The sequence below is a fragment of the Rattus rattus genome, chromosome 3, assembly GCF_011064425.1.
Source record: "Rattus rattus isolate New Zealand chromosome 3, Rrattus_CSIRO_v1, whole genome shotgun sequence".
NCBI classification, from domain to species: Eukaryota; Metazoa; Chordata; class Mammalia; order Rodentia; family Muridae; genus Rattus; species Rattus rattus.
Window position 1 is genome coordinate 184,009,300 of NC_046156.1, and position 144,179 is coordinate 184,153,478.

The 144,179-nt window shown below is 42.4% G+C and overlaps 2 protein-coding genes and 1 pseudogene across 7 annotated transcripts in view; 1 reads left to right on the plus strand and 2 right to left on the minus strand.

The window, feature by feature from the left end:
- Nucleotides 1-42,442: 42,442 nt before the first annotated feature.
- Slc38a9 (solute carrier family 38 member 9) lies at nt 42,443-114,857 on the minus strand. The gene is made up of 15 exons (XM_032898883.1): nt 114,760-114,857; nt 103,960-104,104; nt 84,030-84,162; nt 80,424-80,545; nt 80,233-80,296; nt 79,480-79,573; nt 74,493-74,663; nt 71,323-71,382; nt 67,675-67,866; nt 65,570-65,677; nt 55,928-56,034; nt 49,335-49,448; nt 46,929-47,077; nt 44,115-44,204; nt 42,443-42,682 (listed from the first exon to the last, which is right to left on the minus strand). The coding sequence occupies exons 2-15, from the start codon at nt 104,067-104,069 to the stop codon at nt 42,517-42,519; spliced, it is 1,680 nt and encodes a 559-aa protein (XP_032754774.1). The 5' UTR covers nt 104,070-104,104; nt 114,760-114,857; the 3' UTR covers nt 42,443-42,516.
- On the minus strand, nt 68,556-70,412 carry LOC116897189 (annotated as a pseudogene).
- Nucleotides 114,858-123,522: 8,665 nt separating the features above from the next.
- Ddx4 (DEAD-box helicase 4) overlaps nt 123,523-144,179 on the plus strand; it is a 305,193-nt gene continuing 284,536 nt past the window's right edge. For 3 of the 6 annotated variants that reach the window (XM_032898887.1, XM_032898891.1, XM_032898890.1), the window contains exons 1-5: nt 124,316-124,387; nt 131,382-131,442; nt 134,747-134,824; nt 139,319-139,396; nt 141,425-141,475. In XM_032898887.1, coding sequence (XP_032754778.1) covers nt 124,316-124,387; nt 131,382-131,442; nt 134,747-134,824; nt 139,319-139,396; nt 141,425-141,475 — 340 coding nt within the window. Of the gene's footprint in view, nt 123,773-124,300; nt 124,388-131,381; nt 131,443-134,746; nt 134,825-139,318; nt 139,397-141,424; nt 141,476-144,179 lie in introns of those variants that run through there. The other 3 variants (XM_032898888.1, XM_032898886.1, XM_032898889.1) reach the window with 3 other exon arrangements.

Sequence of the window (144,179 nt, forward strand, 5' to 3'; positions counted from 1 at the left end):
ACCTACAGCCCTCCTTGGATTCCCCTTCTAACTCAGGAAGAATGGCATAAGAACCAAAGGGCCACAGTAACCCACACATCAGCAGGTGAGGTTTTCTTTGCAAAACACAGAAAAAACCCAATCAGATCTATGATGATATCTGCACTTGAGTCACCAAGTAGCCATACCATTCCCCATGGGGTTTTGCTGCTGGAAACCATCTCACTGATGGAAAATCACCGAATTGCTTCAGCTCCCCGCTGTTGCGTTTGTAACTGGGATGCCTCAAGGCTTCGTGGCAAGGGTTGCAGCTGGCATAAATAATGTTGCTTCGTGACCTCAAACCTTCCCAAGGGCCAAAGCTAGGAAAAGAAAGAAGAGTTGGTTCAAATGGCCCAAAGACAGAAGCATTATTTAAGCCTGTGACAATTTTTAGTCTCATCTGTGCATGTACAAAAAAAAAAAATTTTTTTTTAAATCTATTCTGCGCTTGGGTACAAAGTACATGTCGTACCCAGGAAGTTCAAATGTCGATTATCATTATTAATATCCTTGGTTTCCTTGCTTGGTCATTGCCAAATAAAACAACCCATTAAGTAAAAGCTGATGCAGGAAAAAGGGCCGGGAGCAAAATTGTCCCAGACAGAAATGGGCGGCTGAGCCTTTCCATCTTCCCAAGAGAGGCGTTTCCAGTGACAAGAACCAAGCTTGGAAGGAGAATGCCTGCGCAGTGTGTCAGGCTCACAACTGGTTTTTTGACAGTCGAAAGGATCACCTGGATGTCCTTGGTGTGCTTGAGACAGAAACAAGCAGTTCTGAAGGAAAAGAAAAAAAAAAAAAAAAAACGAAGAGTCCCCTAGCCCTCCCACGGTGGGGGTGGCAGGGATGCTACCAACGCAGAAGCGGTCCTGTCTTGGCTCTGGCTAGCCTCCATGTGACCAGGTGTGGTTTTGTGCTGTTTTCTCTGGGGGCTTTTTTGCACAGAGTCCTCCTATCTTTGGAGACAGTTTTCAGTCAGTTCTGAGACAGGAGACTGGAGCAGGGATGCTTCAGTCTCCTAGGTATGCAGTTTTCAGCTAAAGTGGCCAAAGGAATGTTCCAACCAGGCATTTCCACCAATGAGGCAAGCTGAGGGATCCTTGTTATTTTTCGGAACTTCACAGAGCTGTGGAGGGAAGAAATGTGTATGCATATTCTCTCTCTCTCTCTCTCTCTCTCTCTCTCTCTCTCTCTCTCCTCCCTCCCCCCCCCCCCACCTCACTGTTTCCCTGTCTTTCTGTCACTGCCAGGGACCAGACTTTAAGCTTGCTCATGGTGGTAGGCACGCACTACACTACTGAGCCACATCCCCGAACACCTTTTCTTTTAAAACATAAAACAGGAGCAAGACTGCAGTTGACACAATCCGACACCTCCCCCCCCCCTTGAAAAAATCGTTTTAGCACCAAAGCCTTTAAAATCCTTGGACTGGTTTAGAGAAGGAGTGTTTATATTGGGACCTGTACATTAGTCGACTCTGTGTGTGTGCTACGCGCACTAAGTGCCAGTCATCTGCCCTGTGGCCCCACCTCTAAGGAGGTGGGAAGAACAAATCATTCTGTTCGTGGTCTGGAATAACTTAGGACTCCAAAGAAACAAGCTTCAGTTCAACAGCCTAAAAATGCAGGAATCGGAAGGAGGTTTACAGTGAGCCTAGGAATGCCCTTGACATTCAGACCACGCACTCCATCCTACCAGATGTAATTCTACTCCCTCTGCCCAGCCTGTGCAAGTTCTCGGCAGTGTCAGAATTCAGCCTGCCGGCCTCAAAACCAGGGAGGATCTTATTTCTTGGAGATAAGCCTAAGACCTAGTTGTACAGGGTTGATCTCAATTTTCTCCTGTGGCCACTACACTTATTTAAAAACATAACAAAAGAAGGTGTGGCTTAAAATTTTACTTTCATTGGATTCATGCCAGGGTGATTTAGCATTTATCCGGTGACTGGCTTCCATGTTGAAATGCTTCCTAAATGAGTCTGCTGGTCACTTCCCTGGAATGTTCCCTGGGTTCTCTTTTGCAACTGTAAAATATTAGCATCTGAAAGGGATGTTGAGCCAGCATGTGTGTGAGGTGGCTCTCAGGAAACCTCAGGGCCACGGCCAAGGAAGGTATCACCAAGATTACAGAGACGACAAAGGTTTTCTCCCTAGGTCAGATGAGTTAGATCACCTTTCATGCAGTGAAAATGGTAGGCTAGATCTGTCAAAGAATTGTGTGTGTGTGTGTGTGTGTGTGTGTGTGTGTGTGTGTGTGTGTGTGTGTGTATGTCAGAGTCTCTCTATTATGTAGCTCTGTCTGTCCTACAACTCACTATGTGGATCAGGCCGGACTCCAATTCACAAAGATCCAACTGCTTCTGCATAAGTGTTGGAATTAATGATGTTGCACATTTTGGGAAAATCTAAGTAGGAAATTTTAAGAGACAGAGTGCATACACATGCATACATCCATGATCCCCGACACACACACACACACACACACACACACACACACACACACACACACACAAACACACACTGGAAGAATGAATCTTGGTTATTCCAGTAAAATTTGTGTATCTTCATCGTTAGTATTAGTGTTTCCATTATTCAACACAGGTCTCATGTAGCCCAGGTTGGCCTTTAACTCCCTACATAACCAAGGATAGCCTTGAACTTCTGATTCTCTTGTCTCCCTGGGATTACAGGTACATGCCACCACACTTGTTTTATGCAGAGCTAGGGATCGAACCCATGACTTCTTATGTGCTGGGCACATACTGTACCAATGGAGCTGCAAAAATGGAAGTCAAATTATACAGTTACTTTAGTCAGCATTTAACAATTCCCTTCACTTTAGCTCGAGTTCTGTCACAGAACAGTGCCACCAAGGCAACTTTTAAAAGAAAGTCTATGGCCATCATGGTTGGGGGCAGGGTAGCCAGAGCAATAGTCAAAGAGCTCACATCCTGATCTGAGTTTGAGGAGGGGAGGGCCAGGCCTAATGTGAACTTTTGAAACCTCAAGGCCCACCCCAGTGACACACTCCCATAAGGCCACTGCTCCTAATTTTCAATAAACAGTCCAACAAGTAGAACTAAAAATTGAAATATACGAGTCTATGGGGACCATTCTCATTCAAACCACCACACCCTTCAAAGCTAAACAGACTCTTACCACACAATCCAGCCATTATGCCCCTAGGTAAACACCTAAACGGTGCCTGGGATATACATGCAAGGCAAACAGTCGTACATTTTACCTGTTTACCTAAGAAAGTACATACCCATGGGAAACCCTGCCCATGTAAGTCGATGGTAGCTTTAAGAGCAGTGACAACCTCATGGAACCAACACATCTCTTGATAGTCAAGTGGCTAAACTGACGTACGTGCAAACAATGAAATAAAAACCTGAAAAAAAAATCCACTACAGAGGCGTGCACAAAGGTAGAAGAATTATGTGTTTACTTTTGCAGGGATGGGAATCAAACTCGGAGCTGCAAACACACCAGGCAAGTGCTCCTTCAGCGAGCTATGTCCCCAGACTAGCGGTGGAAGGTTCATAGATGCATATTGCCAAGTGAAAAAAGCTCATGTAAGAAGACTACATAGTTCTACTTCAGCTAAATGACATCATAGAAAAGGCCAACTATAATAACAATAAAAAGATCAGTGGTTGCCAGGAGTTCAGGGTGGAGACGATAGTCCATGAATCATAGGGAGTCTTCAGGCCAGTGGAGCCACTCTACACAATGCTGATGTGTATTTTGCTAACATCGTAAAACTCTACCATAAGAAGAATGGACTTGGGCTGGGGAGATGGCTCAGCAAGCAGGTAAATGTACCTGCCACCAAGTCCAATGGCCTGAGTTCTATCCTGAATCACTTGAGGGAGGGAGAGAAACAACTCCTGAGAATTATACTTTGAGCTCCACATGCCTGCAGGGACACACATGCTCCTATTGGTGCACAGAGAGCTGATGACTACTTCCTCATAAACTGTGGGCATTGGCTAATCGAAATGCATCAGTATTGGTTCATCAACTATGAGAAATGTATCAGACTAAGGTAAGACGTGAATGATCAGGGAGACCGAGGGAAGGAAGGAAAATAGGAGTGACCAGTACTATGAGTTCAAAGTATTAGCAAACCTCAAACTTCTAATAAGTGGATAGTTTCGACTCAATTAAAAACTTTTGGTTTAATGTCCTACAGGGTAATAGTAATCTTTGGAATTTCCCTTTCCATCAAATATAAATGACTTACAATTACTCTAGGAAATAATTAACATATCCACCCATACACATATGTCTGACTTCATGGAGTAGGAGCCCGATGTATTAAGTAGAAAGGTCAAGAAAAGTTCCTGTCACCGAGGAGACATGGCTATGAGTGGGTGTCACAGACAATGTCAGATAGACAGACATCTTGTCTTAATGACGATTTCTCCTTTTCGATTTAATTATACAGTAGCAGGTCCTGTTTGCTGGAGTCAAGCTTTATATGCAACGTTGGGTAGTTGTGTAAATAAATTTCCGTGTTGTAAGTTCACCGCGTGTGTCAGCCAGAGTCCAGCCAGGAGACAAACAATAGCGATAATGTAAAGACTTGTTTGACAAGTCTCTAGAGCTAGAAAAACAAAAAGAGAACATTACGCTGCCATAGAACTAGTGACTTCAGGAAGTGAAGATTGCCATTCGATGTGGAGAAAGGATGAGAGATGCTGATTATTTAAACGGAAGCATTGGGTGTAGGGCAGGAAGGTGTAAGAGACTGCTCAGGAGAAAGGGATAAAGCCAGAGGGTACTGGTCTTACCCAGGGGTGCCGAGTGGTTTGGAGTGATGGACAGCATGCATACTGGAAAACATTACCGTTACTGAAGGATGCGCCACCGGCAGGGTGGTGAGCTGATTCTGGTGACACAAAAAGCAGCTTGAAGGAGCAAGGTCTTGCTCACCAGCACTCCCTATTGGCAGACACAACCAGGGCGCAAGACAACAAAGAGGAACTGTGCTGCATAGAAAGCTGTAGAAGGAAAACATAACGATTATAACAGCCAGGACACGCTGTCACCCAATGCTTGTAATGGATATGTCTGTTGTGGAAAAAACATATGCCTGGGGCGAGACAGACCTGGTCTCACTCCTCAGCTTTTTGCTAAGAGCAAGCGCAGACAGAGGAGGCTTTGTGTCTTAGTTTGAACATCTATTAGCGTGTAACTCAGGCAAACGGACTGCATTTCCTCAGAGTTCAATTGCCTCAAATGAAAAGAGGGCCAAGAATGGCAATGGCACAAGGATTTTGTAAACATCACAGCAAATCATAGACAGGCATAGCATCGTGTGCCTCTGTCGTCCTTGCAATTCCAGAGACTGAGGCAGGAGGATCACTCGGGCCCAGGAGTTAGGGGTCAGCTGGGCAATGTATGTCCTATCTCCTGAACAACAATAGGTAAATAAATAAATGATAGTGCATGGACGAAGAGTGGGAATTTAAATGTAGGTGATGGTTTCAGAGTCTATGCTTACTGACTAAAGCCATCTCTCATACTCACATTAATTAATTAATTAAGTTAAATAATGAACACAAGTTTAAGAGCAACATTGTATACATATATGGAATTCTCAAAAATAGATGGGAAATATTAGATTAAATTTTCTTGTTTGTTTATCTGGAGTTTGTTTTTGAGACAGGATCTTGCTATGTAGTCCTGGCTGGCCCAAGGCTAGCTATGTAGACCAGGTTGGCCTCAAACTTGAAGTGATCCTTCTTCCTCATCCTTCCAGGTGCTGTGATTATACTTGTCTGGCTATTTCAATTTTTGTCTCAATAAAAATTTTCATTTAAAGAAATAACAATACAGTTTATCACTGGTGGTTCTACCTGTAACTACTGTTAACTGTGAGATGAAGAAACACCAGTTAGGAATAGAGTCACGTTTACCTAGCGTTTCATACCATGTTTCTGAAGATTCAGAAATGAATAGTTGGTAGTTTGATGACAATAGATTTAGCTTTAAGAATATATATAATGGAGGTTGGGGATTTAGCTCAGTGGTAGAGCGCTTGCCTAGGAAGCGCAAGGCCCTGGGTTTGGTTCTCAGCTCTGAAAAAAAGAAAAAATATATATATATATATATATATGGGCTGGAGAGATGACTCAGAGGTTAAGAGCAATGACTGATCTTCCAGAGGGTTCTGATTTCAATTCCCAGCAACCACATGGTGGATCATAAATATCTATATCTGCTGCCCTCTTTTGATCTGCAGGCATTCATACAGGTAGAATGCTATATACATAATAAATAATGAATATATATATATACATATATATATATATATAATCTATACCACCTCCTAATGACATTTTAACCACACAGTATTTAAAGAATCCAAGTGGAGAGAGTATCCAATACCTCACAAGGATTAAGGACTGAGTATGGGTCCCCAGGATCTGTGCAAAGCCAGACACAGTAATATGCACCTATAACCCCAATGTTCCAAAGGGAAGACACTAGCAGAGACAGAAAGTTCCCAAAACCCATGAGCCAGGTAGCCTAGCTTATAAAGTGGTTGAACAAGAGACACTACCTCAGACAAGGTGCCATTCACTGAGGACTGACCTGGGAAGTTGTTCTCTCATCTCCACAGGCAAGCCACGACACGCATGTGATTCAGGCAAGCCACGACACGTGAGTGGTTGCAATCACACACGAGAATAAGCACACCACACACAAAGATAAGTCAGTCGATATTTAGAGAATCCAACATTTTGAAAGACGTAGGACACCGTCCAAAACTGTGAGTGCAAAGCTTGAAGCAGCATGGACTACTCATTCTCTATCCATTTTGCTTCATTTACTGAAAGGGGAACGTGTCTGAAATAGACTCTAAGTTACCGAAAGAAGACTGTTGGGGGCCAAGTCTCCCAGTGCCTTCCCTACATTCTCCACTTCAGCTCGTGTTTGGACAGTCAGTAAACTCAGTTTTAGTCCTTCTTGAGGATGCCAAGAGGAAGTGACATTTTAAAAACCTCAGCTGGTTCCACAGATAAGAGATTTAAAGAAAAAAAAATAATAAACTCTGTGCCAAAAAGATCTTGCCAAACAGCTTCAGGCAGCAGTGAGAACCCATCTGTTTCCCCTTGAGCCCCCATCCTCCTTCCATGGGTTTGTCCTTATGCAAGCATAGGGAATTTATTTGGTTTGGGGTCTCTTCCCGATGTGGGCTGTAGTTGAAACAATCAGTCGTTTGGAAGAAGTTACCCACTTTTCAAAGACAAGCCTGTGATTGAAGATGATTCTTAGATAATTCTTGCCCCACCCCCACCTCTGTATCAGGCTCCCTGGCTCTGGAAGTGATCAAAAAGAGTAATAAAAAATAGGGTTAGGTTTTAATGGTCAAATAGAAACAGAGCTATCCTGAGAATTCATCTCTCACCAAGGTGTGCCAGAGGGGTCGGTACATCTGTGTCCCTAGGATTTTGTTTCCCTCCTAACAGCCTTTCCCAGAAGACAGAATTGGGGAACCCAGAAACTCCTTTCATGGTGGCTTTGTCATAGGCCTCCTTCATCTGGTAGTTAGCTGCAAATCTGTGATAAATCATGCCATCAAACACCACATAATTTTATAGTTAACTCAGAGCCAATCTAGACTAACAGATGGCTGCTAAAAAGGGGAATGCCGTGCACATTTATTGGGCTGATAGAATTAGCAGCTTGTTTTGAACTTTAAAGGAAGACAGTCCTATATCGTGTTCTGAACGGGGGTGTTCCTGAAGTTCTTACTTAATTATCTATCTGTGATCAGAAATGGGAAGGGAAAAAAGTCTTCATATGCAACTATCTATGCCAGTTGGAATTCGGTGAAGATAGTAGGCTCAATACACACACACACACACACACACACACACATACACACACACCCCTTTTCCAAAATACTCTTCCATTGTTACTTTTGTTTTAATTAAAGCATCTTCTGCCTGTCCTGCAAGAGCTATGAATACAACTCCAAACTTTCCAAAACACCTTACAATTGTGGCCTGAGGTCGCAGCACTCAAAAGGACAATGGGATAGATTGATTCGTGCAGGGAACGTCACAGGCATGTCTGGGCTTCTTCCTCCAAGGCTCCCACGAGCTCTCACTAGAAGACGATGCCAAGGGTGTACAAAGGTCTGCCCTTGGCTACAAATAACTGTGCTATTCTAAGGACGCCTGGGCCTCTATAAGGCAAGGGAGCCGGAGGATTTGTGAGTTGAATTTCAGATACCAGCAAGGAGCATGGTGTGTCCGAATGAAATCGGAATTAGATGCTGGCCTCTACAAAGGGGAAGATGCTGACAGTAAGCAGAAAGCCAGAATTCATGGTGCCACCCAGGGCTTCACAGAGGACTTTCTTGGGTTTGATCCAGCATGTCGGATTCCCTCTCTGTCCCTCCTGTGGTGTGTTCTCAACCACGGCTGCAATGGTGGACAGAAGTCTGTGCATCCCCCTATTTCCTACGAAGCTGGTTGTAAAGCCAGGAGCCATCTTTACAGATGATAGAGAGCATTTTTTAATAACCGGGAAACTAGAGCAAGGTAACCTCGGAAACCTTTCCTCTTCCGTTACGATGATGGGACTGTGGGCCATTCCAGAGGAGAAAGTTGGTTGGGTGGAGTGGTTGTTCATCTTGACGAAATGGTGTCAAAGCCCCAGGTTTCCCAATGGCCCTATTTTTGGCTAATGGTGTAATCACATTACCACCATGGACCTTAAACTCATGAAGATAGTCAGAAACCCCTCCACCATCTCCCTCATGCTCTTGGCCAGTGCGTCTAACCTATTACCTTCCTCTTCACACAATCTCTGGCATCTGTACCGGTTAGCTTTCTTGCCACCAGCTTTATCTCATCTCCAGTGTGCCCTGGGCCTTTTAAACACTGTGCTTGCTTCCTTCTGGAAGCCTATCTTTCCGACGTCATTGCCCCACGCCCCTCCTCTGCTCAGAAGCCGTCAATGGCACCTGTCTGCGCACTGTGCTCGCTGATAAAGGTCTAAATTAACCTGGCATCTTCGGGCTGTGAAAATCTGGCCCAGGGTTGCATTTCTGCCCTTATCTTTTGACATAAATTATACATTCTCCTCAAGTGAGTTTATTCAATGGCCTGAAGACATTTGGCTCATTCCTATTTCCCTCACATCCCAAAGGTTGTGACCTCCCCCGGAATGCCGTTCCTTCATTAATTTCCTTAGGTATAGCCCTTGTTCCCCCATCCCCCCATCAGCTAAATGTACTCTGGCCTAAGCTAGGTCTGAAATGGGCAGTCTTACCTTTGGAGGGCTTCTTCCATAGATGCATGTCAGGCTTTCTATTTTAACATCATTGTTTGAAGTTGTGCCAGAGGGGTTGGGGATTTAGCTCAGTGGTAGAGCGCTTGCCTAGCAAGGGTAAGGCCCTGGGTTCAGTCCCCAGCTCCGAAAAAAGAAAAAAAAAAAAAAGAAGAAGAAGTTGTGCCAGAGGATCAGGGAATCATTTGTGGTCGGTCATTAGCCCCTATCCAGTGGTGTATGCATTCTAGGATCTGATGTGCTGTACGGGATAAACGATACATAGTATACAATACGGCTTGTGAAAACGCTGACTTACACAATACTACTATTAGAAAAGAATGTAACAGACTCAGACCTTGCTCTTCAACTTAAGGTTCCCAGACCAGCAGCTGTGGTCACTTGGGACCTGCTAGCAACAGTGTTGGCCCCACCCCTTCCTACTGATCAAGACCTACATAGTGACAAGATTCTCAGGTGATCTGAGCACACAGGGCGGTCTGAGAGGTACCAGGACCAGCCTTAGCTTGCAAAGGAAAGGAAGGAAGAGCTAGTGAAGAACGTTCTGAAACAGGAGCCAGAAGTTGGGCATTTTGTATCATTTCTTCTCTGTGAGAGCCTTGAAGAAAAAAAAAAAAAACACCTAATAATTCAGAGATTTGCTTTCAGAGTGGTCGGGAGACTGAAAACAAGCAAATAAACAGGAAAAAGCGATGTTTTTGATTATGTAAGGCTTACACATATGGTTAAGTCATTATTATTGGTATTTTCTGATTCATGATTTCCTTAGGGTGTCACAGCTAGGTTGACGCAGAGCGGGGACCATGATACAGTCTCCAACTTTCTACTCCAGTCCGCTGTGAGCAGGACTCCATCTCCATAGACTCGGGCTTTGGCACTGCCAGAAAGGCTAGAAGTGTCTCTGGAGAAAGGAATCTGATGTCCCAAGAGTCTTTAAATGTGTCAGTACCCCGTGACCCAGAACATTCTCTCTCCGGAGCTCTGCCTTAAGGAAGTAAACCGGAATGCAAATAAGAACTTGTAAGTCACCATACCCATTGCGGGTTGACTTATATTGGGGTTGAGAATCCCTGCACACAACCTAAATATCTAACAACTGGGAGTGTTTAAACCAATGATAGGAATTCATAATCTAGTCCATGATGCAACTATTCAGACCTTTCCTTAAAAAGAGTTTGTAAGGACATGCAAGAAAAATGTTCAGTGTGATATTTAGCCAAAGAGAGGGGGAAAAAAGAGATGGATCATAAAATTATATATAAAGTATGATCTCAACCCTGTTTTAAACAGTGTGTGGAGAAACGCCACAGGGAGACTTAGGAAAATGTTAACAGCGTGTGTCTCTGGACAGCAACCTTCGTGTTGCTGTTCCTGTTTTAAAATGCTACTTGTCTGACTTTGTGCGGAGTTCAGGGGAATGCCTTTGGTGAACTAAAAGCACGGTGGATCCAGGTAGGGGTGGCACATGCCTTTAATCCCAGCATTCGGGAAATAGAAGAAGATGAGTCTCTGTGAATTTGAGGCCAGCCTGGTCTAGAGGGTAAATTCCAGGACAGCTAGGGCTAAAAGAAAAAAATGATGTGGCGTTACTCTCTAGTCCATGTAATGGAAGTGAAGTATCTGCTGGCCAGTAGCCATGGCTACTTTTAAAATAACTTGTCTTTTTATTATTTACTCACATTTTTATGTATTGAGACAGCCTCTTGCTCAATATCTGAGACAAGCCTCAGACGTAGGGAAATCCTATCTTGGCTTCCTACATGCTGGGATTACAGGCTAGAGCCACAATGTCAAGCAAAATAGCTTATTTTGTTATCCTCTCATTATGAATAGAGAACACACACACACACACAGACACACACACACACAGACACACACACAGACACACACACACACACATAGACACAGACACACAGACACAGACACACACACAGACACACATACACACACACACACACACACACACACACACACAGTTTTGTTCTCAGTCTTCAGACCCTATCTGTAACATTTGTGGGGCTAGAGTAAGAATACAAATGATGGTCCACATAGCATCCATCTGAACACTTGGGCATTAGATTTTATTTATTTTTTTTAACAAAGACACCATCATGGCCTGGATGCCTGGCTTCAGTTTTGACATTATCTAAGCCCACAAAGGAGACCAGCCATAGCCTTGCACATTCAGTTCCACTTCCAGGGACTCTTGCACACAGGTGCGCACATCCTGGTCACCTGTGCCTTGACAGGGAGGAGCCCACCGCCTCTTGTGGATCTGGGTCCCAGCATCTGGGCTGCTCAGAGAGCAAGTGTAGGGACAGTGCTTATTTCTAGATACTTAGAGCAAGACTCGGAAGGGATGAGCTGGGCTCACTGGATGCCTGACCCTGTGGGGTGCAGGGCAGCCCCGTCTCCTGTTTGCTGAGTTCATCACAGCATGCTGGCTTTCCTTTTTCTTTTTGCGTCTCCGCAAACACAGTTTGACAAGGTATTGAGTGATCCCGACGGCAAACTGCTCTAAAGGTTTCATCGTCACGCTAACCTACCAGTGCAGCTAAAACTACACAGTGGTTTGTATTCCCTTTCATGCAAACCAAAAGCAAACCAAACAAATGACACACATATGCTTTGAGCCTGGTGTGGTAGAACAGCCCTGTAATCCCAGCACTCTGGGGCTGAAACAGGAGAATCCTGAGTTTGGGGCTAGTCTAGGTTACATAGTGAGATCATGTCTAAAGAGGCAAACAAAAAAAATGAGATACACACATATACACAAAAACATATATACACATAGACACAAACACAAACATACACAAACACACTCAAACACGTACACACACATAAACACACGTACAACTCACACACATGCATCTAAACAAACCCACACAAATACACATGCACACACTAATGCCCATAGACAGATACATACAAACACACACAATACACACACAAACAGATGCACATACACATACACACACATAGACACACACACACAAACACATATACACATATACACAGACATATAGACACACGAACACCCACATACACACATATACACAGACATACAGACAGACACACACATACACATGCACACACACACACACACACACATGCTCATGCATATCTTGAATATTGGTCAAATGCAGACTGTTTGTTTTTAGAAAAATCATTCTGGCTGACATTCTCTATAGCATCTTTGTTCCATACCACGCCTGCATTCGGGGCTGATGAGCTTCTTCTAAACGTTGCCAATCTGATAGGCAAACCGTGACGTGTAATCTCTCTCCTGTAAACTGACGGCTCATATATACCTTTGCCTGTGGTTGCTCCTTGCTGACTGACTTGTGCAGGGAAAGTGAGGTACATTTCATAGGCACTTTTTCAGCTTCGAAATTTGCCTTTGGACATGGTTTGCAGCATTTTTAATTTCTTTACTCTTTTGTGTCTTGAGACAGGATCTCTGACAGGCCTTGAACTCACCATGTTGATAAAGATGACCTTAAACTTCTGATCTTTCTGCTTCAACCTCCCAAGTGCTAGGGTCCTGTGAGTACAACACAAAGTCTGGGGCAGTGGTCTGATGGTACCGGGATGGAACACGGGGAAGCTTGTGTGCTAGGCAAACCCTCTGCCACAGAGTTCTATCTCTAGAGCCATGGTATTTTTAAACCATTTTTAAACCTGGAGAAAGAGACCCAAACATTGCTGCAAGTTTGAAGCCAGCCTTGGCTACGTTGCAAGACTGAATCTCAGAAAATAATGGTGATTTTTTTTTTCTGAATAAAACAATTTACTTGTGACTTGCCCACAGAAGTTAATGGTGGTTGAGGATTGATAAACCTTTAGAGCTGTAAGTGTTTGAAATAATCAAAAGATAAAGGTTTTGTTAGTAGAAACATGGATGCCATATTGAATCTGTTGGATTACTGGTGGAGGGGAGGAGGAAGGTTTGGGGGTCCTGCTTCTGCTGCGTGGGAAATGCATGTGGAATAATTTTGAGAAGAGAGTTGGAAGAAAGGCCGGTCTGACTACTCACTGTGTGGGATGTGGGGGAGATCGTGGGGTGGAGGAAGGAGACGAGGTAGTTTTGAGGTAAATCTTGGAAATCTGAGGACAGAAAGACGTTTTAAGATCGTCTTTTAGGAAGTTGGTTTGTATGATAGCCAGTTGTCAGGAAAGTCACAGTGGTAGCCACATTTATAACCTGTACTTTGAAGTTGGATTCGGACCTATTTTTAAATGCCCAGGCAGGGGACAAACCTCAAAGCAGGTGCTGACCCATGCGGCCCAAGGCAGCTAACTCTGCTTAGATCCACTGTGTGGTGGCCCCATGAGTGACTCTACAAGATAGAAGGCCCCCACACTGGGCCACCTGCCCTCTCTCTGCAGGGGTCAGCCAGGAGTGAGTGTCAGTGAGACAGGACAGGAGGGTTGCTGGAAACATCCAGAAACAGAAACAGGAAGTAGGAGTCTTATTTGTCTAAAAGGGACAGGGAAGCAGCTTGTCCCCAGGTCATGTGGCCTCCGAGAGAGAGAGAGAGAGAGAGAGAGAGAGAGAGAGAGACAGAGAGAGACAGAGAGACAGAGAGAGACAGAGAGACAGAGAGACAGAGAGACAGAGAGACAGAGAGACAGAGAGAGAGAGAGAGGGAGAGAGAGAAAACCTTAAAGGCGTAGAATCCACTCGTTCTCCATTTCATCCCACCTCTAAACATTCTATCTTAAAAACAAAAAAAACAAAAACAAACCCAGGTAGCCTTATCTCTCAGTCTGTGGGAATTAATCTCTGTTACTTGTAGGTGAAAGTTCTCTGACACTAATTAAAGTTCAAGGAAGCGGGAATTCCTGTAAAGGGCTGAGATCCTAACACAGTCTGGATTCGGCTCAGGCCAGTAGATCCGGGCTTCTCTCAGTAGCCATCCCGCACTATTTTGGTTCCTAGAGCACTCTGCATCCCTGCAGAGGCCCCCCCTGCCCTGGCTCAGCTGTTGGACGGGGCTGTTTGACTTCTGAAGCTCCAGGCAGATTTCTTTGAGCCCTGACCACTGAAGTTGGTTTTTGTTTTTTGTTTTTTTTCTCTGTAGAGCCTGCTTCTTTCCTAAGCAGAGACCTTTTCAAACACTGCCGGGACGGCTCTTTATGAGTCCCGGATCACCATTTTCTACGCAGTGAGTGCCCGGTGACCAACCGATCTTTCCGTTTCCATCCTCAGGGTTGAGCCTATGGGCCGAGGACAAAATCCAGGACTGTGCGCTGGGACTCTACCAGCTGAGCTAACTCTCTAGCAACTGAAATGCGTTAGTGTACATTGATTATACAAGTAACAGGTTCCACTATGACATGTCCGCACGTGTCTATAGCGTATTTGATCATCTCGTGGTCTCCTTTCTCTCATCTTCCCCTCCGGTTCCCTTCTACCTCCATGCGGTTTGTGAGGGTGACTCATGTATTTCAGCGGAACTGCTTATGGGATCCCCTTACCACAGCTTTCAGTGTATTTTTGACACAGACTCCCCTATATCCAGGCTGTTTCAAACTCACTGAGTAGCCAAGGATGACCTTGAGTTCCTGACCTTTCTGCCTCCGCTTCCTAAATGCCAGCCTGACAGGAACGACCTGGTTCAATCCCCTCTCCCTTTTGTGGTACACTCACTGCTAGCACAAAGTGCCCCACCCCCTTAACCATACCATCTATCTCTTTAAAACATACAGTCCAGAGCTGAAGCTGTATCTCAGTGGAAAGTCACTGGATCCCTTTGTGCATTCGTTCGTTCGTTCGTTTGTTTTAGTATGCGTATTTAGATTCCTCCGCCCTACCTATAATTTCAGGAGATTTGTATTGTTTCCAAAAGAACCGCTCCCTGCCAGCAGCCCTTCCCCCATTCTCCTCTCCTCTCCTCCCAGACTCTGGCAGTCTGTTTTCTGTCTCTCTAAATTTGCCTGTTCTGAACATTTTCAAATTAATGAAGTTTTACAGCCCGGGGCTTGGTGCGTCTGGCTTCCTTCACTGGGGCTGGTGTTTCTCAAGGGTCAGCCAGTTGGAGCCTGCAGCAGTATTTTATTCCTTTAAATGGCTCAACCGTATTCCATCCCACGGCTCCTTCCTATTTTGCTTGTCGAAGTTGAGGGACATTGGACTTGTTTCCACGTCGGCACTACGGTGCTCGAGGATGCCACGATGGGGATTTGCACACCAGGCCTTGTGCAAACGTACATTTTCAATGCTCTTGGTATACCTAGGAGTAGAAAGTCTGGGCTTTTCGAGAAGCTGTCAGAATGGTTGCCAACGTGGCCACAGCATTTTCCATTCCCAGCAGCGATGGGTGTGGGCTGAGGCCTCCACATTGTAGTATAAAAGTTAATGTGAGGAAAGTTATTTGAGGTGAACAAGAACACTGATCAAGAATGAGCTCACGAATCTGTCAGTCACTGATATCCCAGAGCCCACAAGGATGATCAACTTCAGACTGAATAACTCATGTCATCAAAGTTATCTGTGCTTTAGAAAGGGTGGACAGAAAACTGCGGTAACTTTACAACTGAAAGCTATGTAGCACTGGCTTAGGCCTAAGCCTAATTCATCTCCTACTGGGGCTAGGACAAGACTGGGCCTGCTCAGGATGCTGGGCTGCCAGAAACTATTTTTTAAGAGAGACCAATGAGTTTGGGAGTGAGCAAATTCATTTAGTGGAAGAGAGACAGAAACTTAAGGCCTCTGACAGACACTAGATGTGTGGTGGCATTGCCTCAATAATATGTGTGTCATGGCTTCCAGAACATCCACCTCCACTTGAAGGTTCCATGTCGAGGTGGTGGTGATGGTAATGTCCTGTAGGGGGTGACGATTGGGAATATTGGAGGTAGCTTTGAATCACCTTCAAACAACCTATGGGCAATGAGGGGCTAGGCAGCTGACATTACTGTGGATGGAAGTGGTACCCATAGATATCCTGAGCTTTTCAGTAAGAGAGGTGCGATCTGCCCTGGAGACTCCCAGACAAGACACCATTGGGGGACAATAGTTCTCTATCAGGAGAAAGGGCTAGGGGACACACAGATTACGACTGTGAACTAACAGGGAGTTAACAGACGGTAATATTCTGATATAGTCCGCTATTGAAGTAGAGTGAAAAATAACCAAGTCGCCGAGAGATAAGCCTCACGAATTCGAACTGACAGCCTAAAATCACATTGTTCCTCTTGAGACGAATGGTGGGGCCATAATATCAAATCCGTTTCCATTTCCCAGTCTTTGTTATTGTGTAGCTGACTCAACGAAGCTATCTCACGGCCTTTCCCACCATAGGTGGCTGGGCTGGTCTTCTAGTTAGGAACTTTCCACTGCTTTAGGGACTGACTTCCCCACAGTTTTCCTCCCGTGAAGCCTGTGTTTAGAGATGAAAGCAGCTGAAGTCAATGGCAGGAAGAGCGGGCAGCTGGTACACTGTGCTACGACTTCAGAGTGATGCAAGCGTAGCTGGAACCGCGATGCCGGGCAAACATAAACGCACTGCCCAGCATCCGCGAGGCCGACCACGCCCCGGAGTCCTCACACCTCACCAGGACGCAAAGGGGCGGCTCCAGGAATCCTGTCTTTTGAGCGTTACAAAGCCGAGACCACGCCTTTATTTTTCTAATTTGATGGAATAGAATAACGTTCAGGCCGACACTCTTTTCTGAAGATTTCACGAGTTAGAAATTCCCAGCAAGAGATACTTTTCAGACCTTTAACGAAGAATTGACGGATCTCATCTGATCAATTCTTAGTACACACGTGAAGCATTCAAAACAGCTTGGGTGTGCCCTTGTAGGCGCACACGTGACCCAAAAGGGATCTTATTCTTTCTAGGGGAGAAGGGATTGAGGCGACATTTTTAATATCATAGCCTTTTGCTGTTTTTTGTTGCCGTAACAAAACACCAGAGGTTGGATGCTTTACAGATAATGAATTACGATGCTGGTATTGGCTCAGCTCTAGTGAGAGCTTTATGGCGGGTGACCTGAAGATGACCAGACTGGGAGCAGAAGTGAAACACCACAGGGCTGGAGACACTCTTTTCATAACAATTCTGTCTTTTGGGAACTAACCCCACTTCAGCAAGACAACATTATTGAGCATGGAACCCCATGACCTTTGATTTTCCTGTCGGTCCAACCTCTTAAAGGCCCCACTACCTCAGCAGGGCCACACTAGAAACTTCCATTACATGAGCATTTGGAAACTAAATCTTCAAATCTGAGCACCTAGATTCTGTTTGGGCCCCCCGATACTTTTTAAAATGTTCTGGACTAGGGGTACTAGATTTGTGGTTCTCTCTCTCTCAAAAAAAAAAAAAAATCAAACAAGTTTTGATTGTGTGTGTATGGAGGGTGTGTGCATACATGTGTGTGCAGGTGCGTGTGCATGTGTAGGAGGGTGTGTAGAGACCAGAGATCAATACTGGGTGTCTTCTTTAATGACCGTTTTTTAAATGGGTTCACTGATTATGTAGTCGAGGATGGCTTTGAACTCCTGATCCCCTCATCTACACCTCCAAGTTCTGGGTCATAGTACTACCAGACCTTTCTCTGTTCAAATATACATTTTAGAGAAGGACTAAAGACTACGAACAAAAGAGATTAAGGAGGTAGGAAGGTGGTTCAGTTGGGAAAGTATTTGTCATATTCAGGCCTGAGGATCCGAGCTTGGATTTCCAGAACCTGGGTCCAAGGCTGGGTTTGGGGAAATGAATCTGTAACCCTAGCACTTGGGAACTAGAAAGAGGAGGCTCCCTGTGCTTAGTGGCTAGCTGGTCTCATGGTATGGGCAAAGTTCAGTTTCAGTGCGAAACTTTGCCTAGAAATAGAAGGTGGAGAGCCCTAGAGAAAGACACTTGATATCAAACTTGACTTCCACATATGCGTGCACTATATGTGCATGTGTACACACGCGTGCATGCACACACACACACACACACACACACACACACACACACACACACACACACGCCCCAGAACATAGGGATTTGCAGAGAGGGGAGACAGAGAGCACAGGGTCTGTTTGAATCCACTCTGCAAATATTATGGTTTCCCAGGAGGAGCCGTCTCTTGGCTGAATCCCGCACATTAATCACAGTCAAGGCAAGCTCAGCTGCTGCCCCCTCTCTCACACCAGGAGCTCATCCGCTCCCCAGTCTCTTCTCAGACCTTGGCAACTTGTCCCAGTTGCTTTGTTACCGAGCCACGTGGTAGACAGTGCGTAGAGCTCAGCTCTGCAGGCTCTACCACCCCAGCCCCTGGCTGACCTCACTCTACACCCTCATGTATGGGGGAGAAACTCAGGAGCCAGAGTGGATCAGAAGCTCTGCTCAGCACAGCAGGGAATCAGGGAGACAACTATGGAAGTGGCAGCGGACCACAGCGTCCTCGGCTTGGAAAGCCCGGTCACATTAGGACTCGGCCTCATAGTCTTTGGAAACTACGTGTCACAGATTGAGTCCAAAACCAGCCTTGACAGATTTCAGTTTTCATTCTGTACTCAGGCATTTTAAGGCACTGGCGAGAGAGCTGCTAATATTTTCCACACGTCACAATGGAATAAAATCAGGCAAGGCTCAGACGCAGGCAGAAGTTACTGCAGACAGAGAAGATAAAATAGATGGAAATTAGCAATGCAGGATCTTAAGGGTTTTTTGTAATCGTTTATTTGTCAGTACACACACACCCCTGCCCCCTGAGCCACCTTGTCAGCCCAGTTTCTGTGACATTGATTTGTCACAACCCAACAAAGCAATACTTAATCCGTGAAGGCCCACCGAGCCCAGCGAGACACCCCCACCCCATGAGCCTCCCCATCACCATGGGGAGCAGCCAGATGAGTCAGCTCCTACTGGCTTCTGCCCCATCTGGCCTCTTGATCCTTTAGCGTTTCCCAAACCTCCAGCCTCCCAAGAGCCTATGTGGCACAACTGGAGTTCTTTGCTTGTCCCAGGGCCTGGAATTTCCACGATGCTACCACACCTGGTCACCAGATGGTGTCACAGACGAAGCTTCCAGGTGGGCTCCAAGCTGCAGGGTCCTCCTGATGCGGCTACTTTGCTGCCTGGCTCTTTTGCTGTCACTCTGTCCTCGGCTGTTGTCAGGCCACTCATAACTGTCTGTTCCTTACCATCCGTTCACCTACCTCTGGATCACGGAACATTCTAAACTTTTTATTTTGAAATTTTCAAACAGCCGACAAGAGAAAGTGGTGCACGGACAGGCCATGTACATTTTTGTTTAGCACTTTTTACACACAGACACACAGACACATATACACAGACACACACTCACAGACACAAACACAGACACACACACAGACACACAGACACAGACACATACACACAGACACACACTCACAGACACAAACACAGACACACACACACACACACACACACACACACACACACACACACACACACACACACACACACACACACAGACACATACACACAGACACACATACACACACACACACACACACACACATACACACACACACACACACACACACACACACACACACACACACAGACACACACACAGACACACACACACATACACACAGACACACACACAGACACATACACACACACACACACACAGACAGTCCTTTTCAACGTAGGATCCAGTTACGGATCACACATTACCACTTTATTGTCTTTTGTTGTTGTTACCATCTTTCTAGAACAGCTTTCTGGTTTGGTGGGTGGACTCCTTTTTTGACATTGACCTTTTTTTTTAAGGGGGTGGGGGTCGGCAGGGTTTCATTCCATAGCTCAGACCGACAGGGAACTCTTAATTCTCCTGCCTCAGCTCCTTAGAGGGTTGTGTTAGTGCCATGCACTTAGAGGGGATGTTTGATTGTCCCCCTGTGTTAGGTGCAGGTGAAGCTTTTGGAACGACCTATTGCTACGATGGTTTCTTCAGCTTCGCCCAGTGCTCATTTTTATCCCTCTGCTCAGGAAACTGTTCCTCTGTCCTCATACTCTGAGGGAAGGCAAGGCCCCACAGGAGGTTACACAGGAGGGGACCCAGCCAGACTGCAGCCACCAGTATTCACCCTGACAACTCCGCCATCCAGACTGGCTAAGGGAAACGGCAGAGCATTCTCTTGTACGTCCTGTCCTGTGTGACAGAGCTGCTCTTAAACGCACTGGGCTCCAAGCCCATGCTGATCTTTTCAGGCTGAGGTGGATTCTGAAGACAAAGGATGAGGCAGAGCTTCCACAGAAGCAGTGGCTTAGTGGCGTCAAGCCCACAGGAACAGGAAGACCTACCCTTCACCTGTGGACAGTCTCTAAACTCCAGCAGACACTCCCCACACAGAGCTCCAGGCAGAAACAGGAAGAATAGGACAAGAGGAGCCCCTAAGTCTGGCTGGGGTCACAGATCTGGCAGATACCCATGCTCTGTGCTAGCAAGGATGTCAAGGCCTTCCTTGAAAAGGAAGCACGGGTATCGCAAGTTCAAAAACTTAAAGTAAAACCCTAGTCCAGAAGCCGTCACGGACCAGGAGACAGTGGAACAGAGCTCCTCCCGGGCAGGAAGCACTTCCTGTTCTGATGTCCTTATGGCTAAGGTCTGTGCTTGGTTCAGAGGAAACAATTTTTGCCTTAGAATGCATGAGTGGGGCTTGGGAGGGGTTCGGGGGACAGAGGGCTGCCTAGAATGCATGGAGTGTGGGGTTCGATTGCCTCCTAGGCAGAAAGGAGAGCAATGGCATATACCTGTAACCTTAGCACTTGGGGAGCAGAGGCAGGAGGATCACAAGTTCAAGGGCACTCTCAGCTGCACAGTGACTCTGAGGCTAGCCTGGGCTACCAGAGATCTGATTTGTGTATTTTTAAAAAGAGAAATGACTATGTTTCTCCAAATGCCAGGTTTAGTAAGTATCCCAAGGTTGCCTGTTGTTGAGATGGACCATCTAAGGAGAGAGAGAGAGAGAGAGAGAGAGAGAGAGAGAGAGAGAGAGAGAGAGAGAGAGAGAGGGGCAGGCAGAGGTATACAGGGATAACCAGCTTAGATATGGGGCTGAGCCAGAGAAAGGTGTTGTGTGTATTATAATTAGGCTCGATCCATCGACAACACAAAAGTTTTTCAATGAAACAGTTTTCCGCCTGCAGAGACCCTTTTCCCAAGCACACATTTAGTAGCGGGAGCAGGGTCACAAGGCTAGCTTTTCCCTCCGCTGCCACACAAGGTGGGAAGAGCAGGAACGATGTGGACGTTCGTACTCAGAGCCAGAAAGCAGCACCCAGGACTCACTCCGAACCATCCTAAAAGCTGGGAAGAAGCCCCCAGTGGGAATCTCTCCAGACCATGTGGCCAAGAAGCCAAGACCTTTCTGTTAAAAAAGGCTTGAACATAAAGGTTCGGCACATTCTTTAACAAGGAGGACAGTCAGGCTTAGTGGCAGAGCTGTGCCCTGACTGCGCTCAACATCTGGAGTGAGGGAAGCTTCCAGCAACGTCCACGAGCCGATCAGGTGCCCACGGAAGATTCCTTACTGGCTAGAAGTTGGGAGGTTGGGGGTGGGGTGGGGTGAGTCAGGTGGTTCAGAAGAAAGTATTTTTAAGTTGAGCAGAGTGCAATGGTATTACCATCTCCGCATTTAGAGAGGAATAAAAAAAGGCACAAAGAAAGGAAGTGGGCTGCTCTGGACCTTGGCTTAACTACAGCCCAGCGCTGCTTCCTTATATAGGTTTCGTGTCCTTAGGTTAGGCTTTCAAAAACCCATGTTTTTTTTTTTTTTTATTTATAGGCAAGCAAACCCCAATTTTTCTAAATTCTCCCTAAAGATGATGCTGACCAGACCGTAATTTCTGTGATGGTCAGGCCTGGGGCCCGGCCTTTTGCCCTTCCTGTCTGAACCCCTTGAAGAAACTAGGTTACCTCTCCAGGCCGGTGATATTTCCTTCCTCCTTCCTCCTGTCTTTCCCTTGCCTCCCCTCTCCCTTCCTCCCCCACCTCTTTCTTTCTCCTTCACCCATATCTCTGTTTCCCCATGTCCTCTCCTCCCAGTCGCCTTTCCCCTCCTGCATCTCCCACCCCCCCCCACCCTCACCCCACCCCCCCCTTCCCGCTCTTGTCTCTAAGCCCCCCCCTCTTGCCTCTAAGCCCTCCCAATCCCTGGCTGGGCTGGCTGCCCTGAGGCTGGCGGGTTCCAGTTTGTTCCTAGCCTGGCTGGGTGACAGCAGGGGAAGCATCCTGCTGCTAATGAATTGGCCGAGAGAACAAACCACTGAGACTCTCCTGGATGGATTTTTGTCATCTACAGCTGAAGCACATGACACCTCATACTTAGGAAAAGAAGCATGTCACTGCTTTAGGGTGTCAGGACCCCCATTTTTCTCTGTTCTGAATGTTTGTCCCGTTACAGGACTAGCGCAAACAACAAAAAGTTAAAGGGAAACCCCGCCCTTGCACCGCTTCCTCACGCATCTCCCTCCTGCTCGCTGCTCTGGGCCTGCCTGGCAGAACCAAGGAGGGAAAATTCTTGTAGTTGCAGCCAACTGGATGGTGGGGCCAGGTTTGGCAACTGCAAAGGGCTGAGTAAATCTTGGAACACTGGGTCTGAAAGAGCCCCTTAAGGAGGACTGAGGCCCGCATTCTCCTCTAATGGGGAAACCAAAGCCAGGCAGGTTGCTGGGGGTTTAAGATAAAACTGTGTCTCCAGTGTTTACATATCGAGGTCCTAAAAGTCCGCAGAATTGAATGTTATTTAAAAATAGTCTTTAGAGAGGCAATTAAGTTCAAAATAAGGTCATCAGGATGGGCCCAAATCCAGTATTAACTGGGGGGCTTGATAGGAAACGGAGCCTTAAACTCAGAGACATATTGTGTACAGGGAGAGACTGCCCAGTCAGGCAGCAAATACCCAAGCAAATACCCAAGCCTACCTACCAACCAAAGTCTAGCCACCAGAATCAGGAAATAATAAGTTTCCATTGTGGAAGCCACCCGGTTTGTAGTGTTTTTTCAGACATAGCCCGGTCTGTACTGGAGCTCACTACGTAGACCAGGTTGGCCTCAAACTCACAGAGATCTGCCAGCCTCTGCCTTCCCCATAGGATTCTAAAGGCCTGTGCCACCAGGCATGGTTCATCAACTCTAAGTTATACCCGATGAATTGGTTTTCATGGGGCCCAGGAAAGAAAGAGGCATTCTCTTTTTTCTGCAATTGGCATTACAGTTTTAAGACCTGTGTTAACTTTTTAAAGCTGCCTGGGTCTTTCGTTTTTTTCTGTTTGTTTGTTTAGTTAGAGATAGGATCCCTTGTCCCAGGATGGCGTGGCCTTGCTCTGTGGCGGAGGTTTGCTTTGCTCTCTTAGTGCTTCCTTCTGCTTCCACGTTGTGTGCTGGCGTTACAGGTATGTGCCGCTGCCCTGTCCTTAGTATCTCTTCCAGTGAGAACATCCTCGACTCAGCTGTGTCCACAGCTGTGTGTTTCATCATTATCACCAACGGTGTCTCTGATTTCTATCGAGTTAAAATTGTAAGTGGGCTTGAATTTCAGTTTTATGCAAATAGGTCATTCGTGCTCGTTTTAACTGTCATCTTGACCCTGTTAGAAGAAAATGTTGATGGGGAATTATCTAGATCAGGGTGACCCGTGGGGGGTTATCTTGATTGTTAGTTGACTTAGGAAGACTTAGCCCACTCTAAGCGGTACCAATCCCTAGGCTGAGCCGTGAACTGTATGAGAGTGAAGAAAGGCAGCCACAAAGCAAGCTGGCAGCGCACCTGCAGTTGCTTCTCTTTATCTTGACTGTGCATGTGATGTGGCCCACTGGTCCCTGTAATAATGAACAGCCACCTGCAGTTGCTCTGGGGAGTTTCGTCTTCTCTGGATTGCTTTTGGGGGCGGGGTGGTATTTTATCACAGCCACAAAAATGAGACCAGAGCATACACCATGACAGTTTTATAATTGGAGGACCATTTGTTTTGTTTTGTTTTGTTTGAGATAGGGCTTAGCGCTTGATAAGTAGACCAGGCTGGCCCTGTACTTGTTTTCCTATTGCTGCTGCCTTCTGAGTGCTAGAATGATAGGTATGTGGCACCACACTCTGCTGGAGGGACATTTATCAAGGAAGGAGTGACATGGGCCCTTGAAATGACTCTTCCCAAGAGGGTGAAGCTCTGACTAGAAAGGAGTTCAAACATTACCCATCAGGACAGTCATGACCACTAAAGCTGCCTCTGTTGCAAAGTGTGATCTTCCTAAGGGTATTGGGATGGTCAGAAGAATCAGGTATTTTGAGCAGGCTTTATTTTCCTTCAGGGGTCTCCAGGATAGGTGCACCAGATTCTATGTCTGACGTAAGCTTGAGAATTTTCCAGAAACATCCGGATGGGCAGGGTTAGAGCTGGGGACAGGCACTGGGCATCCAGGGGTAAGGATTAGCCAGCTGGCCCTAGGAGAGCTGGCCATAAGAACACTATCTTCTATTATCACCCCCCAAAGCATAAAGAAGCTGGCCACATGCCAGCCTTACAAAGGGTGTGATAAAAGCACTTGGGTCACAGAAGGACAATCCATGTGGGTTTGTGATGAGAAGTTTCCAGAGTTTAGAATTTCACCATCTCTGTCACAAAAGGGGGCACTGAAAAGTGGCTGGCAGCTTTTAGTTTTGCTAATTAAAAACTGTTATGTGAACTGGGAGGCAGAGTTAGGCTTTCTCTCAGTTCAAGGCATCCTGGTCTCCAAAGCGAGTTCTAGGCCAGCCAGGGCTATAGAGAAACCCTGTCTTGAAACAAGCAAAAAGGCAACAGAAAAATGTTATCGAAGTCAAATCTGGGGAGATCACCCAGTTAATGAAGTATTTGACTTAAAAACACAAGGGCCTGACTTTGATTCCTGGGATCCATGCTAGGGTGGAAGGAAAGAACATTACAAAGTCAACTTTTGACCTCTCCATATTGCGCAAGTGAGGGCGTGACTCCCTCCAAGGTCTGATTGAAGGGAAGGCTTTTTATTGTAGACACGAGGGAGAGTACAGCCAGGGGTGTCTGGAAGAGTCCAGATCTGGGAGACAAAGTAGTACACTGAAGTACACTGAACAACCCTACCATGACAGGAGGGGTGTGTGTGTGTGTGTGTGTGTGTGTGTAGAAGGAGGAGGAGGAGGACCAAGAGAGTCAAGAAAGAGCCAAGAGACAGCACATAGTGGGGTCATATAGGAATGAAGAAGTGGGAAGGGGAGTCCGGGAGCTGGAGGAGTTTAGGGCAGGGGTTGAGATGAGAGGAGCCAGGACAGCTGGCTCTGTATCAGGCGCTCGTGGTGCTGAGGGAACCTGGAGGCCCGCACGTACTTCGGTCTACTAACAGGCACCATTTAACCACTGTCTGGAGTTTCTTGTGGACCTGACACATCTCAGCCCCAACATTTGTAGCTCCCTCTCTTATATAAGAAATAGACCCTCCAGCTTGTTCCAAGAAGAGTCTTGTTTCTCTTCAGAAAGACTGTGCTTGTGAGCCCCAGTCGGTTCTCCAAAGGATACGTCACTCTCCCAAGAAGTGAGGTTCCTCCTTGCGTTAGGCCAGGCCTTCCAGAAGCAGAGTCTGAGACAAGGACAGGGATCGTGAAGGATCGATGAAAGAGATCCCATACTGGGGATGGGGCTGTAGGGATGAGAAGGGAAAGCAGTTTAGCCCTCATGAGGATGTACTAGTGAGTAGACTACCCCTGGGGTAACTGGGACGCTGGAGAGCAGAGCACCCTTGGTTAGTGTTCCACCACTGGAGTGCCGCTCTGTGAGTCTTCCATTTTCAGAGTGGTTCTGTCCCTGAAGGCACCCAGTACACAGCATCTTTCACCTGCTGTGCACAAGCCATTGCAGAGGCCCTTACGTAACAGTGAATGCCTGGCAGACCTGGGTGGGGCAGCCAGACATCTCCTCTATCTTTTTCTTGCAGCCTCCTAATCTTTGATCTGAAATTACTACCCCTGTCTGCTCCTGTAAATACCTCTTTACCAATGCTCATGGAAGTAACCCTACTTAAATTTAACGAGGCACGTGCTCACAGGCACAGACACACACATGCGCGCGCGCACGCACGCGCACACACACACACAATGTGAAACTCGAAACTAGGGAGACCAGTTGGGAAGAGGAAGGGGAATCAGCAGGAGTGGAGGGGGGTACAGGAACATAATGGGGGTGAAGACAACCCATATAGTTACCCTTGGGAATGAAAACACAACCGAACACAATATTTTAGATAACTAACATATGCTAGTAGAGGCCAATCGGTCTCGTTATGACATTGGAGCTACCTTTAAACTCACTGTCTTCTTCCTTCAGTCCCCTGAATGCTGGGGTTTGAGGTGTGCCTCACCACGCCTTGTATTTCTCCTTGGGTGGCCAGACCACTTCTAGCAATCTTCGCCTCAAAATATATAGGTGAGGTCACGGACAGACAAGGTTGAAAATGCACGTGCTCTAAGCACGCTCTCCCACCCTCTCTGAGAAACATTTTCTCAGTGTCCTGGACCAACAATGGCAGCTTGGCCTCCTATGTGTGCCTACTCGGAGTGCTTGGCTGTGTCTGCCGGGGCACTGTGTTGAAAATTCAGAGGCTGAGGGAAGAGTGATTGATTTGAGGTTTCTATCTGAAATGTTCCCCAGGTTCCTGGGTAGTCTGCACGTCTGCACGTCGGTGTTATTTTGTGACGTTTCAGATCCTCTGAGGGGTGGGGCCTACCTGAAGCAAGTCAGTCATTTAGAGTTGTCCTTGAAGGTTAGGTCCCGCCCTTGCCCCTTTTTGCCTCTGTTTGGTGTCTACTACGGCTTCTGTCACATGCTTCCTGCATTGAGACCTCTGAAAACACGAGCTAAAATAGACCCAATCTCAAGTGTTTTGTCTACAGTGATGAAATGGTTAGTTAACATAGCTGGCTAGGTGTCCATGCATAAGGGGTTATGTCTTAGTCACTTCCTGCTGCCGATACAGAGTACCTGAGACTGGGTAGGTTTTTGTTTTTGTTTTCTGCTTTTGAACAGAAGTTTATTTGAGCTCTTCGCTCTGGCAGCTGAAAAGTCTACAACCAGGCAGCTGTGATAGGTAGGGTGGCACATGTCGGGGGGTGGGGAGGTGGGGGGGGTGGGGTTTTGGGGTTGGGGATGTGACAGAAAAGGGAGTGGAATTCAGGAAGGAGACATTCCATGGCTCTGACGAACCGTATCTGAATGACAATAAGATCAAAAGATCTCTCAGGTGGCGAGAAGTCTGTGTGGTCGGACTGCTTCTAGGAACATGCTTCATGGGTGTGGGTTAGAAACTCAGTTACAAATTTACATTTTTATCTTGCACGCACGTGCATGCTCACGTGTGTTACTGGTGAGAGTTAGGTCTTTCATTCTACCACGAGAGTCCCAGGGATCCAACGTGGATAGGCAGACTAGTCTTTGCCCCCTGAGCCATCCGTCTGGCCCTGTAAGGGCAATTTTGTTTGCTTTGCTCCCTCGAGGTTGTAGGTGAGGAAGACAACGAAAGACGTGCCCAGCGTGTTCTGGCCGCATGTTGCAGGGGAAAACTTCAAGGATCTGTTGTCAATGCAGAAGGTAAAAATCACTCCAGGAAGGTTTACGGTTTAAAAACTCTTGGTCTGTCTCCGAATTGCTAGTCTCTGAGCTGGAGAAGTGTGAATGCCTGTCTGTAGTTAAATCTCCCGATTCAGATGTAATGTGCCCGTGGATGGTCCCCAACTCTCACAGGCAAGGTCGCTTTGCAGGGTGGATTATGCGACTTGGGGTTTTCTCTGCATTTTTGACTTTCTCCCACTAGTGCTGTGCTTCTCAACGGATCTTAACCACATATGCATTCTTCCTCCTTCCCCTCTATCTCTCTCACCACACAGAGACACAGCCACACAGCCATAGCCGCTCTCTCTCTCTCTCTCTCTCTCTCTCTCTCTCTCTCTCACACACACACACACACACACACACACACACACACACGTACTCACACGTACTCACACAGAGGCACACTCACAGATAGAGCACTTTCACATACACAGAGACATACATACACACACAGACATACACACCCATATACACACAGACACACTCACACACAGATATACACACCCATATACACACAGAGAGACACACTCACACCACACATAAACACACACAGGGCTTGGCCCTTATCTTATGCAACGTATACCAATATGTTTCAGATAGATTAATATAAAAGGTCTCAACCTCTACCCCACCCCAGTGCTGGAGACAAAAGCAAAAAACCTTATGCAGTTTAAGAACGTGTTCTTCCGTGACCTAAATCCCTAGTCTCGAGTACCCATAAGGCTGAAGGAAAAGGCTGGTAACACCCAGGGTTGCACAGACATGGACCACAGGCATCTCTCAGGAAGGTCTTTATTACGACGTTGAAGGCACACCTGATACCCATCCTGTAAATATCCTCAGACATCGAAGCACATACAAGGACCAGGGGTGTGTGAAAGCACTATTTATAATGGTAGGAAACTGTGGATTATGGTTATACTGGTTAATAATCAACGTTTTTCCCTAGAGAAAAATGACTACATTAGGTACGGTCTGTCCGTATGAAAAGTTGTGCAGCTTTTGAAAGGAATAGATTTGAATTACCCAGCAGCATGTAGATAGCTCTGAGACATGCCACGGCTTATGTGAATTCAGTTTATCTATAAGATTAAGAAACAAAGTTCTACAATGACTTGGTGCAGCTAACAGGTAGAACCAGCCTGTGGAGGGTTCTGGATTTGAGTACTACCACTGAAAGGAAAAAAAAAACCACACAAGAATCTTTAAAAATATCTGTCTGTCTGTCTGTCTACCCACCCATCCATTATCTGTCTGTCTATCTATCTATCTATCTATCTATCTATCTATCTATCTATCTATCTATCTATCTCTATCTAATCTATCTATCTATCTATCTATCTATCTATCTATCTATCTATCTATCTATCTATCTATCTATCTATCTAATCTATCTATCTATCTATCTATCTATCTATCTATCTAATCTATCTATCTATCTATCTATCTATCTATCTATCTATCTATCTATCTATCTATCTATCTATCTGTGTGTGCATGTATGTGGAGGTCAGAGGAGAAGCTGAGTCAGCTCTCTCCTTCCACCATGTGGACTCCGGTGATTCAGTTCAGGCCATTGGCCTTGTTGGTATGCAGGCTGACTGAGGTGCCGGCCTGCTGGCTCCTAAGATTCTTTTTTTTTTTTTTTTTTTTTTCCTCTTTCTTTTTTTCGGAGCTGGGGACCGAACCCAGGGCCTTCGTTTGCTAGGCAAGCGCTCTACCACTGAGCTAAATCCCCAACCCCTAAGATTCTTTTTTAATCTCAATTCTAGGAAAAGGGATACATATGGAATGTGTTGGATGCGGTGATGCAGGCCTGTAATCCCAGCACCTGAGAGGTGGAGGCCGGAAGATCAGGAGTTCAAAGCCATCCTGGGCTACGTGATAACCCTGTCTCAAACACTATAACAACAACAAATGCATCAGCCCTGGGAGTAACTATGTTTCAAAGGTTTACTGAGGAAAATAATATCCAGACACGCAAGTGTTAATGCCGGTATTCTCCCAGTTAAGCAATGAAACGGCCACTGTATAAACCCTGTCTATAATATCACACTGTTGAAATCTACCCCCAAGTACTCCCTCAGTATTCCATGCAGACTGAGCTCAAGGCTCCTAGGAGGCTTCAAGGCTCCTCCTAACTCAGTGACTGGAGGGTCCTGCTCCAAACTGGCTCCAATCAGAGGGGCTTCCAAGTGTACACGTGTCAAGAGATTAAACAAACTAACAACGGAAGCAGTCTCCTGGGAGCAGATGAAATAGACAGGATTTAATTTTCAAATAGAAAGGATAACCAAGGGAAGAGGAAGTCTCACTTCACACCGAATAACTTTCCATAGCATAACCACCCGAGAGTGCACACTTCCGTGTTGTGTGAGTAGAAAATCGGCCTTGGTTGTCTGGGCCCCCAGCTTCCCCATGTGGGAAGCAGGTAGGAATGTTTGACTCAGCTTTCAGGGTCACTTTGGAGAAAGGTGACCATTAGTGTGAATACAGAGGCGAACACGGACGCACTGCCACGCTAAGACCTGGAGGCCATCCAGCCATCTGGGCTTGTTTGTAGCCAGGGAGGCCTCTGATGCTCATGAGAGTCTGGAATTACTTCATCCAGTGGCCTGGAAATTTCAAAGGAAACTTCCAAAGCTGCTGGCTCTTCCTCAGATGGTCACTCAGCTCTTTAAGACCACTAGTCCAGGCTGGATTGCACAGCGACTGAGCCAAATGCTCCCTTTATCTTTGGGCGGTTCTTGCTGCTGTCAATGCGTGCTCAGAAGAATATGGCCCATTGTCCCACCAGATGCAAATCATGGCCTCGAGTCAACAAAAAACATCTGTCTTCAGCACAGGGGAAATCGGCAGAGACTTGAAGCGGGGCTAAGGTTTTGTGATGTGGCGCTGTTTGCCGGAATTCACGTTGTGGTTTGTGATTAGTTAAGGAGAAGAAAAGTCGCCGAGAGGATTAACCAATAGTCGTTTTGAAAGATGAAAGGATTTTGAAAGGAATTTATTTGTATGACGTGTTCACACACGCATGCAAAGTCCATCCAACGCTTTCAACACAGAACACTTTCTCGCCTGTGGCCATTGGAAATTATCAAAAGCATGGGCGACTGACTCTTAATGAACTGTACACGCAGAAGAAGCAATCTCAGTAATCTTTTGAGGCAAGGGCTCACGACATAGCCCAGGTTGGCCTCAAAGAGCCCAGGCTAGTCTAAACGTGTGTCTTCTCCTAGGCTTCAGCCTTTCAAATGCTGGGATTACTGGCAGGAGCCACTGCACCGGGCAGGATAAGTTAGATTTCACTTCTTGTAATAGAATGACACCGTAACTATAACTGGGTGTTTTCAGGTTTTTGTTTGTACCTTCCCTATCTCTTTAGTGAGACTGAGGGCTTTTGTTATGTATTGCTCCAAGTGAGGGTGTGAAACAGTTAACAGGCAAAGAAGGAAACCAAGTTTATATGCCTAGCTTTGGGTTTTATAAACTTGGCTTTGAAGGTCCAGAGCCAAATAAGGAGTGTATAGCAGGCGCACTGTGCCCGAGTCAGCAGCGAGCACTATAATTGTCCTCTTTGTTAATAACGGTTGTTAGACAATGGTTTTCCTTTGTTATTGTACAGTTGTTAGTCACTTGTCAACTCTCTGTTTTATTATATTCCGTCCTCATTCATAAACTGGAAATTCTTAGATCATTCCTTATTTATTTCCACCTTAATATCTCACATATACAGTTATAGCAAGTATTTTGTCTGAAACTTCTCTTGTAAAAAAAAAATAGCTTCTGATTGTGTGTGTATGCACGTATGTATGTATGTACGTATGTACGTATGTATGTATGTATGTATGTATGTATGTGCACTCAGGGGATTAAGCCAGTGCTTGTGCATGCTAGAAAGTGCACTCTGTCTTTAAGCTACACCCCGACCCTAGTTTCTAATTTTTTCTTTAATCCATAGAATTGAAGATTGAATATTTTCATGTGATCAGATGAATAGCTTTTCCCCCATGTGTCCTTTTCCCTATGGCTCTGAAAGTTGATAGGTCCTGCTCAGAGACAGACACGTCTATTCATGATTTCCTTTACTTGTTTTGATTTTTTACCTTTTTTCCCCCAGTGTGTATGTGATTGTGTACGTGAACATTTGTGCATGTGTGTGGAGACATGAGGTCAGTACCTAGTGACTTCGATTACTTTTAAAATCTTGTTTATTATTACTCATTATTATTAGTTTTAAATGCTTACTGAGCCTGGCCACTGAGCCCCTAAATTCACTGTCTTCAGCTCTCAGCGCTGGGATCCCAGGCACTCACTACCAAGCCTGGCTCCTTATGTCCGCGCTGGGGACCCAAGCTCGAGTCTTCAGGCTTGTACATTTCTTCACAGTTGGAGTCATCTCCTGGGTCCCTTCAACAAACTTTTTATTCTAATCAGAAGTTTCGTCCATTTCATCAGTAAATATTTTCTGAGTGGCCCTTTATGCTTGACCAAGTATTGATACTGGAGATAAAACAACAACCAAACATATTTAGAGTAGGAGAGATGAGTGACCCATAGTTGGAGGCTGTGGTTAAGATGGCTTAGCTGTTCTCCGTGCAGTGCTGAGCCAAGTCGGTCGGGGTTGAGAGCTGCGGAGACCTCTCCAAACCTTAGCCTTGTTCTCAGGGAATTCCCTTGAGCTAACTTGATAAGAAACACAATTTCTGCTCCGGACAAAATCTGATTAAGTAGGGAACATTATTCATGCTCCACTAATAGGCAAAAAGTCACCAGAAACACAGGAAGCAAGAGAATTGTGTTTAAAATCCTCAAAATAACAACATAATACATCTTCAGCATGATTTCAAATCAGGATTCCGAGGAACAAGGCCGTCTGAGATAATTTGGAATTAGCTTTTGCACAACAATTAAAGGAAACTTCATAGATTAGAAAATGGGAAGAAGTAAAAGAACGACCTCATTTGCAATCAATGTACAAATGAAAACAGGAAGATAACATTCTATTCAGTTCAGGAAATACTTTAAAATAAAGTAGGTGTCCCTATACTGATTGTGTGTGTGTATGCACATATGTATGTACGTATGTAATATATGTATGCATGTGCATGTAGGGGATTAAGCCAGTGCTTGTGCATGCTAGAAAGTGTACTTTGTGAGTATAAATTAATAAATCAGTATCATTTTCTTCCCTTACCTTGTTCTTTTTTTTTTTTTTTTTTTTTGGGGTTCTTTTTTTTCGGAGCTGGGGACCGAACCCATGGCCTTGCGCTTCCTAGGCAAGCGCTCTACCACTGAGCTAAATCCCCAACCCCTACCTTGTTCTTTCTTACCAAGACTTTAATTTGTTTTAGGCTGATCTTGAACTTGCTAGGTAGTCAAGAATGGCCTTGAACTTGTGACTCTCTTACCTTTACCCCTGAGTGCTAGCATTACAGGAGTGTGCTGTCATGTCTAGTCTATGCTGCGGGACAAACCTAGAGCTTTGTGTAAGGTAAGCACACATGTTACCCATTGAGCTACGTCTTCAGTTCCGAATCAGTGTAATTGTTATGAAGACAAAACCCTTGATAAATAATTGGACTCATCAATTCTTTCTAGAATTTATTTAATGTAAATGGATATGTGTATGTGATAGTTTTTGAAAAACCTCATCCAAATAGCACAGCTTGGGAGGAATGTTCAACCGACTGCGGGCCAATGAAATGACAAGATGCCACACAAGAAAGCCTTTCAAGTTCCAAGTTCATGGGAAATGATTAATAACAAAACAGGGCAGGAGAGACGCTCACTAGCTAAAAGCACAGGCCTTCCACACCACTACCGTTCAATTCCCAGCATCCATATGACAACTCGTCACTCTAACTCCAGTTCTGGGCCCTCTTCTGGCCTCCAAAGGCACTAGACAAACTTCCGGTGCACCAGAACACGTGAGCAAATAATTCACAATGTGGGGTCCAGACAAGTAGGTGTCCCTATACTGATGAGCATAAATTATAAGCTCCCATATACATAATGCAAAAAATTATGTATTATGTATACATAGTTCTTAAAAACAAAATAATTGCTACAGTGTCAACACGTCACAGGAATCATGTTTGAATGCATTTTCCTGCTGGACGCCAAGATGCTAACCTGACAGTGCAATTGGGGCTTTCCTTACGCTAGCTTCTCTATTGCATTCTCTAGTTTTTCTTTCGCTCCTTTTTAATGACGTCAGTGGTAGAATCTGCTCTGTTTATCTGGGGGGAAGCTCAAAACAGGTTCCGGGAGGAAAGGCTCAGAGCATCCCCAGAAAAACCAGTTGTCACCTGAGCATGACCGGATGGATGCTTCCTTTTGAAATGACTCTAAGGCCTGGAAGGTGGTTGGCCCAGTGGACACGGATTCACGATTGACTAACGCTTTGCAAGGGTGTCGTTTCCTGCTGAGTCTGAGCCTGACTATCCCAGCGGCAAGCATCCTGTTCTGATCCCAGTGTTGGCTCATGAGGTGCTTCAGCCAGCAGCACCTCAGACATGCTCTCACTGGTTGTGCCATCCCAGCAGATGCTGTGCCCCTCCAGCACTGGGCTTGGACATTCACACGCCTTAGGGGACTTCAAGATAACAGACAAGCGAAGAATTGCTCCCTGCTGTTATAGGCTGTTACGTTTTGCATGGGCTGATTAATTCTGTCAACTAGGAACAACATCCAGAGACTCAAACGCATCTGGATATTCCTTGGAAGCTTCTAAATTGCTCTGATGTATAATTAGCATTTAAATCAATGCAGAGGATCAGACCCAGAACCCTGTGCAAAGCAGGTACTTAGGAGTACAGGGTACAATTTAGTAGCAGCCCTACTTAGTTCAGTCTATATGAAAGGTGGGTATAGAATTTGACGGCCACTCTTAGTATTGTTTTGAGACAGGGTCTCCTTTTATAGCAATTCACCCTCCTCAGTCTTCAGTGGGATTAGAGGTATGGATGACCAAGCCCAAATTATTGTTACCATTTTTACGAAGCAACGAACACTGACTTCATAGGCAACTGGTTATGTAGTGAGGCCTTCCCATTCCTTCTTCAAAGAAAAATAAAACCCACCACACAACCCATCCCCCAACAAAAAGCCACTGAAAGCACAATTATGGAATGTGTGTGTGTGTGTGTGTGTGTGTGTGTGTGTGTGTGTGTGTGAAGCATATAGGTGGAGTTCAGAGAACAGCTTTCAAGAGTCAGTGCTTTTCTTCCACCATGGTGCATCCCAGAGAGCAAACGTAAGTAGGTTGACAGGTTTAGCAGCCAGCGTCTTTACTCGCTGAGCCATCTCACTGGTCTGGGATTTGTTTTGGGGACAAAGTCTCACTATGAAGCCTTGGTTGGCCTCAAACTCAGCTATCGTAGGATCAAAGGCATGCATTACCAGGCCTGGCAGATCTCTGGCTACTAATATCAAAAAACGCAGCTATTGCTTTAAGTGATAACAAACTTTTTTTTTTTTTAATGAAAAAGCATTTATTACATTGACTTCACAAAACAACACATTTCAACAGTTTAGATATGGGTAAACAAGTCAATAAAATACAGCCAGAGGTAATGAGTGTTCATATTTGTTAAGCTTTAAGCCCCCTTCCCATGCATATGTCTGAACAAAGGTCTTAAACTTCACACATTTGGTTTTGACCTGACATGTGTTTTTATGGTATTTGCTATACATTTATGAAATTATTTTGAATAGCAACACAGTATTCCTCTTGGCCCTTAGGTTTTTTGCTTCCCCCCATTAAATTATAAAGAGATGAGTGTGTCCACATCCCAGTGATCAGGCCTCCGGTAACTAATATCACAACCCATGCTCCTGCATCTCTAGGAAGTCTCCCTTGGTTATTTATGGGTAACCTTTGCCCCATGCCCAACCTAGAAACAACTGCTTTACATTGCCTGATTTAACCCACTTGCCTTTCTTGTCAGGTCATCAAGAGAAGCAAATGCTGGTTTGGGTTTTGTACACCTGGCTGTGCTCGCTGAGTGTGTGTCACCCGTTTACCCAGGTCATGCTGTGGCCATTTGTTCGTTCTTGAGCTGTCTTCTAATTGTAGTTCTCTGTTTCAAAGCCCATGCCCACTTTTCCACTGTGGTGGGAAGGATTTCCTGGGGAGAGGCACAGTCTCAGGCTAAGCTGAGTTCTGGTAGCACTGGGAAAACTGATACCGCCCTCAGTTTCCAAAGCGAGGACCATCAGTACAGGTCTCCGGCACTGGCCTGGGCTCTGAGCATGCATGGCGCTGAGGAGCAGGATTATTGATTTGAATCAAATTTTAGTTTCCTCTCTTCAGAGAATGACATACATGTCCTATTTACTTCCTAAAGCAGGTAGTCCTTCGAAGTGTATCTTTAATGGAAACATTCTTCACTGGTGCGGACAGAACATAAATAGATAAATGTTACCTTACTTAAAAGTTGCCTCAGAAGTTGTTTTGCTATACCAAGAGCCCCGAAGGTTTCTCATCCCTCAGATAAGGGGGAACCACTGTGTACAAATTAGTACATTTTTGAACAGGGTAGTATCTCTGTAAAGATTAAAAAACAAAACGAAAAAAACAAAACAAAACAAAACAAAACCTAGGTGTGGTGGCGCAGGCCTGCAATCCCAGCCCATGGAGACAGGCGGGAGGAGGCTCACAAATTTGAGGCCAGAGAAGGGTACACAATCAGACTCTGTCTCAAAACAATACAACAAAACAAATAGTTTTAAAAAAAGTAATAGCTTGTAAGGCTCATCCCCAGGCTTGGGCGCTCCTATTTGGATACCAAATTAACCATTACTAGATTGGCACCTTCCAGAAATAAAAGCTCAGGTTTGGCAAAGGTAGTTCTCCAGGTCACAGAGAAACCCAGGCATGGTGCCCATTACTCTTACGCTTCCTGGCTGTCCCAAATGGCCTGTGTATGATCTAATCTTAAAGCTCGCACAGCTGAATCAGGGTTCCTCGATTGTATGCACTGCTTCCTATCTGAGACTCCAGATCATGAGTTTTTCTTTAAAGGGGTAACGCTAAACTGTGTAGGTGACAGCCAGCATAAACCTGGGCCTGTCCTTGTAAGCAAAGGTCCTCAGCAGGGCACGGTGGAGCCCTCCCTGTGCTCCTGGCTTTGGGAGGTGGAGGAGAGAGACACAAATCTCAGGGCCATCATTGGCTACATAGTGCGTTCAAAGCCGGGAGAGCCTGACAGAGTCCCAGTAACAAGGTATTCGAAGGAATTTATCTTACAAGATATTTATCTATTAAAAGGGATGTACACACATATTCCTGCACATCTTCTCTGCCATGATCTATCTTAGACATCTCTCTGTAAATAATGGAGCAACGATGCAGTGATTCGCCTGAAGTCCATCCCGTGTCTGTTCTTCTGTGGGACCTTCTGGTCTTGTACAAATAATGAAGTGCCACGGTTAAGCTGGGATGTGGAAACACATCTGAAAAACACAGCTCCCTCCAGGAAGTCCCGCTCAGCACACTGGGCTTCCACACTCAGCTCTTCAGATCACCTGCCACCGTGCTCGCCAGAGACAGAGCGTCAAGAGGGCAGGAGCCTGGCATTTCAGTGGCACATAAGGAAGGTGACTCAGTGGTCAGAGGGTGGAAAGGATGCTCCACCCTCCACCCTCCACCCTGCCTGCTCACCACAGCAGCTAAGCGCTTAACACAAGGTCAGGCATCCGGGAAGTACTTACGTATACTTACGTATTGAACGATCAATCCGGAACCTGACTGACCTATTTTTTTTTTACTCCTCCTGGGGAATACTTTGGGTTAAACCTGGGACCTCATACTTTAGAGGCCAATCCTGTGCACTAAGCCACACCTCTGCCCCCACATTATCTTGGGTGGGGGGAAGTACGTAAGAAAATCCTAGATAAAATAATAGCATCTAATCCTACGTTCTGTTGAAGTGGAATCTTGACTAGCTAATCACCGAATGTATCCCGAGGCCTGCTGTGACTAAATATCACTTACTGGGCTGGTGGGACGAGGGAGTGGGGTGTCAGAGTGGTGAGGGTCATCCCTGCTCTGGGACCACAGGGCACAGTTTGCAATAAACACCATGCCATTTTAAACATTTAAAACAGTCTTACTTTACCTTTTCAGAACAGTTGGGAAATCAAGAAAAAAAAAATCCATATTTGGTGGGGAAAAAAGTAACTTTACTTTAAGAAGCTGGAAAATTAGTGTTCTTTATTAGCGTTAAAGGGTCTGGAAAGTTATGGCTTTTCCAGGGCTTTTGGCCAGAAACTGGTCAACACTTACCTAAAGTGCCAGTTGTGAAAAACGTTCTTAGAGGGAGAGAGCACCCTGGTTTACAGGGATGGTCCCCTGGGTCCCCATTAATGTGATATATGTCTTTCTGGAAGATCAGGGCATTAAAGAAGGCCACTTACAGTGCGACATGAGACACAGGCATAGCCACTTGAGAAATTCGGCCTGCAGAGGACGGAACCCAGCTGCTTCTGCCAGCACCAATGTTAGGAGGCCACAGTATTTCCTAGCCAAATCGCACTAATAAAACCCCAGAGATATTTTTCTTCAAAATAATTCTGATTTCTCTCTTTTTCTTCTCTAAAGAGACAGATAACACATCAGAGAATGTGGTTTGGGTTCTGAGGGTCCTGTCGGAGCTGCTTTACAACATGAGCTTATACAATCTTCAGTGAGGTCGGTGCCAGACTGCGAGTGGGGCCAGCCAGGTCAGTGTGTGAGACCAGGGATTCATTTCACATCCTATCACAGGCTGGTAGCATGCTATTGGTCAACACCAACTAGGCTAGGATTTGTTTTGGGGCATTCAAGTTGGTATGAAGTTGAGTTAAACACAAAATCCAAGTCACCACCAACTTCTAAAGAGCAACACATCAATGCAGTGTAAGGGAGCTGTGCGGCATATACCCCTGTGCTAGCAACTGTGAGGGTTTCAGTGAGAAGTTCCTCATGCGCTTGTGTGTCTGAACACTTGGTCCACAGCTGGTTTGGGGACCCATTGTTGAGGGAGGTTATGAAGCGCTACTGGAGGAGTCCGTCACTGCGGGTGGCCTGTGAGTTTATAGTCTCCTTACACTGGACACTCCCACTCTTGCTGTCCCACATGCAGATGAAACGTGATTTGCCAGCCTTGCTCTGGTGCCTGCTCCCGTGCCTTCCTGGGCCTTATGGACTCCCTCTTTGGAATTGTAAGCCAAAGTAAACTCTTGCTTATTTTGGTCATAGTATTTTATCACAGTGACAGAAACAAAACAAAACAAAAACACTGTTACATCAATGAATGTAAACATTTGACATTCTGAACATTCATATTTAAAGAAGTGGAGAATTTGGAAACCTTATACACATTTGTCAGCACCCAGTGTATTACTAATTACATCCCACATTAATCAGTTACGCTTTCTGTCCGTTGAGCCATGGGAAATAAATAGTCCAGGGTTAATGAAGAAGAACAAGCTTAAAGGAGCAAGTAGATGTCACGAAAGACATTTTAGAGGGAATCTGCAAATTCCAAAGAAGCAAATACATGCAACATATCCCTGTTAGCTGGTGAGCACAGTGAGTACAATCTGGGGGAACAGGAGGAAATTGATAATGGGCCCTTTGCTTCTGAGCAGTCCCTCCTCCTCTGCCACGCCCCCAGCCCCCAGTGACTTGCTGCTGCTCTCACGGTGTTCACTGCTTTGTGCGCTGTTGGGCACGCTCTTTCTTCATTAGTTTTTTTTTAAAGCTCCTCTAGGATACACGTGCTGTCTCACATGTCTTTAGCTCCTCCAAAGCCATGCGCGTTGCTGACTGTTCAATTATTTAAACAGAGTACTTAAGGGAATGATGATTAAAAACACACATCAAACATCGCCTTGGTAAGTTTCAAGTAGAAGCAGAGAGCACGCCCACAGCTACAGTGAGTAGTGGAACAGCACTTCTAAAACACATTTAATGTAAACGACGCATTTCCCTTTAAAACAGCCTCTTCCAAGGGGCACGATGACTTATTCCTCATCCAAACACATTGTTGGAGTGTGCCGATGCCAGTGACTTGGCACCACTGCCCTCGTCCACAGGTATAAGACTTACCTCTAACTTTTTCCTTTTCTAGTTTTTAATATTAGCATAGCTCAAGTTCATCCACAGGGTTTCTAAGGAATATCTCGCTATACAGCTTATTTTAAATTTTAGTGTCCTCGGGTGTGTGTTAAAGAAGCGCAGTCCCAAGGCCGCAGCAGGGCGAGAAGGTGGAACTGGCTTAATTAGAAGTCAGAGATGAGGGCGGAGAGAGAAAGGGGAATAGCTGCATGCGGGTTCCTACCTCACCATTCTCATGCGAGCCGGGACACACGCTCTCATGTGCACATTCTCTGACTACGAAAAGTGACAGGCCAAGGGTGTAAGGGGAAAACAGAAACGTAAGGAGACAGAGTCATTTGGCTTGTCCGACAGGTCTAAATTGTTGCGTGTTCTTAAGGAAACAAAGCATAAACCCGTATTGTGTTTTTGCCTGGAGGGTCGCATCCCTTGCCGTATTTGTTTTTAATCCATGACACTGGCAAAAGCACATCCAGTGATCCTTGGTTGTTAAAACAGTGTCAAAGCGTTCATTCAAGAACGTCTTTGGGGAGAAGAAAAGGAGTGGACATCGTCTCTAAAGTTCTCAGAGGCAAAAGAAACTACTGAGGACATAGTGCGACCACGTCAGGGACGACTCCTACAACACCCCGCTGTGACTCAAATGTCTCTTAGCACAGACCCTACAGTCATGAAGTTCTGAGTTTCTCGAGCATGGGTTCCCATTCATCCCAACATCTATGACTGCTTCTGAGAGCCAGAGCTTTTGATAAATGTAACTAGGTTCAGAGTTTGGGCTATTAGCTGAATATTAAGGTTTGTAGAAATGAAATGACATAACGTCTGAGGCTGGTTTTAAATGTGTCAGTAGAAAAGAAAAAGCAGGAGGGAGCAGGTGAAGCGAATTCAGCTAATTCTACAATCACCAAACCCAGGGATGGGTGTAGGGTTTCCGTATTATTCTATTTGTGCACTTGCTTGACAGTTTTTATGATGAGAATTTAGAAAGTGTTAAGAGGTTACAGATCCCTATAAACATGGACCCTGCTCTGATAGGACGTGAAGCTGTGCTAAAAGAAATTAAAGCTAGTCTACAATCTGGGGCTGCTTACTAGATTTATGGAAAACATGTTACGTGGTTTTTTTGAAGAACATGACACTGTCCTGGGATGTCGAGTCATGATACACTTTAAACAATTTAGTCAAAATTAGAGAAATCTAAATGCCTGTAGTCGCGGGTAGACCACAGATCGTGTTACACAGAAGACAGACAGATCTGGGCTCTGGTTTAATTTTTTGTTCAGAAGGAAGATGGCAAGAGTGTTACCTCTAAGAATCTGGGTTTCTTTATCTTTGTCAGAAGCTTTTCTTGCAGAGACCTAACTCTTCCCTTCCTGTTATAGGAGCAGGTAGATGGTGTTGGCTCTTGGAGGCCACACTGACCCATGATGACTCAGGGTACACTGGTCTACCCCTTCCTAGCTATTCCTTTCTCCTCTGAAGAACTGCACATACCCATCTCCACTTGGGCTTCCTAACAGTCCATGCAATTTTCAAGAGCACAAGAGGAAAGGACAGTGGCTTTGTTCAGTGTGAGATCTGGTTTGGGAATTGTAAGCTTAATCTACGTCATTGGGACTAGATTAGAACTAAGAGTCAGGTAGCAACAGCCTCTGCACAGTTGATCTCACACCTGATTTCTTTTGGTTTTCTCTTTTTTCTTTTAGTGTCTTGAGACAAGGCTTTATACGGTCAGGATGGTTTCAAACTAGTCAAAACCAGAGTGAGTTTCAGTACAGCCAGGGCTACATAGAGAAACCCTTTCTCAAGGAAAAAACTAACCCCCTCACCAAGAGACAATCAAACTGACCGTGAACCTGAGGACGATCTCAACCTCCAGATCCTCTTATCCTACCAACTAAGCGCTCACTGACATACCAACTATCCCACTGGCCCTAGTTTATACCCAGTTTCTGCTGCACTCACACTATTTAGAATTTTTTGTTCTTCAGATTAAGTATTGAGTTAGGAATCCATCCCATTAATAATGATGCCATGGAAACTTCTTTTAAAATGAGGTATTTGTTTTACTGTTGGAGACAACAGAGGTTTGGGCAAACTGTAGAAATGGTCCAGCAAGTAAGACAGTGGAGGAGTACACACTGAAGCACACAGGGTCTGGCAACATGCCTTGACCCAGGACCCCTGAGATTCCTTGCTGTAGGTGGAAGCTTATCCTCAGAAAATCAGTAGGATTCCTCCCACATTTCTACTTGGATACATGGGAATGAGGGTCACTGAGAAAAATCATCCTTAATACTTACTCCCTCCCGGCTCGAGTACAAAAATACTTATGAGCAGACCGTCATTTCCCTCGCTTCCAGTTATCCTAGAAGAACACTTAGAATTACAGCAGTGACAGCATTTTCAAGTTCTTTTATGCAGAACCGTTGCCAAGGTTCAGAACACCATGAGGAATCTTGAGAAAACGGTTTTCACATGAAAAACTGAGCAATCAGGTTCGCCAGGCCCAAAATGATGATGATGATGTGAAACACTAACTTAGGCCATGTCAGACGCTCCTCTTGGTGTTGGGAGAGTATATAGATGAGAGAAGGGTATATGAACACGAAAGCCAGGCCGCACGCTGCTCCCGAATACCTGCAGAAATAAAACGTTCTGCTTAAACAGTCTTACTGCATTTCTGAAGCTTTATAATCAAGTAAATACAGTGTGATTTAAACAGCACTCGGTCTCATTGTCATTTGTTACTGACGTGAGTTTAAAACTTGTTTCCTTTAAATTAATAAAAATATTATTCCCTCCTTGTACATCTGCATGGTACAGTTTTTTATTCTTCCTTAAATCTCAGAATCTGGAGACAGGCTTTCATCTTTGCTTTTTTATTGACAAAGGATCTCATGTAGACCAAGCTGGCCTTGAACTTGTTATGTAGCTGAAGATGCTCTTGAACTGGTTCTCCTGCCTCCGCTTCCTAAATGGGGGTAGGTCAAACACCTATGGAGCCCTGGGGCCGAAGCACATTACCAAATGAGCTACGACTCCCCTGGACTCAGTGTTTTATCTTTATCAAGTCATTCAGGATTTGTGAGCACCTGTTTATGAATGAGAAAAGATGAATTTGTCTGTGGCATTCAGTGTAATAATTATTAAGGATGACAGAAATCCTTAAATACGTTTGTGACAGACAAGCAGGAAATCCCCCATTTTCTCAAGGAATTCTTTAACAGGAACCTTAAAGTCCCTTATAATTCACAGGTTCCACAGATCTCTCCCCCAGGGGTGACACAGAACTCTCTCCCCACAGGTGACACAGAACTCTCTCCCATGGGTGACACAGAACATTCTCCTCCACAGGTGACACAGAACACTTTCCCCCACAGGTGACACAGAACTCTCTCCCACGGGTGACACAGAACACTCTCCCCCACAGGTGACACAGAACACTCTCCCCCAGGGGTGACACAGAACTCTCTCCCACGGGTGACACAGAACACTCTCCCCCACAGGTGACACAGAACACTCTCCCCAGGGGAGACACAGAACTCTCTCCCACGGGTGACACAGAACACTCTCCCCCACAGGTGACACAGAACTCTCTCCCACGGGTGACACAGAACACTCTCCCCCACAGGTGACACAGAACACTCTTCCCCAGGGGTGACACAGAACTTTCTCCCACAGGTGACACAGAACACTCTCCCCCACAGGTGACACAGAACACTCTCCCCCATGGGTGATACAGAACACTCTCCCCCACGGGTGACACAGAACTCTCTCCCACGGGTGACACAGAACTCTCCCCCACGGGTGACACAGAACACTCTCCCATGGGTGACACAAACACTCTTCCCAACAGGTGACACAGAACACTGTCCCCAACAGGTGACACAGAACACTTGCTCCTACAGCCTCTTCTCTACCAGCGATCATCAACAATGAATTTAATGAGCCCCTAACAAATACAGAAAGTTTACTGGAACACTATCAATCTTAAACACTGACAGAAAATTCGTTCAATTGAAAAATGTACAGCAACAATAATACCAGAGCATGATTTGCAGAAGCGTACCTTATGATCCCTCCTATGTTTGGGTAGAAGCAGGCCATGGTCACTCCAGCACCCACGATAATTAAGTTAAGAATCAGCACATGGAAAATGCTGGTAGAAGAGTGTTTATATGAAAGAAAAGATACAAGACCGGTAAGTTACATTATGATCAATCTTTAGGAGAATAAATTCAGTCTTAACCTCTTTAAAATGATTGTCTTTAATCTGCCAGCAAAACTGAAACTCGCTACTCAGTGCTGGTAATGAGAGAGTGAAATTAGCCTTCTAATCCAATTAAATAAAAAGGCAGATTGTGTAAGTGCAAACTAGTAGTATGTACCAGAGTGCACGTTCTAGATAGAATTTTATTTGGAATATCTTGAGAAAACAGAACCATGATAAAGCCTATTAAGATACAGAAAAATAATAAAATTGCAGAACAAGAAAATTAACAGGTTACTTGACTGAACACAGAAAAACCATTAAAAATTTCATTATTTATGTGGATAATCAAGGACTACCTAAACAATTTGGAAAGAAGCTAGCTGAATTTTCACTAAACAAGAAAACCTAAAGTGGAGGATAGGAAGATAAGGAGGAGAATATTGTCAATGTGTGAAAAGTATGGAAAATTATTTATGCTAGTATGTGGTTAGCATACATCTGGATAAATGACAGAGATATTAGGTATCGAGATTTGATTATTCACCCAGAATTTCAACCCTCAACTTTCTGTACCATTGTAGTTTTACTAAAAGAAAAACTATTGTTAATTTTCCAAAGTAGTGGCTGTTTCTCCAAGTGTGACCGTGAATTCTGTTTCAGGAAGACTTTGAGGTAAATAGTGCTCTCATAACAGTGCAAGACACCATATGATTTACAAAAGCAACACATAAGAGCAAAGGCACCTGCTTGTGTTCTATAATGGAGTTCTCACTGCCAACACTTTCGATAGAAAACAAAGCAAGAAAAAATATTTATTAGCCATGTTGGTGAGAGGGTTGGGGATTCAGCTCAGTGGTCCACAGTTACCTCATAGGCTCAAGGCCTGGGTTGGATTTCACCACCCATGGGGTGCAAGGAGCAAAGCTTAGTTTATTGGATCTCATGCTTGGAATATTTATCATTTTAATATTCTGTGTGTTCACATGGGAAGCAATCATGCATATCTGTACACCCAAGGACATGGGTGTCTTGAGGAAAAGCAGTTGTGCAGTGTAGCTGGACTGAACAGTCTCGACAAATATTCCTTTCCTTGAAATGCAGCCCACAGCAGGCATCAACACTTGGTGATGAACTGACATTTCCTTCAAATGAATGTTGATGAGTTTTGCATTTAAGGAAAACAACGGACAGTATTTGTTCCTGATAGTTTTTGATACGAACTAGGATTTCAGAGAACCTGGCATTTGCTACTTTGAGTGTGATGGCTTTTCAAAATTTGAAGACCTTTTTGGACGAAGCTGGTGGTGATATTAATGGACATGAGTTTTCATGACATATAAAGAAGTGTGTGAACATCTGAGAGACCTATAGAAAACTCTGTGAATTCACCAAAGATGATGTCACAAAATCATTCAGGAAAAGAAAAGCAAAGAGCAAGGGAACCCAATGAATTTTAAGAGTTTCTGATCATACAACTGGAATGAGGAACTACACTGTGATGCATTTACAAGTATCTGCCAAGGCTATAAAAAGTACTACTTCTTTTCCAATTATACAACTACATAAGCTGGAATTTTCTTCACATATTTAAATAAGATAACAGTATAACAGATAATGCAGAAACTCCAGAGTTCAACTGTCAGCCAGCAAAGCAGACATTAAAGATTTATTAGCTATGAAACCATTTGGTTTTGGGATCAGTCATTTTTCATAAGGATCTTATTCACGTTAATAAGTGATGGCTTTACTATAGTTTTTGGTGGAGTGTCAGGGTCTCCAGAGGGCTGCATTTGTTTTCCACGTCGGCCTCACACTGCTTCCCGTCTCCTGCGGGAGGGATTACAGGTGTGTCTCTGTGCTTGGACTTACTGATGTTTTAAGGAATCCACAGATACCTTAAGATTCTCAGTTTCATTTTTCACACTGAATACTGATAGATGTGTCTTTGGAAATGAAGGCTCCTGTACTATTCAATAGGATGTCTGAGCATAAAGAAGGCTTGAACCCAAAACAGCATGCACTGTCTGTGGAGCATGCAGATGTAGGGCACATGGCAGCGTGCGCTTGTCACAGGGAAGTCTGGGAACACAGTGATGCTCTGTGGACATTTCCCGTGGAGACGGGTAACTACCTCAGCAGAGCTTTTGCAATAGGATGCACAATTCCTCCGCACTCACTAAGAAGCTAAAATTCTCATAGCAATTTAAACTTGTTTTAAGTACGTAAGAAATTAAACTCATACTATGTCTCACCTTCAACACTAAATACTGAGCATTTCTATGAAAACATACAACTATTAAGAAGCATACATGAATTGATATCCAATAATTAAAGGTATTGGCTCTTATGAGCACATGCACCAACATAGGTTCTAAGTGCTATAAACTTCTTAGCAAGGTGTTCTTGGTAGCAGTCAGATGTTCGCATAAATATAAAAGACATCAGAGCTAATTGACTCTCCTGGAAGGAATGGACATCAAATTGTCCCAGGCAAGGGAGTGGCTTCTCTATTTAAAGCTCTTCTGGGAAACAGACACTGTGATCTATCCTTAGTAACCATTCTCATTACGCATTTTTTTATATAGCAAAGGGTTGGTCACATTAAACTGACCTGTTTGCACAGTCATTTGTTGCTTGGCACATCTTGCTGGCCAAGAGAAGAACCCTTACCTAGGATAAATGTCACCGAAGATATGGCCCAGGAGCTGAACGCGAGCCAAGTAGCCTAAGAGTGGGTACACAGTCATCATCTGGAACAGCAGGCATATCCGTGCAATGAAGGACAGGGTGTCACTGCTGGGGAAGTTGTCCAAGAAGTTCTAACCCAAGAAAGACAATGAAGTCGCATCAAAACTCAACTCAGTACATTCAAATTCACAAGATTTTTTTTTGCCTATTTTGCACAAAGGCAATTCCCAAATAGTGGTTTATGAACTGATGCCCATCTACAAACTGCTTGCTAACTATCTGTCAGGAGGTGAGTACAGAAACAAAATGACATAGTTAGAAACTGATTAAAAAATGGGCACTGGCACAGTCTAGTTTATAAACATTCTGGTCTGAAAATTACTCTATATTGGAATAATAGAGGAAACTTTGTTCTTCACAACAGACAGACCAAGAACACAGCTGTATAAAGTTCAAATACAATAAGCAAATCTGTTCCTAATTTACTTAAAAGGCAAATTAAATTTGATGGCACTGTATCTTTGCTATAGTTCTCTGGCTTTTCTTTCTCTGACACTACAGCACTTTCAAAGAGTGTGCATGGTGGGTGTGCATCTGTCACCTGTGCACGGTGGGTGTGCATCTGTCACCTGTGCACGGTGGGCATGCATGTGTCATCTGTGCATGGTGGGTGTGCCTCTGTCACCTGTGCATGGTGGGCGTGCATCTGTCACCTGTGCACGGTGGGTGTGCATCTGTCACCTGTGCATGGTGGGCGTGCATGTGTCATCTGTGCATGGTGGGTGTGCCTCTGTCACCTGTGCATGGTGGGCGTGCATCTGTCACCTGTGCATGATGGGTGAGCGTGCATCTGTCACCTGTGCACGGTGGGTGTGCATGTGTCACCTGTGCACGGTGAGCATGCATGTGTCACCTGTGCATGGTGGGTGTGCATGTGTCACCTGTGCACGGTGAGCATGTGTGTGTCACCTGTGCACGGTGGGTGTGCATGTGTCACCTGTGCATGGCGGGTGTGCATGTGTCACCTGTGCATGGTGGGTATGCATGTGTCACCTGTGCATGATGGGTGAGCGTGCATCTGTCACCTGTGCATGGCGGGTGTGCATGTGTCACCTGTGCATGGTGGGTATGCATGTGTCACCTGTGCATGGTGAGCGTGAATGTGTCACCTGTGCACGGTGAACGTGCATGTGTCACCTGTGCACGGTGGGTGTGCATGTGTCACCTGTGCACGGTGGGCGTGCATGTGTCACCTGTGCACGGTGAACGTGCATGTGTCACCTGTGCACAGTGGGTGTGCATGTGTCACCTGTGCACGGTGGGCGTGCATGTGTCACCTGTGCATGGTGGGCGTGCATGTGTCACCTGTGCATGGTGGGCGTGCATGTGTCACCTGTGCATGGTGGGTGTGCATGTGTCACCTGTGCATGGTGGGTGTGCATGTGTCACCTGTGCATGGTGGGTGTGCATATGACCCCTTGTGCCATCAGCTCTTGTAGTCTAGCACTGAGCAGGGAGGATTTACTTTACACTTAGGCTTGCTTTCTTCATGTCAGTTGTTTATCTAAAAAATTTGAGAATTATACTTTTCCTTTCAACTATGAATACCACAAATATTCCTATTCCCTGGGGAGGGAGCTTTATGTGGACTTCTTCCTATCAGGGGAACTTTCTGTAAACGCTTGGCTGCCACAGAACTTCCAGCAAGAGAACACTTCCAGCTACCACACAGCAGCTGCTGTCTCTAGTAGAGAGCAGTATCAATGCTGCTGATATATACCTTGTAACTGAACACCACCACTGAACTCCAAGAGGGTTACCTCTGACCAGAAATCACCCATGATGTGGTGTTTTCACAAGAAGTTCTTTGACACTGAAGACACTACCATTTCTAAGTTTCACTACAATCTTTTGCTGAAGGTTTTCCCTCTTCCTGGTTCTGGTTCATACTGTTTAATCGTCTGTCTTTGCCTTACTCCTTCTCACTCAGTTGCTAAGCTATCCTGGAAGACTGGTGAATTAAGACTGGTTCATCCAGGACACTTCTACAGCTCTGGAAAATCAGAGACCTCAGTGGAGTCTTGGTGGAGGTTTTGGGAGTCCACGTGAACACTGGACACTGGTCTGTTCTAAGAGAAATACATATATGTGACAGTGGTTGTTTGAGCATTCCCACTGCCCAGTATGCAGAACCTAATTCCAGAGTTCTCATAAAATCCAAATGGAACATGCTTGGACTCTGTTACTTGATGCAAAAGAAAGCAGAAACCTGGAAAGGCTGGGGAAGGTTGAGGTGATATTCAAACCCAGGCCTGACTACTGGTCTTGCTCCTGTATCCTTCTGCCTGCTACAAGTACAGCGTCACACGGGCATACACAGTATCTTACCTGTTCAATACAATCTTTGGGTAATGGAGGTGAAGGGAATGAGGCAAAAACCAGGACACCAATATAGAGATAAGTCAATGTCACCAGCATATAAGCAATGCACAGGTCTCTCACCTGTATGCAAACACAGAATAAAATGCTCACTCAATACAAAGAAGTCACAGTAAATCTACTTAAGCAAGAATGACAGATAAATCCAAGTTTATCTTTTTATTTTATGTGTTTGTATATATTCTAATTTTCACAGAATGCAGCAACACACACACACACACACACACACACACACATCTGATTAAGTTACTCTGTCTAATTTGGGAAGCTAATTTAAACTGTGGCTTTAACATGACCCAAGTTCTAATTTAATTTCAAAAGGTAACATTTGTCAAATTAAAAAAATAAGTATAATAACAAAGACAACAAGAAAGTATAAGCCACTTTTGGGTTGACCTGCAATTTTTAAAAATTCTTTTTTAGCAAATTAGCTTTTATCATCAAAGTATGCGCAGGCCATGGAGTAGAACATCCTCAAAGATACTTAATAAAGAAGGAATACGAGTTGAGGAGCAGACATGTAAGCACTAAGGACAAGCTTCACAGACTTAAAGCTAACCAGAAGGGCATTTGAAAGCGGCTGTTCACATAGCTGTCCAAAGCTGTTACGGGAATCAGCAAACAGACAGACTATTACGGCAAGCAGCCTGCGTTCTTCTACTGCTGTTCCCATCCTCCCAGCCCATGCAAAATAAAAAGTTCCAGAGACTGAAGGCGGCCAGCTGCTGGACCCAAGCAGAGCAGATTCCACAGCTTGCAAATCGTCTCCACCACTTAAGTTACAGCCAAATAATTCAGCACAAAGGAACTGTAGCAACAGGCCTATTCATTTTAGATTGAAATAACGCAAAAGCTGGGAAAACAGATTAGAAAAAAAAATTCTATGTGGTTTTTAGGCTTGGTGGCATGGCAGGGATGTCTGGAATTAGGAGACGTTTTTGGATTTTTCTGGATGAGTCTTGAACTGGGCTGAAGCAGCAGCAGTGGTTTATAAACTTGAGATTCTTAGATCTGGTTGAGAAACAAACAACCGCCTGCGAGAAACCTTAAGGTGAGTTCTGAACTGACAATGGAGTATGCCAGGGACTCCTATCAGAAAAGAGACAGTGGCCCGGTCTTTGGAGTGAGAGGCTTTTTATGCAAATTGGCCCCAGGTCTTTTGAATCTCTGTGAGAGCTTAAGGATCAGGAGAGGGCCTTCCTCCTTAGTCCAAGAAGAAGCTCTGGGCTTAGCTCAGGCTAGAATTCACTTTCCCCTGGGGTGGGGGTGGGGGTCCCACTCTTCTGTGGGGTGAGCAAAAACAAATCAAGGAATCCTATTTTCACATCAAAAAGTAGCTGGCTTCAATGACAACCTTTCAAGGCATTCCAGTCTCCACCCACTCAAGCTGGCTTAAGAATTAAGGCAGCCTCCTTTCAAGAAAGATTTATTATTTTTATATATGTGTGTTTGTTGGTGCATTAAATGCTGGCACCCCAGATTCCCCCTGGAGCTCGAGTTATGGTGGTTGTGGGTACCTAATGTGGTGCTGGGAATTGAATTCCTCTGAGAAGCGGTACAAGCTGAACCAGCCATCTAGCCCAATGTAGCCTTTTCAAGGAAAAAAAAATCGTCGGGATCTGCTCGGTAGTTTAAGTGCTCAGTAGATAAGCACGAGGACCAGAGTTCAGATCTCCATTAACCCACATCAATGCCAGTCCAAAGAGTGAAAGTGAATGGCAAGCCTAGCCTCATCTGTGCGCTAGCTCTGGGTTTGACCGAGAGATTCAGCCTCAATGAAGTGGTAAGCACAATCAAGGATTCCCAAGTTCAACCTTGGGTTTCTCCACATGTCCACACATATGCATAGCACGCATGCATGCATGAGCGCTGGAACAAACAACAAACACCTGAAAGGCAAAATCAGCTGTGTCAGAGAGAGAGAGGATAGAAGGATTTCACTGACAGTCTTAATTTATAAACCACCTGAATGACTTTAATCCAACTTCCTGTAAAACAAGTACCTTAGTGAGATCTAGGGAGCTGTGGGAGCTGTGAAGGATAATTCTAAGGTCAGCGCTTCTCAACAGTGTTCCTTTCACTTCTGTCTTCTCAGGGTACTGGCCATACACGGCCATACTTGTTCTAAATGCCATTAGCTTTCATTATAGAAACAATCCACTTACAAGAGTTATTGCTATTATTTTTAATTTATGCATGTGCCTACGTCTGTGTCAGCCAGTATATGTGCATAGGAGAGCATGTGTCCACAGAGGCAAGGGGAGGGTGCTGGATTCTTTAGAGCGTGAGTTACAAGCGGTTGTGAGCTGACCAATGTGGGCGCTGGGAACTAAACTTGGGCTTTCTGCAAAAATAGTTCACACACTTAAGTTCCCCAAATAATATTTTGAAAAAAGTTCTCAAGTGAAAAGATGTCCCTTGACATTAAAAATAGTCAAGCTTAGTAGTTCTTTTATCATTTTTTCTTCCAAACAGATGCACAGCACTGGACTATGAGACACTAGAGACAAGACTGTCTTTTTTACCTTATACTTCCAATGGCCAGGACAATACTGGCCATAGCAGGAACCTGTAGGAGAAGATGCAGGCACGAGCTGGCAGCCAGCCTTCCTGGCACACTGAGTTTTTAAACAGACGTACAGCACGCCATGCCCCAGACAGAGGTCAGAACACTGAGTTCTGAAGTGGCCTGAGGAGCTAGTAGCTGGCCTGTGACTGAGTCTGCACTCTGCGTGTCTTCCCCATGGAGACGCTGGTGGTGTGACTGAGGTAATGTACTAACAGTCACGGTTGATGGGCCTCTACTATAGAACTGGTTGCTCACTGCAAGAAAGCAGATGCTGTTCCCTGCAGTTGTCTCCAGAGTGTTCTTCTCCATGTCCTTTACCCACCCACCAGCTTGTGATCTTGCTGGGGAACGAACATCCTGGTGACAACACCCACCAGCTTGTGATCTTGCTGGGGAACGAACATCCTGGTGACAACACCCACCAGCTTGTGATCTTGCTGGGGAACGAACATCCTGGTGACAATGACCGACCAACCGAACTCAATACAGGTAACATCTACCACATCTGCGCTAAGCCCCTCAGGCCATCTCATCTGATCCCGGCAAAACCCTACGACACAGCTGCAGCCCATTTCTTTACTTTGGTTTGTCAAACATTGTTTGTCCCGGGAACTGTTCATAACAGTACATCTGCTATAGTAATGGGAGTTACGATGGTTGTATGATCTTTGACAATCTTTGTTAGAACATTAAAGTTTTAGTATTTGTTCCAAATGGAGAAGGAAATGAAAGAAATATCAGCATGGGATTTAAAATACAACAACAAAGGGCCTGGGGGTGGGGCTGAGTGGTGTGGCACTTCCCACAGGCACAGCACCCTAGGCTCAGTGCCCAGCATTGCAATGAATGAAGACAAATACATGAATTAATCAGAAGCACTGAACATTAGAATTTTTTTTTTTTGAACTTAAGAGTAAAAACCTCCATCACCCCAGCCTGGTTTTTAAGGATGATGGGACCTGTCTGTCACTAATCATGCTATGCCATTGTTATTTACAGTGGTTTGTGAACTGAGGCTGGTGAGTATTATTCTATTCAAGGTCCATAGTTCAAATCCTGGGCTAACTAAAATTTGAACCACACTGGGACTCATGCAATCTGATCTGCAGTAATTAAATCTGTGCATGAGGGAAACCATGCAAGGTGAGAATTGCCTGCAGTTTAACTTATTAATCTTAGCATTAATCAGGAGGCAGATCACTGTGAGTTTCAAGTCAGCGTGGTCTATACAGTGGGTTCCAGGTCAGCCAAGACTGCACAATAAAACCTTGTCTAGAGCAACAACAGAGACAACACCCATAAAAAAACAAAGCAAAAACACGACTTTGCTAGTAAACTACTTTCTGTTTTTTGAAACAGTAGTAGATGACCTTGAACTCCTGAGTTTCCTGTTCAGCACTTGGAAGCAGAGAAAAGTTAGGCTTTTGATTTCACAATTTTATTTTTAATGTAGGTATTTATAGCTGTGCATATTCCTCTAAATATAGCTTTAGGGACAACTCTATAAGTTTTAGTATTCTGGATTTAACTTTTCAGTAACCTGCAAGTTTTTTTTTTTTTTTTTTTTGGTTCTTTTTTTCGAGCTGGGGACCCGAACCAGGGCCTTGCGCGCTTCCCTAGGCAAGCGCTCTACCACTGAGCTAAATCCCCAACCCCCTGCAAGTATTTTTAATTTTTCTTGTGATGTCTTCTTTGATTTGACTGTTATATAGGAAGATGAGTTAACTTTCATATATTTGTAAATTCCCAAATGTCGGTTACTGGTTGGCACTCTTACTTTGCTATGGCTAGAGACCATACCGGGCATAATTCCTTTTGCCTTTATTGACACTTGTTTTGTGACCTAGTGGGGACCCTATCTTGGTACGTGTTTCTGAGTATCTGAAAGGAATAGACATTCTGCTACTGAGGAGACTTTTTGTAAATGTCAATTAGATCAAGTAGATTCATGGTATTTTTCATGCTTTCTACATTTTTAATTTTTTGTCTATTTTTTCTACCAGTTATTAAGGAAGGAAAAAAACTCTAATTATAATTGTGTATTTGTCTAGTTTAGTTTGTTGTTACTTCATTTATCTTAATTTTAAATCACATATTATTAATGTGGCGAGTGTGTGTGTGTGTGTGTGTGTGTGAAGGTCAAAAGACAACTTTCCAGGGTCAGTTCTCTCTTACTGCATGGATCCCAAGGACTGACCTCAGGCTGCCAGGCTTTGCAGTTAAGAGCCTTTACCTGCTCTGCCGCCTGCAGGCCCACTCCAATCACTGAGTGAATGAATATAGATTCAGTGTTACTACATTTTATTTAATTCTTCTTCTTCCTTTCTTTCAGACAATGATTGTATTTCGATGCATAGTTTCTGTATGACCTGATATTAAAGCAAAGTAAATAGAAAGCACACAGCATTTCCTCCACAATGCATGATGTCTTTACTTGCAGACTTCATCACAAACAAGATTAGAAAAACTAATAGACTTAGCACAGAAACTGAGAGAAAAAGGAACCCAAATGAAGAACACTGTGATCTAACAGTATCAACTAAATAGTACTTCATTTGTAATATTGCATGATCAGTAACTAAGAATAGACACACTGTTAACTAATACTTTTATAATATTAGTAAATGGCCAAATCTAAGACAGACATAGGATGAACTTATTCCTATAGGACAGTTTCTCAAATGTAAATTTTATATCTATCACCATGGTACTTCCTAGTGAATCAGTCCATAAGGATCACAGTATAATCACTCATCATTATCATTTGTGCTGCTAGGAACACAATAGACTTTATACTTTCTTATATTGCAAGGCATAGGATGTTATCATTATGCAGGTGAAGGCAGGTACAAGATAGAACGAGAAAGGAAGGATGTCATTGGATGAGAAAGGAAGGATGGGTGAGAGAAAAGTTTTAGAGAGGAGGAGACTGGGGCGAAGAGAGGAGAGCAGCTCAGAGAACATGGAGGCAGATGTTAAGATTTGTCTCTGCACATTTACAGGTCGTTATGAATATTCCTAAGGAATGGATGTGTACAGGGCTTTGTATGTCTAAGTGGGCAATTATATCTTATCAATTGGATCAGAGGTTATTGTGTTGTGTGTTCTTTCATGTGGCGATTTAATTGAATTCAAGAGAGACTGTGGTGGCTGAAGACATTGGGCTGACATGGAATTGGGATGCATATGTCTGGCATGGTAGTAACCTGCCTTGGGAAATAGACCCTTAGAGAGATTGTTGCCAGGCTCAGAGAGAGGCAACTGGCAGTGTGATATGGGATGGAGCAAAGCGGTGAGACGCTTTGCAGACTGAGATAAAGATAACAAACAGATGTCTTGGGGCACTACAGTGCCAGATCTAGTGTTAGGGTAAAAGAAACCTCCATTTTTTTATATTAAAATTATATTTTTATATTAAAAGTTTCTTAAAGATACCATGTAGTTAATTTTATTTTTAACAAACCTGACAATTTTTTATTATAGTGCTTGGAGCATTTACATTTAATGTAATTTTCAATGTTTAAATCTAGTAGCTTGCTATTTAGTTTCTTTTTTGCATATATTTTTTTGTTCTTTTTCTTGTCATTAGTATCTTCAATTTTTTATAATTATTATCGGAGTTTTATTAGCTGTACCTTTTAATTTTTCTAGTAGATTATAGCAGTCTGGCAAACTCCGGTCTATGGGTCAAATCTGACCTGCTGTCTGTTTTTGCAAATAAGACTTTTCTGGAATATAGATATTATATTAGCATTTGTTTATTTATTGTCTGTGGCTGTTTTCATACTACAACAGCAGGATTGGGTAGCTGTCACAAGAACATGTAGCCTGCAAAGCCTAAAATACTTACCATCTAAAGTTTTCATGTGTTTGACCACTGATCTATAATTTACACTTAAAAAGTGCTTCAAACACAGATTAAAGTCTGTGCTTAGGAAATACTGAGGCAGCTTCCACCGAGTCAGCTACTCACATTATTTTCTTGGTTCTTGTTGTTTTTCAAGAGTGTGATGATACAATTGTGAATAAAGAAGGCCAGAGTAAGCACCCCTGTCAGCTGTGGAAACTGAGCTCTTATCTCTAGGAGAAAAGACAAAAACAACACGTTAAAGTGCCAAGTAGACCAAGAGTCGGATCAGCCACCAGAATCAGACCCTCTTTTAAAGTTATTATTATATTATTATTATTATTCTTTGCCTCAGGGAATAAGAATATTCATATCCCTTTATAAAGTCCCTCAAGATGAGCATTAAACATGGTCAAAACACTTAAAAAGAAAGGGAGAGAAGGAAGTGCATTCTGTGGCTTTCTCTCCGTCACCCCTAGCTGAGACCCCACAATTAAGTTTAAATTCAGGGTCTGTCTATGAGTTCAAAATCTTCCTCTCTTCTAATATCTGAGCTTCTCAGAAAAGTCCCTCTAGAAATGGAGTCACAGAGAGGAAAAATGGCTAGTCATGGTTCTTAGATGACAAATCTAAAATGCATTTCTTAAAAATCGAACTGGATAAACTAAGATATAGTTTTGTAGTGGAATGCAGTATTTAAAAATCATGCTGTTGAGATTTAATACCAGGACAAATGTCTAGGAGTCAAGCTTGTCAAGAACGACTGCCTTTTTTCTTAAATACACATAAACAGCTGTAGATTATGTTCTCAAAAGAAGAAAGCAAAAAATGCTGAATCAGTGGTTTTCCTCGGTTTATAGATTCTATTTCAAATTAACAACCTAATTTTCTGCAATAAATATTTAAAATAATAGTCTATAAGCATTATTTAGAGGCGGGTAATAAATATGTGAACAACTAGTTACAGGGAGTCAGGCTACAATTTACTTGGCAGCACTGGTAGGTCTAGGCACAGCATGTGGCAGCGTAGAGAACAATCTACCTCGGATTCAGCTTGGTGCAAAGAGCAGAAGTGTAGCAAATGCCTCCTCACTGCACTGCTGTAGAGAGGAAGGGAAACCACTAAGCATCAGTCTCCAGCTCTGAACACGAGCAGACGGGAAGGCAGCAATGCAGAGAGCTCCCCTTCCTTTTGCTCCATTTGTCTTACTGCCCCGGCCTCCTGAGCTCCATACTCACTGGGGTGAGTCACCACCATGCCTGGCTTATTCTGTTTTCTGTCTTATTTCCTGCCTGTCACCTTTTATCTGTGGACGCAATCCTTCCTCGGTTAGCTTAAAAAATGTTTTTCAATAATCTTTTTGCAACACCTCTTAATGAACTGAGGTCACTTCTAGTTGACAACAGCATTACACAGACACTACTACAAAAGCACTGTTTTTGAAAACGATAAACTAACTCACTGATACGTTTAACAGAGGAATAACTGACAAACTCTTGAGCTGGAATCCAAAGTAAAGCAGCTAAGTAGAAAAACAAACCAGCAGTCATGGCGGTTCATGCCTGCAGTCCTAGCACTGGGAGGCTGAGTCCGGGGCCAGACTGGGCTATTTAGTCAGTTCCAGGTTTAACCTTGGCTAGAGTGAGATCCTGTCTCAAAAGGCCACCTGCCCCAATAACAACTTTCTTTTATACATATAACAAGTTAGAAGCTCTGAAAAAAAAAACAAATGAAACAATCCCATCCATATCGGCAGAACAGACATAAATTTGGCCTATCAATACTTTCCTTTCTACAAGCTAAAATGTACATGCATGCACTTAGACGTGTTACCAAGGAAGTACAAACACTCAGATCTCCCTGAGTGGGACCCTAAGCAAGGAGATTGCTAGCTGCTGGTCTCTGGCTGCAGCCCTTGGGTGTCTGCTGCCTTTTCCTGGCCCCAGTCATTCTACTGGACAGCAACTAGCCAACCCGAGGGTCGCAGTGCATTAGGGTTTGGGGACGTTTGTGTGACCCTAGACTATTCTAGAGGCAGGACTCACACTGAGGGTCATAGTGGGCTGGCCAGGACTTCCGATTTTATGTCTGTCCAATCTGTTTCCATTCTTTCTCTTCTTTCCTATGTATCTTGACCGTGCTTGGTCCGGCTCCTAACCATTCTGGCACCTGCTTACAGGAGAACCTAAACTGATCTGGTTGGTACTGGAAGTGGTCTGAGAAACTGGGAAGTGAGAAGGGATCTGGGGCCTGGCTCACTCATTTCCGTATCATCTGTGCTGTGGTTTATGACAGATCCCAAGTTTCTTTTTTGTTTTGAGATGGGATCTCATGTAGCCCAGGCTGGGCTTAAACTCAGTATGTACTTGAGAATGACTTTGAACTACATGATCCTCTGGATCTAGCTCTCTGGGATTAGAGGTGTGTGCCACCATCTGCAGTTTCACGAGGTGCTGAGGATCAAACCCAAGGTCTCTTGTGTACTAGGCAAGCACTGGAGAACAGTGCTAGCCCAGCCCACGTTCCGACAGTGTTTCACTGTGAGTGAGAGTGACTAACAGAGGGAAAGCGGCCCTGACCTCACCCTTTCTGGGGAGTATTCCATCATGACAGCTTCACTATAAATTCTGTTTTCAAGCAGAGAACTATAGGGCCATTCTTCCTTTTTTCTGATGCTCTTCTGAGCACATAAAAGCCTATCTTGCAAGTGTGGGAGGAGGAGGAGGAGAAGGTCACGACTGGCTTTCAGAGTTATATTTAGCTTAAAAGAGAAGGCTGTTCACTCCAGTCCATGCCTTTTAGGACTTCCGACCATTTTCTCAACAGATATTCTTTCACTTGAGCCATTCAGATTCTCATGATGTCCTAGATGAGTCATGTTACTTCAGGCCTTAACTGGGCACGGCATGCCCGAGAATTCTCCAATTCTCTCTTAGAGATCTCCTTTTAGCCATTAATAGATTCCTCAGAGATCCTTTCTCTGCCTTCTCTTATGTGTGCAATCCCTCTGTACTCCAGGATGCCTTCAGTGTTTCTTTTTATTATGATGGCTACTGCATCAGCTGCCCTACTGCTCAACTGCTATCTCTTGGAGAACAGTGGCTTATGCTTTCTGTAACCCTGGCACACGGCAGGAACACTATTTTCAAAACTGAAGGACTCTCAGCCATGGACACAATCAACATTCTACTTAAAAATATTTTAGAGCTGAGATCTATTAATTTTGACTGGTCTCAAAGAAATCAACCTGTCTGTGATGCCTTGTAAACTTGGTCCTTTTCAAATTGAGGCCTTTGCAGTTAGCTGACACAAATACTTTTTGAACAATATTTTTAAAAAAAACGAGATTTTCATTGTTATTAAGATATAACTCATATATTTTATTTATGTAAGGTGTACACTTAAATGATTTTTAGTATGCTCAGAGTTATGTGATCACGACCACAATATTCTACCATATGGATACATTATACTTTATATACTGACCGGGGACAGACATTGGGTTGCTTTCACTTTTATAATTATGAATAATGCAGTTATGAACACACACACACACACACACACACACACACACACACACACACACACGGAAATATGCCAAATATGAATTCTCAAAGGATATAAATTCATGCTATGATTATTACCTCATAGTTAAAGAAGACAAATTCGCAATGTATTTAAAGAGCCCTAAACCTCTAGTTGTCTTGAAACCACTTAATCTTTTCCTTTGAAAACGTGTGTGAAAAGAGGACGCGAGTTACTGCTGGGGCGGAGCTATGGTGCTTGCCTGGCACATGCAAGACCCTAAACTGATTTCACTAGGAGGTGGTGGGGATAGGGAGAAGATAATTTCAATAAATATATCTAATGAAGTACTCACACCCAGAATAAAGAAATAGAAGTTAAGACATGAAAAACAGAAGAACGCCCAGAGAAGTATTTCTCCAAAGAGCAGATCCACAGGTCTAGTGACAAAATGTGTCCCTTGCTGGGCACAAGGACATATGCTTGTTATCCCAGCACTCAGGAGACTGAGGTAAGAAGGTGGCTGGGAGTTCCTAGCTACCTGGGTTGCATGGACAAACCTTGCATAGAGAACCAAACGAACAGAGGGGATTGGGGGGAGGCCAAGTCAGTACTTACCATGTAATCATAAAGACTTCAGTTCAGAGCCCCAGTTACATGCTTAAACCAACCAACCAACCAAACAACAAAACATATCAGCACTAGAGAAGTAGAGACAGGAGGATCCTCACGGTTACTAGCCAGGGTATCAAATCGACCCCACAAGCTCTGGTTCATTTGAGACCTTGGCTCAAAAAAGGGTTACAGGTTGACTGAGGAACACACTGATATGCAAACCTCTGGCTTATGTGTGGTGCAGAGAGAGAGAGAGAGAGAGAGAGAGAGAGAGAGAGAGAGAGAGAGAGAAAGAGAGAGAGGGACAGAGAGGGAGAGCACTAGTGTCTAAATCTCTCTGAGCCAGCTTGTTTGTTTTGTTTTATTTAGTTTTTGAGATAGGTGTTACTATGTAGCCCAGACTGGCTTCTAATTTGTGATCATCCCTCTGGCTCAGCCGTCTGGGTGCTAGCGGTACAGGTAAGGTATGAGATACACTGTATCTAGCTCAGAAATGCCATCTTAATTGCAGCTTTAATTATACTAATTGTTAAGTGTTACTCTAGCGTGGTGGTTTATACCTGTGATCTTAGCACCATGGAGGAATGAGGGAAGAACATGATTTGAAGGCTATCCTCAGGTACACAGTACATTAGGCCAGCCTAGGCTACATAAAACCCTGTCTGCCTCCCTTTCTCCTCAGAGTGAGAGGGAAACACAAGCAAAAATTGTTAAAGGTTAAACAACAGTGGAGGCATGGTTTAGTCACTAAAGCATGCGCGGAGCACGGAGAAGGAACTGGATTCCATCCTCACATGTGGTGCTTTTAGTCAACACGGGATCAGAAGGGCTAAGTAATCACATCCGTAATTTGGATTTGAAACATCAAGTATTATTTTTATGATTATGATAGAATTCCTAGTAAGCTGTGCATTGAACTGTTTTTTTTTTTTTAATGGGAGAAAATAAACTTTTTTCCTCTTCAGCCCTTTAGCCCTTTAGTTAATACTAGTTCCTCCCCAACTTTTATTCAAGCATTGTGAACTCTCCCCTCTCAATCTACATAAAACATCAAACATGGTTTGTAGCCCACCCTGGGCGTCTGTCTACATCTTGCAGTTTGTTTGGCCTTCCGAGAGGCCTGTTCCTAGTTCTCCCTTCATCATGTCTCTTACACCGTAATGTGACTTAGAAGGAAGTAAAAAAGCACATTTACTTAGTCAATAATTCTTTGTTTACATCTGTTGTGTGTGTGTGTGTGTGTGTGTGTGTGTGTGTGTGTGTGTGAGTGTGGCAGTCAGAGGACAGCTCAAGGGAGCTGGTTCTCTCCTCGGATTGTGTGTCTTGGGGACTGAACTCAGGGCGCCAGGCTTGGCAGCAGTGCCTCTACCCACTGAGTCAGCTCACTGACCGGCAACACTTACTTCTTATTAGCACTCAGTGTGCGCCAGGACATACTATAGGATCTGGGACTAAACAGTAGTACAGTAGTTTACAAAACAAAAATACCACTTCTCTTCTCAGAGTGTAATATTCCAGTTAAAGGAGACAGATTTGTAAGTGGAAAATGAATTTTTGGTATTGGAATTCAAGAACTCAAAACACTTAGAGACATTTCTGGATAAGTTCCTTTTACTGCAAGTTTTGCTACTTGGTAACACTCAGGAACAAAAATGGATTAGAGTAAGTTGGGTCCCCATGTTCCTGACTCATTAAAATCAGGCATATTAACAGATACCATAGATACATGCATACGAGATTTAGTACTGATAAGAAGAGCTTTAAGAAAAGTCTTAAGGAGTCTGGGGTAGACGGATGGGTAGTTGGAGATCTGAGAACACAGCGCATTCAGACACTGGGAATGGGGAATGCCAACATCTGAGATAGGAATGTGCTCAGCCTTTTCTTTTTTTTTTTTTTTTTTGGTTCTTTTTTTCGGAGCTGGGGACCGAACCCAGGGCCTTGTGCTTCCTAGGCAAGCGCTCTACCACTGAGCCAAATCCCCAACCCCGTGCTCAGCCTTTTCACACAGCGCAGGACAGCCAGTGCAGTGTGGTGTGAGTCAGAGGGAAATTGGGGAGGTGGGGAAGGAGCAGAATCCTCAGGTCAGACTGGCTGTAAGGACTATGATATATAGTAGACCTGGTGTCATTCTCAATGACACATGAAACCATTAAAGATTCCTGTGGGTTCTGGTTTGTGTTCTGTTGTTTTGTATTATTTGTATATTATTTTGTATGAGGCTTACTATGCCATTCAGGCTGGCCTTAAACTCCAGATCCTTTAAGTCATGCATGGTCAAACTGGCTTGGGTTGTTCTACAAGTGTTACTCTAACTGCTGGGTGTAGAACAGTTTAAGGTGGAGAAGACAATTAGTTAGGAGGACACTACTATAATCCAGACAGGAGATTAATAGCTTGACATAGTTTTCTTTGGTCAAGATGCTAAGAAGTCAGATTACCAGCTGTTTTAAAAAATAAAACAGACATACTTTGCAGATGGATTGAGTGTGGATGGAGAACAAAGACTACAGTATTGACCAATGGAAAACTGCAGCTTTTGTTTTAAGCTAGAGGAGCCTGAGAGAAGAGCAAGTCAAGCTGCTTGACAGACAGACACTTAAACAAGTATTTGGTCTTCATCACTTTGAGCTTGACATATCCACAGACATCGATGTAGACAGAGACAGAGAAGGTGTGAGTTGGGCCCATGAGAATGGACTTCATGAAGGATCTGGGCAGGATACAAAATTGGGACTGGTTACCACACAGACAGTATATAGAGCCAGTTGACTGTGTGACTGCAAAAGTAGAATAAGTGCTTAGTGTTCCCCCAACTACTACCTGAGAGCAAGGCTGATGGTAGACTTACTAAAAAGTCGAGGTTTAGAAATAACAATACAGGGCAAGCAAGATGCACTTGCTGCTAAAACTGACAACCTGAGTTCCATACTTATTGTACTGGCTACTTTTATGTCAAGTTGACACAACTAGTCATCAGAGGAGAAGGAATCTCAGTTGGAAAATACCTCCATAAGATCCAGCTATAAGGCATTTTCCCAATTAGTGATTGATGGGGGAGGGACCAGCCCATTGTGGGTGGTGTCATCCTTGGGCTGGTAGTTCTGGGTTCTATTAGAAAACAGGCTGAGCAAACCAAGAAGAGCAAGCCAGGAAGCAGCACACCTCCATGGCCTCCAAATGAGCTCCTGCCCCCAGGCTTGAGTTCCTGTGCTTCAGTTCCTGTCCTGATTTCCTTTGGTGATGGGCTGCGATGGGGAAGTAAAAGCAGATTTAAGCCTTTCCTCCCCAACTTGCTTTTTGGTCATGGTGTTTTGTTGCAGCAAAAGAAACCCTAACTAGGACACTCAGTAACCACAAGTTGGAAGAGAAAACCAATTTCAAAAATTGTCCTGTGATGTCCACACACATGCTGTGGTATGTGCATAAATAAATGAATGTAACGAATAATTGTAAAAAAAAAAATAAGAACACACAAAGTTCGATCAGAATTGCACAATACTGTGACTTCCCATGAGGACAGGAGAGGCTTACCCTCTAATGGTCTGGTATTTAGTTAGCCTCTCAGACAGTCCCTAATCACAATGTAGTAACTTTAGGATCCTAACTATGAAACTATGCCTTGTTTACTCTTTGTTGTTTCCCCTTTGTACTATATAAAACTGGACAGTGGGAAATGAATGACTTACCATCTACTTAGAAATTTCTTCTTTTCTGTTTCCCAGATGACTTTTTTTCCTTTCCCTGGTTATACATCTTTATAAACATATTTGTTTTATGTTTAGGTATAATTGTGTTGTGTGATTGTGTGCATGTGGGTACATGTACCCACAGGTGTAATCGTGTCTGTGTGAGCATGTGCACGTGTGTACATGTACCCACAGAACACTGGTCCCTTGAAGTTGGAGTTACAGGTGGTGGTTGCAGGTACTGGAAACCAAATGTGAGTCCTTTGCAAGAGCAACAAATACTCCTAATTGCTGCATCTTGTGTCTAGCTCCACTAATTATCTATTTTTAGTGTACTATCATTAGTAGGAACTTTCCTCACTATTGCTTAATAAATAACCATAGAGTATTAAAAAGCAATATCCTATTCTATTCTGTTTTCTGGTTTTGTTTTTTTTTTTGTTTTTTGTTTTTTTTTTTTTTTGGTCTTTTTGTGTCAGGGTCTCTCTATTAGGTAGCTCAGCTGTCCTGGAACTCACAGAGATCCATCTGCCTCCTCCCACCCAGTGCCTGGATTAAAGGCGTGTGCCGCCATGCTATCCTAGAGAGAAGCTTGCCCTTTCAAGGCCCAGTATGTTGGAAAAGCAAAGCTAATAAAGTCAAATGGTCTAAGAACAAGTAGCCATGATAACATAACAGCAATTTCCAATAATCACCCACTCAGTACAGATTGAGACCTATGAAGGCTATAACAAACAAACAAACAAACAACAATAACAACAACAATAGAGAGGGAGACAGCTCCAAGTACAAACTTCAGAACTATGGCCAGATTCTGAGTAGTGACTGGGATCGCAGACTGCTGGAGTTGATGGCAGAAGGATAGAAAGAACATAGGCCAGTCTCTAAACTAGAATTGAATGCTATTCTCTCATGATCAGTTTGCAAGATACTTTTGAGGCAGTCATTTTCATTTCATAATCTTTCTTCTCACTTAGTAAAAATTCATTCATTTATTCATTGTTTCATTGCTTTTTAAATGTCCTTCATCTTCTACATTTGGGTGAAACTAAATTGTCACATTATAATCAGGAGGAGAAATGGGACAGATACAAAAATCCATTTAATAATCATAATCTTAACCTGAAAAGCAATAAAATTATAAGCAGAAAAACCCATAAGGAGAATGAGTTTTCTCCCTTTCCTTCCCTTCCCTTCCCTTCCCTCCCCTCCCCTTCCCTTCCCTCTTTCCTTCTTTCTTTCTGTAAATAGGGTCTCACTATGTGTACTATATAGCCCTGGCTGGCCTGGAAATCACAATAAGACCAGGTAGCCTCAAACTCATAGCAATCCTCCTGCCTCTGCCTCCTGAGTGTTGGGGCTAAAGGCGTGTGTGCCATCCTGCCCAGCTAAGAACAATGATTTTTTTTTTTTTTTAATTTTTTTTTTTGGTTCTTTTTTTCAGAGCTGGGGACTGAACCCAGGGCCTTGCGCTTCCTAGGCAAACGCTCTACCACTGAGCTAAATCCCCAACCCCTAGAACAATGATTTTTATGGGCAATATCACCAACATGCATCATGATGTTCTAAGTCTCTGACATTCAAAGCATGTGCTCCTTAGAAAGGTCTAGAGAATAAGTTTTTGTTTTTTCAAGTGCATTATAAATTAAATAGACTTCAAGAGTCAAATTGAAAATAAAGCCCTGGTTATCCCTAGCTGCCTGAAAAACCAACTGTTGTCCTATGTTGATTATTTATTTATTTTTGTTTTCCTGAGGCACATCTCATTCCATGGCCCAGGCTGGCCTAGAACTCAAGGTAGCCTCCCAAGGGCTGAAATGGCAGGTGGATCAATACCACATTAACCTTGTATTACCTGCTTTAATCTGACAGTTCACAACAGTTAACTTAAAGAACATGTTATCATTATGTAGTGATTTCATATTTTGACAAACTCACCTGGTACAAAAAATTCTGTTGGCGCAAACCAGTGAAATTCCAGATGGAATCCTAAGCGAATAGCCTTCAGGGTAACAATGAAAATCAAATAGAGGACAGATACCGTACCTGTAAGGGACAAATGAGCAAACCCAGAAACCATTTATCATCTTGTATATCTTACAGACTACTTTAAAAATCTGGACTGGAGAAACTATCTTGATTGATTATTCCTATTTAAAAAAACAAAACAAAACAAAACCCCAGCTAGATTCTAAAGACTAAAAATTAGCCTTGTGGGTTATCAGAGAATGAAGCAATGGCAGTAACAAACTTAAGGACACAAGACTAGGGACACCATGAGTCACTCACTGGATAGGAGCTGCTCAGTTACTTTGGGAATCCAGTGGAAGCAGCAAGCAGACTCCATTACAAAACTGACAGTTATACAAGAAAAAAGTGAAAACAACTTCTTTTGGTTTTGGTGTTGAGAGGTAACCAACACACGGGAAGTTCGCCCAGTTAATTAGAAATGACAAGAAAGTAAAGAACAGGGAAAGAAAAATAGCAAGCACGAGAAAGGCGAAGGGATGAGCTAGTGGATGGCTACGTGTGGCTCTGCTATGTAGTGTAGCAATTAGAGGACCGTTATCTTTTAATTTAAAGAAGGTTTTTGCAGTTCTGGGAATCAAACTCAGAGTCTTGTTGGTCCCCACTAGGTGAGTCCCCACAGCTACAACCCCAGAGTATTCCTGTTAAGAAAGGACATGCAGCCATCACGGAGGACATCAGAGCTGTTTATGAACGCCCTTGGATGCTGCTGCTCTGAGGTGGCAGTCATAGGAGGAAGGGGAACGTCAAGAAGGACACCTGCAGAATGTCCTGGAGTCTGCTTGGAAGCCTAAGGATGAGGGTGTCTCACTGTGCAGACCCTGTGAGCTCATGTGCTTGTGAGAGACTTGTGCCACAGGGAAGTCAGAAGGGAGTCAGGGACCACAGTGACCTCTGCAAGCTGACCTGACCTATAAGGGTTTAGAGATTAGCTGATTCAAAAAGATGAAGAGGGGAGACCAAGCCTATGAACAACTCGTTCTCGTGCTCATGTGGCTGGCTTCCACGAAGGAGATAGTCGGAGGCCTATCTTTGCGCTTTCCTTTCTTCTCCTGCGAACCCAGCTACATTCTGGTTTTGATGTCCTAGTTCCTCCTTGATCTGGTGGGTATTCTGATGATTGTACACTGCAAGCTGCCTGCTGGGAGAGCTTTAGAAAGGGGTAAAATCCTGTAGACTGTTTGGGCCTAATGAGTCTTTACAATTTGTATCTCCATTTCTCTAGTTAATGGGACCTGAGCTTTCACCGGAGCTCTGTCTGTCAACTTAAATAGGTTCAAAATATTCTTTTGGAGATTTCTGTAAACACACACACAGAGGTCTGATCCTTTACGGAGGCAGCTGCACTATGAAATCAAAACTGAGGAAGAGCAAAGAGCAAAGTAAACCCAAGAAGCCGAGCTAGGACTGGGGCAGAGCTCAGCAGTAGAGGGTGCTGCCCAAAAGGCACAGGGCCCTGTTGTCTGTCTGTTTGCTTTTAAAGCATTGGGTTTGATCCCAAAGACCACATGGATGAATGAATGAATGAGGAAAAAACTTAGCTACGTTATGATCTTCTATGTTTAAAGTTAGATGATCAACACCTGGCTGCCCATCTCTCTGTAGCCGAGGATGACCTTGAACTCCCGCTCCTCTGCCTCTATCTCCTGAGCACTGGGTATGTGTCAACAGGCCTGGCTGTGTAATGCTCTTAAGTGGGAGTTATTGTGATATCTCCTCAGACTTTAGTCTATTTCCTATAGCTGCATTCTCACAGGAAATAAGAGTCGTTCAAGAAGGTTAGATGGGAAACCTAGTAATTCACATCAAGAAAACCAAACTAAAAAACAAAACATAGCAAGGCAAAAGGAACCTGAAATGGTTGTGCCCATTTTTCTGTGCCAAACCTTACAGAAAAACAAAGAGTGGCAGAATCAAAGTATCATGTGAATGGACAAGTTCAGCAGCTATGAACAGCGGGGAAGGTAACGGTCTCCCCACTCACACTGCTCAAGTTCCACAAAGCAGCTTCTTACCCAGGATATTAAATTTGGAGAAGAACGAAGGAGACTTGAAGTTGAGCAGCGGCAAGAGGAGCCCTATAAGGTAGAAGGGCACTGTCTTGGACTTGTCCCACCACCTCTCAAACAGCCGCACTTCCGTGTCATTGTTGTAGAAGACCATGGAGCTGTTGTCAGGATGGCCACTCCCGGCGCTTGGACAGATCACTGTGAAAGTGAGTGCGTGCCATGTTAGAGACGAGGGCACACAGCTGGAGGAGGGTCACTGTGCCCGGGGACTGGCGCCTGTGAGGCTGTCAGTGTGAACGCAGGCTCCCTTCTCAGAAAGGGCTGCATGGGCACTTTAGGGATCGTTTTGTTTCATTGCTTGTTTTGAGTAGATTTTTGAGTTTTACTGAAATCTTACATGAACAAGAAATTGGAAATATGATCACATCAAAGAACAAATTGTGGCTTTGATGTTTATGCCAAACAAATTTTATAGGGCAGATTTCAAAAAGGTGTGGTTACAACGATTTAAAAACACAGTTAACCTGCTTCTAGGAATGCAAAACCTAAGCCATAGGTTATTTTCAATACAAATAAACTTCAGTCTGTTTGCTCTAATTTCTTAAAGTACTAAGGCGAGGCACTGGTTGTACTTTTATTTACAGCTTACGGCATACTCCTGTGTGATCTATTCCACATCCAAAACCACAACTGTCCAAACCAAAGGCTTTGCAAGATCATGATTTACAGTTTGTCCTGAAGCTAAGCTGGAGCTTGGAATAGAAGCATTGTGATCTCAGAATAAGGGACCTCTGCAAGCCCAGTGACGTCCAAGAGCACTTAGAAAAGAAGAAAAATAAGAAGCCTTGAGAATAGACACAAGAGCGACTTCTTCAGCTGAACACAAATGGCAGCAAACTGCTACTTAAAGATGAAACAGTTTCGCCAATTTTGTTTGAAGAATGTAGATCTAGGGTCAATCGGATCTTGAAAGAATCGTTGATAAGCTCTCACTTGTCTATTTCCACTGTTGCCCATAAGTATCCTGATAAAACTCGTAGTTGTCATTATTGTAACCATAGTTACCAGAACAGTCACCACCTTGCTGAAGTGGCTGCTGGCGATGGGTTGAGAACCCCAGTTCTGTTGGTTGTTGGTCTGACGACGTTTGGAATCAGGCTGGTTGTACCCATCTGCCTTTCTCTTGCCTCCTACATTGCCCCCTTGATTGCCCCGAGCTCCACGAGAACCAGGGCCTCTCTACTGTTACACAGGACCCCCTCTGCCACCCCTTGAGCTTCTTGTGGTCCCAAAGGTCCCTTGTGAACAGCCAGCTCTACTTCTTTAGAGGTGGTGATGGAACACCTCGCCCCCCTTCCTCCTCCTCTTCCTCTTCCCGCATAGCCACCATCTAGCTACAGTAGGGATCTTCAGAGCCTCCACTGTAGTCGTGAAAATCATAACCATAGTAATCATCATAGTAGTCTTCATAACCACAGTAATCTGGAGCTGGCCATGCCCACCTCTCCCTCTGTGCCCTCCCCCGACCTCTCCCTGGAGGCGGCCTCAGGAGGAGGTGAGGATATAATCTTCATACACCGTGCTTCTGGAGGCACAAATCTACAGCCTGGTGCTCTTTCCTTTTCCTGTCTGGTAGCGTAGCTAAGACAATTTCAATTTCTTCCCCTTCTATTTCTTTTCCATTCATTTCATCCACAGCCTTGACAGCAGTTCTCTCTATCTTCAAAATGAACGAATGCATAATCTGTCAACTTCTTCACTCTCTCCAATTCTCCAAATTGGGAAAATGACTTTTCTAATATTTCTTCTGTCACTGTAGTAGCCAAGTTTCTCACAAATACAACTTTTACCTTTGTCATGCCTTCTGGATCCGGTTCTTCCTTGGGTCAGCCCTCTCGACTGTAACTACATTTCCCCACACTGACTTTTCCACTCATGAGCCAGAGTCTGGCTTGGGCTGCTGACTTGTGATCCTCATATTCGAGGAAGCAGAACCCCCAATTCTTCTTTTTGTCATCGGGTTCATGATCCAGAATAATGCCCACCAGACCCTCTGTGACTTTACTGAACTCTTCTTGAAGTTCTCTTTAGTCTTATTCTTTGGAGTGAATCCAACAAAAGTCAGTTGTTTGCCACAGAAAAGCACACTCCCAGGACTTTACCAGGGCGAATCTCACAGCTGTCACACGGTTTAACTACTCCTTGGGCAGCTTCCTTTCCACAGAAGGTGATAAACGCATAGCCTCTGTTCTGACCAGAGTGGATCCATCATGAGACGTAGACTCCAGACAGGACCAGCCTTCTCAAAAAGGGGCACCAACTCATCCTCATACAAGTCTCTTTGAACTGCTGTGGTACAGACAGAACTCCTCCTTCATTAAATTCCCTGAGAGCATCAATGGCTCTTTTGTCAAGATTGACATAAGCTACCAATCCCATGGGCAGAGCTGGGGGCGGTGGCCTGCCTATGAGAATCAGTGTGAGGCACCTTGAAAACGACTACGCACGTGTCATCCCCCTACTTTAGGAATCTTTCACCCAAATATAAATAGTGAAAGGCAAAGGAATCTTTAAAAAGCTTTGAGGTAGCATGCATGTTCCTCAGCCCCACTGCTGGACTGAAAACACTGGACTGAAAACATTGGACTGGTGGTATTTCAATAATACAAAAAACATCATGCAGAGCAATTATTGCATTATTAGCCATATAAAGGCTAAATAACAAGCATTTTCTCTATAATTTGTGTGTGTGCATGTTCATCCCTACTCATGTGCAGACGTCAGAGGACAGCATGGTGGTGTCAGTTCTTGCCCTCCCCCATGCAGGATTCAGTTCAGCTGCAAGGACCTTTACCTATCGACCCATTTCACTGGCCCCCTTTTTCTTTTTCTTAGTAACAACAACAACAACAACAACACATCTATGTGTTAGGAAATTAAAAGCAGAAATCCTCGATCACTGGTGAAAAACTGAAGAATTTAGAGAATCTGAACAATTCAAAAAAATTCTGCAGTTCACTCTATGGATAGCCACCTAAGAGTCTAGATGATACACTGAGAACTGGGGAGTCTGGAGAATGTATCTATCCCCTCTTTCCCTTTGTCCCCTCCCTTTCTGCTCTCTTAGTATCTATCTCTCCCTCCATCCACCCCTCCCTCCCTCCATCCCTCCCTCCCTCCATCCATCCATCCATCCATCCATCCATCCATCCATCCATCCATCCATCCATCATCTATTTGCTATGCCACAGTGAGTGTGTGGAGGTCAGCGCGTAACTTGAAGGAACAGTTCCTTACTCAATCACGTAGGTCCATGGGTTCAAGCTCAGGCTGTCAAGCCAGCTGTCCTTGAGATGTCTCAGCAGTCTTACTTTAATGCTCTTTTTGATCTCTTTCTTTTATGGAGCTGAGGATCAGACCCAGGGCTTCCCACTTGCCAGGCAGGTGCCCCGCCGGCAAATCACACTCAACCATTTGTTTTTAATAGATACACCTATTCCGAAACATAGCACTAATAATTTAACGGTGACTCAGTAATGTAGCGACATCTTTTCCCCAACCATTTGCCTAAAATGGGGTTGTGGATTCTATTTTTAAATCCTTTTGGGAGCAGGAATGGGGACGAGGAAACAAACTGAATTCCAGACTACTTACCAGGGCTGCTATTATTGGTGCTCAGTACAGTGTCTGTGTCATTAATGTGATGAATAAAATCTAAAAGTTAAAGACAAACATATAGTTCAATGATGATGCCAAATCCCATCACCATCTAAAGTCTTCTGCTTATAATAGTAGTCATTTACTACATATAATATTGAGTACACTGACCCCAAACTATTTCAGCATTACATATGTCACTTCTAGTTTTCTTTGCCTACAGAAATGTCATTTGCTTCATAGTGCCATGTAGAAATATTTTACACAATAATTTTACATAGAATTTTATATAAGGTTTAAAATAACAACAACACCTAGCTGGAAGACTGAACTAATGGCAGTCGAAAGGTCTGGAAGGAAGATGATGTATACAATGTTTCCTTTACTTACACTGATTTATTGGAGTACAACTACGTTTTATGTAGAGTTCTCAAGAATGCCAAAAGGGAAACCAACGACTGTACCTGGCCAAGCCTACTGGGAAATCGCTTAAAGTTTTCCTGAGATACAGTAAATGCTTCTAGAAAGCTGAAGCTGGATGGCAACTATTGTGCTTGTAAGAACTGTGGAGTTACACTGGGGGAAGCACCAAGGACAAGGCCCACGCAGGGGCTCACGCACACATGCCATTCCCTGCTGAACGTGCGATGGGTAAGCTCTGTGCTTAGTCAGATGGTGTTGTTTGCTTGGCACAGGGCCATGCTTCACACCTAAGACACAGCTATACCAATGCTTGAATTACAGCAGTGAGGGGCAGATCACAGCCCGTGCTCTCTCAATGGATGTGACATTATTATAATATCCAGGAGGAAAAGTCATTCCTGAGGGGAGGGAAAAACACCTTACTTTTAAGGAAGATAATGTGGAGATATACCATTTTATTAAAGGTTTTGTGATATTAAAATTTCACCAAGCATAATTGTAAAAAAATGTCTAAAAAGTGTTCTCAAGGGGCGATACTCTTTTTAGAAGCGGGGAGTTAGAAAACCCTATTTGAACAGACTACTGGAACAGAAGAGTGTGGCGGCTGCTACAGTTATGTGAGGAACATGTGGATTCCTTGTATCATTCTGTTTATTTTATACGTTTGAAATTTTTATAACAAAAAGCATGAGTTTTATAATAAACTGAAACTACACTTACAAAACCAAATTAAGGTTTAAAACTTAAACCTTGGGGTTGGGGATTTAGCTCAGTGGTAGAGCGCTTGCCTAGGAAGTGCAAGGCCCTGGGTTCGGTCCCCAGCTCCGAAAAAAAGAACCAAAAAAAAAAAACTTAAACCTTAAGGTTAAAAACTATTTCTAAAGTATGTAAGACTTTCAGCAAGAAAAGTTTAAAAGACATTAAATATAAATTTAAACTGTGCTATGATTATGGATAGGAAAACTTAGTATCCTAGCACACTTTCTTCCCACACCTAAAATTTAATGCAATTCTTATTAATCCCAAATCAATAGCCTAATGACATTAATTATGGTATGTTGACTTAAAAATTCAATGCAAGTTCAATCAAGATCTGATTATATTGTTATAACCTTTATGAAAAAAAAACTAAACTAAAAACAACTAATCTGAAAGTAATATTAAAAAAAAAAAAGACCTGCCTAGAATCACCACATAGCAGTGAATACAAGCTATGAAGACGTTTAAAACAGTGGTGGATATATTGGCTAGTATAAATCATGAGCCTTTGATGCCCAAAACCCAAGTGGAGGAAGGAGAAACCTATTCCCCAGATTCTCCTCTGACTTCCCACGTGTGCCCTGGCATGTGTACCCACCAATACACATATGGATACGCACCCACACACAATACAAATAAACGCCAAAAGAAGGGAGCTTAAAATGAACATCTTCCATCCAAGTTAAAGCCAGTGTGAAAGCGCTTGGCTTGGGTATTGAACACCCTCTTCAGAATTCTAGAGCTGCGATGAGTAGGTAACAGCTCTGTGGTACTTAAATATTATTTAAGATTCATTATTCTCCTGTTTTCTTTTAGCTCCTAATGTTTCAGTAAGTAAACTGTTTACTGTTCAAACATCCAATTCCTCAATAACACATACCAGTGAACTTCATAAACTTTTGTTACAGTAGTACAGTTTTGTGGAAACATTCATACTAATTCGAGCCTTTGGAGAAGCATTCCTCATAAAGGTTACTGTAGCTGGGAAGGTCATTCGCCCTGGTGCGGAAGCTGCTGCTGCTATTTTGCTAGAGGGCCATGATGTGTCTGTTAAACGGCCCTCTACCTAACTGTTTATGCTCTGAAGTAGTGCTGCTGCTAGCTTTGGTCAGGGGAGCTTCTTTTGCAGTGGTCCGAGGTGAGTGCAGGGACTCGTAAACTGGCCAGAGCATGGAGAAAAAAATGACTTTTGACAGCACAGTGCAAGTGGGACAGCTGTGACACCCTCTCCATGCTCATGGAAAAACCTGAGAGAGTAATCACCCACCCCTCCCCTAACAAACAAAACAAACACCCCCCAAACCCCAAATCCCTTAGGATGCAGAGTAAGTCAGGGGCCGATGGCAGGCTAACTTCTGGGCATGACATGATTTTGCACTTTGAACGCATAGCAATTGTGACTATCTTCTTAAGGCTGGGCTTGTCAATACCCAGGCAACCCTCCGACGGGGAGGGAAGACAGTGTTGCCAGTGGTGCAGCCAATGCTGAAGTGGGAGTGCACGAGCAGAAGAGCTCTCACCTATATTCCTGTAAGCAATGTAAGCAACCCTAACGAAACTCACTGGGAGACAAAAAGAAAAAAAAAAAAAAAAAGGCGTCAAAGTAGGAGGAGTCTAGCTGGGAGGAGGAAGGGAACTACAGGGAGCAGTAGAGACCAGGAGGGCATAACAGGAAGTGAATGATTGAACAGGAAGTGCATATGATTGAAATGCATTATGAAAATGTCAAAATGAAACCTGTTATTTATGTAAAAGTTCACGTTTATACACATGACATTTGAGGTCATAAGCATAGAAAAGCCGAATCAAGCACATTATCCATATTTATAATACTTTATATATAAAAATGTGAGGCTAGAACGAAAATATTACAATGGTACATTATCCATATTTATAATACTTTACATATAAAAGTGTGAGGCTAGAACTAAAATATTACAATGATATTTGAGAGTAACTGTGTTAAAGACTGGATCAATACTTACTAAAAATAAACTTTCCAGTATTAAAAAGAAAATTAGACATAAGCACCCAATAAACTATCATTGCTCCAATGAGAGACACCAAGGAGAAAAGGAGACTTGACCATTGCCCAAAAGAGCCAAAGTAATGTTTGCAGACATCTGGATATTCCCAGGTAGTTGTGTCCGATGTAACTAGATAAAACGAAAGAGAAAGAATAAGACTGGGTACTGTTACATACTCCACATTTATAATTTGTTTTCCCCCAATTAACTCAAAATATTTAGCAAAATATTGTGGCTACTTTACCAACAAATATGACAACATATTATGAAAAAAAGCTAGCAATTAAAATATTATAAAATAAAATAGAAAGGTGATATAGTGAAATAGTATACTCTAAGAAACAAATAGGATCCAAACTTCTTATAGCAAATTAGAGCACGTGATAATCAATAACAGGAAAACTAACTAGAAAAAAATAGAATATGCACTCTCTTTTTAGTTTTTATGAGACGGTGTCTTGCTACACAGCCCATGCTAACTAACCCCAAACTCACAACCATCCTCCTGCCTCAGCCTCCCAGGTTTCTGGAATTGAAGACATAAGTCACCCGCCAGTTCATTAAAAACACTACTTAATAGTTAATCACTATTCAACAACACGAGTGAAAGCTGTCTTCAGTCATATTTTATGCTACAAGCCAATTTAAATTTTAGATAACTACGTTAAGAATGTAAAAGTAAAGCTAGGCATGGAAATGCACACTGTAATTCTAGACTTCAGGATGCTGAGGCAGAATACGTGGACTCAAGGGCAGCTGGGCTACACGGTGAGTTTCTGAACAGCCTGAAGAACATAAACACAGTGAGGCAAAGCAACAGCAAGAGATAAACTCATTACAGCAATGACGTCTACTATGAAAGGTTATCCTGCCTAAGAGCTGCGGAAACAGCAGTAGGGAAACAGAAAGTCTCACAGAAGCCATTCAAACAGAGAAAGGAAGTCACAAGACCTTGTAGATAGGAAACTAACAGCAACATCACAGAGAGTACTTCGTGCAACTATAAGGGCACCAAGCATAACTGGGAAGATACAAACAATACCGTTAAAGAAAATCATACCACTTAGCAAGAATAAGAGAAAAATAGAACAGAACAAGACCAGGAACACAAAATAACAACATGCTTCAAAGCGGCCTATCATTCATGTACAGCCGGTACTGCAGGAAACTCCTTCCTTCCTTCCCGTCTTCCTCCCTTCCTCCTCCTCCCTCCCTCCCTCCCTCCCTCCCTCCCTCCCTCCCTCCCTCCTCCTTCCTTCCTTCCTTCCTTCCTTCCTTCCTTCCTTCCTTCCTTCCTTCCTTTCTGAACTGGTGATTGAACCCAAATAGCTTTACACATGCTAAGCATGTGCTCTGCCACTTAGCTATATATCCAGCCCAGGATATTTTCCCCTTAGGGGTCAAAATTTAAAGAAGCAATCCAAAAGAATACACAAAATATGTATAAATTATTTTTAGAAGGATATCACTTAAAATAGTAAACAACAGACAATTGTGTGCAACAGTACACAATCATTCATAATATAATACAGCCACAATGTACAACGCAGTCATTCAACAAACCAAACAACCAACAAATATAACAATGGTGACCAAACCCATAAGGTTTGCTTAAAAAGTGATGAAGTTGGAGACAAGATTGTAATAAAACATACTAAATGATAAGAATTTATATAAAAAGATAAGAGACATTTGCATAATAAAAATATTTAAGAATTATGTAAAAAGAACACAAAGACATTTATATAAGAGAGAACATGGGGTTGGGGATTTAGCTCAGTGGTAGAGCGCTTGCCCCCTGCGTTCAGTCCCCAGCTCTGAAAAAAGGAATAAAAAAAAAAAAAAAAAAGAAAGAAAGAACATGAAATATTTGCATTTCTATGGCTGGATTATTGCAATAGCAATTTCTTTGTTTCAATATCTCAGTAGGGAATAAGAACACAGATAGGTCTAACGCAAGGTTATTTTAACTGCCCTCAGATTATAGTCACTTCATGACTCATCTTGTTTCCCAGGGGTTGGGGTGGAGAGAATAGTAGTATACAATGTGTCTGTTTGTCTGTCTGTGTATACTATATGGTAGTTAGTATATAAGTAGGACCAGTAAAGTACTGGCCTAGTCCCCAAATCCTGTCCAATATATGTTTTTTTTTTTTTTTTTTTTGGTTCTTTTTTTTTCGAGCTGGGGACCGAACCCAGGGCCTTGCTTCCTAGGCAAGCGCTCTACCACTGAGCTAAATCCCCAACCCCAATATATGTGTTTTATGGCTGTACTCAATAGCATCTTTATAGACATTGGGGTGTCTGGAATAAAAATAAACAACACAAAGAAAGGAAAAACATCTTTACCATAACTGTCCAATCGTACTGGACTCTGAAGAGCACAGCTTACTTATAGACTGCCCAGGAACGTCCTCATGAGCGAGGGATGATAACCACCTCCCTGATTAGCAGTTATACCATTAATGTTTGTGTGGGAGTTCCACTGTAACTTCTGTACAGGGCACCAATGGCTTGGTTTCCTCTGTAGATTACTCGGAGCATGGACTCCACCTTGGAGGCATGTGGCTCTTTCACATATCCTCCTGACCACCTTGCCAGGATGAGTCTGGTAATGACCTGTAATCCTGTGATATATTTCCCTTACAGTTTTTATGTCTTCTGTATCCATAGGGAGAATCTCAATTGCTAGTTTACACGCACGATCTCCTATATTCTTCCTAGTATTTTTATGGCTTTATTTTTTTCATATCTGGACTATATTTTTGTATAAGGTATCACACAGAGTTTTTCCCACAACTGATACACAGTTTAACAGACACCAAATATGACATTAAACTCATACACCTGAGGTTTATGTTTCCTTTTCCAGTCTAATTTTATAAAGATTAAACATTTTTATTCCACGTGTGTGGATGTTTTTCCTGAATGTCTCTGCTCCATGTGGTCCCTGAGGTCATAGCAAGGTATTTGATCCCCAAGAACTAGAGGTCGGACAGCTGCGAGATGCTGTGCAGGTGCCAGGCCCAACCCTGGGTCCTCTAGAAGAGCAGCAAGAGCTTTTAACCAGCAGCCACCTCTCTATCCCTTCCACTCTACTGTCTCCCTGTCTCTAAGGCAGTAGCCTTCTGCTTTATTACAACGACTTTGTAGCATGTCTCAATACCTGGCCAGTCTGATTCTTCCACACCACTTCTTTTTTCCCTAACTTTCCTGGCTTTGTCTGAAATTGGACTGAATTTATACATGTGGCTTCCCATACGAATCTTCCAAACCACATGGCATGTTTTTCTTACACGTGCAGATTTTATTCTTTGTGTTTAGATAGCCTGGATTTTTTTCCCCATCAAATGTGTCCTCTTGCTAAATTTTATCTAAGTCTTTTAGAGTTTACTGCCGTGGTACATGGATTCATGTTCTCTGTACTGTAGTTCTAGCTGTTGATTCTTGATTTCATAGGCAGTTACCTTTCAGATTCCTATAAATTCTAATAGTACTAGTCAGCATTCTAATACATTCTTTTGCCATAACTATAGTCTTTTCTAGTTTTTAATATTAGCTCGACATTTTTTGGTGTACTTGATAATATGTCAGAAAACTATGAGTAAGCATGAGCATTCCCTATGTCGTCATTGTCTTCATCTTCCTCCCTCTCTCCCTCCCCCTCCCCTCCTCCTCCAACTTAAATGGAAATAGCTTTAGGCACTTTATCACCATGGAGCTGCTGGTCCTGGTTTTGGGATAAAGAAACTAATTTGTGTAAATAGTGCTTTCCTTAGAGCTTTACTAGGATGAAGGATGATTGACACCATCAGTGCCTTTTTTGTGGGCTGGTTCTCAATTGATGTAACCATGGACTTTACCTTTATTTTGTTAATGCAGTGAATTACATTGGGCTTCTTACTAACAGCATTCTCTCCCCTCGCTGGAATAAACACAGCTTAAACACATCCTATTTTAAACACGGGATATTACTTTTGTCCACTACTGATTCTATCAAATAATGTTTTGTCACTTTGTTTCTCATTCACTTTTTGTCCTGTCCAGCCTTGCATTAGTCTTGTGTTGACTTTGCAAAATGAACTGATGCAAGTTCACTCTTTTAAACGGAAGAGTTTAAGAAACACAGGCGTTACCTGCTTTGTAACAGTCGGAGTGCAGAGGAGGCTTTCCACTGGACAGCCTGAGTAAGATCCCTTCATATATAGATACACACATATATCTCTATATACACGTTCCCTTTATTTATACAAAGTAAAGAGCTCTTCCCATTTCAGTCAGAACCGAAACCGCAGAAACCAAAGGCTAAACAAACTAAAAAGGAACTTGAATGGCTTTTAAACAAGACTTCTCCCAAGATCTCAAACAATGAGTGACAAGAAACTCCCCAGTGACTGAGACTGCTTAACTGGAGAAAGGAGCTGCTTAGTTAAGACAGAAACAACTAGAGGTTGGTTTGCATTTGCTAATACGACTGAAGGGAAAACACGCCTGTCTAGGCCATAGATGCCACACATGCACACACGTGCACACACACATGCGCACACATGTGTGCGCACACACATATGCTTTGTTGTTGTTGTTGTGACAGACTCTCATGTAGCCTAGACTGGCCTTGAACTCCATATGCAGCTGAGAACACTGAACTTCTGGTTCTCCTGTCTCTAACTCCCAATTCTGAGATTGTGGGCATGTACTACCATCCTCAGTTTAATATGTAAATGTGACCTAGAAAGATACACACACACACACACACACACACACACACACACACACACACATACACACGCGCACACACGCACACACGCACACACGCGCACACATGCACACACGCACACACGCACGCACGCACAGGAAAGGTAAAAGAAGAGGGCTGACACATATATAGAGGATCTGCCTCAATGGGAAAGTGTATTAGTTCCCGCAACAATGTATCTCTACTCACCTATCATACTCCGTGATTTCACCACTCTATAGCAGCAGTAAAGTGTTAGAAGGCCCATCAGCACGATGACACACATCCCAGTAGTAAATCCAGCCTTTTTAAAAATGAAGAATAACTTCATATGCAATTACATTGAAAGTCTAGACAATTCTGACAAAAAAACATGGCAGTGGAAAAATAAACAGAACCATCTGCTTTTTAAAGACAATTCTATGTAAACAATAAAACAAAATATGGTGATCACTTTCTTTTCCAGTGCTAGTAACTGGACACAGGGCCCCAGGAAGACTAAGAAAGTACTGTCCAGCCCCAAACTTAAAAGATAAAGTAAAAAACTTCAGTTATCTAATTAACTACTATTAAATGTCTATTTTGGAGACATATGAAACATACACAGCTGGCTTAAAATTTACCATGTAGCCCAAACTGGTCTTGAGCTCATGAACCTGTCTCCTTAGGCTAAGGGGTGGGATTACAGCTGTAGAAAGTTCTCAGGGGTGAGGCGATGGCTCAGCAGCTATGCATGCATTCTGGCCTCTCAGAGCACTGAAGCCTGGTTCACAGCACCCAGGCTGGGTGGCTCACAACTGCCTGCAACCCCAGCTCCAGGAGGATCCAACACCTCTGACCCCCATGAGCACAGGCAGTTAGTTACATGCAAATACCCACACTCACACTCACACATATATGTAATTTAAAAATAAAAAATAATAAATATTAAGAAATTTTCAGATAAAAGTATAATTATATTACCTGTTTTATGCCCCAAGGAATACTTAGTATAGATGTCCCCATCATGGTATTCCAGATCATAAAACTGAAAGAGTAATAGCAGTAACAATATGAGGTCAGGCTCCTTAAGCATTTTAATTAAGACAGAAGTCAAGAGCCAGTTGTTTTCATTCACACGGTTTAATTCACACTCCAAGAAGTAGTTTACTTACATAGTAACTAAGCTGGTGTTTTTACGATAGCCTTCAGTGTAACTCTTAAGTTTATAGGCAGAGCCCAATGGACTGTACACATAGCATTCCTCTGGAGCAGGAACCACGTGGTCTGGAGCAATCTTGGGAGAGAGAAAGGAGGAACATCAGAACCAGTGACTGTATAAAGAGGATGTTTTCTATTGATTAAAGAAACTGACCAGACAGACACACTTCTCGATTTACACGGAGCTGAAACAGCTGGGTCTCTGGTTGCTGGGCTCCTCGAGGATAGTTGCTAGTGAGGTTCGTGACTATTACACTTCTCCCTTCCTGTCTCAAACGTGAGACCCCACCTCTGCTGCATGAATATTGAGATTACACAAAGCTGCCAGCATGTACATCTTAATGTATATTTCAAAGTCTCATACACACTTAGCATTATGCATCCTGATTATTTTTTAAATATAGCAGCAGGTATAAAGGAGAAATACGTTCCCTCTCTTCAAAGTGGTGTATACTTAACTCAGAGGTGAAGGTGGCAGTGTAAGAAACAGACAGGGATCTCAGAGTAAAGAACTGAGGTGTCAATGAACGGTAAGTATAGAAATCGCCCATAACTAATTTTTAAATGCTCTGGGTAAAAGATCCAGGTAAAAGGTAACTTAATCAATGATCCAATGCGGGTTTAGGAGCAGAAGACATGGAAGGCTGTCAGTAACAGGAGAGGGGCAACAGAGAGCCAGCAGACAGAGTGAAGGTGACTGAGGACACGCACCTCACTTCTCACACTGCCTCCTGCATTTCTTCCTAACTCCACCTCCCTGTTAGGGATGCGGAGAGCATCCTGTTTCCTGGTAATACTCTGCCCATCTCTGAGGGTTGTTCTTGGAGAGGTCTTTGATGGCACAGAATCTGACCAGTGCGAACCAACAATCTCTTAAGATTTAGCACCTACATGTAAATTTACAACTTTGTGCTGTTTCTTACTTGAGAGGAAAGTTAACAGCCTCGAACTGTCTCAAATTCCAGTTGGATCTGAGATTAGGAGGCACAACACAATTGAGTGCTCAGCTCTGTACCGCACCATCTCGCTGGGTAAGCAATGAGAGCTAAACTAGCTAGGGAAGACTTGAAGGAAGGGAAGGAGTAGGAGGCCTCAGTGGGATACAATGGGTTAAGAGCACAGAGATGCCATAGCCTTCTCTTGCAGTGCCACACGATTAGTGGTGACTGTGGGAAGAATATCCTGAATGCTATGCGTGGCTTCAGAAATGCCGAGGTCCTAGAGACACAGATAAAAATACATATGAGGATTGTGTTTCCCCTGCTCTATATCTACATCCTCTACAATCTACATTTTCTTTTCTTCTGCCATGAGTAAGAAAAAAAAAAGTGCAAGACTATGCCCCATCAAGAAGGAAAAACAGCATAGCTGAAAAAGTGAATGGGAAAAAAAAAAGAAACCCAAAGTAACGACAAAAACAACAACAACGAAACAATTAAAATCAAAACTTATAAGGAGCATGGTTCAATAAGAGGTAGAAACTTCTGGTTGTATTCTGACACTGACGTACACAAAATGGAAGAATAAACCTGTTCCACGTACACCCCAGCTAATCCCGTGAATGGGCTTAACCTCTGGGTCTGGACTGTGCATGGGAAGATGTGGAGGATGGGGGAAGATGTGGAGGATGGGGGAAGATGTGGGGGATGGGGGGAAGATGTGGAGGATGGGGGGAGGAGATGTGGAGGATGGGGGGGAAGAGTGGCGGCTGCACAGGAGGCATGGAAAACAGGCTGGATCCCACCGTGGCAATGGTGTAGGGCAGCATTTCCGTCTGAACATTTCTGTGACACACGCACTCTTGCTGACATAGACTCTGCTTCACTGGTTCCGACTAAGCCCTGCACAATGCCTTCTTGCTAAGCCCTCGGTGACGCTGACAAGGCTGCTCTGTAGGCATGTGTGTTTAGTAGCAAGGACACGGGGGATGCTGGCAGACAATTTCCTCCCCTTTCCAGCTTACAATAACAATAACAGCATTTCTCCCATAAATGAAAAGGTTTTACTCTATGAACAGTGATTTATTGTTCTTCTGTAAAACATACCTTTAGGGAGAGTGATTTGGGGACTTTTTAGAAAATGCTTGCTCATCAGAAATGGAGAGGTCACATTAATCTTGGTGACTGGTTAGAAGTGCCAGTCATCTATCTCAGTGCCAGTTAATAGAGGGTTACAACTCAGTGCACAATGTTGACTTAACTTGCAGGCAGTGCTGCTCCTCCAGCTCCAGATATCTCTGAAGCCTGCTTCTTTGAGCACGGCCTCCGGAGAATCTGAACCAGGCCGGAACCTCAAAGGCCCCAAAGACTTACATAACTCTATAATGCACTTCACTATCACTAATAAGGTAAAGGCCTGTGGGGCAGGTAAAAAAAAAGACAAAAACTACAAAACTTGATCCTACATATAGCATTTCATAAGTCTTTTCTTGATATCTTAGAGCTAGGTATGGTGTTTTGTTTATGCTATAAACCAAGGAGAGAAGGTAGGAAGCTCAGGGGTTCAAGATCACTCTTAACACACAGGGAATTGGAGGTCAGCCTGGACTTCATGAGATGCTATCCAAACAAGCAAAGACAAGAGGTCTGAATGCTGACTTCACATAGCAATTATGGGGGCTACATCAGACAGCCATGGCCAGTGCTACCTACTCCTTCTCCTGGGTAGACATCCAGTGAAGATCAGAGGCTGGCTCCTTTCTTCCTTGTGGCGTCTAAGACCCAAATAACCATATATATATATTTTTTTTGGTTCTTTTTTTTTTTTTTTTTTTTTTTCAGAGCTGGGGACCGAACCCAGGGCCTTGCGCTTCCTAGGCAAGCGCTCTCCCACCGAGCTAAATCCCCAACCCCCATATTTTTTTTAAGCTTTCAAATTTCTGAGTATCTCATATCTGATGATCATCATTATAAGCAACAGATTACTTACATATTTTAAAATTCTAAGATAATAAAACAGACTTCAGTCAGTTATGAGTCCATAAGATACGACCCATGATGCAAACTTGGCCTTTACTGAATTTGTAGCCCTTTCCTAATAACTTCTTAAACGTTTATAAGACAAAACAATGAACTGTGGTGGAATGAGGTCTGCATAGGCTAAGTTTTTAATTTATAAAAGGACAATACTAAACAGGAAGCTATCAGGTATGTGTATGGACATATTTGTTTCTTATTCCTTTAGAAAATGTATATGAATATTTTTCCTTTGTAGCTTCGAATTTAGAAGTTAAAGAGACTAGCCAGAATCTTACATTTTTATCAATATCTAAGCTGCAGTTTCAAAGGCAATTTGTCTTCCTCAGAGCGTTTGGTATCTGAGATAAGAAAAACTGAAAACCAAGGTTCCAAGCTATTGTCAACAGAGAGTTCCAAATGTCTCTACTCCAGAGTAGATGAGACGAACAAGCCTGAAGCTCACAGGAACTACTCTTGCTTGGACTTTGCATGATGCTCTCTCTGACTACTTCAGTGTTAAGTTCAAGCCCTGGGCGTTGCCTGGTTTCTGGTGTTTACTTCATACAACTGAACTGTAGACAGCAGCAGAGCTTTGCCTCTTACCAGTGCCTTGTCTGCAGGAGTGGTGAGCCGGCTGTAGTAATGAATCCGCTTGTTCATAGCAGCAGCATGGTCGCTGACCTTCTGAATGACATCATTCACATTGACAATGTTGGTAGGCTCTATATAGAAAGGCCTAGAGAAGGGAATATATACTTGACAAAAAAATGTTCAGGCAAAAATTCTGGAAGTCAGCCATTGTGGAGAATAACCTCTTGTCCTCCCTGTGAAATGGGACGCACAAAGGCAAGGCGTTCACTTCTCACTTTTAGTGGGGAAAGAAAATGTCACAGAAGTAGTAGTACCCTACGCACAGAAGTCAGCTCTTGTCTCATAATACTTTTACTTTAAACACACTTGGAACTTAAGGAGTATACCAACAGAGGAGAAATAGTGGAAAACACTTAAAGAAGTCAGTAAAGAGAAATTTGGCAAAGGAAGACAAAATGTATCAGCTGTTGGTCTCCAACAATTTAAGTTAGATAGAAACTGCTTTGATTAGACTTTTAAAATACTCTGGCGCTAAACAAAGAAATGTTCCTCTACTGAAGAGTCTCCACTCCTTCCTCTATAAGCCAGGGTTATTTGCTTTGATAAACAAAACTCCTATTTCTCAGCTCTTGTCCCAGTGGCCAGTGATCTCAACCACTTTCTTTGTGTGAGCATCCACAGTGGGTCAAAGGGAACATGGCAGCACTGGAGAGCTTTGGCCTCCTGTACTCGTCTTGGATCTTGGCCACATACTCTAATGTCCTATTATCTATGTTTGCTTCCTCCCTGACCATGTCCTGATGAACTGCAGATTCTAGCCTTCGATCATCATCTCCATCAGCCCCTTCAGTGTCTTTCTGAAACTCCCTCATTTGCTTTCCAAGCTTCCCATAACTAAAGGTCCAAAGTGGAAAGACAAGGTAGTGTCGCATCGCTCTGCCAAGCCTCCGACCCTTAGCAGTGGGAAACAGAACTGTGTCTACTGCTTCTCCACAGCATACACTGGTAAAAATAATGGGGAAACAAAACAAACCCTCAAGAAATTTTAATTTCTGCTTCTTTTCTTAAAAAAACTCTGTGATACCTGAGAAACAGTAGTCGAGTTTAGTCTTCTAACTGACATAGAGAACATCTGAGTCACTTGTTTTTTATTCTCCATCACAGCATTCAAATATAGTAGGTATCAACTAGTCAATTTAATGAATAGTAACCAGAGCCCTTACAAAAGTAAATACATGGGCAGAGAGAGAGCAACATATTATATATCAAATATATTGGTAAGTGCATGAAGTGCTATTAATAAATTATAAGGAGATATAGTAAAAACAAGTGGGCCAGAGGCTAAACAATCACTACATATATATTTGGTAGCCTAATATAACCACCAATCTCTCTAAAGTATTACGATGTGAAATATTATTTCTACTTCCATGGTGATAGTCATTCTTAACGGCAATGTAAAAATATTGGTATCTGGGGGCTAGGACAATGGTCCAGTTAGAAAAGTGCTTACTGCACAAGTGTGAGGAACTGAATTTAGATCTGCGGCATGCACAGGCAAGCACAGAGCCGTGCGTCTTTAACCCCAGTTCTGGGGAGGAGGTACAAACAGGTGACCCACTGGAGCTCACAGGCTAGCCAAGGTAGGGACACGGATGAGCTGCAGGGCCAAGGAGAAACCTTGTCTGGAAAGGTAAGGTGGAGTACAATGGAGGGAGACATTCGGCATTGACTTCTGGCCTCTAAAACACACACGCGTGCCCATGCACTCACACGCATGCTCACGGGTACCTCGGAGATACGATGTTAGGAAGCTCACACTCTATAGGATTTTCCTGCAGGATCAGTGCCCCACAAAACTCAAGAATGCTAACTTAAGGCAGATACTTAGGCTACTAAAAAGGAGTAATATTGATAGAAAGAGGAATAGATGTTCTTCTTGTGGTTGTTTGCTCTGGAATTCAATGGCATTAATATCCAACCACTAGGCTGGTTTGAAGGTCTGCCGAGAGGCAGTCCGGGAAGTGTTGGATCTTGGCTCCTGCCTCTGGCTGGAGCGTTAACTGTACCAGTTTAGTTGGCTTGGGTACTCTGAGAACAGAATGAATGGCTTTGAAAGCTTTTCTTTCCCAACCGTTTTCATCGAGATGTCGAGTGCCTATTCAAACAAATATTTTGGAATCTTTTCAAAACAGATTCTCTTTAAAAATAGACAATTCAGCATATTTTCGGTGAATTATTAGAAACACATTTTAGAAAGTGAAAATATATTTCTAAAGTGAACTTTGCTTAAAACACTTTAAAAATGAAGATCACTACACAGAAGATAATGTTCAGGACAAAAGCCTTAAGAGCTTTTATCTTTGGATTCTCTTTCCATTGTGCCTATCAGGGTCACTTGTCATTTGACACACGGTTCATCTGTACCCAGTGAGGACAAGGAGGGCATATCTGCCTCACCTTGTAAATAGTCACAGTCATGCCAAGCAAACATGTTTTAATTTGGAGCAAAATTTACAAAACATTTTAAAATGTGATTCAATTCTCATACACATTCATTTAATACACTTATAAACAAAGAAACCACACTCCTACTAACACCTTTTTTAGAGCCTACTCCTTAAATTCCTTAAAATCTTTTGGCTTTTCAATCTGTCTCCACCCTTCTACTGCCAAGCCACGCTTCTGTGAGGTTTAGTAACAGCTCTGACTCAGGGCAAGGCTCCTACCCAGTATGGAAATCTTGATTTGAAATTGCCCAGGTATTTGCATCCCTGTGGAAGTTGTGCTGTTCAAACACCTGGCAGACAGGCTGGGGTACTTTATTCAAACAAACCAGAAACAAACAAACAAACAAACATAACAAGGCAATCAAGTATTCCAAAAATGTTACACAGATGCACTTTCAAATAATGAGCCCAAGGCACTTGCTTCAGTAAACCACTTTGTTTCCCAGAAAGCTTTTCAGTCCTGCTGCTAGGGGATGCTGGAGAGCGCTGGCCTCTGGTGAGTCTCTCACTTCCTAGGAAGCCCATTACCATCTCTTTGCAAACCCCTGCTCTACAACCCAGCTAGAAACACAGTTGTCAAGGTTGAGCCTATATAAGCTTCTCTACTTTGGCTAGTTTATCGGCAGTGGTTTTCAAATTTATTATATGAATATTATTTAAGTTCCAACCAAGTACTCTGCATTTGTGAGACATTAAACAGTGAATGAAACACAGAACCCCAAGGACTGTACAGTAGAACCAAGTGCTTCTTGCAGCAGTGGGAGCGAGGCAAGTAGGACGACTGGGTGATGCTTGGGCTATGTGGGGTATGGGGTCAGGGACACAGAAGAGGGAACTACATCATCTGGTAGACCATTGAGGAAGTTTTAGGTAAGCTGAATCTTAGACAGATATGGCCAGTGTCTGTAAAGAGTGTTTCAAAGAATGGAAGATTAGGGATGTAATTCACAGGTTCAACATGTGTAAAGCCTTGGGTTCAATTCCCGTGTGTCGTGTGTGTTTAAAAACACACACGTTGGTCAATATATGGAGATTTTCACATGCTAACACAAGATTTAATCTAAAGGAAAGAAGCCATCGTGTCTTTGACTAATTACTTCTCAAATCCCTAATTTTTAAATGTAAAAGTATCCTAGAGTTCTCAGAACAGGAGTTCTGTCCTGTGGTCTCACTCCATTGGCAGTTCATGCAACTTGAATCTATACAGATACTGTCCACACTGAAAGCCTGGCTCGTGTATCAAACTATTCCCCACTGTGCCTCCCTCATCCCCTATCTTGGACTTCAGTGTCCACGCTGATCTCACCAACCCTCAAACGTTACACGCACACAGCTTCTTCAGGACCATTAATCTCAGGTAAGGAACAAAATCTGCAAAGACCTTTTATCTGGACATCGGCAGAGTATTCGTCACCTCTTAGCTCTTTCCTACGCTGTTCCCTCCTCAGCACGGCCTTCGGTTGTTACGGTCATCACATCTCAACTTTCAACAGCTCGTCTACACTCTTGCTATCCACCTCTGTTCTACCTACATCTTCTCCTTGGCCGCTTCACTACCTAAGACGATAGATAAATATTCTTTTGGTTCCCTCTGGTGAAATGCAAGCTCTATGGGGGTGGAATTATTTTGTTGTTGTCACTTTGGTCACTAGCACATTTGTGGAGCCAGTAACTGTATCTGGCATGTTACAGCACCTGTACAAAATGTGGTGTGTGGGGCTGGCAATTCATCTCTGTGGTAGTGTGCTTTAAAAATGTGTTACGGGAACACAGAATTAACCAGTACTTTAAAAAAAATACGTGTGCACATTGTGTAGGTATGAATGAATGTGTGTGTGTGTGTGTGTGTGTGTGTGTGTGTGTGTAATGCGCATATGCATGGAGGTCAGAAGTTGACATAGGAGATCTTCTTCAGTTGGGCTCCATGTTATTATTTGGCGAGGCTGACTAGCCAATGATCTCTACAGGGATCTGGCTGTCTCCCAGTCAGAGCCTCCTAGTGGTGGGATCATAGAACCTGCCTCTGCCCCAGCTTTTATGTGGTGTTAGGGATCCAAACTCAGGGTTTCATGCTTGAGTGCAAGCACTTTATGGAATGAGACATCTTTCCAGACCCAAGGGAAAATTATCTTGAAATAATTTTAGATTGCTACACAGAAATTGGAGAGGTATCAAATGTTGCACAAGCCGAGCAACAACCCGTACAAACACTACAGCGTTCCAAATCTGACTGTTAGCTACGAATGCTCCCAGCGTCTTCTCTTTGCTTCCTACTGGCCAGTGGCCTTCCTACTGAAACCTGTGATGTACTGGGTCCAGAAAGGCTCTGAGATCTGCCTGAGGGGTCAGAGATCCTGCCATGCAGAGCTCACAGCAGCTGGGCAACTCTCCCACTTTGGAAGAGGCTTGTTCAGTCCACTAACTCTTCTTCTTTCCCCATAGGAAGATTCGCCACCTATTGAGGGCTCCCTCTGTATCAGTGTGTGTGTGTGTGTGTGTGTGTGTGTGTGTGTGTGTGTGTGTGTGTGTGTGTGTGTGTGTATGGAGCTGAGATAGGTGCTTGCATGGAGAGATTAAAATGAACACAGAGAGTGTTAGGAATGAAGGGGGGCATGGAACAGTACAAAAGAAGAGAGAAGAGGTCGGGGGATCCAAATTAACAGTATTATGCCAACAATACCAGTATTTTGAGCTTTAACAAACATATGGAATATGGAGCAAGGTGGCTCATATCTGTAATCCTAGTACTCAGGAGGGTGTGGCATAAAGCTTGTTGTGAGTTTAGCCTGTTATTACTATGTTAGTTAGTTATGTTATTAGCTAGCCTGGGCTTAGATAATGAGTTCTGGGACAGCCTGTGCTACAGACAGAGACCTGTCTAAAAGCTAACCAACAAGAACAAAAGTTGTATGCAATACCAAAATACACAAATAGTATTTTAAGTACTGTGTAAAAAAAAGTTACCACAAATTTCAACAATTCTACCTAATGACTAGATGAGAATGAAATGAGTTTGAAATCAACCTAAGTAATTGTTACAATGTTATTTTAGAAAAGCATATCAAAGGCTTGTTATTTTAAAGTGAACTTTCACTATACTGTTAGAATATACTTAATTTTTTTTATTAGCAATGCTTATTTCTTATAATTAAAAGTTTCTGTGGTGTATGTTAACTTATAGGGTATATGACATAAACTGTAAGTAAACACATGTAATTTGCAAATGAATGCATGTATACACACATTTATATGCAGTCCAATTTTTAAGATTGCTAGTGTTATTTTTCTTAAACTATATGTTTATTTATTTTATGTGTGTGTGTGTTTTGCCTGCATGTATGTCTGTGTACCACATGAGTGCCTGGTGTATAGAAGCCAGAAAAGGGTGCTGATTACCCTAGGACTGAAATTTTGGACAGCTGTGAGAGATCATGGGGGTGCTGGGAATTGAACCTGGGTCCTCCAGAAGAGCAGCCAGTGCTGTTTAGCCCCAACTGTTACTTTTAACTGAGAAGAACAGCGTGATGAAGGAGGTTTAGAAAATGTGAATGCTAAGAAACCCTTGGTTGAAGGTTATAAATTCCCCATTTTAGAATTCTAAACTGTTAACTTAGTTGCAAGTAAACATCTTCATCAAAAACATATGGCAAAAAAACTTGAACTGAAAATTAATTCTGAGGCCCATATTATCCTAATTAAATACAGATCCTACTAAGAATGAATTTCAAAATTATTTTGGTGCAATTCATGTTTCAGACTTTGGCTCTCAAAAATGCCTTAGATGAATGTTTTAACCCTGCAACAGAAATGCAAGAATTCAGTTCTTATCTTCTTTTTTAGTATTTCATGGGAGAAGGGCAAGAGAATCAGATAAACACAAGAAATGTCACAAACAAGTTCAGGTGACAGGTGTACCTGTAGGTAAACACCCACATGTGTCTTTGCTTCTCTGTAATTGATATCAATAGCGATGCCCTTCAGAGAATGTGGTTCCATATGGGACACAGTGAGTGACAGTCCCCAAAAGGTGATCAGGAATGTGGGAACTACAAGCAGCTTCTCCTTACCCACTATGTGTGAGTGCCAAAACAAGTCAGAACGTGTCACTCACAAGCAGTAGCTGCAAGGGCTGCCAATGGAATACTCTGAAACAAAGTGCTTGTTTCAAATGCGAATAAAGAGTAGGCTTCCAGAGCAGGGCCATGACAATTGTTATTCTCCCATTCACACAAGTCAACCAAAAAGTTCTGGAAGTACTAAGTCTCCAATCTTTGTAATCTAAATATTCCACAATGGGTGTGTGTGTGTGGAGGGGAGGAGTTGGGGAATAAAACATGATAGGCTAGTGGCTACCATTTTAACCAAAATTTAATCAAATTTTAGCATTGACATAAAATTTTCTCTTTTAGAAACTTGAAATATTGGAAGAATTGAGAATAAACACACACAGAGACAGACAGACAGACAGACACACACACACCCCCACACACACACACACAGAGAGAGAGAGAGAGAGAGAGAGAGAGAGAGAGAGAGAGAGAGAGAGAGAGAGAAATACCTTGCTTTTAGTTTCTATATATGACACTAAAATTGCAGCTCAGCCTCCGTGTGGGACTCTAAACAGCAGGAACAGGAGCTCCGTCTGACTCTGCTGCTTGCCTTTGTGTCCCTGTCCCCTAACTGGGCTGCCTTGCCTGGAGACAATAGGAGGAGATGCCCTAGTCCCACTGCAACTTGCTACGCCTAGGAGGGATTATATCCACGGGAGACCTCCATTTTTCTGAGCCGTGTTTGAGGAAAAATGGGAGGACGGGAGGATGGCAGGGAGGAGAGATGAGGAGAGGAGAGGAGGGGAAGCTGTGATTGGGAAGTAAAGTAAATTAATAAATTCATATAAAATATGCCGCCTTCTGTGGCCTTGAACGTCTAGCTCAGATAACTGCCACCAGCCTGTTTTTGCCATCTTAGTATAATCATTCAGAAAGGAAAACCAAAACTCTGAACACTTTTAAACACATCACTGGAGAAAATGGCCTCTTACCCATCCCCTTAATTCATTTTTGAAAGATCTATTTACTTTGCCTGCATGTATGTCTGTGTGCTGTATGTGTGCCTGGTGCACTTGGAGGCCATAAGAGGACATGAGTGAGCTGCCAGTGTGTGCACAACTTGAACCTGGTTCTTCTATAAGAACAAGGGCTCTGAGTCACCGCCCGAGCCTCTCCCTTACCCTTCCTCCTCGGAATGCCAGTGCTGCCAGCGCAAAAATACTAAGAGGTGAGACCTGAGAGAAGAAATTAAGCCACGGGCTCCTGTCTCAGTGTCGTGAGGCCTTCATAACAGGGGCTTTGAACAGCATTTGGCTAACTTGCTCTTTAACGCTTCTGCCCTTACTAGACCTTGTGCTGCTCTGAACATGAGGACCCAGGCTGTATTTCCCACTCAGATGTTCAGAGATCTGTGTGTGGCATGGTGCAGACCAGTTCCAGAATAACAGAAGACTGGCTAAGCCAGAGTCCAGGGTGACACTGCTTGTCAAATGGCTACCCACTGACTTTTATGTACAGCAGTGGTTCTTGACCTTCCTAACACTGTGACCATTTAACACAGTTCCTTGTGTTGTGGTGACCCCTGTCCTGGCTGATTTTGTGTGTCAACTTGACACAAGCTGGAGTTATCATAGAGAAAGGAGCCTCAGTTGAGGAAATGCCTCCATGAGATGGAACTGTAAGGCATTCTCTCAACCAGTGATCAAAGTGAGAGGGCCCAGCCCATTGAGGGTGGTGCCAGCCCTGGGCTGGTGGTCCTGGTTTCTATAAGAAAGCAAGCTGAGAAAAACAGGGAAGCAAGCCAGTAACATCTCTCCATGGCCTCTGCATCAGCCCTGCCTCCAGGCCCCTGACCTGCTTGAGTTCCTGTCCTGACTTCTTTGGGGATGTACAGCAGCATGCAAGAGTAAGCCCGATAAACCCTTTCTTCCCCAACTTGCTTCTTAGCCATGGTGTTTCATTGCAGCAATAGAAACCATGGCTAAGACAAGCCCCAACCATAAGATTACTTCATTTCTACTTCATCACTGTAATTTACTACTGTTATGAACCATAATGTGAATATTTGATATGTAGGATATGTGATATGGTGACTCCTGTGAAAGGGTCATTTGATCCTGAAGGACTGAGACCCACAGGTTGAGAAACGCTGATATACAGCAAAGTTTTCTGAGCAAAATACAAGATATGTTTTAGGAAAAGAAAACAAATAGTGATAAAAAATTAAGATATTAATAAAATATTAATACAAGTACAAATATTAAAAAAAGATATACTGAAATAGAGTCTCACATATGCCTGGTGGGGGAGTATAAACCAGTACACTCTTTCCAGAAGGCAATGGTGCCTTGTGGTAATAAGAACCTACATTATGTGTATATGCCTTACTTGGATAACTGTCCTCTGAGACTCCTTTAAGAGGTTAAAAATATGATATAAATTATGTAGAAACCCCTCATCATAGCACTAGTTGAATGAATTAAAACTGCCAGTCAGGCAAAGCGCTTGTGCAAGCACAGTGAGGTGAGTTCAAATCCCTTGGACTCACATAAACGTGGAAAGGGAGAACCGACCATCCTCTACCCTCTGCGTGCACAGCACTACGTGTGCTCCCATGCACACACACAATAATTACTAAAACTGTCAACAGTTTAATATCCAAACACGATGAAGTCTATGTTAAGATGATATTTAGGGAGAATTCCTACTGTAGTCTCTCTTTGGTGATTTCAGAGATGTTTTTGAGTCGTGGGGTAGACAGCCTCTCACACATGCTCGGCTTGTGTGCCTCCCCAGCCTGTTAAGGCTCCTAAGGACAGCTGCACTGGAAATTGTAACTTTTTTTTAACCTGGTACTTCACGGATTATTACTATTTTTTTTTTTTTTGCCAGTTTCTGTTCCTAGGGTTTATAATAGTGAAAATCTTTTTTCAAAGCAATGATTTATTTTTATATACACACATCAATATTTTGCCTGTATGCATGTATGCGTGCATATATGCATGTATTTATGTATGTATACCATATATATGAACTCCTTAAGTTCAGAAGAGTGTTGAATCCCCTGGAACTGGAGTTATGGATGGTTGTGAGCCACCATGTGGGGGCTGGGAGCTGAACTGGGTCCTCTGCAGGAGCAGTAAGTGCTCTTAGCTGCCGAGCCATTCCTCCAGACCACCAGTTGAAAACGTTGGATTACCTTGTTAAAAGAGTCTTGGGGCTGGAGAAGTGGCTCATCAGTTCAGAGCACTAGGTGCTCTTCCAGAGGACTTGCGTTCAATTCTCAGTACCCTCGTAACTCACAACCATGTGTAGCTCTGGTCCCAGAGGATCTGACCACGTCCTCTGGCTTCCATGGGCCTCACGGACACTGCTGTATAATCATACATGCAGACACACACTCATACAGACAAAGCTCTCCTAAAAACTCTAGGCTTGCTTTCATGGTTTCAACTTTAGGGAGAAGCTAGAGATTAATAAAAAGAGCAGTGTTAATTACAATGAGTGTGTGTGTGTGTGTGTGTGTGTGTGTGTTTGTGTGTGCGTGTATGTGTGTATTTGTATATGTGTGTATGTCTCGGTAAGGTTGTATGCTTACCTGCTAATGTGTGTGCACATTTGTCTGTGTGTATATGTGTGTGTATGTCTCTCTGTGTATCTGTACATGCATGCATGTGTTAATGTGTATGTATGTGTGCATGTGTATGTATGTGTATCTGTGTATGTGTATATGTGTGTGAGGGTGACTGAGATTGAACTAGGGCTTTGTATATTTAAAGTAAAAACTCTACAAGTGAGCTGTATCTCCCAAAATGTTTTTACTAGAAACGAGTAAGGTGCGGGATGAAATGAGTAGCTCAGCCCCTTCCCCTTATTAACTTCTCCAGAAGAAAGCAGAAGGGATTCTCACAGGTTATGTCAGCATGAAGCACCCGGGACTGCTTCCCGGAGGCCCTGGGGCTCCTCCTGGTAGGTCCAGAACCCGCAGCACAAAGCCCATTGCCTGTTTCCATTAATAAAGTTATATTTAAACATAGCAAGTTCATGCAATTATGAGCGGCCTGTGCTACTTTCCATGCTACAATGGCAAAGGTTGCCACACCAACCCCAGGTGAATCTGTGTGACAAGTTCCACAGACTGAGACGGAAACTTCAAAGGAAGAAGGCCTCCTGGAACCGGTTGTGGAACTCTTGGCCCAAACAAAATATTGAGCTGTAGTTCTCTTGGCAATTTATCTGTTTTATCTTCTTCTATTCCATATTCATGTTTACAAGATGTTCCTGATGGCCTAGGCTGAGATTTTAAGTGAGAAAAATAGATAAGAAACCATCTTGAGATGGGGTCACTAGCCATGACCTTATCTCTGGGAAAACCAGCGCTTTCCTTCATTAATCATTTACAGAATTACAGAGAGAAACATTCCCAACAATAAAATTTCAGTTGGCTATATGTGTGTCATTGATGGTGGGTAAAGAAAGCTTTAAATAAAGAAAGAATTAAAATACGTTAAAACTTACACTTTGAAGATACACAAAAAATAGGTACTAGATGTTAAACCATAACTGGCCATAAAAGGCATTACCTGTTCTTGGAGATATGCCATCAGCCCTGCATGATTTTACACTTTATTGTGCCAAGTGGTAACAATGTTATCTGTCCTATCCGTGATTGAGTCACTAAACACATCTTCTAAGAATTTTAATACCTGTTTCATTATGTATAAAAATCCTTGCTTGAGAGCTGCAAAATACACTCAGATTCAAACTGCCTCTGTGTTTGTTTCTGTTTGTTAGCACTGAATCCTTACCCACCTAGACTTCAAGGACCCTCATCCCACGGACACCCATATCCAACTGGGGTGGTCTGTGGCAGAAGGTGAGGCATTATGCTCACACAGCTGGAAACATCTACTATGTGGCTCTTTGTAAAAGAAGAGTTACCTAGACCTTATCCTAAGTACATATGTTCCCTACTAGGGACTCAGAACTGGAGCAGAACTTCCTGAGTGTCATTTCTGTCATCTATGTAAGTCTTTCCTTAGAGATGTTTATCATCACACGTCCCTAGGCCTCACTCAACTTACTCTTACACCATAGCTCCCACCCCAAGAAGTTTTCAACTTGTGTGTCATTACTCCCTTGCAGGGTTGGCAAATCAGGTATCCTGCATATCAGATATTTATATTATGATTCATAATAGTAGCAAAATTACAGTTATAAAGTAGCAACAAAATGTCATAGTTGGGGAGTCACCACAACATGAAGAACTGTATTAAAGGTCACAGCATTAGGAAGGCTGAGAATGCTGCCCTAGCCCTTAGCTGTACAAACAGCCCAGCATGAACATCCAGGAAGCTATGGCTTCACAGGGTCCTTGGGAATGCTGGCTCAGAGTGGGTTTAACTAGTATTTTCTTAGTGAAAAATAATTTTTGAAGATACATATTTTTAAGAAAGTTTTTAGCCACTGAGTCATCATGTTTCAATGTTTTTGCTAGAAGGAAGCACCCTATGTACAAAGCATGTAGCACACAGAGGGACTTAATGTTTGCTGGCAAAAGAAAGGAAAGGAGAAAGAAAGGGAAATGAGAAAGAAAAGCACAAAGGAAGACGAGAGAGGAAAATATAAAATGGGAAGGCAGAGAAGATCAGAGAGAGACACACAAACAAACAGGGAACAACTTATGGAAGCCACACTACGTGATTTAAGTTCCAATTGACAAGGATCACATCCACTTTATACACTAAGAGCATCACAGACAGGCAGCTCACAGGGCAGTCTTAGTAATGCTTGCTTCTGTATAATGGGATTAGGATTGTGTTTCCTTGTGCTTCCAGGTTTTATCATAAGAGCTTTTGTATGATCCTCCTCCCAAACCTTTCCTAATCAGAAACAAAACAAAAGAGAGTGAGAAAGAGGAAGGAGAGGAGGAAGGGAGAAATGAACACAATCCTACAGAAGCACAGGTGATCGAAAACCATCTTATTGTTCTATATTGTGTCCGTATCTCATCAGAAAAGTATTGCAGAAATGTAAACATTATTGAAGAGGTCATCGCTGGTGTGCTGGGGACGTTACTCAGTAGTACAGCATTTGCTTAGCACGTACCAGGCTCTGGGTTCAATCCAGACACTGCAAACCTAAGTGAATGAATTGGTAACATTTGGGTGCACGGCTGAAAAATACCCATGGACATTTGCATTTTGGCTTTGATTCCTTTTGCTCTTTACATAAAACAGAACAACAATCACATGGTATAATTTTTGTCTAATTTTTTCTTTGTTTGATATTTTAAGACAGGGTCGGGCTGGAGACGTGGCTCAGTGATTAAGAGCACTGACTGCTCTTCCAGAGGTCCTGAGTTCAATTCCCAGCAACCACATGGTGACTCACAACCATCTGTCATGGGATCTGATTCCCTCTTCTGGTGTGTCTGAAGACAGCTACAGTGTGCTCACATATACATAAAGTGAATAAATTAGTTTAAAAAAAAAAAGACAGGGTCTCTTGTAGCCCGGACTAGTCTGAAATTCACAACCCCCTTGCCTCCCAGCTCCCAAGTGCTGGGATTGCAGGCTGTCCCACTGTGCTGCCATGACAACACTCAACCATGACATGACATGACATGTATCTATCTTCCTTTGGGAACATTATTTTTGATGTATGTAAAATTCATCAGGGACTCCCCAGAGACCTGTCTGTTTTTAGCTCCCCAGTGGTGGGATTACAAGCATGTGTCACTGCAGCAACTACTTTATGGGGTTCTGGGGATCAAACTCAGGTTCTCAAGCTTATAAGGCAGGGTCTTTACAGACTGAGCCATCTTTCTGACCCCAGATCCATTTTATATACATTTTAGCATTTGGCTTTAAATCTGTTGAAAGCAATCTTGAATCTTCTTACCACTACTGGCTTTAAGCTTTTGGGGTGCAATTATACCACGGCCACAAATCCCTTCTGACTATACACTTGAGCTAACATTGACCAGACAGATAAAGGCTTTGCCCTAACTCTTCATTAATTCTTCATACCTTTTCTGCTCAACAAAGTATCTTTGACTTGACCCTGCAGAGCATCAGTCACAGCCCAAAGGCTCCCTTGGTCTTCAGATTTCTCTCACTTCCCAGGCTCCTCAGTGAGAGAGGGGGAAAATGCAATGAAGTATGACTGACTTCCCAGGAGTGGGTTGAAAACAAAACAGACAAGCTAACTCCCCAGAGCTGAGAGATCTAAAGAGCTAAACTCAGGTGAGCAGATACCGAGGGGGAAAAGTTTAAAAAGATATCTAGGAGAGAAAAGAGAAGGAAAAAGGCATTGGAACAAAGAATTTAAGAGACTAAGAGGATTCCAATGAGACTAGAATGACGTAACAAAGTCACATATAAATAAAGTGCCTCTAATGCCAAGATCAAGAATTTTTTCCTTAAGCATTTGGCAAAAATATACTTCTTTGAGGGCCAAAAGTAAGAGGAGAAGTGGGAAAGTATGGAGGAAAATGGGATGGGGAGGCAGGAGGGAAAGGAGCAGAGGAGATGGGGAGACAGATGGGTTTGATGAAGTGCGTAATACAGAGCAGTGGTACCAGTGACAATGGAGGTCCTGCCCATCTGACTGCTTGGTGGCAAGCTCTTCATTACGTAATCTGTGGTGGCTTAGCACACTAGCCCTCCTGGGAAAATCAATTTCTCTTTTTTCCCCTACCTCCTTCCTCTTTTTAGGAAGTTTAAGATCAAATTTAGGGCCTTGTACATGCTAAGAACACTGTCTCCCACTGCCTGAATTTTTCTCATCTTTGTTGTTTATATAATCGAGAACTATAAAATCATCAAGCACCAGGTAACCACTTCCAACTGCTGCCATACGCCAACATCTATTAAACATTTTACCTTGCCTTTGGAAACTGCTTGAGTCTTCCTCTCTCCTAGAGCCACAAATACCCACCTATCAAGTTAGGCTGATCTGCAGTGACAGCATTTGTGGGAGGAGAGATAGAGAGGCTGCTTCACAAACACACAGGCTGGTAGATACTCTAACAGCAAGGCACCATAATGTACCTTACATGCTCCAAGGGCACGAGGAAGCTCTGTATTTGAAACATCCAATTCTATCTTAGTGGCTTCTCGGAGCACGACCAACACCCTCAATAGCAAAAGCTTGAATGTTAGGATTTGGTATTTTGAGACTTTTGGTGTTGAAATGAAAACAGCCATGTAAATGTAATAGATTACATTTCTGATCCTTCAGATTATTCTCCATTCTAATACCAAGGGGGCCACAGAGCCCTGCAAGAACAGGACAGCTGAGCCCGGTAACCAAGCTGTAGAAGAGGAGAGTGTGTACAGAGCATGCTTGGGCGGGTGGAGCCTCAGGGAGCTCCGGCCTTACAGTGTAACCCTGGGCCTACAAAGAGTCACAGGAAAGCCCTGAACTCTGGGAAAACGAGAAGGGAAAACAAGAAAGACACACAGAGAAGGGGAAAGCTAAAAACTGAGCCAAGCCACAGTACAGTGCTTGCGTAATGTACACAAGGCCATGGGTTCAATACCCAGAACTGGAAAAAAAATTAAAAATCAACCATTTCATAACTTTGTAGGCTGGCTGGGAAGGTCAGCTTTCCCAGGGCATAGTCACAGAGCAGTAGGGAAACATGAAGCAATCCTGAATACCAGCTCCATTAGTAGTCTCCAAAAAGCCTGAGAAAAGCCTGTTAATTCCCAATAGAATGTATCGACTAGAACACAGGAGGCTTCTAGACCTTTCTGCCCTTCTGTTTACATTTTATTGTTCATTCTACCCCAAAACAGGTGACAAAACAGCGCTGGCGGGAGGCGTGCTGAAGGAAAAGGGGCCTTACTTATCTATAACGCGCCTAAATGATTCACACGCCTGTGGCGTGCATCTTCCAATGTCAAAGCCCTTCCTCCACCTGCTTCAGACTCTACCTCATAAAAATGAGAAGCCTGCAGTCCTTGCCTGCCAGTTAAGAGACTAAGATCTGAACTAACTTAAGATTCGACTGCCCCCTAGTGGGAGAGAGGAAAATAACACAAGCTAAGTAATACTCAAACATCTAAGGTTGTTTCCTATCATCCTACAGCCGCAGTTTCCCAAATGTAAGATAATCCGGGACACCGCCATCATGAACGCTAACTGGATGATATATGTGGCAATGTAAATCAGAAAAGTATAAATACACCAAAGTCCTTGTCTAACAGATATGAGAGGGAACTAAATGAATTCAGTTGGAAAGGGGAGCAGACTGATAAGAAACATCAAATTATACTACACACACATACAGGGTGGCACCAGAGCACAGGGACTCAAAGGACTGGAGCTTGGTACTAGTCGTCTAAGTTTTATTTACATGTAAAGTGGGAGAATCTATATCTCAGTAGAAACAATGTTCAAAGTACTCACATATTTTTTCTCATCAAATAGTTCCTGCTTTCTCCAGCAGAGATTATCCCACAAGCAGAAGCAAGGACTGCTAAGGTCTTACAAGTGGTTCATTCGTGCTTACCAGTTACACCGGGACTGAAAATAGCGGATTCTCTCCTTTCATAAGTTTCATTACAGAAAATGTATTTCCATTTAATATACCCTGTTAGATTAAAATTTCGAGGAACTGAACTCCTGCCAACTCATTGTAATGGAATGCACTTTAATGACCTATGTCTTATTGTCACAGTGGCCGATTATTTAGCACAGAACTTGGAAGCTTCAAGAAAACTCTGAATATTGTCAGCATTTGTAAGTGCATACATTCACCGAGACTGGAATATACCAGTGAGAATCAACATTACCAACTTCTCTATTTCTTCTGATAGCCACTGTTAACGACGACTTCTTCAGGGATAAATTTTACACTTCCAGTTGTAGCTACAAGAAAAACTGAAAAATCAAGTATCTGAAGAATGGGTTACAATGGGTTACAATACAAGAATGGGTTGCCAGGCTCAGCTCACTGTCATCTGTCTGCTGCAGCTCTTAAGTAGTCTAACCCTCCGCTGACAGGAAGGAGGGTGGCAATGACTAGGTGCTGACTATCTGCTAACACTGCACCAGGCTCCCTTACCTCAGCTGTGCGGTCCCTCTCAGCCATCTGAGCCTTCCCCAGACCCCATCTACACATACTGCATGGTCTACAATGCAGTAATTGACTGTACATGATGGTGGCAGACTACAGATACTGCACTTCACTTTTTCCTTTCAACAAAATAACTTGAGTTGTTCCATTTTGTTATATCATAAGGCCACCTCCTTTGTTTTAGATGAAAAATATTCCATTGTATGAATATGCCATAATTAAGTTTTCAGTCCTGGAAAACATATTTTAGTTGCTTTCTTAGCAACTTACATGACCCTGTGTACACACTGCCTGACACCACCGTAAAGCTGTGTATGTAGCAGTGAGATCGCTGATGCACAGAAACCTCAGAATTGGCTGCTGGGATCTGAGTGTAGGATCACGCGAACTTTGTGGGTAAAATTCTTTTTTTCTGGGTGCACATCTTTGTGTGCACATGTGTATGTATGCATTTGTGAGCACAAGTATGAAAAGGCCAGAGGTCAACATCAGGTATCTACTTGAACTGCTTCTCTCTCTCTCTCTCTCTCTCTCTCTCTCTCTCTCTCTCTCTCTCTCTCTCTCTCTCCCTCTCCCTCTCTCCCTCTCTCCCTCTCTCCCTCTCTCTCCCTCTCCCTCATTTATTGGCATATTTGAGGTGGTATATTCATTCATTCATTCATTCATTCATTCATTTGCTTATTTATTTACTGTGATAGTCTCTCACTAGCCTGGAGCTCATCAGTTTGGCTGGGCTAGCTAGCCAATGCTCTCCAGAAGCCCTGCCTCCCTAGTGTGGTGATTACAGGTATGCACCACAGCTCCTGGACTTTATATGGATGCTGGAACCCAAATTCAGGTGCTCAAGTTTGTGTGATAAATACTTCACTGACAGAACCTCTCCCCTGGATTGAAGCCCCCTGGATTACAATTTTATTCTTCCTGCCTGGAGTAGATGATGACTTTCTGTCATACTGATACTGATAATACTTTTCTAATATATACATTTAAACGTTTCTAAAGGAGGACACCTCATAATCTTTACCACCCAATGTCTGAATCACTGTTGGCCGGGTGGTGGTATGATGGCTACCTCTAGTGGTGCGTGACAAATAACCGCCTTCCTGGGCCGCCTCCGTCAAACCACAGGACCACTTCAGGAAGGACTGGGGTCCGTAAGAGAAGACCTCTCCTGACACCGTCTGGGGAGACCAGGACAGTACAAGTACAGGGATCTGCGAGCATCCTCAGAGCTGCTGGAGAAAATCAAGGAAGGGTGCATCATCAAAGTCACCCACTCTCACAACTGTCCACGCAGGAGGGACACACAACATGTCTGATGACCAAAAAGTGATCCAGAAGAATCAGGTTTTCTAAGTGTGAGGTGTTATAATGTCTTAACCAATGCATGTTGTTTCTATGATCAACGTTTATAGTTCCATAAGAGACAAATGAGAAATAACACACAGTATGGTCAAGAGTTCTTTCAGTGAAAAGAAAGCAAAAATTCCAAGTCCAGGTTTTTACATGTATAAAACCCACAGACAGTGTGCAGCGTGCGCCTGTGTGTTGTGCGTTGGGTTTTTTGAAATGGTCTGTTTATGTGTCTGGGTGCTTTGTCTGCAAGAATGTCTGTGCACCATGGGCATGACTACTGCTGATGGAGGACAGGAGTCAGATCTCCTGGGACTGGAATTACACATGGTTATGAGCTATCATGTATGTATGTGCTAGGAATCAAATCCATGTCCTCTGGAAGAAAAGCCAGTTCTCTTAACCACTGAGCTTCATTCCAGACCCTCTTTGTCTGTCTGTCTGTCTGTCTGTCTGTCTACCTCTACCTACCTACCATTCAAGACAAGGTCTCAGTACGTAGCCCTAGCTCTCCTGGAACTCACTCTAGACCAGACTGGCCTCAAACCCATAGGACTCTGCCTGTTTATACCTTATGTGTTGGGGTTAAAAGCATGTAACACTATGCCAAGCTTTGTATATTCTAAATGCAATTTACAACCAAGAGCATCTCAGATTTGATGAAATACTCCAAATCCCATTTTGCATCATTCAGGAACATTTTAGTTTTTCTCGTAGATTTTACATATTACTGTTAAAACTACTTTAAGGATATTTTATAAATTTTTCTACCTCATTTCCTCACTGGAAGACTATTTATTTTTCGTTTAAACTTTTTATATCTTTCTTCCTTTATTTATTTAGTGTGAGAACACTCTAGTGCTATTGTGCATATGCAGGTCAGAACACTCGCACTGGGTAAGTTCCTCCCTCTATCATGTGAAGCTTGGGGAGCTAACCCAAGTAGTCAGGCTTAGTGGCAAGAGCCTTTCCTGCTGAGCCATCTCTCTAGTGCCTCGGGGTTTTTTTTGTTTTTTTTTGTTTTTTTTTCTGGCGTGTTACTTCTTTTCTTTTTTCTTTTCTTTTCCAATAGACAAGGTATCACTAAGTAGCCCAGGCTGGCCCCAATCTCTTGCCTCTGCCTCTTGAGTGCTAACTGCTAGGTGTGTGCCGCCATTTTTGGTCTTCTTTTTTCCTATTTTGTAAGTAACCACTTTGTGTATGTGTGCCCGCAAATATGTTCACGCACTGAGGCCAGAGGAGGGCAATTATCCTCAGTCTTATTTCTAAGAGGCAGGGTCTTCCTTAGTCTGGAACTCCTGTTTGTTTGTTTTGTTTGTTTGTTTTTCCATCAGATTGGCAGCCAGCAAGTCGTGGTGATCCTCCTGTCTCTACCCACTCCGTCACTGTGTTTTAGGTATGCACAGGCTCACATCCAGCTTATGTGGTAGCTGGGATGCAACCTTCGGTCCTCACCTCTGCACATCACACATTGTACTGCAGCATCGCTAGACCCAGTAACTATTTTCTTGAACTCACTCACTAGTCCTTTTTTCTACTTATTTTTTTTAAAGATTCTCTTGAGGTTTCCAGTTATAAACTGAAAAATTATTTAATCTGAAATTATTTTAAATTATCTGCTGGTATTTAAATTCAGTGAAGGTAAAAGGCTATTCCTTTTCTATCTTTAGCATCGGATTACTTTGCGTGAAGTGGGTAATCACAGATATTTGAGTCAATTACATAAATGCATCCTACTTGATAGCAGACACGCTCATTCCAAGACACGAAAATGTGTAAACGAGGGCACAGGATTCGTGTCACCATATGCACATACATCAGAGTAAAAATTCTGTAAGAAAACGATTATTTCCCTATCAATACTATTGATCTTTTGGGCTGTAATGTATTATATCTTAATTGTTAGAAGCCCTAATTATGAAATAAACACATTAAGACCTTACCTTTTAGATCTTAGGTCTGAGGAGTCAAACTGGATATTCATAGGTCCAGGATTTACTTCATGTTCTACCTCAGAGATAAGATGCCTAGAGTCACTATCCACATTTGCCATTTTTTCTCAGATTCCAGGCACTGGGGAAGGCAGTCCTATATGAACCAGAAAAAGGTAATTTAGTTTAGTCTTAAAAACATTTTACTATTTTTAATATATTTGCATGAAAGCAAAATAGAGAAGAATGGGGATTTGCTGTTGGTATTATTTTCAAAGACGGCTCACTGTTACCCAGTTTGGTCTCCCACCCCTGAGCAAACCTGGGACTACAGGTGTAAAGCCATAAGGGCTTAAATGGGGTATATGATTGACATTTATCAGAAATATTACTAACTTGACATTTTTCTCTTTCATCCTAAAGAAAAGTAAGCGAGACAATTCCTTTCCAGGAATATAAAGAGTCAGTTATTTGGAGCCAATCCTGGAATAGAATATTTTTAAAAATCTTTTTGAAAGGCTTAAAGAGAGAGAGAATGAAATCAGGTAAGCTGGCAGCAAAGAAAAGAAACACTGGAGTGGCTGCAGGGAACGGCTGCTTTTTCAGAATTTGAACTGATGACTTCAAAGCCTCGAGACTTAGGGAAACAAACAGAGATCAAGGTCCACCTAAAGTAAAGACTGTGAGTTTTCCCTCAGAGCAGAGTACAAGGAGTAAAGGGGCCTCACTCCCTCGAGAGGAAACTACGTCTCCTTAGCACTGTGGCTAGTTAGTGGCTATCACATTAGGAGGTATAAAAAGAAAGCTCTTCAACTGCAGAAAGTTCAGAAGATTAAAGGAAGCCAACCTCCCCGGTAAAGAGTCTAGCCAAACATCTCTCCTGAGCACACACCCGCATATTCAACTAGCTACTCAGCACCTTTAACCTAGTGTAGTTCTACAACTCACACTTAGCACGCTCCAAACTCGACTTCCTTCCTCAAACATGAAAAGACAAACCCCAAACCACATGCATATGGTTTTCTTACTTTAACTAGTGGAATCTTGGTCCTTCTGCTTATCTTACCAGAGACTTCTCACACTCAGCATCTAATCCATTTGGACTCTGATTGGCTCTTCCTTCACTAAAATCCAGAAGCACATCATCTCCCTTCCTTACTGTCGCAGCTGTTTTCTTGTTTTGAGAACTTTTTTTTTATTATTATTACCGATATATGTGAAATTTTACTTTAAAATGCTTTAAATGTATTATATTCTCATCCTTGGTACTCATGCTTTAACAGAAACTGTTGAGAACAGGGCTGCAGGGAGGTTAAGGGGAGAGTCTGTAATGTTTTCTTCACCAGCTGGATCAGGATTTTTATTCTATTAGAATCCTGGGAACTCTCACAGGAGTTACAATATAAACCAAAGGGTACTATATTGATATACTCTGGAATAGCTCATTTGCTGAAATACATTTTGTTTTGCTTACTTACTCTGTTTTCATTGAGGAACTCATCAGTGGTTCAATTAAAATCACCTAAGGTAGAAGGCCATCTTTCAATAACAGCAACACGGGACCTAAGACAGTTCCGGTCCCGAGAAGATTGAAGGCCTCAGCCACATCTCTCTCTGCAGTCAGGCTCCCAACAGTACTCAATGTAAAGGGTAAAGAACTCTAGCAGATGAGTGGAACTTCCTGCTCTTATCCCCGCCCTACAGTTTATTCTACCACAAAGAGAGTAGAACAGAGCAATACAGAAGGAATTTGATGTTGTGCAATTAGTTGGTATAATTTGGGGGAGGATGTGTTTAACTGACAAATCAAGGACAGAGATCATGAGACACTAAACATCTTATAATGCATGAGACAACTTCTGTCCTGGAAACTACCCAGGTGGAACAGCATCCCTTCTGATGCTGAGAGAACACACTACTGGGATGTAACAGGAAAGACAGGAGATCGTATAGGGTACAGGCAGTGTTCATCTTCTTCAATCTAATTGTTGTTACAGGCATATTTGCTCTATAACTCTATGTATGTGTGAGTGTGTATGCATTTAATGCACTTCTGGACTACTTCACTGTCCAATGCAAAGAACTACATAAAATGAAATGCACTGTGAGCTGAAAAAGCAATTATTGCTCTTATTCTTAACTGTTTAAGTTACTGTTGGTATGGCTGTTTATGTAGAAAGATAAAAGGTGCAAGGGACCAATTATGGACTCTCAGAACCAGGAAATCCAAGTTTGAGCTGACCCCTCTTCACCAGTGCTATGCCGTCTGTCCTGCTCTCTGTCCCACCTCTGTTACTTGGACCATCTCCTATTTCACGTTACTGTGAACACAGAGCAATGCTGAAGCATCTTATGCTAATGGACTCTTATGCTAACTTTTCTAACTCATTCTTTCCCTGCCCACTCCCTCTCCTTCCTCCCCACCTCCCGCTTTCTCTCTAGAGATGAGTACAGGACACATGGTTGCTAGGTGAGTGCTCTACTCCTGAGCCTCAGGACAGCCAAACTTATCTTGATTTTCTTACAATAATATTTATGGAAGGATTGAAAGGAAGTAAGGTTTTGTATCAGAAATCTGCCATTCGCCTACAGGATTTAGCACCATCCACTTACCCTCCATGCCACTACCTTCCCACCTGCAAAATCAAAACACTAACACCCACCTCGCCAGTTCACACAAGGGTTAAAACACTAACACCCACCTCGCCAGTTCACATAAGGGTTAAAAATAGTGCTGCATACATTAGAACTATGTGCTGAGAAATGTTCAGTTGTATTATTAATGATCGTAATAAACAGATAAAAGTACTTTTTAATGCCGCCTTTTGCATTTCTCTCTTTTAAATAAAAATCTTCCTTAATAAACATGTAGACAACTGCCATCGGTGCGGCACTGCCTTAGTGGCACAGAAGCTAGTAACGTGCTCTGTTCCCCAAATCTGTGCATTTTCTGTTCTGTTTCCTTCTTTTTCGCTTCCCTCTTTGCCTCTGCTTTTCCCCAGTGTACAAGCCTTACCGGTACTACTAAAGACAAGCAAATGCTAAAGGAATCCATTAGGCAGCATCTTGGGACAGTGACATTTCAAAGGGAATGGAAAGACAAGCGTAGCGCAATGGCAGAGTGCTTGCACACCACGTGAGAGGTCCCAGGACCACAAAGGGGGTGGAGTGGGGTGGGGTACAACCAAAACTAATACCATCCCAAAATAAGTGTTTCACTTCCACACACTACATGGATTAGAATGGCAGAAATCACTAAGCCAGCCAAGTGATGGTAAATGCTAAACATAGTCATTCAACAAGGGCTTCCTGAGGCCTTACGGTGTAGAGAGACATTGGGAAAAATAGAAAATTAAGCCACATTTCCTACCATCAACAAGTTTAAAAATACAATTTATAAAGCCAAGAGAAGTAATGTCCCCTAAATCTCTTAGGAGCTAGCCCAGCGGCATGCAGTGCTAATTTTCATTTCATCATTTCAGTTTTAGGTCATCTGTATACTAAACACTAGTTCTACTTTCTAAATCAGCTTAGCAAGACATCAGTGAAAGATTTAGTCCAAGTTACATATTGTGAACAGGGCTTCAATAACCAAGGATGAACAAAAAAACAAAACAAACAGGATTTATCCCAGGTTAAAAAGTTTTTTCAACTGACACTTTGAAACTGACTTATAGAGCAAGCAGACTGCACACTTTCAAACATGTAGCAAGAGTATTCTTTTGCAGTGTTTCTCAGCCTTCCTAATGCTGTGACCCTTCCTCATTCTGTGGTGACCTCCAACCATAAAATTATTCATTGCTACTTCTTCACTGTAATTCTGCTACTGTTGTGAATCCTGATGGAAATATCTGACATGCAGGGTTGAGAATCAGTACTTTAGTGCAAAGTGCACATTGTTTGAAGGTAGTTGCTATTGGAATCCCATTAAAATGGGAGCAACTCTGATGACATTAATTTCACTAAAACAGAAAAAAAATTGAGGTTTTGATTTATTTATTTATAGGCAAGGGACAACGTGGTGGCTCTGGTGGTCTCAAATTTGCTAAGCTATACCTAGCGTGATCAAACAGGTCTCAACACCTTCTTCTACCTAATAAAACAGATAGTTCACTTGTTTGCCTTAAGTTTTAACTAAAGTGTTAAAACTGAAGCCTAAGATTCTAAGGCAAGACAGACAAGTTAAGGAGATGTAAGAAGAAAGGGACCTGGGCCCACGTTCACTTAAACTCTCTCACTGGCTACAAGTCAAAGGTTCCAGCAAAATTAACAAAGTTGTCTAAGGGATAGCCTACATAAAGGTAATATTATTTTATAGAGATATTTCAAATGAGACTAGCAGTGAACTATGCTTAAGGCTGGAATCACTTGAATGTGGCTTTATTCCTTTTTAAGATTTAAACCTTCATTTTTCTGGGAATTTAACAAACAACAAGAACGTAAACTTTCTTTAAACAATGCTGTAATTTCCTGTGTATATAATCACACACACACACACACACACACACACACACACACACACACACACACACACACACACACACGTTGCTATTCTAAGAGACTTAAGCTCCACATTCCAGGGAAGCTCACACCTCACACACTGGGAATACTGTCTTTCCCCTGAGCACACATTCTATTAACACCCATTCGTAAATATAGGTTTAAACTCAATAAATTTAAATCTGCCTCACACTGACTCTTTCTGAAATTCTTTTCTGCAGGAGAGGCAAGGATCCCACTACATCTCGATGGCGGAGTCTTAAGAGAATATCTCAGGCTGCTCCAGGTTAGTGCGGGACTGAGCACCCACTCAGTGTAGTTTCTACACTGAAGACTTGCCTAAACTCAGGGAAAATGAGTCCTTTTAACTCACAGAGCTTACTTTAAGAACTGAAGGCTACTAAGAAAGATGAGAAATTTAGGAAGATCTTTGGATTTCAGGTGGCCTTCCTAAAATGAGACTAGGGTTATAGAAAGATAAGGAACAGGAGAAGCTGAAGATGGAAAAGAAATTGCCTTATATCACTTAGAGCAGCAGAGAAAAATGAAATCAAATCATGCTGGGACCCAGTGCTAGTTTCTCTATGTCGCAACTGACACTAACCTACTTATAAAGTGAGCCCTCACAATTCCATTGTTTCATTAATGTAAAAGTACAAATTTGACTAATTTTAAAAATGGCTCTTTGAGGCAATGGGTAAAAACATTCCGTATGCAATATATGTGAGATGTGAAATTAATCTGGGATGTACAATGGCATTGAAAGCTTACGAATCCTGTAAACATCTTGTAGGCTAGTCACTTCTGGGATTCTGCTATCCCTTATATAATTTTTAAATTCTTCTAGAAATTGAAAAAATGAATTGCAAGGAAAACAGTATTCTCTCATAAAAAAAAATGGCACGAGGTGAGGGGGCTGGGGGGAAAGAGTAGCTTTGGCAAAATTCATTTGGGAAATCTAAAACCCTAAAAGGCTTCCTTTGAACTGGATACATTTGTTTGTATAAAACAAATGCATGCCAACCACTATTATTCTATGTAATGGAGTTTCCATAGAGTATTTAGTATTTAGTATAAAGAGTATATTCCAAAGTAGAAAAAATATAAAGAAAAAGGTTAATCTTCATAGAATCATTGAACAAGCACAAACAAAATAGTGCTAAAGGAAAAGAACTCATTTCTCGTAAACTGCTGCTTGCCATTTTGGAGGAACCCCAGAGAAAATGATGCATCTGTCAGCAGAAAGGGTGTGGGAGATGGAGCTCCTGCTGTCTTCCCGAAGGCTGCCTGCTGTCTCATGTTTTGCTTGATGCTGTTTAAACCGTTGAATTTCGGTAAGTAAATATTACTGTCACATTAGAAGGAAGGGAGGGGGAAGAAGAGAAAGAAGGAATAAGGGAAAACAGAATCTCAGAGAAGAAACTTGTCCTAGATCACGTAGCTGACGTAGCTGGGACTGAGTTCAATCAGTGTGATTCCCAATGCTACTTCTACACTGATACTTGCCTTAAGGAAGAGCTTGAGCTCTCTGAAAAACCCAAGAAGATCTGAAAAGTCGGTTCTTCATCATCTAGGTTGTGAATGAAAGACCATTAACAGCCAACACAGCAAACAGGCCTTAGCCTCTAAAACAGATGGAGCTAGGAGGGATGGAATTACATGTCTGTGCACCCATTATTAGAATTTTAGCAAAATAACTTTTATTTGAGGCAAACTAGTTTAGCTGACTCTGTTTCCTGATGCGAGTTTTGTTTTTTGTTTTTGTTTTATTTTGTTTTGTTTTTGTTTTTTTTCTGAAGGATATTTCCCTAGTCACTATCAGTCCTTTCAGGGAGAAAGGACCAGGTCCAAATGAGAGTAACAACCAATCTGCTTAAACAGTAGAAGCGGTGGGTGACTACACTTCCCTGCATGTAAACCAACACTGCACCATTGGTTCTTAAATAGACTAAGAGTACTGACAGGTTCAGAATGAGTAGGTCCTCTTAGTTCCTCAAGATATTTTAACTAGGGATTAAATACTACTAAACTGGGAAAGAGGGAACATTTAGGAAAATTCTTTATGGTCAGTCAGCCTTACTGATGAATTTTAGGGAAGACATGGCGGCCATTCAGGAACTTAAAAGGCTCTACATTAGCTACCCACGCATATATTTATTTTGAGCAATGTTGAAATGTTGTGGCATAGTAAAACTAGTGGTTTATTCCAAAGAAGCTGAAAATTGATTTAAATAAAAAACTCATAAATGAGGAGTCCAAGGTTCTTATTGCCTCTTTTATCAAATAGTTAAGCAAATGAGTTCAGAGCCTGGTGGTTTCCAGTTGCCTCAGTCAATTACCTCAAACTTCAAACTCCCCTGACACACTAAGGGTTCCAAAAGAACTTAATGGTTTTTAAAAATGAATGAAACGATAAGATACTCTGCTATGTGATGAAGTATGCTGAGAAGGGAACAAGAGTTCTGTGACTGTAGGTCAGAGTGCAGAACGGCCTATCAATGACAAAAATGCTAAGCACACATATAACATCTCTTTGCTGCAGCCTTTTTTTTTAATTCTTATTTTATGTATGTAAGTACCCTGTAGCTGTCTTCAGACACACCAGAAGAGGGCATCAGATCCCATTACAGATGGTTGTGAGCCACCATGTGGTTGTTTGGAATTGAACTCAGGACCTCTGGAAGAGCAGTCAGTGCCCTTAACCACTGAGCCATCTCTCCAGCCCCTTTGCTGCAGTCTTAATGATATAATTTGGTGGGTGTTAAACAGGCAAGGTAATATAAACATTCATATTCAGTTCTAGAATCTTTATCTTTGAGCTTTGAAACAAAGTCCTAAATTCAAGACTCTTAACCCAGAGCTAAGTCATTAAGAGTTCCTGATTGTTTGAAACTAGTTTTAGTGCAGGGTACTGCCGTGCTTACCTCCCAGGCTTATGTGTTGAAGGTAATTATCAAGGCTGGAGAGATGCCTCAGTGTTATAGTCCTAAGCAGCCTTTATAAGATGCCTAAATGCACGAGTTGAGCTAGCAGCCCCCCAACTCTGCCTTCTGTTTTTTTGACTTTGTGAGAATTTAGCAAGAAAGAGCCATCCTGGAAGGTCCTTACCAAGCATCTAAACTAACTGTACCCTGACCTTGACTCTCTAGTCTTCAGAACTGTTAAGATTATAAACTTGTTGTTTATAAATTACTTCATCTCAGATATTTTATGAGATCGCATAAATAAGACAAAGACGGGGCTCCAAAGGAAGTTGATGACTTATATAATTTGTGTGATACTGGGGTAAAAACAGATGTGAGTTAAAATAAATGTCAAGATTGAAATGGCCACGTTGGGAACACTGGGGATAAGAAGTAAAAGGGCTTCCAGCTGGGTATGAGATAGCCAAGCCAAGGAGATAAGGATAGAGTCCTGGGAAAAACAACAACTTTGGTCTTAGAAGGCTCCATCTGGCTCTCATAAAGTCCCTACCAGCACCCCGAGAACATACCCAAGGCAATGCTGCCCTTTCTACTCTTCTTGCATCTAATTGCAACATTGTAAGAAGGCTTCTTATAAAGCTCCACCTATTACATTCCTGCTCCTACAGGTCTCTAAAGAAAATGGGGCTCTAAGTTAATATATGACTTGCATACTGACTTGGTATGCTAAGTCACAGAATGGAAAGTATGGCTGATTAATGTGTGACTATGGTTCAAGTCGACTCCAACCCCAGGCAGCAAGGAACGGGGCTTGTCGTGCTTGGTGGCAGCATTATGGACAGAGATGGGGCTTGCTTGCCTGAAGTGCTCTCTGGTTATGACCTGAAGAACCTGTTCTAACACCCTCCTTATAATTATCCATACGTGAATCTATACTACCTATGCCAAGATGCATCAATTTGCAGAATACACTAGGTGTGGGGAAAAAAATTTCTATGGACATAAACTCCCAAAGAGTTTATGTTCTTTCTCGGAGGCTGAAATTAGTTATTATCTAACACATTTACATATCTTATAAAATTTAAGATACTTTATATTGTTTATTAGGCATAGAGTGACCTTTCCTATAAAGAGGTAGGAAGAAATTATTCAAGCCATTGGAATTATTCAGCTCTACGTTTTAGTATGACAGACAGTATGGAAATGAGTATGCATGGCTCCATTCTAATAACATTTTATAAATGGGAAATACAGACATGAGCAGGTGACATTTGGTAAGAGTTTACCTACCTCTGTAGTATAAAAGCAAGGCAGCCTGGTAGATGCAGTTCCTGCATGTGTATCTCTTTCCTCTATCAATCTGCTAGAGTCTACTAACACATATCCTCCTTTATGAAGAATTTACTGGTATGTTAATAGCTAATAGCCACAATTCTACAGTTCTGATGTCACTGGGGGTGGGGTGCAGCACATTTTTGTACTCTGATTAACTAATGCTTCAAAGAATGTTAAAATCTGGCAGCCATGGACACAGTGTAGTCTAGAAAGCACCAAAACAATACTATGACACCAAAGAACTTCTCCTCCCACACCAGCAACACTAGATTTTCTGAAGTTGAGATTAAAAAAAAAATCAACCAACCAACTAACCAAAACAAACAAACAAACCAAAAACTACTAGCGAAGTATCGAAGTTTAAATGAATTATAAAAATACAGGCCTGCTAGGAAATTTTAACCTCTTGTGATTTTTTTTTCCCCTTTCTATGCCAATATAGATCTTTTATAGAAACAGTATACTGTTTTCATTTGTAACTCAGGTTAGCAGTGCTGCTTCCTAAGTTGACTCCTGTTAAATATTGACAGTATTATGGAACTATAATAGGACAGTTTTATGTGTAGAACAGGTTCACATTAAAGATTTTGGGAGGAAATCTAAAGCTGAATGTTCTCAAAGCTATAGTGAGCAGGGCTGGGAATGCAAGGTAAATTTTACTTCCTTAGAGGATTTTGAAGTGCCTAGTTTTTCATGTATGTGTGGCCTATGGGCATGTACATGTTTGTGTGTCTGCACACATGCATGTGGAGGCCAGAAACTGAAGTCAGGTATCTTCCCTCTATGTTACTTTTTGAGATGGGGTCTCTCACTGGGCTGGAGCTAACCAAGTCCAGGCGACTAGGTGGCCAGCAAGCCCCCAGGTCCTGCTGTTCCTATCTCACTAATGTTGGGCGTTACTATGTGCACCATGTTTGTTTGTTTGTTTGTTTTACAAAGGTGCAAAGACCCAGGAAAAACACGAGCTGGGTCTTCATGCTTGCAAGGTCGGCACTTTAGACACCTGCCATCTCCCTACCTCTGGGTTTTGGGTTTGAAGTCTCACTATTTATTTATCTAACCTGGTGACCATCCGCCCACCTGCCTTCTGAGTCCTGCGATTAGTCTTGCCCCATGCCTATCTGGCAGGAGTTGTTTATAAGGCATACAGGTTTCTCTTTAATTTACAAGTGCCGCTTGGCCTACTGAAAAGTTTTGTTGAGGACAAATAACAAAGCCCCAAATAAATAATGAACAGACAAAAACTTTTGCCTGTTACTCCGCACGCCAGTTCTTTGTAATATTTGAAGGCGTCAAATAGGAAAACAGAGAGGAATCTCAACAATAGGTAAGGCACTGCCAAAGGATCCTTTCAATTCGGTTTTGGACAAGTTGGCTAATAACTGACTGGTGATAAGCGGATGTCTTCAGTTAGGTAGGTCTTTTCCTGATTTGTAAAGCGAGGAGAAAGCAGTTGACTAGCTGTCTCACAGCTCCAGTACTGCAAGACAGCCAACACACCATTGCCACCCACAATCAGAGCAGTCACTCACGGGCTGGGGAAGTGGCTTGGTGGTAGAGCGACTTCATTGCTAAGCCCTGAGTTGGATCTCCAGCACACAAGCACAAGTGAGTCATACCCTTACCACTGCTCTCAATTCCCCTCTCTAGATCTTCCTCATACAAGGACATCTCTATCCCTGCAATAATCCCAATAGTCCTCTCACCCCGGCTTTGGGTGTTCATCTGCTGTAACCCTTCCTGCCTTTTTCCACAGACTCCAGCAGACCCAGATTTCCTCAGCTCCCGAGGACTCCCCTCACTTGACCCACTCGAGGGACTTGCGCCGCTTTGGAGCAGTGTCCATAGCCCGGGGCTTGGCTCTCCAAGCATCCCAAAGACCCCTCCATGCTGACAGCCCATTGGCTGCAAGCTCAGCCCTTCCCTCCTCGCCTGGGCTCCCTCTTGGACTGTCCCAGGGTGAGTTTGCCAGGAGCGAAAGAGTGTCTACCTCAGCAGACCAAACCCTCTACCTTAGAAAACCAGAACAGGAGACGAAGACCCTTTCACAGTCCTCTCAGTTGGCAGCGGCTTAGAGAATAGTCCCCTAAACAGGAAGAGGCAACGGCTTAGGCCGCGGGGGATGGTGGGGGATGGAGTCCTAAGAGAGCACAGTCCGTCGCCTCTGTGAAAGCGCCGCCATCTAGAACTACAACTCCCAGAGGGCTCTGCAGCACCCAACCATCCTCCCTAAAAACCCCGCCCTCTGGCTCCCGGAGGCTGCGCTGCGGAGCTGGTGCACCCACCTGTGACTGCCTGAGTTGTCTTCTCCGCCCGAACAACCTAGGAAGAGAGAAAAAGAAACGATATCTTGAGTTTTACATCACAGGTCACGTGAGAACAAGATAGTGTGGCTGACGTCCCTGCTGAGCTTTCCTGGCTCCTGTGGTGTTCTGCAGTCACGCCCTTGGACGCTGTGGACCCTGAGAGTAGCAGGAGTGGGGTGGGATGGGGAAACTATTATTAGCTTGCATTGATTTTTTTCCCCCTGTGGTTTTTTGTTTTGCCTTTGTGTTTGTTTTGTTTTTGTTTTTTTATTTGTTTTTCGAGACAGAGTTTCTCTGTATCCCTGTCTGTTCTGGAACTCACTCTGTAGACCAGGCTAGCTTCAAACTCAAAAGATCTGCCTGCTTCTGCCTGCTTCTGTCGGGATTAAAGATGAGTGCCACCAATGCCAGGCTTCTGTGTGTGTGTTTTAATTGGTTAATAAATTAGACTCTAGACTAAAAGAGACTTTCAGGTAGTATTGACTCCCCTCAAGTTTTCCCCAAATCGTCGCAAATAAACATACAATCTACCTAAAGTCAATGTATGTTGGTAAGGAAGTCATCTCACGGTAAGATGCCTAAGATCGATATGGCACGTCCTAAACCAGGGATCTGAAAAGAAAGCTAGCATTCAAAAGCAATGTGCTGTGATGTGATCGAGACCCCAAGACTTAAACTTATCAAATGGTAATGAATTCCAAGAATTTTGCATTTATCATTTTTTAAGTCTTTTCAACCTGCATACTTTACCTATTTTACCGATAATGAAACAGTTTTAGAAAAGTTAAGTGACATGGTAAGGCTAGACAGACTTTCAAGTAGCAAAATATCTGGAATTCAAACCAAGGTCTTCCAAAGTCTGCTTTCAAACTCCTCTAAATATCTGCTCTGAAACCGAGGGCTTACAATTGCTAGTAGTTAGTGAATGTTGCCTTTAAGGGAGATGCAGGTTATTTTGTTGATAGTGTTCTTGTTCCAAAAGGCTTACAACTGCATCTGGCTAGACTTTCAAATGAATACATAATTTTGTAAGTCTCCCTGATAGAAAATTTTTCTTTTTTTCTTTTCTCAATTCCAGTCTGAGAAAACATTTTTAGACAAGGTTGGAAAGTGCAAAAGTAAACAAGAATCTTACAACTAACTGCTGGAGAGACACTTACAACAACAACAATAACAAAATTGTTAAATTTGGTAACAAAGCTCTGGTCAATTTCCACGTTTCAGGTGGTGATGGTGGTGGCCTGAAGTTGGCAATCCACCTTCTTGGCAAAGGTCACTGGCATCAAAGGAACCAAAAGAGACCTTCTCAAGAAATTGTAATTGCCTAGTGTGTTCTTGAAGGGTTAGCCCAAGGTTTTGCCTTGATTTTATGGGCAAAACCTTGGTTTCATGGTTTCTTGGCTGCCAGGGCAGTGCCTGTCCAAATATTTGAGCACATAGCCACAGCTACAGGTGCAAGGTCGAAGATCAATCAAGAAATAAAGAGAGTAGCACTGTGCCAGGTTTCCCATTAAGAAATCCTTAATAATGCATTCATGTGCTACAGAATAAGATTTAAAAATCACTCAGTTTACAAATAGGTCAGCAATTGACAACAGATTCTAAGACACACTTAATTTGAGTTTCTAATGCTTAAAAAAGCAAGGTGGGGAAGGAAAGGGTTTATTTGGATTACACGTCTATATCGGTTTTCATCAGTGAAGTAAGTCAGGACAGGAACTTAAACAGGGCAGGAACTTGGAGACAGGAGCTGATGCAGAGGCCATGGAGGGGTACTGCTTACTAGCTTGCTTCCCATGGCTTGCTTAGCCTGTTTTCTTACATAACTCAGAACCACAAGCCCATGAATGATACCATCCACAATGGGCTGGGGCCTCCTACATCAATCACTAATAAAATGCCCTACATACCACACACACTAACATTTAATGATTAGGTAGAGAAGGAGGCATCTGAAGAAAAGATTCAGAATGAATTGGTCATAGAAGTAGGCAAGAACAGCCAGGAAAAGTCAGGGGGAGAAGTGCAATTTTTCATGATTGTTTGGTTTTTATTTTTATTTATTTTTGTATTTTTAGTTAAGGTCTTACTTTGTATCCCTCACTGACACAGAACTTGCCCTGTGACCCAGGATGGCCTTGAATTTGTGATCCTTTTGCCGCCTAAATGCTAGTAGTAGTAGTAGTAGTAGTAGTAGTAGTAGTAGTAGTAGTAGTAGTAGTAATAGCAGCAACAGCAGCAGTAGTAGTGGTAGTAGCAGTAGCAGCAGCAGCAGCAGCAGCAGCAGCAGTAGCAGCAGCAGTAGCAGCAGCAATAGTAGTAGCATCAGCAGTAGTAGTAGCAGTAATAGTAGTAGTAGCAGCAGTGGTAGCAGCAGCAGCAGTGGTAGCAATAGTAGTACAACCTGACTCACTATGCCTAGTTTTTTCATGTTTTATTGGAGAATTTTAGCTATATACAGATGTAGGAAGTATGGTGAACCTCTATGTTTTCGTTACTCATAAAAACAAAACAAAAACAAAAAACAGTTAATACAGAACCAAGTCTCATATCCTCTATAACCACATATTTGTATTTCTAAAATATAAAGACTGCTTTAAAAAGTCATAATCTCGGGGTTGGGGATTTAGCTCAGTGGTAGAGCGCTTGCCTAGGAAGCGCAAGGCCCTGGGTTTGGTCCCCAGCTCTGAAAAAAAGAACCAAAAAAAAAAAAAAGTCATAACCTCTAAATCATTGTATCTAAGACATTAATATTCACTTAATACCATTTAGTATATAGTCAGTTAATACATTTCCTGAAGCTGTGGAGATAGCTCAGATGGTAAAGTGCTCCCCCTCGGAAGCACAGAGACTTGACTTTAATCCCCCAAAACCTCATAATAAGAAAATGTCCGGACTCATGATGGCTTGTATTTGTAATCCCAAGGCTGGAGGTACAGAAACAGGTGGATCACCGGGGATCACTCGCTGGCCAGCCAAGCTAGTCAGCTTGGCAATCTCCCAATCAATGAGAGACCTTGTGTCAGAAAATTAGGTGGATAGGAAGGACACCTGAGATTGTTCAAGTCTTCCATGCATATAAACATACGTGCATACGTACATGCTCCCACATAAAAAAGCATGCCTTCACACACTGTCAAAATAAATATCTTAATTTTTATTTTTGAGAGAGGTTCTCACGATGTAACTCTGACTGGCCTAGAACATGCTTTCTAGACCAGACTGGTCTCAAACTCATAGAGATCTGCCTGCGTCTACCTCCCCAGTGCTAGATTAAGGATCTGAGCCGCCATGCCTGGCCCAATTTCTTGTTTTGTATTATAAACGTTAAGTTGGTAAGCATCTGGATCCACACATATTTGTTTTGTCTCCTATCTCCTGAGATAAAAAGTTTTTTTCCTGTAACATTTCCTACATTTTATATTTTGTTGACTCTGTGTCTGTGCTGAAACATCACATCTTCTGTTCCTTTAGTTTGCCATGAACCGAGAGTTAAATCTAAAGGTTTGGTCAAAGCTAAAGTTGGATTTTGAAAGCAAGCCTCTACATGCAGTTTTCTGTATTTCCCACTGTAACGCATCAGATAGCCCTGATGGTTCTTGGAGGTCTTTGCTTTGAGATACAAAGTCTGTCCGGCATGTTTAAATGTTGTCCTATTTAAGGAGGCAGCTAGGTAAGATCATCCACCAGTTACCTCCCTACTGATTAACTGCTGTGTCTAGCCTAAGGCCCTGGGGTATGATGCATCCCATAATAGCTGTAGGTAAGGCCCAACACGTTTGTAGATTAACAACATCAGGTCATAATGTCCTTAAGGTTGGACACCCCTGACAGATTTTCATCCACCACACTACCTTCAAAAGAGCTAAAGAAGTAAGGTGAAAAAAACCATCTGCAGTGTTCTGATTTCAGTGTAACAGGAAAAGACACATTAAAAAGATGCCAAGGCCTGCATTGCCCCTCCCATAATTCTAAGCTTCATGGAGAATGCTACCTCCACTTTGGGAACGGAGAAGGAATTAAATCCTGACCACAGAGTTGAAGCAGTATGGACATATTACAGTGATCTCTCAGTTCTGGGGTGCAACTCTTTGCATCCCGTGGCCCTGTAGCTGTAGACCTGTGATAGATGATGGCCAAGACTGCAGTTAGGAATCTTCCCGACAACTCCAGCTTTTAGAATGGAGAGCAGAACTCCACCTAATGGATGGCAAAGCATGAAAGCAAGGATTCTGCCTAGGAGCTCAATGCCAGCCTTAATACTCCCTGAGGGACCGTTGCTGCCGCCCATCCCCAACCTGCAGCAGTACGAATGGCCAATATCACAGATGGAGCTCACGACCTGGACGTCTGGCACAGGCATGCTCTGTAGCATGCTGGATTTGCCTCACTTTGCCTTACTGTCAGCTCGGCACCAACTGTGGGCTCAGCATTGTGACATTCAGAGCCAAGTCCTAGAGTAGGAGCCAGGGCTGGTCCCTCTGGTGATTCTTTCTACAGTTCGTGACCAGAGACTGATTGATGGCCTGGGAAGGCACAGGTAGGCCTATGCAAGCCCCAGACAGAGATTTGTGTGCATAAACTACCCTTTATAAAAAGCTCCCGAACGGAGTCTGGAAAAACTCACCAGCTGAGGAGTTAGGGTAAACTAAGCTTGGATTGCCTCCTAGCATGGCCACAGGTAACCTGAATTTTGGTGCCATCTAGTGTTAGAAATTACAGGCTGAAAAAAAAAAAATAAGCATGCTGGTTTCAATTTCTGAAACCAAACAAAAACAAAGCAAGCCAGATTATGAAGTCCGGAATAAATAACTAACCCTTTGTCCTCAAATGATGTCATACATCAATAAGCACCAAGGACGTTTAAGGAACTATGACCTCATCTGACAGTATAAATAAAATGCCAGAAACCGTCCAGACAGTAACCAGTGTAGGTGGATGCTCATAAGGGTTCTGCACTAGTTTCTTTACCGTTGCTGTGAGAAAATACCACCACCAAAAGCTAACTTATGGAAGAAGGAATTTACTCTGGCTTGTGTTTTCAGGTTGATAAGGCTCCACTGGGACAGAAGCAGCCAGCAAGAGGTGTGATGGCCGGGACAGCAAGCTGAGAGCTCACATCTGCAACTGAAATCGCGCAAGAGTAAGTGTGAGCTGCAAGTGCTGTGAGGCTGGATACCAGCAAAGGCCCCTACTGATGCCCTGTCTTCAGCAAGGCTGCATCCCCCAAGCCTCTCTAAACAACAGTCTGTGAGGAACTAAACGTTCAAATACCTGGGTCAATGGCAAACATTTCTCATTCAAATTTCCACCATAATTAAAAGCAAACGAACCAAGTTTAAGGAGGCTTACTGAATTTCAATCGAAATGTAGAAATAAATCAACACTTTAATAGATAAAATTGAGTGAGACATGGAGGCAATTTTTAAAAAGTTGAAATCCTTGATAATGAAGATACACTAAAAATGCACCAGGGAAGCATTGATGATAGAGTAAATCAAACCGGAGAGAAAAAGAGTGAATTCCAAGACAGGCTATTTGAAAATGCACAGAAGGGAAAAAGAATTAAGAGGAAGAAATGTGCTTAGGGTAACTCTGGAACAACAGTGAAAGGGTAAGTTAGTGGGGATTTGAATGAACACCAAAGGAGTTAGTTGATGCAACTACATTGTGATCAGCCACAGTCAGTTTCCATGTTCTGCAGTAAACTGTATCTCCAGTTTTCACAACATTATGCAGGTCCATCTCCATGAACCTGGCCTGGCCTTGTGACTTTCTGATAACTAATTAATTGAATGTTGCAAATATAATTGTTTACCTTCTTATGCTAGAACTCAAGAAGCCTTGCAACTGTTGCCCTGGTCCTTTGGAGAGATGTCCCTGACAAGTCTGTCTAGTTGAAATGAAACAACCTTACAGAGTTAGGCTGAGGTTGTCCAACAACCTTCAGAGCTTAAGCCAGCCTCTTGTAGAAAAAGCATTCCATTGTTCTGCCCATCTCAGCCACCAGATGCCAGAGTAAAGAAGTCACCTTGGATGTTTAAACGAACTGGCAGTGGAGGTTGGGGATGTAGCTCAACTTGCCTGGCATGCTCAAGTACCTAGGTTCAAACTCTGGCAGTGCCAAAAAAGAAAAAGTTGATATTAAAGCATCAGAAGATTCAAGTTCTAGTTATCATTTGAATGTAATCATATGAGATGGTCTCTTGAGCCCTCTCAATCTTTGGGAGAGAATTTTTGTAAGCCAACATATTTGGCAGTAGTTTGTTATATAGTGGTGGGTAACAAGAAGAGTGCTGTGAACTCTGGTCATGTAGTTAAGATAGTGTTTGCCAGGTTTCTTATTGCATACTTCCTATTTTCTCCTTATATTTGGAAAAAATTGTGGTAATATACCTTAGACACTTATTGTTGTCCCCCTCCCCCGTCCCTGTCCTGAACCCAATGCTGAATTCTCAGCCAAATGCTTGTGATGTCCTCTCTATTTAAAAAGCTTCAGTCTTTTAGTCATTATTTTTTTAAAATGGTATTACGTTTATTCTGTGGTGTGTGTGTGTGTGTTTGTGTGTGTGTGTGTGTGTGTATGGGAGCTGGTGTATGTGAGGATGGGAGCTGGTGTGTGTGTGTGTCTGTGTGTGTGTGTCTGTGTGTTCGTTCAATCAGAACATGGTGTATTATGGTGTGTGTGTGTGTGTGTGTGTGTTTATGTGTGTGTGTGTGTGTCTGAGAGAGAGAGAGAGAGAGAGAGAGAGAGAGAGAGAGAGAGAGAGAGAGAGAGAACAAGTTGTGGAAGTCAGTCTTTCCTTCCCTGATGCAGATCTCAAGGATCAAACTCAAGTCCTCAGGTGGTCAGGTCCATGCCCCTGGTCTTTGTATCATCATCATCATCATCATCATCATCATCATCATCATCATCATCATCATCATCATCATCTAGTTTTGGCTTTTGAGGCTGAGTCTTATGTTGCATAGGTTGACCTTGAATTAACTATGCTCTGAGCTCCTGATCTTCCTGCCTATATCTTCCAAGTAATGATTATAGGAATGTGCCACTGAACCTAGCAGTCAACCTACCTGTTCACTCCAAAAGTGCATAGCAACGTTCATTTTAGGAACTTTGTTCACATTTTAAATGACAGTTCTGTTAAAGTATATTGTGATTTTGGCCTTTGTTAATGTGACTTTTAGAATGCAAGGCCTTGCATACAGAAGGCAAGTATTTTTTTTTTCTTTTCTTTTTTTTTTCGGAGCTGGGGACTGAACCCAGGGCCTTGCGATTGCTAGGCAAGCACTCTACCACTGAGGTAAATCCCCAACTAATGTGACTTTTAAAAGCAGCTCACCTTAATAGCCTGGGAGACTGTAGTGCTCACTAGATAAATGCTAATGTGTTTTTTTGGTGCTGAAAAGAAAAAGGTGGTTCCAGAAATGAAAAGCAAGCTTAAACTGGAGTTCCTCATCTTTAAGTTCCTTAGAATTTCTTTAAAGATTCAGAGAAAGGAAAGCTATGGAGGTAAAAATAAAATCAAGAATCGCCTTTACATATATTTGATTGTTAACCCTTTGGCAGGCACTAGGAAAAACACTGAAGGAATTTTCCTTCTGAAAGAGGCGAGGAGCGGACAGAAAGTGACTATCTAGTTAATGAGTGCTTTAAATGCTGAACTGGCCAGTGCCCTAGGAATGAAAACAGATATACCACAAATCCAGGCCTTGGCAAACAAGCCATTTCTTTCTCTCTTCTGTTATCTTCCTACAGACTGGCTTTCTTGACAATTCCAAGATGGAGTTTCATCTTTGCCTTTTTTTATGAAGAGGAAAAAGAAAAACATTGCTTCTAGTTGGTTTTAGTAGAGGAGTGGAGGGAAGTGAACTCCTCAGATACAGAGAGAGCACTAGACTCAGAATAACCAAGTCTGGCACTTTGGTAGGTCAAGAGGAAGCCTGAAGGGCTGGGAGAGAAAGCATTTGCATGGCTCCCAGAGTTTTACCCTCTTTGGTTTTCCCAAGACAGGGTTTCTCTGTGTGTAGCCCTGACTATCCTGGCACTTGCTCTGTATTACAGGTTGGCCTCAACTTAGAGATTCACCTGCCTCTGCCTCCCAGAGTCCCAGATTTATTTTTTATTTTCTAAACTTTTGTATGAATCCAATGGAACTGATAAGCTCTTGGGGACCCCCAGGAGAGAGACAGGATGCAGTGGGTGGCGGGCGTGGTCAACCCACTCACACAGGCCTAACAGGCCACTGAGCAAAGAGGCCTCACTGCCCCTGCCTCGGCCTCATCAAAGCAGAGAACGCACAGGCCGTCCATGGGGCGGGAAGCCGCGCGCTGAGGGCGCTGATTGGCTGTCGAGCCCCGTCGCCTGGTGCTATTTGTTGTCGAGCCCCGCGCCCGTGACGTAATCGGCGTCCCGGCGTCCGCACGTGCAGCCGTTTAAGCCGCGTCGGCGGGCCGCGAGGAGCCCAGGGATCCTGGAGCGGAGAGGTGAGTGGGCTGGTGGCCTTGGTCTTGCTTCCAACCCTGGCTCAGGGCGTCCTAACCAGGCCCGGTAGCCTCTGGGGCAGACTTAGGCCAGAGGCTGCTCACATGGGCCTGCCTGGGGCTTGAGGTCGGCCTCTGGGGCCTTCCTGCTCAGACTGGAGTCTTCATGCTGAGTAGAGCGGTGTGTGAACACTTGAGGCCTGCAGGGGAGGGAGGCCCAGGGAACCTTCTGCTCAGCGCCTAGGCGGCCATTTCTCGGAAGAAACGGTGTTTGTGGTGAGCGATCCTCCTCTGGGCAGCTCTGTATCCTACATCGAAAGAATCGGGCGCCTACTCAGGACATTTCCCCCTTCCAGTCCCCAAGACATCCTGTCTGCCATTGAGGGGACGCAACGGGACATATCTTGAATATTATCTCAGTAACCCCCCCACCCACCTCATACACAGCAAGCCATTTGGGAATCCTTTTAGGAAGACAAACTAGAGTTTTGGGCAAATTGGCATCCCCTGGGAACGCAGTGATTGCCTGAATGATTCCCCTGGCCTAGGAAAGATAAAAGTGCTAGCTATAAAAATCACCCTTAGGCAAGAAGCAAAAGACTTTTGGGGAAGTTAGTTTAGTAGTTGCAAGTGGTGCGGAGGGACCAAAAGATTGTATTATTTTGTGGTGGTGGTGGTCAACCCCAGTTGTCTAGTGCTTCATTCACTATGTCTTTGACCTTTACCACGGCCCCATAATTGAAAGATAACACTTCTGATGTGTTCATGGTCAAAAGTACCTTTTCTTCTCCGTTTTTAAAAAAGGAACCTGAAGCTATCATGGGAGATGAAGATTGGGAGGCAGAAATCCTCAAACCTCATGTGTCTTCCTACGTTCCTGTATTTGAGAAGGTAATAAAATTTACAGGATTATTAAAAGTTGTGGGTTTTTATCAGTTAATAAACTGGTGAGGAAGTTCTAAATTTTTATAGCCTGTTTCAGTGTTTATCTGCATGTGGTTTTTTTTACCTCTTTTATGGGTAATGAGAAACGCAGGCTAAGCTTCAAATTGAATAACATAGTAATTTGATAATCACAAGCAAAAGCTGTAGTGCTACCAATGTAATTCAAACCTCAATGACTTAGGACCGCCAGGTGAACACAAGTTTGTACAATTGTGTCTGAAAATGTTGACAGATAGCTTATGTATAGACAAAATTAAAAGTAATGACTTGATTTTGGGAGGTACTTTGAATTCTGAAAAGTAATTTAATTATCTAAGGAGCTCAATGAGAATATATCGGACTATAAAATACTAGATTAGATTTTCTGAATGGCATGGGGAGTTAAAATTATAACTCAAGAGGAAGCTTTGGGGTTTCATATTTCAATGCAGTGTACTTTATAAGATACTGTTTTTGCAGAAATTCCCTCACATTGAAAATTTCCATTTTATGTGTGTGTCAGTTCTGATTCTAAGTGATGTTCTTGTGGAAGTGCTTATTTTATACAAACATAAAACACTTATGTTTTTTTGATTTAATTGGAGTTGATTGATAGGGGTTTTGAATTCAGATACCTCAAATAATAGTCTGACTGTATAATATTTCTTGGCTTGCAACTTATTTTAGGTCTTTAATATATGTTATCTTTTGATAGTTCTCTTTGTATCATAAAAATAACATCTTTTGGTAGCGAGACAAATTATCTAAAAGTCTTGCTCTTGTTATATTTTTAGTATTTATTTTTCAAAAAAATTTACATGGTTTAATGATATAACAATTTTGACTTTTTTGGTTTTTTTTTTCTTTTTTCTATTTTTCGGAGCTGGGGACTGAACCCAGGGCCTTGCGTTTGCTAGGCAAGCGCTCTACCACTGAGCTAAATCTCCAACTCTTTTGTTTGTTTTTTTTTTTGTTTTTTTCAATTTTGACTTTTTTAACTTCACTAATTATGAATTAAAAATATTTTTTACAGTATTTTGTCAAAAGAGTGTTCTGCAATATGTGATTTTCTTTGGGTGTTTAAGATAATGGTAGCTTTTCATTTTTATATTATCATTCATATCTATGGCTTGTTTAATTTGGAATTTTTTTTCCAAAAATGGGAATGTTGGTTCAAATGCTAAGAGGACATTTAATGGCTTGTAGTTCCTTCTAGTTCTTAATAGATTATATAATAAAAAATTTAATTGGTGCAGACTCTGTTGTACTTGGACTTTGTAAGGGATCTGTCAGAGTTTTCTTCAAGATTTTTTGTTACACATTGTGGAGTGTGTTGTGTATATTTTTTGCTCTGCGTTTCTGAAGTTGGGTGGTAGTTAAATTTTCACACCCTGCTTCCTCTCCTCATCCCCTCCCCCACCCCGCCCCTCCCCCTCCCCTTCCCTCCCCTCCCCTCTCCCTTCCTTTGGTCTCTAAATACAGGTATTATGGGCATGGGCTATCAAATTGGCAGGTTGCCAGTTCTTTGAAAAGTACCTTTTTGGAATCCCTGTACTTTGAGTAACATAGCCAAGTTATCTTGACATTGAGAATACTAAATTGATAATCACACCTCATGATTTAACAGTTGTATGGAGCTAGTTTGTATTAAGTTTCCTGTATTTATCTTCAAATTTGACCCCATTGTTGATTTTACTGTTGGTGACTTGGCTTTGTTGAGTTGAGTGAACATGATAGAGTTCATGGCCTGTTGACCTTTCTTGAATAAAAACAAGACAAAGGTAAGGATAAATACCATTTTTATGGAGGAAAATCTAGACTTCTCTTCAGGATTTTAAGACACCATTTGATTGTTCCCACTGAATTTTCATTTCCATTTTTAGTTTAATAGTGCTTTTGATATAGTCTTGTATACATACCATCTTAAACAGTATCTGTGATCAGAATTTTAATGAGCATTCTTTAAGATACAATAATAATATATGCTTATATACTTAGAAATATTAGGGTAGTGTTCTGATAGCTCTTAGTGCTTCCCAAATCTAGATTTGGAAGTGACTGTGCCGCCTAAGGATAGAATAAAGGTGTGAAATTATGCGAACTGCTTAGCAGTATAGTTCAGAAGTCGTAGTTGTTGCGCATTTGCACTCTGTTGGCTTATTGGAATGAGTGTATTAGCTACCCAGTTTGATTACTGTGCAGCAGTACCTTTTGTTAGCTGACTGGGAGAAATTCTAAATACTAATTATTTCTGTGTAAGACCTGTTTGCCTTTTTGGTACATTTTAGGATGAAAAAAAGCTCTTGAAATTAAAATGAAAATAAATTGAGTTAATCTCTCCATAACTGTAATTTTATGATTCAGTAGTAGCAGTAATAGTCGATAAGAAAATAATAGATTACACCTCAGAGTTAACAGTTAGAATGCAGGCAAACATATCTTCATCCAAAGTTATTTGTAGCTACAGAGAGAATCTTTATGGGTCAAATATTTGAAATTTCTATATTGATGTATTTGGGAGGCTTAAGAGACTGCAAATGGTTTGTAGCTAGTTGTTCTAAAAGTAAGTGAATAGCATGGTCTGTGATTTAACATATTTTTACTTAATCCTGTGCTATAAATAGTGTTGGACATGATAGAATACTTTATTAAAGATGTTGTACTGTAGGAGACTCACATTTGCAAACTCACCAACTCCTCATGGTAGACAGCCATGAAAATAGAGAAGCATGAGTCTGTTGATGCTGAGGTGGGTTTAGATCAAGTGGAGAGGGATGGCTTCCTGAAGGTTCTGACTAGTGATCTGAAGCAATCTTAGCAGGACATCAGGATCAAAGATACCAGGAGGGAACAAACAACACGTGAGGGCATTAGCAAGGCAGGCGTATTGGTTTCAGATAGCTGCCGTAACAAAGCACCACACACTGGCAATGTGAATAAAGCAACCTAAGCTTTTTCTCATCCTTGAAGCCAGAAGTAAAGAGATCAGGGTATTTGCACATCTGTCCTTCCTTTGGAGATTCTAAGAGAGAATCTTTGCAGCTTCTAGTATCTGTTGTATGTAGATAATCATTGGTTTGTGGTTTGTGTGTGTGTGTGTCACCCCCAACCTCTGAGTGTGTGTTCCCTTGTGTTAACTTCTCTATTAATGACACACAGGATGATAAATTAAGACTCAGCTGGATAATCTAAAATAACTCTTTCAGAATCCTTAATTATATCTGTTACGATCCTCTTTCACATAGGTATTAATTTCAAGGGTTAGCAGCTGGTGTGGGGCAGGGCTCACTTCTGGGTAAGAAGCTGTTGGCAATGGATGGCTCTCAGGGGAGGGGATGCAGCCCCTGAGAGGCTACTTGTCATATGCAGGCTATGCTTGTAAGTAGACTTACTTAGTATAAGTGCTCAGGGGGTTTGTAAAAATTACAGAAGGTGGGGAGGGAAAAGGGTGGTGGTGTGAGGACCGAGGAGGAAGTGAAGGGCAGGGAATGGGGATGGGATTTGACCAAAACACATTACATGCATGTATGAGATTCTCAAGCAGCAACAACACCAACACAAAAACACTACACATTCCAGGAGGAGAGGCTGAGGTCTGGTTGTATGAGAAAAGCATAAATTTTAAAAAATCATTTCAGGTTGGAGGTGAGCGAAGCTGGGCTGGGCATAGGTTGAAGGAAACCAGGGAGGCAGCAGCTGTGGATAATGTTCTAAGTGGGACGGAGAGATGGGGCAACAGCTGGAGAGACTAGGAAGGCAAATTAAGCTAATGAGAAGGGATAAAGCATTTTCTTTTAAAAATATTTTGAAAAATCACATTTAAAATATGGATGAATTAAAGTAGTACAGTGGATGCCCTAAATCTTCGGTCATTTTTACCTATTGTAAACTTGTAGCTATTTTCACAAATTGTCTTGGAATTTGTAAGTTAAGCATGTGAATATTAAGTTCTATTAGCTTGAGGCATCAGTAGAAATGAAATGTTTGGTTTTCTAGTGCACTAATGTACCATTCCCATTTATTATTTATTGGTGCAGACACACTAAACCAGTAAGATTTTTACTCTATTTCACAGGACTGGTTGGATCATTCTTGTTTTGGTATCTGGTAGCAATAAGTTTGGGCCGTTTTAGTATAGCAGTTTTCTAGGCAATTTCAGTGACACCCGGTCTTAATAAGAACTTTGGAAAATAATTGGATGGTTCATGAGCTACATAAAAGTTTTAAAAGCTGCTTAGTGTCTCTTGTGAGAGAAATTTTAGAAAGCGTTAGCTGAAGATAACCACCATGGTGCCCTCTTTCCAACTTTAGCACTTACGTAGATGAACTTACTGAAGGAAGACTGTGGTTGTGATGCAGTCATTTGACTGTAATATCTCTAAGTTTAGGTCTTCTCACTTTAAATTATTCATGTTGGGTTCTCCATATACATGGATTTCAGAGCTACAGTCTGAAAGTTTTTAAGAGGAAGCTTACACAAGAAATAAAGGAGTGGGTTAATGATGGAAGGACATTTATAGGTGCTAGAAGTAAGAAAAATTACTCACATTGTCATAACAGAGAAACTGAGAAATACCAGAAGGTATCAAAGTTAACTTGGTATTTAGTTATTGATTTTGTAGCAAAAATTGCCACAATAATGTACATGTATCTATAGTAGTTTTAAGACTAGAAACAGGAACAGTGAATATTTGAGATCATTGAAGAGAATTCTTCAACTACTGCTCCCTCAAGTTTAATTGAAATTAACCATGAATATTCTGACCCAGTAGCTGCTTTATTCACCACATCATTGAGTTCGAAAAACAGCCCCAGAATCCATATAGTTTGCAGTGCATAACTGAGTATTCATTAAAGTTGAGTTTGGGATGGAAGCCAAGAGAACTCACTTCAGAGACAGAATCCTAAAAAGAAAGCATTTCTGCGAGTGCCGAGAGAGTTCAGGATCTGAACAGCCCTGCAGTGAGATTGTACATTTTTATAGGATGGGGACCAGGGTGGGCTGTTGCATTGTCTAATCATATTTTGACACAAGGGTTAATTTAAGTAAAGTTTAAATGTTGGTGACTGGGCCATAACCAGGTCACTTAATTTTGGGGTCCTTGAGTCAGCTTTTCCTTCCAGGTCCCCTCCTGGACTCTGACCTGGAAGTTGAGAGCGATAAAGGAACAAAGGAGCAGGCAGGCTCCTTTAATTAAGTGAAGACAAGCAGCACATTTACAATGTGTGTGCCTTAGTTAGACGACGGGATAGCAGCACCTTCCCTCTTTACATCTTTCACTGATTAACAGACAGACAGACAGACATGAAGCATCTGAAGAAGCAGGACAGGAGTTGAATCCCGGGGCCTGGGAACATGAACTCAGCTTTGATCCTGCCAGCAAAGCGGAATTCAGGAAACTGCCACCTAACAAGTGTAAAGATACTAACTTATTTTGGTTAAATTATTTCCAATGGTAGTGCTTTAGAAAACATTTTTGAGATAGTCGTCTGATGTACCCCAAGCTGGCCTCAGTCTCATCATCTTTCTGAGTGCTAGTCATTCCTAGTCACAGTGAAAGTTTTTAACATAAGTGTCTTTATTTGGGGGCTGGAGAGATGGCTCAGTGGTTAAGAGCACGAACTGCTCTTCCAGAGGTCCTGAGTTCAATTCCCAGCAAGCACATGGTGGCTCACAACCATCTGTGATGGGATCCAATGACCTCTTCTGGTGTGTCTGAAGACAGCTACAGTGTACTTATATATAATAAATAAATCTTAAAAAAAAGTGTCTTTACTTTGAGCCTGCCTGCTGATAGTTTTGTCCTGTGTTCTACTTTACACTGTAGCATTGTGAGTGTACTGTGAAATACTGAGCTCTGCAAACAATATTGTGTATCATCTTTGGTGTATTTACTTCATGACAGTTTATACTTGTCAGGATGCATCAGCAGACTAGTCTGTGAACGGTTTAGACTGCTAAGTTTTAGTTTCAGTCACAGCTCAGCTAGTACATCTGTTGATATATTCATATTTTAATGAATTGGTGTATTCCAATAAAATTGTTTATAGAAATGGGTGGCCTACCAGATTTGTCCTGTGGCTGTAGTTTATTAATTTTAAGTGATAATTTATGTTACACCTACAAATTAGGTTACCATGTCTTAGAATAACTAATGAGGGTGCATCTGTTGACCTAGAACCCCTCACTGCTTACTGTTTTGCATGCAGTTATACAGTAATCTTTATCATGAAATCACACAACAATCTCTTTTTCTGCAGTTTTGCTTTTCATGGTTTCAGTTACAAGTTGCCAACTGTGGTGTAAAAATATTAAGTGGGAAATTTCAGAAGTAAATAGCTGATGTTTTAAATTTCATGTCATTCTGGGTAGCATGTTAAAACCTGCCACCATCTCCTTTTGTCTTGCCCAGAAATCAAGTCATCTCTTTGTCTGGTGTGTCTGTGTATACACTAGCTGTCTGACATTATGGGTTTGTGGCTCACCATCAGCTAGATGAATTGCTTCTCCTGATGTATTGTCAGAAGGTCACTAGTAGCTTGATCTTATAATGTTTTTTCATCCACCTTGCTTCATTTCCATGTGGGTGGCATTAGATCATGTCACACCACAAGAGGAATAAATGTCAGTAAGGTCTTAATATTATAGTGCCATAATTGTTTTTATTATTCTCTTACTATGCCAAATTCATAAACCTTGCCATAGATAGATATGAATAAGAAAAGGTATGTCTCATATTTTGTGTATATGAGAGATGGGGAGAAGGAGTGAGGCAGAGAGAGAGAGAGCAACAATATATGAATGATTATATAACTACTTGTGGTTTCAGGATCTTATATATATTTCTGAGAGTCTTAGAATATATTTCTCATGAAAAGGAAGGGATTCTGTAAGTTTCTGTTTGTGAAATCGATGACATGTTCTTATTCTGAGTAGAAAACTTGGCTTGCTTTCTTACAGGATAAATATTCTTCTGGGGCAAATGGAGACACTTTTAACAGGACTTCAGCTTCATCATCAGGTGTGTGTCAAGGCAAGATGGCTTTTCTCTTTAGGTTAAGAGTTGTATGTAATATTTAGGTAGGCTGATACATAGAGCGGGTTTTTAAAATTCTAATGAGGATGCATTCTAACTTGGATATTTTAGGGTAGGGTAACTTGTAACTAAAGAAGATAAAGTGTTATAGACTGCATTATTTAATTTAGTTAGTTGCTGCAAAACTTTTTCCAACCTGAAGGTTGCATATTTGGCTTCAGGTTGCTAAAGCATTGTCCGATCTCCTGATAAAAGGAAGCAGGATAGATGGTGAGATTATTTGGTCCCAAACAACAGACTAAGCCAGACATGTCATACCATGAAGAACATATTTTTTTTTGCATCACAAAACTCATTTACTGAAGTTTCCATGAGAATAAGTTCAAAATAAAGTTTCAACCTATTCTGCTGCTCCTAACCCATTTCTCTGTACTAGTTTTTCCTTGGGCTATCCCACTTGCATGTGTACTACCTATACTCTGTAGAGTTACTGTACATGCTAACGTGGTAGGAGGGGTAGGAGTTGGACTCAGAAGTTAAATCGTGGCAGTATTTTGTTTTGCTGAGGCCTTAAACAGGCTCAGATGTGATTGCTGCTTTACAGTGAAAGATTTTTTTTATTATGGTAAAATGTACGTACAGTGACCATTGTTACCATTAATTTTTTTATTACTATGTGCATTATGTGTGTGCATGCTATGGCATGCTTGTGAAGTTGAGTCTCTCTCCACCTTAGGTGTTCTGGGACTAGAACTCTGGGTGGTCAGGCCTGTACATACAGCAAGTGCTTCTAGTTGCTGAGCCATCAGGCCAGCTTCGAGCTTTGCGATTAGAAGAAAAGATTTACTTATTATTTATGTGTTTGCCAACTTGTGTGTAAGTGCATCATATATATGCCTGGTGCCTGGAGAGGCCAGAAGAACGTGCTAGGTCCTCCAGAACTGGAGTTAGAGATGGTTGTGAGCTGCCGTGTGTGTGTGTGTGTGTGTGTGTGTGTGTGTGTGTGTGTGTGTGTGTGTGTGTGTGTGTGTGTGTAACTGAACCTGGTTCCTCTGCAGGAGCACTAAGTGTCTTAACTGCTGGGCCATTGCTCCAGCCTGAAGAGTCTACGTTTTCATCTTTGCTGTTGTTAAGTTTATAGTTGGTGGCTGGCATTAAGCACACTCACAGTGCTGTATCTCATCTACTATCTACCCTGAGTTTTGTTTTTTTTTTTTTCATCTTTGCAAACTGTAATTCTGTTCCTATTAAAATAATAGCTCTTCCCTCCTCCTGTCTCCAGCCCCTGGCAACCAGACTACTGTACTTCCTGTGAATTCAAGTTATTACCTATATGTTTGAGTTACTGCTCATTTTAAGGAAGTCAAATGTAAGACTTGTGGTTACATTCAGTTTATAATTTCTCCCATTAAAATTAGAGGATGAGGTAAAGCATTTTCTAGTCAATGGAACTGTTGGCTCACTGGAGCCTGGCTTAAAGTAAAGAAAAACAAACAAACAAACAAACAAAAGAACAACTGTGCCAAGGTAGTTTGTAGAATGTGAGGGGAGTTTGAGACTCAGTTGATCTGGTTAAAGCAAAATTATTTCCTATGGCTATTTTAAGTTCAAGGTAAATCCATTGTCAAAAGTTTATAAAAACCTTTGATGTTGTCAAGGAGCAATTCTTTCATAAAAGTTTAAACGTATTGCTTTAATATATAACCAGAGTCTCAAGAGCCTGCATGAAACTAACAGAAAGCTAATTTTGCTTCCTCTATATAAATGCTGAGATCTTTTAAACATAAAAAAAGACAAGTGTGTAAAAGTGTACTTCTTGATAATGTAACCAACAGAAACCTGATTCTTTGAGGTATTAACAAAAGGCAGTTTCAGTCAAGGAATGATGTAGGCCTGTATCATGAGAGCATAATGGTCTACTGTCATAGAGTTTTAAAAAGTTAGATTGAAATAACCCCACTAAAAGCCATAGCTATTGATCTATGAATGCTTAAGCTAAGGGAATGAATCAGGTAAGAAATAAATTGCTCCTCTTTTGGTTAACAAGTACTTTTTTTAGTTCTTTTCAATTAAAATTATTTTCAAAAACCAGTTTGTGTATTACACTTACTGTGTGTTTTGGGAAGGGCATGCATGCTGCAGCCCAGGCTCTGAGGGGAGCGGACAGCTTGCCTGGACCAGGTTCTCCTTCCACCCTGTGGGCGCTGAGGCGGGCCCTCAGCTAGTCAGGCTTGGTGCAAGTGCCACTGCTGGCCCATGTGTCAGTCCTGTTTTGTGGTTGTGAATGTAGCCTTTGGACCTAGGAAGCTATTTCCTTATTGCGGCAGATCTAGTCAAGTGAATGTAAACTAAACTGATACCTACATAAACTTGGTCAAAAATTTAAAAAGCTAGGAAGGAACTAAATTATCACAAAATTATCTAAAATCTTGGCCCCTGGGTTTTGCCAACCACTGAGAGTGACTGATTTTAGATTTCTTTATATATTTTGACATAATTGTATCGAATTCCATTTGTATTTTATGGATGCATATTTACATATTTTTTGTTGTGTGGAGACACAGGCTTACTTGCCTTTGCTTATCTGTCCTTGCTTTCTGTACATTTTCATTTTTGTTAAAGTTATACTTGATCTGATTTCTTTTCATTTTTCTTAGAAAGAGAATCCTATTATGTTGTCTCTTGCTTTTAATTATTGTGTCCTGGTTAGTTTTTGTCATTGTCTTGACACAGTCTAGAGTCACTTAGAAGAGAGATGATCCTCAGTGAACAATTACCGTGATTATCCTGCTCCGTGACCATGTCTGTGGGGCATTTTCTTTATTGCTGGTTGATAGAAGAGAGTGTAGCTCACGGTGACTGGAGCCATCCCTAGGCTGGTGAACAGGTCTTTGTAGAAGCAGTGGACCATGGGTACTCTTCTCAAGAACTACTTACAAACACAACCCATTTTTCAGTTAGGCTCTTTGTTAGCAATTTTCTTCTTTACTAGAGATGGCCTCATGCATGCTAAGCAAGATGGGATACCACGAATACATCCCTAGCCCTATTTTAACTCTGTAATCTAATTTTGTTTTGAGAATGTATCTCAGTACATAGCTGGCCTTGAACTTATGTTGTAGCTCAGACTGTTCATGGATTTGTCCTCCCAAGTAGCTTGAATCTGTCAACGTTTCCTGTTGGTTAATAAAATTTCTCTATTATATGTGTGGCATATTGAAAAGGCTTTAAATTTGTATATTTGGATACATATTTTTATTTGACTTGCTTTGAAATGTTATTTGCTTAGAAATGGAAGATGGACCTTCTGGAAGAGATCATTTCATGAGAAGTGGATTTTCCTCTGGAAGAAATTTAGGAAACAGAGGTAATTGTCATCTTTCTTTAAGCTTCTGAACTGTTGAATAATGGCATAGAGGCTTTGATTGCCTATGGTACAAAGCTAAGTCTTCTATAACTCAGTGCATGGTAGGTTTTGTTGTTATAATGAGTTTGTGTTTTTGATTTTTTTGAGACAGGGTTTCTCTGTATAGTTCTGGCTGTCCTGTAACTTGCTCTGTAGAACCAGGCTGGCCCTGAACTCCCAGAGATCCACCTGACTCTGCCTCCTGAATGCTGGGATTAAAGGCCTATACCACCACTACCTGGCAAGTTAATTTTTATTTATTGTCGGGTGTGGGAGTGTGGGGCAGAAAAACAAAGACAAGCATGTCCAACTAGCTTTAAACTCTACATAGTATAATCCATGCTGGCCTTAAACCAAGGCTGGCCATAAACTCCATGTGCAATACAGTGCAGACAAGTGCTGAGCTTGAGGCCCTCATAAGGGCTGGTAGTGGAGGCCTGTGGCACCACACCAGGTGATGCCCAAGTACTTTGTTCTGCTTTACCTCCCTGGTATTATAAGACAGTTAAGTGAACTAGAGAAGCAGAGTGGTCCCACAAATCAGCTGCTGCTTAATTTCAAATTTCTGTTCCTAGGAATTGATGTGAGAAGAATGTTATAAAAACCTTTGGAGGTTAGGGCATAAGGCCTTGTTGAGTGTTCGCTTTCTTAACAAAAAGCAGTCTGGGAGATACTTCTGTTAGTTCATCAGTACTAAGTTTAACAAGTTATTTACTTATTTTTGAGACAGGGTCTCCTATAGCACAGACTACCCTCGAATCTGCTGTGTAGAGGAGGCTGGCCTTAAAATTCTTGTCTTTCTACCTTTACCTTCAAAATGTTGTGTTTTGAAGTTACATTTTTAAGCTGTCAAAACTTGTCATGTGTACTGTAATTCCAGCACTTGGCAGGAGGATTTTGAGTTTAAGACCATCTTAGGCTACATGCAAAACTCTTTGTCTAAACAAACACATGAACAAACAAAAAGCTACAAACACTTGGGTTTTGTAGTTACAGAGCAAAATACCTTCATTTCCCCATAATTAATAGTTGATACTGTGTTTTATTATAATGCAATAACATGGAACCAAAATGTCAGGCTAACTTGAGCCTTTATTAGCTTTTTGTCTTTCAAGGTATAGCATCTCTAGGACTATTTGTGTGTGTGTGTGTATATATATATATATATATATACACACACATACGTATATATATATACATATACATATGTATATATACATATATATCCTTTTATTCTTTGTGTATTTCATATCATTCACCCCAATCCCATTCATCTCTCCCTCCCCTCATATCTGCCCTCTACCTTTTCAACCCACCCATCAAAGAAAAAAACAAAGCATAGCAAACCTCTCATTGTGGAAGCTGTAGTGTGTCACAGTGTGTCCCACAGTATACCCTTCTGTCCACATATCTTCACTTACAGATGTTCATTGCAGTGAGTCATTTGTCTGGTTTCGAGGCCTCTGACTTCGCTACACCATTAATACTCCTTGCCAGGACTCCTCTTGGGTATCTTTTGTTGCCCTGTGTCATGAGATTGCTGCAGCTTTGGATCAGCAGAACCAGCTTTCACATGCTCCAGCAGTTAATAGATGAGATTTTGGGGGTGGGCCAACTTAAAGCCTTGGATCTGGGCCTGGGTGGTAGCTGTTTGTTATCCTGCCAGCTCTCCTACGCACCACCAGGGAGAGCTCTTCAGCGCTGCCCTGGCTAGCTCACCCAGTGCTGTGGCTGGAAAGGAGCTGGACCAGCTCTTCTACTCTCACGCCCTTGGGTTGGCTCACTTGTGCCTTCACCATCTGGGCCAGCTCTACTATGTTGTCATAATTAAGGTATTTCATTTGGAAAACCTAATTTCTTATTAATATATACAATTAATTAATAAACACAAATTTGAATTTCTAGTTGAGTATCTTGCTACTAATTGTTAGCATGATTTTCAAATATTAATGTACATTTTGTTTTTAAATGTTTACATTAGTATACACTGCTGACTTGGATCATATAATTGATGGTTTTTTATTTTGTTTAGCTTTGTTTTCCCATTTTAAAGAGTTTTACCTTATAGGCCTGTCTGCTTCATAAGCCGAAAAGCTCTGAACCTCTTGCCTCTGCCTCCTAAGTGCTAGGATTATATACATGTGTACCACACTCATCTCAACTATGTGAGAGAAAAGGTTCAAAGGTTGGTTTTGCCAGCTCCTACTGGCAGTACAAATACTTAATATCTCAGTATTATATTTAGGAGAGAATTAACAGTGTAATTACATTTGCAAACTTTAAAGAACCTATGTGATACATTTTGATGGAAGCTTCTAAATAGTAAGAGTAGAAGACTGTACTCTCAGGGATCTTCTTCTAGTGCTGGGATTAAAGGCACGTGCTAACATGCCTGGCCTCAGTAGTACTTTTTCAATGAGAAAAAGGCCAGTGTAACACATTTTGTCACAGTTATTTTTATATGTTTAGGTCAAAGTGCATGTTGTTGATGTTTAAAAACAGAACTCTGTTTGGTATGTGTATGGCAATACACAGCTATAATCCTAACACTACGAAAGCTTGGCAGCGTGTGGGTTCAGAACCAGTCCACAGCTGCATGGTAAGATCTGTCTCAGACAAAACCAAAAATTCCCGTTTGGTTGAGTGCCAATAACTTTAACAATTATCTTGATACTACATATAATCTCATAAGCTATTTTCCATATGACTGACCTAGAATTTTATACAGTTTAATCTTGGTAGTGTTTTTCAAACTTGTGTAGTTTGATGTGTGTTAGTGTGCTTTTGATTTGGTTCTTTGAATTAAAATATAACATTGATTAGCTTTTTATGCCCTTCAAATTATGGTTGAGTATCTTTATGTTCTTGAATTACATACATTTCTTAAGATATGATGAAAATACTTGGTTGTTGGTATATGTAGTTAATACAGGCTTTTAGGAATTTTGAAGTTTTCCTTCAGCACCTCTAAACTGGAATGTTAGAGATTTAAGACAGTTTATAGGGATCACAGAGAATGCTTTTTCATAATTGTAGTTTATAGTGACAGTGCATGCTGACTTGGATGTCTCTGTTTTTCTTTTCTTTTCCAGGTAGAGAGGATAAGGTAGGGTGTGTGTGTGTGTGTGTGTGTGTGTGTGTGTGTGTGTGTGTGTGTGTACACGTGTACGTGTACGTGTACGTACACACATGTACACATATGCACGTACCCATGCATATGCTCAAAATTCACTGTATGAAATTCCCTAAGAATTAATGAAAATACTATAACAGGAACCAGTTATTCTCCTTGTATTTCTGATCTTAAGATTATTTCTCTGTTTTCGAGATGAGGTTCGTGTAGTGTTGCCCAGGTTGGTCCCTGTCTCTTGGGCTCAATGGATTTTCCTACCTCAGCCTCCTATGTAGGTGGTTTGTCCTTCTAAGCCTGACTCTTAACTTACTGGTTGAGAAACTCATGGACCATTACTAAGAAGAGGTGCAGACAGTGGTATGCTGTTGGGAATGGGGAAAGGCTATACTTGATTAGAGTACTAGAGAAGACTTCACAGAGGAATTGGTCTTCGATAGAAAGGTAGGATACAGAAAAAATACTGGATGTTCACAGTATGAAAATGGAGTTATTTAGTGTGCTGGCAGGTTGGCTCATTTGCTATGTGTCTGATGCCCTGAGTTCAGTCCCCCAATTCCAGACTGGAAGAAGAGTATGAACTGAAAGCTATCTTCTGATCTTTGCATAAGTCTGCCCTGGCTATACCACACACACACCCCACTACCAACAGCAACAAATAATTAAGGGTGGTGCCATACACCTTTAATCTCAGCCCAGAGAAGCAGAGACAAGTGGATCTCTAAGTTCAAGGCCAGCCAGGGCTGCATGGTGAGACTGTCTCAAAAAGAGAACAAAGTGGGATGCTGGCAAGATAAGGGTGCTTTCTGCTGAGCCCAACAACCTGAGCTTAATTCCTATTGCAAGGATAGAGTTCACCCTTTGATCTTCAAATGCATGCTCACACAGAAATAGGTGTAAAAAATGGTTTTAAAGTAGGAAGCTTGGGAGTGATTGAGAGGTATTAGAAAAGTAAATAATAGAACAATATAAATACTGAATATAGTACAAATTTTCCAATAGTGAAGATTATCATGTTGGCTGGATATAATGCTCTGGTCTGTTGAGGTGAGGATAATTTAGTACAAAGGAACCATGAAGTGAATTCCTAATAGAAGGAAAAACATGAGTACAACTTACATTTTACCACTAGTGGAGTTATGATTTTTACTTTGGAATCATAACTTGATAATTAAAGAAAACCTTGCAAGTATATAACTTATCTTTAAGTTCTTTTACTGTTTTCTTAGCATCTGTAACAGTCATCTAACCCTAAAGATTTATTTCATCCCTATTTTTTGATGACTAATTTTTCCTGTTGAGTTTAACTACCTAAAATTTTTCAGATATTGGCGAGTCTAGTAAAAGAGAGACTACATCTACAACCGGTGGCTTTGGAAGAGGAAAGGGTTTTGGAAACAGAGGTAATTACTTGTAATATTTTACAACCAAAATTTTAGTTGACTCCAAGGCTTCCTTTTTACTTTTTTTTTTTTTTTTTAGAAAACAAAGCACAAAAAGTGAATGTCATGTAGAAATCCTGAGGCTCATAGAAAGTGGTTTCATATAGGCGTAGTGTAAAGGCGGCAGTTCATGCTGTTGTGGGTATGTTCAGTGTGTTCCATTTGTCTTTTAAAGAAGATTTTATTCTTACTGCGTGTGTGTGATTGCACATGTACTGCAGTGCATGCGTGGAGGACATAGGACAACTTGAAGCCATTGCTTCTCTCCTGCATGTGCATTCCCAGGATTAAAGTCAAATCAGGCTTTTGCAGCAAGCACTTGCTGGTCCTCCATTTATTTGCCTTTTAATAAAACAGCCATTCCTCTTGCTGTGCTGTCATCGATTCTCCTTATGCACAAGCCTAAGTTCTTCCCTTCTTTACTACTTAGGGCTCCCAGTTCCCATGGAGATTGGTTTTGTCCCTCTGTAGGGAACGTGCTCATCTGTAGCTGAGCAAAGGAAGAGCAGTAGTGGACAGATGGAAGTCTCCCTGTCGTTTTAGAGACTCAGTACTGACTCTTCCTGATCCCAGGAGTGAGGAAGGGCAAGCAGCAGTGGCGAGGGCAGTAGAGTAAATGTAAATGTAGTCCTTTTCACAAGCAGCTTTCAACATTGAAAGTGAAGGTAATAATTTAAAACTTAGTTTTTTGTAGAAATAATATTCCTTTTAGAGATTACGTGTATACTTTAAAAGGAAATACCTGCTAAAGGATTTTTTTGTCAATCATAGTGAATACTTGGATACTTGTTTTGTGTATTAAACTTCCCTTGTATTTTATTGCTATGAAAACCCTTAAATTTGGTTAAACCTGCAGATATTCCGTGACTTGAGATAACACACATATCATAGATAAATTGAACAACTGTCTAAGTAACTGGATGGTTCTTCTATTAAACAGACCCAATTGTAACTGAGTTTTTTATAATACAGTTTAGATAATGATTGGTAGGCATGCCATATTGACATTGACTGTTAAGGTATGTATCCCTGAGTATCTTTTTCTGTATGTATGAGACAGAGCGGGACAGGATAGGTCTCTTACTATGCTGCCCAAGTAGGTATCTAACAGTGAACTCAGTACTGTGCTCTAATTACCTTCCAGACACCTAGGGCCACAGGCATGCACTCCTGCACTTAGTTCTTTGAGGACGTTTACACTGAAGAACATTTGATTATCAATCAACAGTTTCTTGGAGACAGGTCTCTCACTGAATCCAGAGCTTATTGATCTGGTCAGGCTGCCTGGCTGGTAAGCCCCAGGGGTCCTCTTGTTCTTGCTTCCTCAGTGCAGGAATTATAGACATGTGTGTGACTTTTTCATGGTGGTGCTGGGGATTGAACTCAAGCCCTTCATGCTTACATGGTAGGCACTTCATCAACTGAGCCATCTCCTCAACTCCAAACTTACTTATTTTTGATATTTTGAATGGGAAGCAAATAATGGTTATGATACATACTGTTGTCTTGCCTGTGCATGTAAGGGGGAATATAGGGAATATCTGGAATATACGAAGCCTATTGAAACAATTTTAAATTTAAAAGAAAAGAGCTAATAATCTATTAGAGGGAGAAGTTCTAGTATTATTTGAATTAGTTCTCATCCTGTGTCTATATAGTTATATAGAGTTTATCTCATTCTGTAGGCTCATCATAACTAGTTGTCCCTGGAAACCTTTTAAAACATATTTTATATTTATGTGTACATGCATGTTATATGTGTTTCTGCACACATCCCATGGGGGTTAGTCATGGGTGTCAGATCCCTTAAGCTGGAATTACAGACATTGTGAGGCACCTGACACGCGTGATCTGAACCCCGGCTCTTATGATAGAGCAGTGAGCACTTAACGGCCGAACAGTCTCTCCAGTCATGGAAACTTTATTTAAACTATAGAGATAAAAGAAATTCTTTCAGAAAGTTGCAGTTTTGTTTTCTATTTCGTACAGGTTTTTTAAATAACAAGTTTGAAGAAGGTGACAGCTCTGGTTTCTGGAAAGGTAAGCTGTGTCTCTGTGGTGGCTCTAAAATTACACTGTTGGAAGCACATGCCAGAGACTCAGATGGGCAGTCCAAACTCCACTTCTGTGTTACATCATGCTCGGTTTCATGAGGCAGCTGTAGAGACCTTCTGCAAGGGTGTAGAGAAAGAGTTCAGGCACCTTTAATTTGGTTTTGCTACCCATCTTAGCTTAACCTATAAAGTCCAACCTTTGAGAAAAAGAATAGGTAGTAGGAAAGTAAGTCAAGAATTAAAACTCCACTGTAGGGTAATTGTAGCTGAGCTCAATCTCTAGGACCATGTGGTGGAAAGGGAATGACTGATTCCGGAAAGTTGCTCTCTGACCTCCATGTGTGCCCTGTGGCATGTATAATCCCCCCCCCCCATTTTATGTTTAAACTCAAGTAAGTTTAAGAGGAAAATAATGAGAAAACTACTCTCTCTCTGAGTAAAAAAAACATGTCTAAGGTACCCAAGCTCTTGGAAAACAGCATGATGAGAACAGAATGATGTTACCAGGTCGTCAACTGCTTTATCGAGTCTGATTTACAAGGTTTGTGTGGGGTTTTGGAACTTGTATGTAAAGTGCATCTCTGGTGATTTCGATGTGTTTTTTGTTTGACATTGAATTCCAGAGTTTATTGATTTTCTCAGCCCTGGTTACCTGCTAGTTTAATGATAACTAAAGCAAGGGATTCACTCTTAAGTCAGTGTTTATGTACTCTAGAATGGGAGCCATCCATCTTATACGCTAGGGACTTAGGCTGTCAGTAAAGAACAGAGCACAATACTAACATTTGTGATAAATATTTAATAAATGTCATTTCTTAATTAGGTATTTGAGATTTGATCTTGGGTTGGAGCTCAGTGGTAGTCTATTATGCACAAGACCCTGGGTTCCATCTCCAGCATTTGGAGGAAAAAGAATAGGGGGCTTATTTTATTATATACTTTGGTTCTCAAAATCAAAGCTAAAACTAAACATAATCCCTAAAACCTTTAAAATTGAGATTGGGTAGTCTGCTGCTTTTGAGACATGGGCTTGCACTGTAGACCAAGATGGCCTTGAACTTGTGGTAGTCCTCCAGCCTCAGCCTTCCTAGTGCAGTGCTGGGAGTATGATCCACCATACCAGGTTTAGGATTGGATTATAGCAGTCAAATAAGATGGTTTCTTCCAGCCATTGCTTTTAGCCCTGTCTCATTCAAAAGAAAACATAGAATGGAGAATTAGTGTTGAAGAGGAAAAAAATCTTTTAAAAATTTCTTTAGTTTTGAGTACTTTTGTCTTACCCTAGTAATTTTTAACCTACTTACTGGTTATATTGCATTTTCACATTACTGTAATAAAAGCAACTTAGGGAAATTTATTCCAAGAAGTCAGTAGTCTGTCATGGGCGGGGGAGGAGCATGGCAGAGGGAGTGTGACATAGCTGGTTACATTGCACATACAGTGGAGAGATGGCAGGGGGTGGGTACTATGGCGCTCAGCTCGTCTTTCCTTTTCTTTTTATTCCCTTCAGGACGCTGGCACATGGGGGTGAGAGCCACATGCAGGGTGGATAGATCTTTGTTCTTCTTAATCTCTTGTGCCTCCCTGGAAACATTCTCACAGACATGTCCAGAGTTGTGGTCTTACATGATTCTAAATCCAGTCAAGTTGATAATGAAGCCTGACCATCATAGTAATCAAGATAATTTCCATCTAAGCACAGACTTTCCACAATTCCCAGTTGAATCCTTTCTAGCAATGGGAGGTCAAATAACAGCAGAGCATAAGTCAAGTTTTCATTATGTTAAGGAGTGCTTTCTCCAAAATGGATTTTGCTTTTGTCTATTTCTGTTTTTTTTTTTCTTAGTTCCTCTCAAAGAAGAAAAATGACACTTATGGATCAAGTTCCTCCAGTCTTACAGTTGTGGACAAATCCAGGAATGGGTTTTTAAGATTGCCACAGCAGCTTTTGCTTGCAACACTAGTGTTTTATGGCTCTCTGCCTTGCTTGGCATAGTGTAGGGATAAGGAGCAGATATTTGGGAATTTAAGACCCAGATCATCCTCTCGGTGGTAGTGTTGTCTTAAAAATGGTGTTTAACTTTTTAAAATTGTTTTCTCTGTTGATAAGATGAGGATTATAGTCACTGGACAAGGTTTTTCCAAGAGTTAAAGTTAGTGCAGTAGAATAAAACTGGGTGTGATGGCTTGTCTTCTGGTCCTAGTTCTAGGGACACTTAGATAAGAGGGTCAGGCCAGGTGTGTGTCTCATCCCTTTAATTGCAACACTTGGGAGGCAGAAGTAGGTGGATCTCTATTCATTTGAGGCCAGAGTTCTAGAACAGTTTAGCTTATAAAGAGAGACTCTTTCTTAAAGAACAAAACACAACACAGCAAAATAAATAGGAATATCCTTGTGCCTAGGAGTTTAAGACCATCCTGGCAAATACAGTCAGACTGTTTCTGACCAATAGGAAGGAAGGCAGAAAGGAAAGAGTGCATAAATGAGTTATCCCTTTAGAACAGTGCCAGCTGCATAGGTTATACACCACATTTTTATATTATACAATTATTAGGTTTTCGCTATTTAATTTTATTTAATTTTCATTTGAGTTCTCTTTATCTTCCAGATCCACAAAGATAACTTTTTATTTTAAACTTATTTCTAGAATAGTTAGATTCACAAGAAGTTAGAATATAGTATAGACTTG

What these genes read in the sequence shown, in the direction of transcription:
- Slc38a9 (XM_032898883.1), bottom strand. Translation starts at nt 104,069, where the DNA reads ATGGCAAATGTGGATAGTGACTCTAGGCATCTTATCTCTGAGGTAGAA. An exon ending in CTCCAAATTTAATATCCTGG is followed by an intron (nt 65,678 to 67,674) that starts GTAAGAAGCTGC and finishes TGTCCCTTACAG; the next exon opens with GTACGGTATCTGTCCTCTAT. An exon ending in TTCGGTGACATTTATCCTAG is followed by an intron (nt 44,205 to 46,928) that starts GTAAGGGTTCTT and finishes CTCTTCTACCAG; the next exon opens with CATTTTCCATGTGCTGATTC.